General features: G+C 38.1%; 15 protein-coding genes and 2 long non-coding RNA genes across 30 annotated transcripts in view; 8 read left to right on the top strand and 9 right to left on the bottom strand.

Annotated features, from left to right (window-relative positions):
* The window catches only part of LOC135636209 (uncharacterized), a 10,137-nt gene extending 8,991 nt beyond the window's left edge, over positions 1-1,146 (bottom strand). The window contains exon 1 of the long non-coding RNA XR_010495839.1: positions 346-1,146. This is a non-coding gene — a long non-coding RNA (uncharacterized LOC135636209). The remainder of the gene's footprint in view (positions 1-345) is intronic.
* Positions 1,147-2,264: 1,118 nt separating this feature from the next.
* Positions 2,265-8,800, top strand: LOC135637151 (sugar transporter ERD6-like 4). Its single transcript, XM_065149626.1, has 17 exons — positions 2,265-2,743; positions 2,866-2,955; positions 3,052-3,111; positions 3,214-3,279; positions 3,369-3,434; positions 3,551-3,626; positions 3,816-3,880; positions 3,967-4,059; positions 4,227-4,307; positions 4,394-4,478; positions 4,870-4,916; positions 5,018-5,080; positions 5,169-5,228; positions 5,434-5,499; positions 5,582-5,641; positions 8,130-8,244; positions 8,343-8,800. The coding sequence occupies exons 1-17, from the start codon at positions 2,462-2,464 to the stop codon at positions 8,453-8,455; spliced, it is 1,488 nt and encodes a 495-aa protein (XP_065005698.1). The 5' UTR covers positions 2,265-2,461; the 3' UTR covers positions 8,456-8,800.
* Positions 8,801-10,041: 1,241 nt separating this feature from the next.
* Positions 10,042-15,110, bottom strand: LOC135635633 (peptide deformylase 1B, chloroplastic-like). Its single transcript, XM_065146850.1, has 7 exons — positions 14,857-15,110; positions 14,628-14,766; positions 13,235-13,427; positions 12,224-12,334; positions 11,206-11,268; positions 10,388-10,509; positions 10,042-10,305 (listed from the first exon to the last, which is right to left on the bottom strand). The coding sequence occupies exons 1-6, from the start codon at positions 15,077-15,079 to the stop codon at positions 10,399-10,401; spliced, it is 840 nt and encodes a 279-aa protein (XP_065002922.1). The 5' UTR covers positions 15,080-15,110; the 3' UTR covers positions 10,042-10,305; positions 10,388-10,398.
* A 1,049-nt stretch (positions 15,111-16,159) lies between these two features.
* Positions 16,160-18,138, bottom strand: LOC135635673 (transcription factor bHLH168-like). 2 transcript variants are annotated; one of them, XM_065146918.1, is made up of 3 exons: positions 17,937-18,138; positions 17,199-17,504; positions 16,160-16,340 (listed from the first exon to the last, which is right to left on the bottom strand). In XM_065146918.1, the coding sequence occupies exons 1-3, from the start codon at positions 18,048-18,050 to the stop codon at positions 16,263-16,265; spliced, it is 498 nt and encodes a 165-aa protein (XP_065002990.1). In that variant the 5' UTR covers positions 18,051-18,138; the 3' UTR covers positions 16,160-16,262. The 2 variants fall into 2 exon arrangements, with proteins under 2 accessions (XP_065002990.1, XP_065002989.1); XM_065146917.1 differs by having other exon boundaries at positions 16,161-16,340; positions 17,199-17,507.
* Positions 18,139-25,649: 7,511 nt separating this feature from the next.
* Positions 25,650-27,645, bottom strand: LOC135635609 (transcription factor bHLH168-like). 2 transcript variants are annotated; one of them, XM_065146808.1, is made up of 3 exons: positions 27,457-27,645; positions 26,719-27,024; positions 25,650-25,860 (listed from the first exon to the last, which is right to left on the bottom strand). In XM_065146808.1, the coding sequence occupies exons 1-3, from the start codon at positions 27,568-27,570 to the stop codon at positions 25,783-25,785; spliced, it is 498 nt and encodes a 165-aa protein (XP_065002880.1). In that variant the 5' UTR covers positions 27,571-27,645; the 3' UTR covers positions 25,650-25,782. The 2 variants fall into 2 exon arrangements, with proteins under 2 accessions (XP_065002880.1, XP_065002879.1); XM_065146807.1 differs by having other exon boundaries at positions 25,651-25,860; positions 26,719-27,027.
* A 12,128-nt stretch (positions 27,646-39,773) lies between these two features.
* LOC135634927 (3-ketoacyl-CoA synthase 11-like) lies at positions 39,774-42,625 on the bottom strand. Its single transcript, XM_065145679.1, has 2 exons — positions 41,794-42,625; positions 39,774-40,753 (listed from the first exon to the last, which is right to left on the bottom strand). Exons 1-2 carry the CDS (start codon positions 42,535-42,537, stop codon positions 39,974-39,976), a joined length of 1,524 nt encoding a protein of 507 aa, XP_065001751.1. The 5' UTR covers positions 42,538-42,625; the 3' UTR covers positions 39,774-39,973.
* A 3,930-nt stretch (positions 42,626-46,555) lies between these two features.
* Positions 46,556-48,648, top strand: LOC135581878 (histone H2A variant 1). 4 transcript variants are annotated; one of them, XM_065145706.1, is made up of 3 exons: positions 46,556-46,661; positions 47,679-47,795; positions 48,186-48,626. In XM_065145706.1, the coding sequence occupies exons 1-3, from the start codon at positions 46,635-46,637 to the stop codon at positions 48,480-48,482; spliced, it is 441 nt and encodes a 146-aa protein (XP_065001778.1). In that variant the 5' UTR covers positions 46,556-46,634; the 3' UTR covers positions 48,483-48,626. The 4 variants fall into 4 exon arrangements, with proteins under 4 accessions (XP_065001778.1, XP_065001779.1, XP_065001780.1 ...); XM_065145707.1 differs by lacking the exon at positions 46,556-46,661 and adding an exon at positions 47,414-47,501 and having other exon boundaries at positions 47,600-47,795; positions 48,186-48,648; XM_065145708.1 differs by lacking the exon at positions 46,556-46,661 and adding an exon at positions 47,418-47,501 and having other exon boundaries at positions 48,186-48,648.
* A 670-nt stretch (positions 48,649-49,318) lies between these two features.
* Positions 49,319-53,297, top strand: LOC103975288 (uncharacterized). Of its 2 annotated transcripts, none has more exons than XM_065145114.1 (3): positions 49,319-49,388; positions 49,617-49,848; positions 52,688-53,297. In XM_065145114.1, exons 2-3 carry the CDS (start codon positions 49,657-49,659, stop codon positions 53,045-53,047), a joined length of 552 nt encoding a protein of 183 aa, XP_065001186.1. In that variant the 5' UTR covers positions 49,319-49,388; positions 49,617-49,656; the 3' UTR covers positions 53,048-53,297. The 2 variants fall into 2 exon arrangements, with proteins under 2 accessions (XP_065001186.1, XP_009388488.1); XM_009390213.3 differs by having other exon boundaries at positions 49,322-49,487.
* Positions 53,298-54,920: 1,623 nt separating this feature from the next.
* LOC135637306 (calmodulin-like protein 8) lies at positions 54,921-58,031 on the top strand. The gene is made up of 4 exons (XM_065149964.1): positions 54,921-55,106; positions 56,932-57,089; positions 57,182-57,262; positions 57,633-58,031. Exons 1-4 carry the CDS (start codon positions 55,034-55,036, stop codon positions 57,765-57,767), a joined length of 447 nt encoding a protein of 148 aa, XP_065006036.1. The 5' UTR covers positions 54,921-55,033; the 3' UTR covers positions 57,768-58,031.
* A 445-nt stretch (positions 58,032-58,476) lies between these two features.
* On the bottom strand, positions 58,477-60,828 carry LOC135637307 (uncharacterized). Its single transcript, XR_010496212.1, has 2 exons — positions 60,376-60,828; positions 58,477-59,218 (listed from the first exon to the last, which is right to left on the bottom strand). It is a non-coding gene; the product is annotated as an uncharacterized LOC135637307 (long non-coding RNA).
* Positions 60,829-68,408: 7,580 nt separating this feature from the next.
* On the top strand, positions 68,409-72,578 carry LOC135635212 (protein SICKLE-like). The gene is made up of 2 exons (XM_065146138.1): positions 68,409-68,811; positions 71,450-72,578. The coding sequence occupies exons 1-2, from the start codon at positions 68,478-68,480 to the stop codon at positions 72,106-72,108; spliced, it is 993 nt and encodes a 330-aa protein (XP_065002210.1). The 5' UTR covers positions 68,409-68,477; the 3' UTR covers positions 72,109-72,578.
* A 1,257-nt stretch (positions 72,579-73,835) lies between these two features.
* LOC135585637 (protein ROOT HAIR DEFECTIVE 3 homolog 2-like) lies at positions 73,836-91,546 on the top strand. Of its 3 annotated transcripts, none has more exons than XM_065146658.1 (22): positions 73,836-74,146; positions 75,204-75,270; positions 75,336-75,438; positions 77,280-77,350; positions 77,498-77,561; positions 78,269-78,334; positions 78,436-78,483; positions 78,584-78,646; positions 78,716-78,772; positions 78,904-79,062; positions 79,151-79,219; positions 79,301-79,392; positions 79,991-80,069; positions 81,717-81,882; positions 88,176-88,300; positions 88,413-88,675; positions 88,749-88,845; positions 88,973-89,131; positions 89,217-89,321; positions 90,463-90,557; positions 90,676-90,772; positions 91,178-91,546. In XM_065146658.1, the coding sequence occupies exons 1-22, from the start codon at positions 73,999-74,001 to the stop codon at positions 91,337-91,339; spliced, it is 2,355 nt and encodes a 784-aa protein (XP_065002730.1). In that variant the 5' UTR covers positions 73,836-73,998; the 3' UTR covers positions 91,340-91,546. The 3 variants fall into 3 exon arrangements, with proteins under 3 accessions (XP_065002730.1, XP_065002731.1, XP_065002732.1); XM_065146659.1 differs by having other exon boundaries at positions 74,006-74,146; positions 74,618-75,270; XM_065146660.1 differs by having other exon boundaries at positions 74,006-74,146; positions 74,618-75,270; positions 77,280-77,354.
* Positions 91,547-92,079: 533 nt separating this feature from the next.
* LOC135637111 (protein NETWORKED 1A-like) lies at positions 92,080-100,081 on the bottom strand. 3 transcript variants are annotated; one of them, XM_065149530.1, is made up of 8 exons: positions 99,923-100,081; positions 99,699-99,824; positions 98,835-98,897; positions 98,505-98,746; positions 96,402-98,290; positions 94,196-96,172; positions 92,734-93,852; positions 92,080-92,354 (listed from the first exon to the last, which is right to left on the bottom strand). In XM_065149530.1, the coding sequence occupies exons 4-7, from the start codon at positions 98,602-98,604 to the stop codon at positions 92,740-92,742; spliced, it is 5,079 nt and encodes a 1,692-aa protein (XP_065005602.1). In that variant the 5' UTR covers positions 98,605-98,746; positions 98,835-98,897; positions 99,699-99,824; positions 99,923-100,081; the 3' UTR covers positions 92,080-92,354; positions 92,734-92,739. The 3 variants fall into 3 exon arrangements, with proteins under 3 accessions (XP_065005602.1, XP_065005601.1, XP_065005603.1); XM_065149529.1 differs by having other exon boundaries at positions 99,699-99,829; positions 99,923-100,079; XM_065149531.1 differs by lacking the exons at positions 99,699-99,824; positions 99,923-100,081 and adding an exon at positions 99,518-99,674.
* Positions 100,082-104,318: 4,237 nt separating this feature from the next.
* LOC103975367 (protein RDM1) lies at positions 104,319-108,395 on the bottom strand. 2 transcript variants are annotated; one of them, XM_009390322.3, is made up of 3 exons: positions 108,186-108,380; positions 107,296-107,453; positions 104,319-105,049 (listed from the first exon to the last, which is right to left on the bottom strand). In XM_009390322.3, the coding sequence occupies exons 2-3, from the start codon at positions 107,438-107,440 to the stop codon at positions 104,646-104,648; spliced, it is 549 nt and encodes a 182-aa protein (XP_009388597.2). In that variant the 5' UTR covers positions 107,441-107,453; positions 108,186-108,380; the 3' UTR covers positions 104,319-104,645. The 2 variants fall into 2 exon arrangements, with proteins under 2 accessions (XP_009388597.2, XP_009388605.2); XM_009390330.3 differs by lacking the exon at positions 104,319-105,049 and adding an exon at positions 105,116-105,617 and having other exon boundaries at positions 108,186-108,395.
* Positions 108,396-117,184: 8,789 nt separating this feature from the next.
* Positions 117,185-121,402, top strand: LOC135581864 (ABC transporter G family member 22-like). 2 transcript variants are annotated; one of them, XM_065149940.1, is made up of 11 exons: positions 117,185-117,350; positions 117,930-118,328; positions 118,414-118,484; positions 118,567-118,802; positions 118,902-119,057; positions 119,121-119,304; positions 119,608-119,916; positions 119,998-120,285; positions 120,436-120,720; positions 120,821-120,928; positions 121,016-121,402. In XM_065149940.1, exons 1-11 carry the CDS (start codon positions 117,251-117,253, stop codon positions 121,229-121,231), a joined length of 2,352 nt encoding a protein of 783 aa, XP_065006012.1. In that variant the 5' UTR covers positions 117,185-117,250; the 3' UTR covers positions 121,232-121,402. The 2 variants fall into 2 exon arrangements, with proteins under 2 accessions (XP_065006012.1, XP_065006011.1); XM_065149939.1 differs by lacking the exon at positions 117,185-117,350 and adding an exon at positions 117,439-117,849.
* A 353-nt stretch (positions 121,403-121,755) lies between these two features.
* On the top strand, positions 121,756-124,889 carry LOC103977601 (uncharacterized). The gene has a single exon (XM_065149938.1). It carries the CDS (start codon positions 122,159-122,161, stop codon positions 124,787-124,789), a length of 2,631 nt encoding a protein of 876 aa, XP_065006010.1. The 5' UTR covers positions 121,756-122,158; the 3' UTR covers positions 124,790-124,889.
* A 2,395-nt stretch (positions 124,890-127,284) lies between these two features.
* Positions 127,285-135,908, bottom strand: LOC103977611 (subtilisin-like protease SBT3.18). Of its 2 annotated transcripts, XM_018824410.2 has the most exons (11): positions 135,441-135,908; positions 135,257-135,356; positions 130,490-130,581; positions 130,288-130,385; positions 130,051-130,206; positions 129,310-129,980; positions 128,985-129,052; positions 128,653-128,892; positions 128,462-128,576; positions 128,125-128,338; positions 127,285-128,055 (listed from the first exon to the last, which is right to left on the bottom strand). In XM_018824410.2, the coding sequence occupies exons 4-11, from the start codon at positions 130,361-130,363 to the stop codon at positions 127,436-127,438; spliced, it is 2,160 nt and encodes a 719-aa protein (XP_018679955.2). In that variant the 5' UTR covers positions 130,364-130,385; positions 130,490-130,581; positions 135,257-135,356; positions 135,441-135,908; the 3' UTR covers positions 127,285-127,435. The 2 variants fall into 2 exon arrangements, with proteins under 2 accessions (XP_018679955.2, XP_009391454.2); XM_009393179.3 differs by lacking the exons at positions 135,257-135,356; positions 135,441-135,908 and adding an exon at positions 130,674-131,411.
* Between the last annotated feature and the right edge of the window lie 3,013 nt (positions 135,909-138,921).

The following is a 138,921-nucleotide window of genomic DNA, read 5'->3' as shown; positions in this document are numbered from 1 at the left end:
AATCCAAGCTAAAGATGATCAAGTTTGCTATAGCTTGGGACTCGTAGGATGATAGACAATAACCCAATAGCGTCACTGGATAAATTTTCTTCCACCAAGTGCCAACGAGTTTGAACATGAAAGTATGAAGTTCGATGGCAAAAGATCGAACAGCTTATAGGCTAATCTAGTACTTGCAAAAAATTCTCTAGATAATAAGCAGATACATTTGGACATGAGATGAAACACAAATTCGATAGAAGGAAGAACAAAGCGCAGACAGCAGCTCAACTCATTCCATAGAAGAAAGAAGATTAAACAGCGATTTCAAATAAGCCAGCTTCAGAAAGAAGAGGAACGAAGTACCATTAGGCATGCTGCAGTTCATCCAAGTCCGGGAAGATGTGGCTACTGCAATGTGCCTATTCTCGAAGCAGGCACATTGGGTGGTCTTGCTGCTTGGGTGCCGGACGAAGCCGTGGTTGCTGTGCCCTTGTACTCGACCAGGCGCCACATAGACCAGCACCCAACGGATCGATAGGATCTCCAACGATCACCGGTCTGCTGCATCTGTGACGGCTACGGGACCACGACGTAAGACATCTGCGTTCCCTCGCAGATGCAAAGGTCGCCGACGAGCAGCACCTCCGATGACATTGATGATGATTTTGATGTCATCATTTTGGAAAATGAGACCAATAATAATAATAATAATAATAATAATAATAAAGTGCGTGAATTCTCTTTCCCTTATTACTATTTAGAATCTTATTTTAAAAAATTATAATATTTCTAAAATATTCTTTTAGGAATAGACGTAAATGTCCTCACATTACTTCCTTTTTTCTCTACTCTTAATCGCGAGCGGCGAGGGATTACTCTTCTTCTTCCTCTCGTTTCAACTTATAGATCGATCTACCAGTCAACTGTGAGCTCACTGCAAGTAACGTCTTTCCATAGACGCCGACCTCTTCCTCTTCTCTCTCTTCGCTTTCAACAAAAAATAGTCTGTGCTTACACCGAAATATGGCATTGTCTTGTTGAACACAGTGAAGACTGGAATCCAACAAAACCGAGTCTTGTGTTCTTACTCCTAAAAATGGGATCTTTATTACTTCCAAAGCATAACTCGTCCACCAGCCTTCTCCTCTTTCTCTTGCTATTTCATTTCCTTTCCCTCTTCATCTCCTCGGACGCCCAACAGTTGGTCCCCTCCCAATCCAAGACGCTCCTCCCCCTCCTCGAGTATCCGTCGGCCCTAGTCCTGCACCACCGCTTTGTTCTCCCCGCCCCATTCCCTCTCCCTCTCTATCGCTTGCTCCGGTGATCGCATTGTCGAGCGCGTCATCATCGGAGACCGCCCCGCCTCCCCTGGTGCTCGTACGGCTTGTCCCCGGCCTTCTCCTCGGACTCCCTTTTTACCACCATGTCGCGACTTCCGAGCCTGACCATCTCCCTCCTCCCCCTCGGCCTCCAGGGCCCGCACCCCGTGAAGCTGGATCACTGCCCCTCGCTCAGAAATCCCATCTTGAGCACGGACTACTTCACCGGGACGATCCCTATAAAATATATGAGATAATTATAATTAGTGATATGCGTTTAATAAAATTATAAATAAAAATATAGTTTTTTAATGAATCTTTCTTAGTATTATAAATGTAAAAAAATAATACATAATTGCCTACGCAAATTCAATCCTAATATCTAAAATTATAGGATAGAATGGGTTTTATTTTTCCTGTCTGACTTTATTTTCTCTCCAAAATTATAGGATACACCTCTCTATAGTAAATTATATAGTAAATATAATTATAGTAAATTAGATACTATATAGTAAATTATAGTAAATATAATTTACTATATATTTATTATAGTTAAACTTTTATTACTGTTTAACACATTTATGGACGAAAATGAAACTTTACATGCTTGTGCATTTAATTCCTTCAAAAAAATAAATAAATAAATAAAAAAATATATATTTATAAAAAATTAATTATAATTTTTTAAAGAATAAAATATAAAATTATATTTAAGAGTATAAACATGTGCAGATGGTAGATACTATGATTAAAGGATGTGACCAATGAATATTATTATTAAAGATAATATTATAATTATAATTAGTGATATGGGTTTAATAAAATTATAAATAAAGAGATAATTTTTTTATGAATCTTTCTTAATATTATAAATATAAATAATTAATAAATAATTACCGACCTAAATCCAATCCCAATATCTAAATTATAAGATACCGCAGGTTCGGTTTTTCTTGTCTGATTTCTCTTCTCTATCAAATCTGACACATCTCTTCTCCCACTTGTCCTTCGGCCCTTTTCTCGCTATCTCCAACTCTTCTGTCTCTCGTCCTCGCTCGCTCGCTCGCTTTCCGTTTGTCGACCTCTTCTTCTCCCTCTTAGGCAGTCATAGGAAACCAGAGGGAGGTAGAGAGAGAGGACGAGAAGAAGAGGCTCGCAAGATGAGCTTTAGAGGGGAGGAGAGCGGGAGCGAGGATGGGCGAGGGGACCTCAGGAAGCCGTTCCTGCACACGGGGAGCTGGTACCGGATGGGCATGGGCATGGGGTCGCGGCAATCCAGCCTCTTGGCCTCCTCCGCCTCCGTCATCCGCGACTCCTCTATCTCCGCCGTCCTCTGCACGCTCATCGTCGCCCTCGGCCCAATCCAATTCGGCTTCACCGGTGGATTCTCCTCCCCCACCCAAGACGACATCATAGCCGACCTCGGCCTCTCCCTGTCCGAGGTTCGATAAGCCCACGCCTCCTTGATCTAACCCCCATTCCTCCTACTTGTTCTTCGAGTTCTTCTTTGGTGCGACGATTGTTGGAACACTTGACGTGATGACGATTTGAGTTGGTGGCGCAGTTCTCGATCTTTGGCTCTCTGTCCAACGTCGGAGCCATGGTGGGCGCCATCGCCAGCGGCCAACTTGCGGAGTACATCGGGCGCAAAGGCGTGAGTCAGATCTGACCTTTTTGTTGTTCCCTTGTTGCTGATCGCATCGAGACTCGATCTTGATGTGTGTTTGACCCTGATGCTTGGTCTTCACAGTCGCTGATGATCGCTTCCATTCCTAACATCATTGGCTGGCTGGCGATTTCCTTTGCCAAAGTGAGTTCTTTTGGGTTTCATCTCCAAGCTTTTCCTCCTATCCCGAGAATTTTCTTGTTGTTTTCCTCCCTAATTTTCTGCCTTTGGATTGTGTTCTTGAAGGACTCTTCATTCTTGTATATGGGTCGGTTGTTGGAAGGATTCGGCGTCGGAGTGATCTCCTATACAGTTTGTTACCATCCTTATGCAAGACTTTGATGCAATTCATTACAAGTTTATGTGCTTGGGCTCTTTCTATTAATTAGTGTCTTCATCAGGTGCCTGTCTATATAGCAGAGATAGCTCCACAGAACTTGAGGGGGGCACTTGGCTCTGTGAATCAGGTTAATTCGTGTTTCTAAGCTTCTCATCCTTCCTGGTTGCAGATCACACCCCTTGAATTAAGCTTCTTTTTGCGTCGTATTAACATCATCTGATTCTGGCTTCCTTCTTGGTGTAGCTTTCTGTGACTATCGGCATTTTGCTAGCTTATCTGTTGGGCATGTTTGTTCCGTGGAGACTTCTTGCAGTAATTGGTAACAGTCTTGAGTTTCTTGACCTGAAAATCTTGTTTTTCACGCTGTATTTTTTCTTTAATTTGTTGTTATTTGCTTCACATTTACCTTCTTTTCTGTAATGCAATGTCATCAAATGGCATATTCTATGAGTTCTACAGATCCTGGATTTTAGTGAAAAATCACTTTAATGTGCCATATTTTTTCCAGGAATCTTGCCATGCACAATCCTCATACCTGGTCTGTTCTTTATCCCGGAATCTCCGAGGTGGCTGGTAAGGTTCATAAGATACTTGGCCAATCAAACAATAAGCCAAACTTGTATATTGAGATTTGTTTTCCTTTTTTCCCTTTTATGCAGGCAAAAATGGGCATGATGGAAGATTTTGAAGCTTCCCTACAAGTTCTGAGAGGATTTGATGCTGACATCACTGTAGAAGTGAATGAAATCAAGGTATGGGCTTCTACAGCTCCCATCTTTTGCAGTGCAAAAAATTTGGTAAATGCAAATATGTTGATCTGTTTGATCTTTTTCTCAGAGTAAAAGTTTGAGATCATCTGAAATTGAAGAGGGTCTCTGTTTCATGTTGCCACACATGAAGTCTTCTTTGTTTTTTGCAGAGATCAGTGGCATCATCCACCAGAAGGACAGCAATCCGATTCTCACAACTGAGACAAAGAAGATACAAACTTCCTCTTATGGTGAAGTAGTATAAAGAAAGTTGGTCTTTCTTCTGTCAGAAAAGCAGCCACGCTATTCTCATCTGAATTATATGTAATACCCACAGATAGGCATTGGTCTACTTGTACTACAGCAGCTAAGTGGAATCAATGGCATCCTTTTTTATGCCAGCAACATTTTCAAAGCGGCTGGTAAATTTTTGAACAATTGAAAATTTGAAATGGTATCATTCCTTATAACCATGTTGTGATTTTGTGTTCTCCTTTTATCACGCTATGCTTGTTGATTTGCCTTCCACCACACTTTAGTTGTGATATATTGTTGAACAATTGTACTTTTCTATAACAGTAGATTTTCTACTTTTAACTTCCAAAATTCCAATTAGACCTACTGGTCTATTCAACTTTGGACCATAATTTGTCACATCTGTTTTGCAAGAGTTCTTAATGTGCATATATGGTTATTTATGAATGTGGATCGATACATGTTTATGTCATATGCACCTAACTGTACGCCTTAGCCACTGTCGAATATGATAAAGATGCTCAAATTTGATTTTTTTGTTTTTCCAATCTTAAACAGGGCTTACCAATGGTAACCTGGCCACTTGTGGTCTTGGAGCAATTCAGGTAGTCATCTTGATTCTTGTTTCAAAATGTTATTTTTGTCTTTCTAAAATTTCATTTGGTCAATCCTCTCCTTACACTAAATTTCATCAAATGTCATTCAGGTTGTTGCTACTGGAGTTACCACTTGGTTACTGGATAGAGCTGGTCGAAGAATTCTTCTTATAGTGAGCTTTAGCAATATTGTTTTCCTTCTTCACTCTGGTATTTTATAATAATTAGCAAATAAATTTAAAAAATGATCCTTGATTGCAGATCTCCGCTGCAGGAATGACTTCAAGTCTTCTGCTAGTTTCAGTTGCATTTTTTCTGGAGGTCAGTCTGGCAGTAGTCTGTTTCCTAGGCTTTTACAACATGATTACTATCCTATGACACACCTTATTACAGTTTGTACTGATGAAAAAAATTATCATCATCCTTTTTAATATGATCAGCAGTTCTTTATTGTCACTTATGAAGGCCTTTTCACTGCTCAAAATTGTTTAATGATTTGTACTATTTTGCAATTTACTGGAGACAGGGTGTCTTTCCTGAAGAATCTCATTCTTATTATATAATGAGCATACTCTCATTGGTTGGACTTGTGGTATGTAATGTCAATCATGAACTTGCAGTTCTGTAGGAGTATCCATTCTCTTCAAAGCATTAAGCTATTTATGTTCCTTTAGGCTTTTGTCATTGCCTTCTCTTTTGGGTTGGGAGCAATTCCATGGATCATTATGTCCGAGGTACGTAAAAGTTTATTGTACTTATTTTAATTCAGCAAAAGATTGGTGCAAGTTTCAAATGTCCCTGATGAGTAGATAAGGGACAATTCTTCTTAGTGCTCTTATATGGAAGTGCATTTAGAAAAAGCCTATTAACATCATTTGTGATCATTCATCAATCATTGAAGAAAAGTGAAAAGATGCAAATGGCAATCTAACATATTTGTAACTTTGGATATATAAGGATACTTTAGTGATGACCATTAGTTTACATCTTCATCCTATGATATCTTTTAGTAAGCAAAGCTAAGTTGTAAAAACAACGCTGGTAGTTCTCGGGTTTTGAACACTGTTTTTCCAATGTAGTTGGCAAATCCTTCCTATATATGTGTATATTATTCATTGTTCTTATGTTCATGTTGGAGATCCATTTGGTTGAACAGTTATTAGTTTTGTGCAACTTGATTATTTTAGCAAAAAAGGTTCCTGCTTCTGTAAAAGTAGATATCTTGTGAATTCAGAGTTAGAATTTTGTTTGTGCAAGAGTCCCATGATTTTTTTCCTCTCAAAATTAGCCAATCATAAACAAAAGAATTTTAGTCCAGTAAGTCTAGCGCCAAATTAATGAAAAATTATTGCTTGTCTAAGCTCGGACTTCCCTTCTCATGAGATTTACAAATATCTTACTCTTGTAGAAGGCTAAGCTCGGATCAATGGATAAAAACAAGCAAAGTTTAGTCCAATTTAGTTACTTTTCTGCTACTGTATAGGATAACAGATAAGTGATTCTGAACAAACTGATGGCTAAGGAAATTTAGAGATTCCTCTTCCTTGAAACATGGAGAACAATAATGTGAAGTATTTGGTAGCAAGAAGACACAATTTTGACTTGTGGATTTGATTAAAAAAAGAAAATTACAAATAATAAACTAAATTCAGCAATGATTTTATTTAATAATAACTGCACTATTCAGAATACTACATAAATGTAAGAATTGAAATATCAAACAAACATCTTGATTTGATTAAATAGCTATTCATCCCATTCACCAGCTGAATAAATAATTGAGAGGTGATAGAACCTAGAAGCAAACTTTTAGCTGGCATAATAAAAAATTAGGAACATGGAACCAATATGGATTACAATCACAAGAGGCATGTGATTGTTGTAATGAAGAGTAAAGATAAAAATAAAAGGAGTGAGGAAGATTATAAGTAGAGGATAATGCGGAAATAATTTAGCAGCCAATTCTTGCTCAAAGTCTTAGAAGTCCCTTATTCTCACAAAGTAATTTGTTGATATTGTTTCCCAAAACACTCGTTGCTTTTCCCTTTTTGTTGCTTTTTCTGGTTCAAGTTGGAAATGAATCTATAGAGAAACTCCAACGATAAGAATTATAATTTTGTTTGTGCAAGAGGCCCATGATTTTTTTCCTCTCGAAATTAGGCAATCATAAACAAAAGAATTTTAGTCCAATAAGTATGGGACTAGCCTTATATTAAGCATGGATTAAGTTTTTTGATAGTGTCTTTACCAAAACACAGAATATGTTCTGATTTTCAGGGGTTTTGCCCTGTAGTGTTCAAGCTTAGGCCATGACAAATATGATATCAAAGTAATAACTGACATTGTGTATAGGCCAATTGGAGCTACTATGCATTATGACTAACCTTCGATCTAGCAAAGATAGGCCTCATCAATGGTAGCAGCAATTTGGTGGGCGATGGCATCTCTAGGACCTCACATTACTAAGTGCTCAGAATTTTGTTGATCCAGTGACACTAGTGGGCCCGCTGAAGATTTCACGTATTTGATGAAAATTTTGATACCCAAGAATAGTCCCATATTGAGCACAGGATAAGTTTCTTGATAGTATATAAATCATTACCAAGATCCAGAGCCTTTTTGAAAGGCTTGACCCATGTGGTTTTTGCGCTCAGGTCATAAAAATGGAAAATCAGTAAAAGTTAAAATAACAAGCTATAATAGAATTATTGTTCAGAGGCCTCTTGTGAAAATTGACATATTCTGTTGGTAATCCAATTGCCAGCCTTTGATATGAACTGAGTAATATTTTACATTTTCAAGGAAGCTCAAATCAAACTACAGCCCTACTGAGTTTTGGCTGATTATAGTAAAAAAAATAACAAATGGAATTGGTAATCTAATTGCCAGCCTTTCTTGAGAAAGATTTTATATTATATGTCTAATCAAGACCCTACTAGGTTGTCGGCAGAGTGATGAGTAAACCTGATACTGTTTTTGCCATTAACAAATCAACTTCTGATATCAATTCCATTTATGTGCAGTTTACTCTTTAATATCTATGAAAATATTATGTTCACTTTTTGGCTCTCACAACCCTCTTCCACTGTTACATCTATTGAAAAATTTCATATCCTTACTCCAAACTGTGCTATCTATATGGAATTGTTGGATTGGTGAGCCTAGTTGACAATTTAAAGTATTCATCTTCTTAAAGCTCATATATTTGATGATGTAATACAGATACTTCCCGTCAATATTAAGAGCCTTGCTGGTAGTGTAGCAACACTTGCCAACTGGTTGACGTCATTTGCAATAACAATGACCGCAAACTTACTTTTGAACTGGAGCACTGGAGGTTGAAATGTCTCTCAATATACTAATGTAGTCGTCTATTATATTTTATGTATGTACCTATCCTTTGTTGCCTCTAATATAATTCTTTATCTTCACCAGGTACCTTTGCCATCTACACAGTAGTCAGTGTTTTAACACTTTTGTTTGTCATAACATGGGTGCCCGAGACCAAGGGAAGAACTCTTGAGGAAATACAGTGGTCTTTCCGATAAGGTCTCTAATATTTATCTTATGTGGCATACTATGGTAGAGAAAACAACATACTGTCCATTCATCAGCATTGCTGGGAAAAATTTTTAGCATGTTCAGCTGAGGGCAAGATCTGCTTGGAGAGATTCAAGCCCCCAGAAATTGGTTATTGAGGCATTTAGCAGTACAATTTTTCTCTGTAATGTTATACATATTATAAGCTGTTTGTTGTTCAGCAAGTTCACAAGTCAATTCAACAGTAATAGGACTTTTGTTTGCAATGTGACTGCATTGCACCAGAATTTAAATTATTCTTTTCCATATGGAAAGACATTATATTTGAATAATGAAAAGTCTGAACTTGATCATTTCCGGGTAGTAAAATCCAGTTTCAGTCATCAGAACGATGAAAATATTATTTTGCTTGAGTGCAGATAGTAATTCGTCTGACAAAAAAATAGTGGAATGAAGAGATCACCAAGAAAAGGATTAATGGTTGAAATTTTTGCTTGTTTTTTATTATGTTGGTAGCTGATTCAAGTTGTGGTTGCCCTAAAATATGCCAAAAGGTTTATTGTTGCTGTATGACATCTGTGTTCTGAGAATATTTCTGCTTTTTCTTCAAATGCATTTTGTCACCCATTAAATGACTCATGTCTATGAGCAGGACCTGCACACCTTGACTTATTCTGAGTTGCAGTATGTGACAGTTACTGCTGCCTAGTTGACATATTGCTGAAGATTTTGTACTCAAGTGAAGTAATTATGGCCTAATTTTTATTAGCAAATGATGTAGGATTGACATTAGGCAGTGTTTGTTGCCATGCACAGCCTCCAATGTTTCTATTAGGAGAGGTGATGGTGTCGAAACTGTTGGCAATTCCAGGTCACTTATATGATCATACACATTTTGAGTTGAATCAGATGGTAACATCACAACATTGGGTGGCCTCAACAAGTTGCTCTTTTGCTTAAAAGATTTCATGTCATTTTTTCCTATTTAAGGGAATTTTGTACAGATATTGTTGTTCCCTGCAGTGGTGTTGTGCTCCACATTCCTGTATTGATGTGTGGATTACAGGCTGTGCGAAGGTAGGTTCCCTGTTAATGGATTATATACAGACCACTAGATCAAATTATGCACTGATTTAAATATTTCAAAGCATTCTTATGCTGGTAATCCACTTTGGCAGAAAAGCTGCATCAGTGAATATATTACATAGCTTGCATGAATTCATTATTAGACAATTTTCCTAATTTGATATAAAAGTTAAGATTATTGCTAATATTGAACAGTAGCAGTTTGACAAAAACTATCATGTCAATTTCAGGACATTAATCCACACAACAAAGTTGGAAACCATCAAGCTCAATATCTCATTTGGTCTCTTTCACATCCAATATCTCATTTCTCTTGTTTTAATTGTATCCTTCACTCCTCATGAAGAGAAAGTTTTACCCAAGTATGAAAGCACCATGCTTGTCAATTCATATGCTAAAGCTAAATCTCAATAAATTGTTCATCATAAGCAGCATGCCAAGCTCAACCATTAAGTTTTGAAGCAACTTTTAGCTATTTGCTATCTTTAAGCATCCAGGGATGATAACATTGAAGTAATAACCAATTTACTTGCAAAATCTTTCAAATACAGGAAGAGGAGACAGAGACCATAAGTATCTCAAAAGAAAACAAATCTTGTGTAATCACAGCTATAATCAACAGACCTGATTATGTTAAAGCATCTGCCAAATGAAGTATATATTTCATATATGTGGCATCATACTGAAATCTCTTTGCACTGTTGAGTAGGCTACATACTAGAAGATATAAATACTCTTCGCCATGGCTATAGGCTCCAATCAGAAATAATTCCTGCACATAAATAAGTTGAGCTGTACTGGTATCACCAAGGTTAATAGGAGCAATTATGACAGGTACAAGCAGTAAAACGAACCATTTGGTTGGTCATCTTCCAGCGAAACCAGCAATCTCATTTCTTCTCTGTGTTCTCTCATACTTATCAATGCTTTCAGGACTTGGAAGCCCAGTTCTGCTTTCATACTTTTGTTCTAAAGCCTATTATGAATGCAATGAAGCTTGTAAACAACATTACAGAGATAAATCTCCCAAAACAAGAAAATGATTACCAAAACATGTCCATCATTTGCATCTAAAACTACATTTCATGTTCTGATCACATGCATCGATGCAAATGTGTACAGTGTATCTAGGAGTGATGATTTATAGTTAAAACAGTTACTTTTACTATAATTGCTAGTTTAAATATGGCCCTGCATATATATGAATATAAAATGAAGTGCATCAGAAACTAAATCATATACATAATATAGCTATCAGGTTTAATCCTTTTTATGTGATAATAGCCACCAAAGTTAAAGATTATTTTAAGTGCAACTCCAGTCTTTATGATGTTAATAAATTCCAAAAAGCCACTCTCTTGTCCTAAGACTAATCGCTATAAATCCAAAAAAAATCTAGAACAACGAAAATATATAATAATAATAATCTCCTGCAAGTCAAAATCAAACACCAAAATGCTACCAAATCAAAAATTTTGCAAAATTCCTTATGAAGAAAAAACTATCTAAGAATCTATGAGGCTTTTGCAATGAGTCATGCCATTATAAAAATGTATGCTGTGATCAGAATAGGTGAAACATGACCAGTACCAGTTAATGAACCCAACTAGAGACCCATAATTATAACATTAACCGGTGCACATCATTTTCAAGATAAATATTCACCACTAACCTTCAACTCGGAACGGATACTTTCAAGAACATCTTCAGTCATCCGATCAAAGAAAAGAATTCCCTAAAAATATGAAAACCAGTATACATTATATAATCTAACAAAGAAGTAACAAACAAGCCAATGCAACAATTTGGATAAATGATCAAAATTACTGAAATTATTGTAGGTCGGAGACATTTGACCTTCTGATCATATTGATAGAGAGGAAAAAAAAAACAAACAAATAACTAAATAAAATTTCTTCTGGTTGGTGAAAAAAAATCAGGCAGATGCTATGAAGCAGATATTGTATGCCAAAGGTAGGAAAACAAAAAATTCCCATGTCCGCCAAAGATCATGCTAGACATTTCTGATGGTGCAATTCACAAAGGATTCAGGTATTCATTTCGAAATTTTACGTAGCTAAAAGGCAACCATTGGAGGAAATCAGGAGATGCTCCATAGTGCTAAACCTAGTTGAAAATCAGAGGCGATAAGAAAAAAGGTAACGTCAAGATATGGACTAGTTGTTGACAGAATATAGTCGTTAGGAGGAAAGGTTAAAGAAATAGAACACTTGTAAGGATAAAATCGATTATTGATACAATATCATTCATTATTTATTATTATTTTATTCAATGACACCAAACGATACAGGTCAATATACCGCATGGTACATTGGTACCATACCAGTTTATTCGTTACCAAAACTGGTACTGGACTGAGATTTAAATCCTTGAACTCTAGTGAAATTTTACAAATAAAACCTTGAGTAGTAGTGTATGGGGATTTTATTATTAGCAATATGTTTTGCTCTAAACTCTTGAAAATCGGGTTGTAGCTAACTATCCTTGACTCCATGGTAATATAACATTCTACATCCTTTAGTTAGTTTATGATAGATGAAAGTTTGTCTGAAGAAGCATCAATTCTAAATATTGATGCTAATTGTTTTCTTTCACTACATCATTCATCAGGAAACAGAATACAATAGCAGAGGTTTAATATGAGTAGAAATTTTGATCGAGTGAAAAACCTGCAAATGATCAAACTCATGCTGGAAAATTCGAGCAGGAAGTCCAGAAAGGGTAACTCTAAACCTTGCACCTGTTATATTTCGAGCATCAATCTTGATAGATGCTGGTCTCTGTAAGGACAAAAGAGTCAAAAGTTACCTTAAGCGGTAATACCCAGCTAATTAAAGGTACACCAAAATATAAGGCAACAAGTAATTTCATGAATATGCATATTAAGATGTACTGTTTAAATTGATAATGTCAGACAGGTTTCCAACACTGTTATTTGAGTTGCCACATTAGCGAGTAATGTGTCATAGGTGAACCACAAATACGTACAGAATTAGTATTTAAACGCAATATAGGAAAGGAAAAACCTATTATGGTTATTTCTAAGTCCATCTCAGTATATCTCCAGCCACTTTTGAAAATAACCAAATTGTTACTCATTTATCTTGAAGTGCACAGTGACAATTTTGAGAACATATGACATGGTAAAATGTTGAATCATATCTCCCACTTCTTTCATTGTACCCTCATTTTTTCTAATTTTTCTTTGTGACCATTTAAGTCCTTTACAAATAAAAACCTTTTCAACTTCTAGTAGTCCTTGAAACAATTTCTAGTAGTTCCAAATGCAAGATTTTAGACACCTAAACACTTTGTAACTTTAAATTCATCAGCATTCTTGAACAAAACTATGATATTCTGCTCTTTGATGATATCCAGATAAGTGCCTACATAAAAATATTAACTAGTTCATTTGATAGTAGTCAGAATTCCAAAAAGATTTGCAGAAGTATAAAAAAAGTAACTACAATCTAATTATAATTTCTTTTAGTATTGTGATCTCAATGAAAGGAAAAGATCAATATAGCCAATCCCAAATAATTGGATAATTATGGCTGTTGTTGTTAATATAGTTGTTCTTGTTGTAACTATATTTCTTTTGGCATTGTCATTCTACTGTTCTGGGCTCAACAAGCTAATTAAATGGTTTGTCAACCAACACTGGAGCTAAAATAAATTACCTCTACATCTGCATATATTCCTGGAAAGGATAAGCAGCCCTCATTGAAAAATAAAGTGCGTGTTGAGGCTTTATATATTTTTGGGTTCACAAGAACAATTTCCTCTCCTTCACCTCGTTCACCAGCAGGATTAAATACCATAAGTTGTACATTTACTCCAACTTGGGGTGCTGAGAGGCCAATGCCATCAGTTCTGCTCAGAAGTAGTAGAAATATTTCTCAAACTAAATCTCCAAAAGGCAATTGTGAACAGAGAATAAGCATATATTACAATGAGATCACCAGAAATTTCATACACGTTTATAGAATCCAGGATAGGATTATAAGGCACAACCTTATCCGAAGAATGTAAATAAGACACCAAGAGCAGACCGTGCTTGATCAAACTATCCAGCATCATGCACAAACTCTAAAGTACATTCTATAAAAAAAAAATTTCTTATGTGTTAAAATGGTCTACCTATAGCAAGTAAGTGTACAGGCAAATTTAGAAAAAGAGGAACCTATATTCTGTCTTCCACTAGAAACACCAGTGACAGGATGATCAACTGTAAAGAATACCTAACAATCTGCTTGTGAGAGAAGCAAACAGATGTATAGCTTTACCAGTTTCTAATTTCTTAAAAAATATTAACGAGATCCGGCACAAGACAGGATATACTTTGAAGTGAATTTAGTGTACCTCCACAAAAACAGGATATCATTGTTACCTAAATAAGTGAATGGTCAATGGGCGCTCCATCCACAAGAGTAATCTATTCTACTTGGAAAATAAAAGGCAGCAGTGTTAAAATAAAATAGTCTAACTTGAGTAGCCAAAAACAGTGTTTCCAATACATATCCACATAAATTGAACTTGAATTTACAAAGAATTGGTTTGGAAAGCATTCTCCAAAGCTAAGACTTCAAGTTCCATCACCAAAATGTGTTTGTCTTAGATTGAAACTTTGAAACATGGATTACATGTTAATTTGCAAGAAAGTGTGGAATTGCCATGTTATGGCCAACTACCTTTAGGCATCCACTATTTAAGAGCGTTCCACATATATAGCTAAAGAGTCAAAGCACACTGGTGATATTGTTGATCAATCTACTAAGAAGAATATAATCTACACCACTAAGTATATGATGAATACGACACTCCTATGACCTATCAGAATTTTCTTCAATTCAAAGAGGAAAAAGCCCTCCGAGAGAGACTAAGAGAGAAGAAAAAGAAAGAAAAAGCGACTAAATTCTCACTAAATTAGTTATATAAAAAATAATGCCCCCAACCATGTTCAGAAAGCAATCCAAGCATCTATGTTTATAGCGCGGGAGACAAGCTAAACTCATCATCCCAAAAAAATTGATCTTTCAAGCATTAAGCCAAACCATGAAAAGCCTGACGTACTTGTACATGACATCGAACATCTCCTTCGCCAATTTCTTTAAATTCTCATCGAACGTGCTGATGCGCTTATTCCTAGCCCTCAAAATCGGGTCAGGATACTCCACAATTTTCAACGGTGCCTCAAAGCACAAGTCATCGGCTACGACACGAATCCCACTTCTCATCAAGCTCGTTAAGGGAACAGAAAAATGAAATCTTTGACATCAAGAAAGGAGCAATAAAAACTTACGGGAGGCGAAGTCGTCAACTTGAGAGGCGAACCCGCGCCGGGCGCGCGCGGAGACGTCCATGGCAGTGGCATCGCGAGTTACGGTTAGGGTTTTGGATGAGAAGCTGAGAAGGGATCGCCCAGAGAAGGGGAACGGGTACCGGATGGTGGCGGCGCGGCGTGAGAGCAGAGGGATGAGGGCAGCGTAGTAGATGAGCGGCGAGGCCGTGAGCCGCGCTGCCATTTGGCTTCCCTAACGCTCCTTTGTTTCTATGGCTTTTATTATTATTACATTATATATATATATATATATATATATATATATATATATAACTCTAACTAATATTAATATCATATAAATTGAATAATTCGAATTATTTTTATCGACAACCCTAATGAGTAGTGATTGACTTTTGCATGACGTCATTAAGATAGCAAGGGCAAATGTGAAAATTTGAAACTCCGAAAGAACAAACATGTAAAAATGCCTTCTCAATATCTCGTGTTGCCGGTCGAGTGCGGTTTGGTCCGAGTCGAACCGGGATTGGCCCTTCCGGTTCATCCTGGTGGTCTTTATTTATTTCTCCTTTTCTTTTGGTTTTTCATTTTATTCGACATAATTTCTTGTCCTTATAATTCCTTGATAGTCTCCCTTAGTATCTATTTACATTATAAGAAGATTGAATTATAGTAAGACGGAGTCAAAGTCCATAGTATTGTCATAGATCGGACTCCATTATTCTTTTGAATATTGTGATACATTTATAATTTATATCTCAATCTTCATCTTATATATTAGAATTGACCCTTTTTTTTATCTATTAGCATCATCTTACATAATGTTTTTTAGATATATTTGTTTTTTATTTGTTTTGATGTTCAAAATAATAAGCTGATGATATATATATATATATATATATATATATATATATATATATATATAAAGATTATGATGCTACCTTCATCATCACTGTAAATATTAGTGATATGATAATAATTGTTGTACAAAAAGGAAAAATAATTTTGAAGTTTCCCTTGTATTATTTCTATGAAACCTTTAGAAATATCAATTTTATATCTCTAGATTTAAGAGTTCTCAGAGTGTACTTTTTTTTCTCTTACCATATATATGAAATATTAAAAACAAACACACAATTAAAAGCTTTCTTTTGAAACAAATATAAATTATGTGTTCATCAAGCAAACTCAGCAACCATTTTTTTCTGAACAATTATTAGCAATAGGAAATGTTCAGAAAATACAAGTAAATTCCAACAACATCATATAATATTGAATATAAAGGTGCATTACAAAGGACAGAAATCAAACATCACACTCTTAATATTTTTCTTTTTTCTTTTGTTTTTTTGGTTTCATGTGGAACTGAATTAAGTTACATTTGACTAAGACTCAAATTTCCTATGGAACTAAGCTTCCCTCCTCACTAATTCTTTCAATCTGTGCTCCACCCTTGATGGATCTAAACCAATTCTTGGATAAATGGCCTGCAGATATAAAGTAAAAATATATCAGATGTTGTATAGAACTTTATCTAAGAAATTTATTGCTGTTAGTAAGAATAAAAGGACAATTCCATGAGTTTCTCCATTAAAATATTGTCGAATTAATGTTTAGTGAAGGGGGTAAATATCTCCACATTATTTGGTCACACTTGATGAAAAGAACCCACATGATCCAATTCATTGAGCCTTAACATATAATTACTTGTATCATATTAAATGTATCAGAGAACAGCTGTTTGATGATTATATACAATAAGCTAAGGGTGCAATGTAATAGATATTAATTATGTAAAATTTGATGGAGATTTGGTATGAGAGTCAGTCGAATAAAATTTGATTTGAAACGAGTCAAAATTAAAAGAAAAATATTATGTCGAAAAAGTTAATGACCTAAGTTAAGTCAAATCAAATGAATAAACCATCCCATAGTATTCTAAAGATGTAAACAAGTTTGACAAGAACAAGAGAAAATATTTTGATGAAAAGAGCCCGACATATAATATATTTGACTTAAACTACTATAATGAAATTATAATATAAAATATTCAACACAGCTGAAAAAGAAAGTGATATAAGTGAGGGAGCACACCATATAATGAATCACAGAGACAAAGAAGTAGAAAGAGGTCAATCAAAAAGGTAAATTAGATGGTGATGATGAACTCGAGTAGTAGGAAACTCGAATGGATTCAGCTGGCCCCTTTAATTGATGGTATATGCTTGCTAGAAATCACAGAGAAACATATGTATTGTGTGTGTGTCTCTGTGTGATGGTATGCTCGTATCAAAAGACTTGAAGAGTTAGTGAAGAAAGTTGAGGAGCAAGAGATCGATGATTACTTGACAATGAACCGTGTGGAAGATCTTGTCGCCAACAATGTTGGAACTGGCACTGGTGACATCCGCACCTTCTTCCAGGAGGACGATGATGACCGGATGAAGCATGGACCTTGTTCTCAGCCCACACACCAAGTTCACCACCAGGTTAGACCCCAGGTGTGTCACAGTAACCAGGGGCTCCCCGAACCCTATCAGGACACCACTCGTCTTCTCTTTCTTCTGCTTCAATCGTTCCACTCTCTCCTTCAGCTCGTTCACGTAGTGGGTTGCTTGCTCCAGCAGATCTTGCTGAGTCATGGTGGCTCGCTGCTACATCAGAGATGGGAAGGGAGGAGTAAGTGGTAGGTCTTCATGAGTGTATCATGAACAAGGACAATGCTGCCACGGGGATGACAGCCGAAGCAAATTGCTGTACCAGTTGTGTTGATTACTCCTGGTGCAGTACCAACAGAGGGAGAGCCGAAAGCTTCCTCGTTGGCGGCGGCAATGGAGCATAGCCAAATCTTTAAGTGCAGGTTGTGAGTTTCATGTACCAAACCTAATCCAGTGTAAGCTTTTGGGATTGGAGATAACACTATCAAATCGTTTGTGGTGGTATGTGGATCTCCGAGTTTGCACAGACCAAAGACAAGAATTAAAGCGTGAAACTGGTCCGGCCGAGTTCTTCCATCTTCCCCGGGCAGTTTTGGACAGGGCAGAGGAAGGTTTGAGTAGATTAGCAGCCGTTTGTATACGTACCTTGGACTTGGGGATGAGGGAAGTGAGCTGGACGCAGAGGTTCTTCATGTGGATTCTCCTGTTCTTCTCCACCGTCTTCCTCTCAAGCTTGTCAGCTCCACCACCACCCTTCATCTCTCTCTTTCTCTATGAAGCTGTTCAAAAGGAAGAAGAGGAGAGAGAGGCACAACCAGCCAGCAGTGAAGGGTTTCTAAGGATGGTGTGGTCCGTGGGAAGATGAACGTCCCCTCTATAAACGAGGAAGAGGAGGAGGCGGTGGACCCCTGTTGCCTCCAAGCTGACGCGTTTCGTCTATGGTATTCCATCGTCCTAAGGGAACGAGGTAGCAGAATTAGCAATACGTCCATGGACCACACCATGCACCGACCACGTCCTGCTCGGTCTCCATCACAAAACACCAAACAGAATACCCTCATAGCGCTAAAGCGGAGCTCAGCGTGCCGAGTCACGCGTGGGTGGTCTTGAGCAGCGAAAAATCCTGAATCCCGATTCGGTTTAACACGGGATCCGAGGGCTCCGACTTGTTGCCATCATCAAAGAATCATATGGGTCGTTAGCACTACTCAATAATAGTGCTACTTGATGATGAGCCGTGGGCGAGACCTAACCCTACACGCCTCAATATCCATATCCCTATCTATCCTCAGTGCCATGCACCACACAAGCTTACGATCGAATACCATCGACCACTGCGTGCACTCGATCTCCTCTTCTCCTTCCAAACTCATTTACGACATGGTATAATTTGAAACTATCATTCAATGACTTAATCGAGTCGGTAACAAAGAGTCATCGAAGAATAAGAAATAATTCTCAACGATCACTTTCTAACGAAATACAATAAGAAAAATAATAAAAATAAAACAAAATGTTTTGCACACAATAGGAGGACGATGCAATCAACAAGTCGAAGAATAAGTATTTATCGTATCGATCGTAATAATTCTCAACGATCACTTTCTAACAAAATATAATAAAATAAAAATAAAAATAAAATAAAATGTTTTGCACACAATAGGAGGACGTAATCAACAAGTCGTCAGCAAACACACATGAAGCGGGTGTTTTGACCGATTAGGTCACAACGAAATATCTAACATGTTGTGGATTGAACTTGATGTTACGTGATCAGCTTAAGATCTAAATTGTGATAGAGTTTTTTTTGCCATGGCACTCATCTTTGATTTCTTTGTACGAGCGAGAGTCAGAAAGAAGGAAAAACTCCAATCCACCTACGATCCTTTCAATCTTGAAATGGTAAACGTAAAAGGAAAACTGATAAGAGGAGTCACATCCAAAGTCCAAAGTCCAAAGTCAAAGTAGGAAGTGATTGATGTAAATACATTAACCAAATCATAGTACGTTAATTATTTATTTGAATAAGGTTTTTAGGATTGCATAAATCTATAAATATTTTAAATATTTAAATGTAAGACATGATTGGTTTATCGATATTGACATTTTATTGATAAAATATCACTACTATTGATTTTTTGTCGGACGTGAGAGCTTTTTTTTTTTCTTTCACATTCATGAAAATGACCTTAGAGTTTTTATTAAATGACTTTGGGATCCAATCGAAATGAATAAACCAATTCTTTTGGGATAATTAATTATTAAAAAAATCAATTTTGTTAATTAATTATCATAATTTTAAAAAAAAATAAAAAATAACACTAATCATCTTAGAATTAAGACATACATATATGAAAGTTTGGTTTGGGATGGTTTAATGAAAGTTGTCCGAGTCACACTCGATTACAGTATAGTTTATAAAAACACAAATTTTGATAATTAATTACCATAAATCTTAAAAAATAAAAATATTAATATTAATCATCTTAAAATCATGTCATAATTATTATACGAAAGTTTGAGTTTGTTTACTGAAAGCAAATTTAGTTACACTCGAAATTAAACTAAGTTACATTTGAGCGTAATACCTATCCGAAAAAATTTAAAATTTAATAATTAAATTTCATAAAATTCTAAAAAATGAAAAATTAGTATTAATCATATTATCGTCGTTACCAAGTAATCTTGGATTGATTTTGTTGAAGTTGGCCTAGTTATACTACATTAGTTCCTATAAAAAAAAAATGTAAATTTAGATGATAATTAAATTTCATAAAATCCTTAAAAATATAGAAAATATAGTACTAATCATCTTGATGTTATGGTTAGTTAGGTAGTTTCATAAAAAATCGAGCTAAATTATACTCAAAATTGAACTAAGTTACACTCAATCATTCAACCTATCAAAAAAAAAAAAAAAAAAAAATCAAAGCTATGCTGAGAAATCAAAGATAAATCAGTTTCTATGAAAGCTAAGGAGGGTTTGTCAATCTTCACTGCGAAAGCAACATTAAGGAGACATCAACGAGAAAGAACCTTCGTCGAGGAGACATCAACGAGAAAGAGCCTAATGATTCCGCAAGTAAAACATTGCCACAAAGGAGATGACGTCTGCATCAAGGAAAGTTGACATGATATCATCTCCCAACCTTCGTCACACTTATATTAGATTTATACTAAGTCGTAGTGTATCCTAAATTATTTAATAAGATAATTTTAATTAAATTAGTTTAAAATCGATTCAATTTCAAATGATTCAAATATCATTGGTTTATAAGTTCTTTATTATTTATAAAAAAATCGATAATCTCATCGAACACGAAAAGCGGAGCATGACAAAGAAGCATTATCCTCCTATGAGTAGAACAAATATTCTAATAATTAGTCAAAAAAAAAAAAAAAAAACAGGCATCGACGTGACCTCATCCATCACAACAGGAAGTGATATGCGGGGGTGTGTAAACTATGAATAAGATTGTATTTTTCGAAGACAAGAATTGAAAGTTGTGTTCCTCGGTATGACATATAAGGAGCATGACAAAGAAGCATCGTGAACTATATGATATCTCGATTGCTTGGTCAAATAATTCATATGTGGATGGGGAGTGATATCCGATGCGTGGAGGAAACAAAGCCATTCACTTAAAGTCATGATCATTCCGATGAATTCGATTGATGCTGACAAAAGATACCATCGTCCTCCAACCTAAAGACTCGACGACCTGTCCGTGATTTGGAAGGTTTTGTGACCAAACCAAGTGAGAAAGGCATGTCAAACACCAATTTCTGTGAGCCAAAACAAAAACACTTCATCATGGATTACTTTGGATTCAAGTTATTGTTATTGGTATGGGATATGAGAATGTTAAAATATATTTCATCAAACTTTATGATACGGATAATTAGTTCTGTGTTTAGAGTTGAGAGGTCGAAAGATTCGAGTATTATATTATATGAGGTTTTTGTTGGGATATTAAAACTAACTAAAAATAGTTTAATAATTTTATATATATATATATATATATATATATATATATATATATATATATAGTTATGAATTTGAATATTTCTTTTCTTTTCTATTGTTCTCTATTGAATTATTGAAGCTCTGACATTATTGTTGATCGTAGGAAGTTAGAAATATCTTAAGGAGATTGATAAGGAGTAGATAAGCTTATTATAATTGGCCATGAATTTTGAACCATTAGTTTGGACTCCATTGGTATCTATCAATTGAGGTTAATTAATATATTTGGGCTAAAAAGATTAAAAATAATAATAATTAAACATGCATCTTAGTATTTTTCTTCCTCCGTGAATCGAAAGAGCCGCAAAGCAGAACTCTGACTGAGCTGCTGACTGCTCTCGCCATGCACGCAGTCATCAGCCACCGACGGACCAAGCGGGAGTCGCCGGCGGACTTGCTGTTCCGCGCGATTGGAGACATTGCGGCCTCGGTCTCGTCAAACTTTCTTTGGTCGCGTCTGCGAGATGATGAAGCGGCTGCTACCGCCTGCTTGGAATGGAGAAGTTTGAGTCCAACACTGCTCCGACGTAAGGCGGACGCCGCGGTCGGCACCTACGAGCCCTGCGTTCGAGTCAAACCAGCGTTCTACGGTCCTCGCCTCATGGCTCAATCCACGTGTTGGTCGCTTCCGTGGGCTATTTGAGACCCATGCGAACGTAGGTCGAGTATGCTATCTCTGCTATCTGTCGCAAACAGATGATCATATATATTCGAATCATATGTATATTTAACTAGACATTTAAAAAAAATAAAACAATTCTAACTCCTAGTATTCTTCAATATTATTTCAAATATTATTTCAGTACTCACAACAACATACATTATTTTGATATTAACTATAGTAGTGTAGGGTTACTCGTTATAATTTTTAAATATAACATATAATCTTATCCCGTCAAGCCTAAGTTAATAGACATTAGAATCTATTTACATGACATGCTGACTCATAATAAACTATTAATATAGTGACACATAAAATTTAAATTTAAAAAAAAATCTATTTTAACCTATATGGTTTTAGTCATGTCTTGTTTGCGTCTGGTTTTGTTTGCAACTAAAATAACTCATATATTTTTAAAAACATTGTATACAATTCTATTTTGTCAAGTCTGAGTTGACAAACGTTAGAATCAGCTTACAATGACATGATGATTCATAATAAATTATTAATATAATGATATATATAATTTAAGTTAAAAAATATCTATGTTATCGAGAAAGAGGAAATGATGGAGGCCATAACGGTAGATGAAGACAAAGAGTCGGAAGTAAGAGAGATCGGAGGCAAAGATAGGAGAGAGCCGAACTACCACGTTGTAAGCGCAATGGATGGATGTGCAGGAGAGGATAAAGTGAGAGGCGGTGGGAACAAGATGCCCAAGAGAAGGAAGAGATACCAGGAGACTATTGTATGCATGGTGTTGGACGACACATATCCACTTGAAACAGGATTGGAAGCTCTTGAACTTGTCGTCGACGTGGGAGAGACACTGTGTGTACAATGCCCTGCTAGGTAATAGTGACTCGATATTACCGTTGGTGGTCGCTTCCACAATAATATCTCCTCCCGCTATTAATGGTGATCGAATTTTTTTAATTTAAACTACACCCAATATTATGCTAATGGTTTATTGTGAGTCATTATACCACGCAAGCAAACTCTAACATTTGTTAACCCAAACTTGATAATAGAGGGTTATATGCTATGTTTTTTAAAAATATAAAAGTTATTTTAGACACGAGCAAAACTACAAGAACTTAAGTGATTTATGACCAAAACCACAATGACTAAAATGAATATTTTTAAAAAAACTTAAATTACATATATAATTATATTAATAGTTTATTATGAGTTAGCATGCCACATAAGTATAATCTAACATCTCAGACATGATGTGAGGAGCTTATATATTATGTTTTTGAAAATACATATGTTATTTTAGATACGAGTAAACCATAAAAATAGTGATCTATATAAAATTGACTTTAACCGCATACAAATTCTTGAGTTTTAAAGTAACAAATAAATAAATATTATGTATTTATTTTCAATAATAAAAATAAAAAAATCTCTATATAAAATTGTTAAAAATTCTATAAAACCTAGAGTAAGTGATAAAAGCATATGATGTTTAGGATGATAAATGCTTTATAGGTGATATGAATATTTATAGCATACATCTTCGTTGAATATCTAATATTTGCTTTTTTTAAAAAAAATTAGGTATGTGCAAAAAAATAGAACTCTTCCTATTTAACTATTTGAAATATTTATCATTTTATATCATCGTCTTTTCTCTCACAAAACAATCAACTTATTAAACTCAGACATCAAAGTTGAACATATTTGAATCCTACAATTATCTTTCGGCCTCAATAAAGATGTCGACTCCTAAATGAATATCGTAAAAAATCTAAATTAACATGTAGGGTCATGACAAATGATATTAAAGTAATTTTAAGCATGTAAATAAAGACACCAAGAGCAGACCTTATAAGATTACAAGGCACCAACCTTATCTGAAATGAAATTTCATACACATTTATAGAATCCAGGATAAGATTACAAGGCACAACCTTAGCTGAAGAATGTAAATAAGACACCAAGAGCAGACCGTGCTTGATCAAACTATCCAGCATCATGCACAAACTCTAAAGTACATTCTATTAAAATGGTCTACCTATAGCAAGTAAGTGTACAGACAAACTTAGAAAAAGAGGAACCTATATTCTGTCTTCCACTAGAAACACCAGTGACAGGATGATCAACTGTAAAGAATACCTAACAATCTGCTTGTGAGAGAAGCAAACAGATGTATAGCTTTACCAGTTTCTAATTTCTTAAAAAATATTAACGAAATCCGGCACAAGACAGGATATACTTTGAAGTGAATTTAGTGTACCTCCACAAAAACAGGATATCATTGTTACCTAAATAAGTGAATGGTCAATGGGTGCTCCATCCACAAGAGTAATCTATTCTCCTTGGAAAATAAAAGGTAGCAGTGTTCAAATAAAATAGTCTAACTTGAGTAGCCAAAAACAGTGTTTCCAATACATATCCACATAAATTGAACTTGAATTTACAAAGAATTGGTTTGGAAAGCATTCTCCATAGCTAAGACTTCAAGTTCCATCACCAAAATGTGTCAGTCTTAGATTGAAACTTTGAAACATGGATTACATGTTAATTTGCAAGAAAGTGTGGAATTGCCATGTTATGGCCAACTACCTTTAGGCATCCAGTATTTAAGAGCGTTCCACATAATAGATAGCTAAAGAATCAAAGCACATCGGTGATACTGTTGATCAATCTACTAAGAAGAATATAATCTACACCACTAAGTATATGATGAATACGACACTCCTATGACCTATCAGAATTTTCTTCAATTCAAAGAGGAAAATGCCCTCCGAGAGAGACTAAGATAGAAGAAAAAGAAAGAAAACGCTACTAAATTAGTTATATAAAAAATAATGCTCCCAACCATGTTCAGAAAGCAATCCAAGCATCTATGTTTATAGCGCGGGAGACAAACTAAACTCATCATCCCAAATGTCTTAGGAAGATGTTCCTAGGCCATAAAACACCCAAAAATACTAAACAAGAAAAAATCTAAACTATAAGCCCAAACTATTTAACTGAGTGTGGACTTAAATCCAAAACAAACACTTAGGTTTTTCTTGTATTGCTACTTGTGATGATAACAAGTCTGGTTTTCCCGATGTGGGACTATGTGATGATAACTGACTTCAAAGCCCAGACCCTTATTTATAGTTCCAATAGGAGATAACAAGTCTGGTTTTCCCGATGTGGGACTATGGAACCCCTAACGCTCCTTTGTTTTTATGGCTTTTATTATTTTGAATAATTCGAATTATTTTTATCGACAACCCTAATGAGTAGTGATTGACTTTTACATGTCATTATCATTTTAGTGAAAATTTGAAACTCCAAAAGAACAAACATGTAAAAATACTTTCTGAATATGGTTTATCATTTTAGTGATATGATAATAATTGTAGTACAAAAAGGATAAATAATTTTGAAGTTTCCCTTGTATTATTTCTCTGAAAACTTAAGAAATATCAATTTTATATCTCTTGATTTAAGAGTTCTCAAAGTGTACTTTTTTTCTCTTACCATATATATGAAATCTTAAAAAAAACAATTAAAAGATTTCTTTTGAAACGAATATATATTATATGTTCATCAAGCAAACTCAAAAACCTTTTTTTTTCTGAACAATTATTAGTAAGGAAATGTTCAGAAAATACAAATAAAATCCAACAACATCATATTATATTGAGTATAAAGGTGCATTACAAAGGACAGAAATCAAACATCCTACTCTTAACATTTTTCTTTCTTCTTTTGTTTTTTTGGTTTCATGTGGAGCTGAATTAAGTTACATTTGACTAAGATTCCAGTGTTTCATTTCATGGAACTAATTTCCCATGGAATTAAGCTTCCCTCCTCACTAATTCTTTCAATCTGTGCTCCACTCTTGATGGATCTAAACCAATTCTTGGATAAATGGCCTGCAGATATAAAGTAAAAATATATCAGATGTTGTATATAACTTTATCTAAGAAATTTATTGTTGTTAGTAAGAATAAAAGGACAATTCCATGAGTTTCTCCATTAAAATATTGTCGAATTAATGTTTAGTGAAGGGGGTAAATATCTCCACATTATTTGGTCACACTTGATGAAAAGAACCCACATGATCCAATTCATTGAGCCTTAACATATAATTACTTGTATCATATTAAATGTATCAGAGAACAGCTGTTTGATGATTATATACAATAAGCTAAGGGTGCAATGTAATAGATATTAATTATGTAAAATTTGATGGAGATTTGGTATGAGAGTCAGTCGAATAAAATTTGATTTGAAACGAGTCAAAATTAAAAGAAAAATATTATGTCGAAAAAGTTAATGACCTAAGTTAAGTCAAATCAAATGAATAAACCATCCCATAGTATTCTAAAGATGTAAACAAGTTTGACAAGAACAAGAGAAAATATTTTGATGAAAAGAGCCCGACATATAATATATTTGACTTAAACTACTATAATGAAATTATAATATAAAATATTCAACACAGCTGAAAAAGAAAGTGATATAAGTGAGGGAGCACACCATATAATGAATCACAGAGACAAAGAAGTAGAAAGAGGTCAATCAAAAAGGTAAATTAGATGGTGATGATGAACTCGAGTAGTAGGAAACTCGAATGGATTCAGCTGGCCCCTTTAATTGATGGTATATGCTTGCTAGAAATCACAGAGAAACATATGTATTGTGTGTGTGTCTCTGTGTGATGGTATGCTCGTATCAAAAGACTTGAAGAGTTAGTGAAGAAAGTTGAGGAGCAAGAGATCGATGATTACTTGACAATGAACCGTGTGGAAGATCTTGTCGCCAACAATGTTGGAACTGGCACTGGTGACATCCGCACCTTCTTCCAGGAGGACGATGATGACCGGATGAAGCATGGACCTTGTTCTCAGCCCACACACCAAGTTCACCACCAGGTTAGACCCCAGGTGTGTCACAGTAACCAGGGGCTCCCCGAACCCTATCAGGACACCACTCGTCTTCTCTTTCTTCTGCTTCAATCGTTCCACTCTCTCCTTCAGCTCGTTCACGTAGTGGGTTGCTTGCTCCAGCAGATCTTGCTGAGTCATGGTGGCTCGCTGCTACATCAGAGATGGGAAGGGAGGAGTAAGTGGTAGGTCTTCATGAGTGTATCATGAACAAGGACAATGCTGCCACGGGGATGACAGCCGAAGCAAATTGCTGTACCAGTTGTGTTGATTACTCCTGGTGCAGTACCAACAGAGGGAGAGCCGAAAGCTTCCTCGTTGGCGGCGGCAATGGAGCATAGCCAAATCTTTAAGTGCAGGTTGTGAGTTTCATGTACCAAACCTAATCCAGTGTAAGCTTTTGGGATTGGAGATAACACTATCAAATCGTTTGTGGTGGTATGTGGATCTCCGAGTTTGCACAGACCAAAGACAAGAATTAAAGCGTGAAACTGGTCCGGCCGAGTTCTTCCATCTTCCCCGGGCAGTTTTGGACAGGGCAGAGGAAGGTTTGAGTAGATTAGCAGCCGTTTGTATACGTACCTTGGACTTGGGGATGAGGGAAGTGAGCTGGACGCAGAGGTTCTTCATGTGGATTCTCCTGTTCTTCTCCACCGTCTTCCTCTCAAGCTTGTCAGCTCCACCACCACCCTTCATCTCTCTCTTTCTCTATGAAGCTGTTCAAAAGGAAGAAGAGGAGAGAGAGGCACAACCAGCCAGCAGTGAAGGGTTTCTAAGGATGGTGTGGTCCGTGGGAAGATGAACGTCCCCTCTATAAACGAGGAAGAGGAGGAGGCGGTGGACCCCTGTTGTCTCCAAGCTGACGCGTATCGTCTATAGTATTCCACCGTCCTAAGTGAACGACGTAGCAGCATTAGCAATACGTCCATGGACCATGCACCAATCACGTCCTGCTCGGTCTCCATCACAAAACACCAAACAGAATACCCTCACAGCGCGCAAGTGGAGCCCAGCGTGCCGAGTCACGCGTGGGTGGTCTTGAGCAGCGAAAAATCCTGAATCCCGCATCGGTTTAACACGGGATCCGAGGGCACCGACTTGTTGCCATCATCGAAGAATCATATGGGTCGTTAGCACTACTCAATAATAGTGCTACTTGATGATGAGCCGTGGGCGAGACCTAACCCTACACGCCTCAATATCCATATCCCTATCTATCCTCAGTGCCATGCACCACACAAGCTTACGATCGAATACCATCGACCACTGCGTGCACTCGATCTCCTCTTCTCCTTCCAAACTCATTTACGACATGGTATAATTTGAAACTATCATTCGATTCAATGACTTAATCGAGTCGGTAACAAAGAGTCATCGAAGAATAAGCATTTGTCGTATCGATCATAATAAGTCTCAATGATCATTTTCTAACAAAATAAAACTAGAAAAATAAAAATAAAATGTTTTGCACATAAGAGGATGCAATAAGTCTGTCATGAAACACGCATGAAGTGGGCGTTTTGACGATTTAGGTCACAACTGAATATTTAAGATACGTGATCGACGGACACATAATTTAAGATTGAAATTGTGATAGAGTTTTTGTCATGGCACTCATCTTTGATTTCTTTGCGTCGAACGAGAGGAGTCACATCCAATCCACCTACGTCCTTTCAATCTTGAAATGATAACGTAAAGGAAAAACTGATAAGAGGAGTCACATCCATATTGCAAAGTTCAAAGACTAAGTAGGAAGTGATTGATGTCGATACATTAACCTAACCATAGTACGTTAATTATTTATTTGAATAAGATTTTAGGATTGTATAAATCCATAAATACTTTAAAGATTTAAATGTAAGACATGATTGGTTTATCGATATGGACATTCTATCGATAAAATATTTTTACTATTGACTTTTTATCCGATGCGGAAGTTTTTTTTTTCTTTTTCTCATCGATGAAAATGGTCTTAGATTTTTTATTAAATGACTTTGGGATCCAATCGAAATGCATAAACCAATTCTTTTGGGATAAATTGATTCAATCTAGTTTAACAAAATTTTACCTAATTAAGTTACTCCTCTCAAAATTAAAGTAGGTTATACTGGGTCACATAATATATTAAAAAAACATTAATTTTGATATTTAATTATCATAATTAAATATATATATATATATATATATATATATATATATTTATATATATATATTTTTATATAATAATAATAATAATAATAATAATAATAATAATAATAATAATAATACTAATCATCGTAGAATTAAGACATACATATGTCAAAGTTTGGGTTGATTTGATGAAAGTTGATCAAGTCACACTCGATTATAGTATGGTTTATAAAAGCATAAATTTTGATAATTAATTATAATAAATCTTTAAAAATAAAAATAAAAATATTAATCATCTTAAAACCGTGTTATAATTGTCATATGAAAGTTTGAGTTAGTTTAGTAAAAGCAAAGTCTGTTACACTCGAAATTAAACTAAGTTATATTCGAGCGTAATACCTATCCGAAAAAATATATATTTTAATAATTAAATTTCATAAAATTCTAAAAAATAAAAAATTAGTATTAATCATATTATCGTCATTACCAAGTAATTTCATAAAATCCTTCAAAAATTAAAAAAAAAAATATAGTACTAATCATCTTAATGTTATGGTTAGTTAGGTAGTTTCATAAAAATTTGAGCTAAATTATACTCAAAATTAAACTAAAGTTACACTCAATCATTGAACTGAACCTATCAAAAAGAAAATTCAAAGATAAATCAGTTTCTATGTAAGCTAAGGAGGGTTTGTCAATCTTCACTGCGAAAGCAACATCAAGGAGACATCAACGAGAAAGAACCTTCATCGAGGAGACATCAACGAGAAAGAGCCTAATGATTCCGCAAGTAAAACATTGCCACAAAGGAGATGACGTCTGCATCAAGGAAAGTTGACATGATATCATCTCCCAACCTTCGTCACACTTATATTAGATTTATGCTAAGTCGTAGTGTAACCCAAATTATTTAATGAGATAATTTTAATTAAATTATTTTAAAATCGATTCAATTTCAAATTATTCAAATATCATTGGTTCATAAGTTCTTTATTATTTATAAAAAAATCGATAATCTCATAGAACACGAAAAGCGGAGCATCATCATCCGATAAAAACTCAATAGTGAATGATTTTTTTTCCGATAAAATGACCTTTGCTAATGCAAGAGTGGGTTGATCGTTTCTTCATCCAATCATTATCCTCCTATGAGTAGAACAAATATTCTAATAATTAGTAAAAAAAAAAGGCATCGACATGACCGTATCCATCGTAACAAGAAGTGACATGCCGAGCGTGTAAACTATGAATACGATTGTGTTTCTTGGTATGACAAATAAGGAGCATGACAAAGAAGCATCGTGAACTATATGATATCTCGATTGCTTGGTCAAATAATTCATATGGGGATGGGGAGTGATATCCGTGGGAGGAAACAAAGCCATTCACTTAAAGTCATGATCATTCCAAAGAATTCGATTGATGCTGACAAAAGACACCTTCGTCCTCCAACCTAAAGACTTGACGACCTGTCCGTGATTTGGAAGGTTTTGTGACCAAACCAAGTGAGAAAGGCATTTCAAACACCAATTTCTGTGAGCCAAAACAAAAACACTTCATCATGGATTACTTTGGATTCAAGTTTTTGTTATTGGTATGGGATATAAGAATGCTAAAATATTAAATTAAACTTTATGATATGGATAATTAGTTCTCAGTTTAGAGTTGAGAGGTCGTTAAAACTAACTAAAAATAGATTAATACATTTAAAAAAATATAGTTATGAATTTGTATATATATATATTTTCTTTTTATATTGTTCTCTATGAATTATTGAAGCTAGGACATTATTGTTCATCATTGGAAGTTAGAGATTGATAAGGAGTAGATAAGCTTATTATAATTGGCCATGAATTTTGGACCATTAGTTTGGACTCCATTGGTATATATCAATTGAGGTTAATTAATATATTTGGGCTCAAAAGATAAAAATAATAATTAAAAATGCATCTTAGTATTTTTCTTCCTCCGTGAATCGAAAGAGCGGCAAAGCAGAACTCTGACTGAGCTGCTGACTGCTCTCGCCATGCACGCAGTCATCAGCCACAGACGGGGACCCCGCGGGGGTCCGTACGGCGGACTTGCTGTTCCGCGCGATTGAATGCAGTGCGGCCTCGCTCTCGTCAAACTTTCTTTGGTCGCGTCTTCGAGATGATAAAGCGGCTGCGACCGCCTGCTTGGAATGGAGAAGTTTAGTCCAACACTGCTCCGACGTAAGGCGGAAGCCGCGATCGGCACCTACGAGCCCTGCGTTAGAGTCAAACCAGCGTTCTACGGTCCTCGCCTCATGGTTCAATCCACGTGTTGATCGCTTCCGTGGGATCTTTGCGACCCGCGCGAACGTAGGTCGAGTATGCTGTCTATATATATATATATATATATATTACTTATCTTGTTTAGATTATGTGTCATGAATCATAATTAACACATAGAGTTGTGATTGTGGGGTCAACTGGGCCCAAAATTGAATTAGTTTGGGCCGGATTCAGGGCCCAACTAGAGTGTTGAAAACCTTGATCGGCGATGGTACCACCCCTGTTCGGTGATGGTATCACAAAGTATCGGATCTTGCGGTAGTAGTATCACCCAGGAACGGTGGAAGTACCGCTAGTACCCAAGAAACCTAGGATGAGACCTTTTAAGGTTCCAAGTTTGAATCAACTTTAAGCCCTTAAAACCCATTGAAGGAAGATCGATAGTGAATACCGGTGACCTCGACGGAAGAGGAATCGACGAAGTGGGTGTAGGTCACGACGACCGAACCACTCTAAAATCTGGTTTGTATTTCTTTAAGCAATTTACTTAAATTGCAAACCTCATTACTTTCTTTACATCCACTACTCTTTTAAAGTATTACATTTATGAAATAATTTTACGTCGAAACCGATTTTATTGAAACGAATCGTTTTTGAAGACATGATTTTACCGCTACACTAATTCACCCCCCCTCCCCCCCCCCCTCTCTTAGTACCGACCCAGTTCCTAATAGTTGATATAAGAGCCTCGTATTCTCATTTGATTTAACACCCAAAGAGAAATGACTCTTTTCGACTTTCAAGAGGGTCACTCTCTCGTTCGTCTTCCCTTTTTTAATGGGATGGACTACACATATTAGAAAACTTAAATAAGAGTTTTCTTGCTTTCTTTCGATTTGAACTTATGGAACATTATCAAATCCGGTTTTAAAAAGTATGCTCTTCCAATGAAAGATTTGAATGATTTGGAGAAGAATACTTTCATTATATTGCACACTTTCGAAATCACATATGAAGGCACGAATAGTGTAAAAGATTCTAAGGTCAATCTTTTAATGCACGATTTTTAACTTTTTCATATGAAATCAAACAAAACCGTTGTTGACATATACACCTGTTTTACGGATGTCGTCAATGGTTTAAAATCACTTGATAAATGTTTTTCGGACTTTGAACTTGTAAATAAGATTTTACGATCGCTTTCTAAAACTTGAGACTCTAAAGTAACGGCCAAGAGGCCAAGGATTTGAACCATTTTCCAATTAAAGAACTAATTGGGTCTTTAATAACCTATGAAATGACTAATGTGACACTTGACGAATATGAAAATCACATTCCAAAGAATACGAAGGATTTTGAACTTAGAACAATCAAAGACCACTTGTGCATAAGTTGTGAACTTGAACTCATCACCATGAAATTTAAAAAATAAAAAGAACGAAAGTACTTGCTATGAAAACAAGAAGAGGAAAGTAATTTTGGACGAATCAAGCTCCTCCGAAGACAAGGAGAAAATCAATAAGGGTGAGTGGCAAATTACGCCTTAACGGCTTTCGACGATGAGGTAATCAAAATACCTTTAGTTTATTTCGAAATTACATGATGCTTTTTTTAGAAAATTATATATATATTTTAAAAAAAATTATATGTTTAATAATATTTAATGAAAATATAAAAATAAAATTGGATCATGCTTGCCTTTCTAGTTATTTAAAAAATAATCATGAAAATTATATGTTTTATGATAAACAAACAAAATGATTCTGATTGAAGATGCTTTATGATTAATGAAATCATGTTTGATTTGAAGTAGTGCATAATTATCATGCTTAATAAGTTTATATTTCGAAATTATGCATGAAGATTTTTGTGATTTATGAATTATCGATCTTTGTCATAATGAAAGTTCTTTTTCAATTTTAAATGTTAATGCATGTATTTACTTGGATAAAATAAAATAAATCACATAAATTGAAACAACTAAAAAGAGGATAGGTTTCTCCTTGAAAGATTTCTTTATATCAGTTTTCCAAAAAGGAGATTAACGAATCTATTTGTATTACTTTTGTGAATCTATTGAAAATGATATTGATTTGATGATTTAAATTTAAGTAAACTTTATTTTGATTTTTTGAAATTTATAACTTAGCACGAATCAATATCTTCTATGTTTTTTTTTATCTACTTATAAAAAGAGATTTATTAAAATAAATCATGTTTTATGACATTCATGAAAAATTGAGACATTAGGCATGAATCGATTTCTCATGAGAATCTATTTATGTTGTCTTCATTAAATTTTCTTGAAAAGATGTTGATGATTTAAATTTAAATGAGTTTTATCAAAATCATGATCTTGATTTCTTGAAATTACATGAGATTATTTTAAAATCAAGATCTCTTCTCGGTACTTCTACAATTTTTTTTGACATTTTATTCAAGGGGAGATTTAATATATGAATCATGTCTTTTAGTATTTACGTAGTCTTATTTTTTATGACATGATTTCTTTGCATTTATGGCTTGTATGCCTTAAAATGAATGAAAAATTTTCAACCAAATCATGAATTTTCTTTTTGATCTCTCTACTTGAGCTATTTTTTATTTATGAGAATCAAAATATTCTCTATCTTCGATGATCTTAAAAATGGTTTGAAATTATACATGTTATATGTTAAATATTTGAAACCATGTTTTGGTATCATGCATATCTAAGAAATATTGATTTGATAAATTGAATGAGTTGAAAATGAATAATGATTTTTCTCTTGAATATAACTTGTGAAATTTTATATGAATCATTAATTTGATTTCTCGACATTTGATATATGAGATTTTTCTATAAATCAAGATTATTAATTATGATTCTTTCTATTCGCTATTTGAGAAATCATAATGTCTCTTGATATTTACAATTTGTCTTCATTATTTGTATATCTCATCACCAAAATTTCTCTTGTTATTCTTTATGTGATGATTTAAAAATTGATGAAAAGGGAAACAAATTGCACCATTATATTTTTATTCCCCTCTCTTTGCGTATGACAAAGGGGGAGAAATTAATGATGAATATTTTGAAAATAAATATTTGTCTCATGTTAGATGATTTTACATTTTATGCAAGATGAGTTATAGTGATGATTGAAATAATTTGAATGATGATTTGGAATCATGCATATAATGATGATTTTATATATTTTAAAAATATATATGATGATTTGATATGATGCATACAATACTTATGCTTTTTATTATGGTGATATGATGCGTATCATGAATGCTTTAAATGATGAATGTTTGGTATCATGATCAAAATATTAATAAATACTTAAAATTTTTAATATTTTAGTATCATGTATGAAATGCTCATAATGATAATTGATTTATTTTTCGGTATCATGCATAAAAAAATAAAATGTATAGCTTTAAAATTATGCATGTTTTAATTTGAAAATATAATGATGCACAAATAAGATTGATACTTACTTTTGTCATGATTTAGAAATTGATGTAAAGGGATAAAAAGATACAAAATTGTATTCTTCCCTTCTTTTTTATATTGACAAAGAGGGAGCAAAACTTGCTAGAAAGTAAATTTACTAGCTTGCACAATTTAAGAAGAGTACAAAAACATGCTAGCTTGTTCATTTCAAAAGATAAGCAAAGAAGTATTATCTTGCCTATCTTAAGAAGCAAAAAAATTAACTTGCACATCTAGCAAAATTTATATTTCAAGAAGCAAGAGTTGCTTTCTTGAACATCTCAAAATTGCTAGCTTAGCATGTTTTAAAATGTTGTAAAATTTTTGCTAGCTTGTATGTTGTAAACTTGCTATCTTATTACTTTGCATATCTAAAACTTGATAGCTTGAATAATGCAACACTTGCTAAATCTTCTAGCTTCAAATTACATGATGATAAAACTTGATATTATGTTTTTCATGTAATGATTTGAACTTATATCTAAAACACTTGAAAGTAGGAACTTCTCCTTCTTGTTGATGACAAAGGGAGAGAAGTATGATCATGTAATACATGATGACGAGTTACAAATATTTATGATGAAATTTGCAACGACTTGAATTTAGCTTGAATTCAAGGTTCTATCACTATGCCATATTGATAGGGGGAGTTTGTTTAAACTCTGGGAGTTAAGGTTAACTTCGTCATCAATTAGTTGTCATAATAAAAAAGAGGGAGATTGTTGAATCTCGGATTTTGATGATGAAACCAATTGATAAGTGTTTATTATTTAATCTGGTTTTGAGTGACGTAGGATACTTAATCAAGATGAGACAATTAAAGCTGGAAGAATCATGTTGTGCTGGAGGAAAACATGTCAGAAGATTAGACGTCAAGCCGGAGGTTCGGTCGACATATCGACATAAGGCTTCGGGCCAAGAAGAGCTGATATTGCGACAAGGATATCGTAGTTGCAGAGTCAACTGGCCGATTGAGCAATAGGCCACAAGAGAGAATGAAGCGTCGAAGAATCGAACGAAGCGTCGAGAGACTAATGACATGTCGGACAACATTATTAATGCTTAGTATTAATTGTCTAGATCGAAGTGTGTTTACATTTGCAGGATTAATTACGATAGCAAGGTATGAAGCAAAATGATGTCCCAAAGTCAAGGACGCTATTTCGTTGGGAGTTCGAGAGTTCATCGGAAGTTCTATTGGAGCCAACCGAGAAGTCTCGGAGGTTGCTAGAGAAGCTCGTTAGAACACTCCAAGAAGATCATCGTGAAGTCTAGAAGCTTGCCAAGAGACCGTCGGAATATTGTCGAGAGATCGTCGGAAGCTCGTTAGAAGAAACCAAACTTATCTTGCTTAGATTATATCTTTAGAATCGTAGTTAGCATATAATTAGAGTTATGATTGTGGGGTAATCTTATCAACTATATTAGGGGCTAATTGGGCCTAAAGTTAGGCTAGTTTGAGCCAGATTCAAGGCCCAACTAGGGTGCTGAAACCTTGGCCGGCGGTGGCATCGCTAGGGCCGACGGTGGCACTGCCTGGGGAATAGTACCCCAGGATTCTTGGGCGGTGATACCACCTACAGCAGTGATGCCAACGGTGGTATCGCATAGTACCAGATCTTACGACGGTAGTACCACCTAGGAACGACGGTGGTACCACCAGTACCTAGGAAACCTAGGATGAGATATTTCTAGGCTCGAAGTTTGAATCAACTTGAAGCCTATAAATACTCCTCTCATCCCTGGTTAATATACACAAGTATTGAGAGTAAAAAAGGATAGAAACGCTACTGCAATCTTGCGTGAGCTCCTCTTAAAGTTCTAATTGTTAGAATAGTTTGAGAGAGGAGTGAGTGGGGGTGTAAGGGTTGTCTCCTAAACTCGATAAAAGGAGAATCGAGTTGTAAAAGGTTGTTGGTCTTCGCTTATTGAAGGAAGACCGTTAGTGGATGCCGGTGGCCTCGACGGAAGAGGAATCGATGAAGTGGATGTAGGTCACGACGATCGAACCACTCTGAAATTTGGTTTGCATTTCTTTGAGCAATTTACTTTAACTTTAAACCTCCTTACTTGCTCTTTACATCCACTACTCTCTTACGTATGCTTTCAAAGTATTATATTTATGAAACAGTTTTACGTCGAAATCGGTTTTATCAAAATAAATTATTTTTTAATACGTGATTTTACCACTATACTAATTCACTCCCCCTTAGTGCCGACCCCATTCCTAACACCTTCCATGACGATGTCTCCTACTGTTATTGATAGTGGTCTTAATTTTTTTATTTAAATTATATGTGTTATTATGCTAATGGTTTATTGTGAGTCATCATACCACGTAAGTAAACTCTAACGTTTGTTAACTCAAACTTGATATACGAGACTTATATGTTATATTTTTAAAAATATATGAGTTATTTTAGATATGAGCAAAACTATATAAGGGCTTAAGTGGTTCAAAACCAAAACCATAATCACGAAAATAAATTATTTTTTTAAATTAAATTATATGTATTATTATATTAATAATTTATTATGAGTCATCGTACCACGTAAGTATATTCTTGTTAGGATCGGAGCGGCACTAAGTGGGGGGGGTGAATTAGTACGGTAGATTAAAATTCATAAGTTTAAAATCGATTTCGTAAATGTGTAGAGATTTCGATTCGACGAAGAATGACTTAGCTAAAATAGCTCAAGTAAAGGAAGTCAAGAATAGAGAGATGAAAGCCGAACAGTTTGGTGCTAACTAGATAAATATTTCAGAGAATTAAACACTCATACATTCAAGGAACACCACAATTTAAAGTGGTTCAGTCAAATGACCTACATCCACTTGTGAAGCATTTTTGATGAGGCTCCCAGCTTCCACTAATAAATCACTTTGAAGGGGAAGGACCAAATACTCCTCTTACAACCATTTTACAAGTGGTTCACACTTTTATAGATTTTTCAAAGAGCAAGAGGGAGGTGAACACTTAAACCATTTTACAAGGGTTAGGATTAATGGTTATACGATTAACCATTAATCCTAACCCTAATTATATGCAAACTATAAAATTAAGACATAGTCCTAAGCAAGTTTTTAACCGGCAACGTCGAGTTTCCTTCCGGCGAGCTTTCCGACGGACTTTCAATACACCCTCGGATTTCTTCCGGCGGACTCCCAACAGGCTCCCGGCCATGTGGTGAGTTTAACGAGTCTTTGGCAAGTATCCGAACCTTCTCGGTGATCTCTGTGAACCACCGACGATCTTTCTGACGAACTTCCGAAAACTTCGGCACGTCTCCGATTCCTTCTCGGTTTGTTCCGACAGTACTTTCGACGATTCTTTGAACTTTCGACGGACTCTCGAACACCCATCGAAGTTGACTCCGGTAAACTTGCTTTATATCTTCAAGCTATCTAGTTAATCCTGCACATGTAAAAATACACTTTGATCTAGATAATTAATACTAAGCAATAATCAAGTTGTCCGGCATGTCCTTGGTCCCTCAACGTTTTGTCCGATTCTTCGGCGCATCGTACCTATTGCCCAATTGGTTAGTTGTCTCCGTAACTCCGATATCCTTGGCGTAATGTCCGCTCTTCTTGGCCCGATGCCCGAATCCACAGCCCGAAGCCTTTTGTCGATACGTCGACCGATCCACCGGTCCGACGTCTAATTTTCTGATATGTTCCTCCGAACCAACATGATTTTCCTACTTTAATTGTCTCATCCTGATTGAAACATCTAGCGTCACTCAAAACGCAAGTTAAATCATAAACATATATCAAATGGTTTCAATATCAAAATACAACTCTAACCTCTATTTAACTAGAACTTGACTTGAGAGCCTTATATGTTATGTTTTTGAAAATATAAAGATTATTTTAAACAGTAAAACATAAAACAAGCATAATAAATAAATATTATGTATTTATTTTTAAAAATAAAATAAAAAGATTTGTATATAAAATTGTTAAAAATTCTATAAAACGTAGCGCAAGTGATAAAAGCTTCTGATGTGTAGGCTGATGGAGGCTTTATAGGAGATATGAATATTTATAGCATACATCTTCTTCGTAGAATATCTAATATTTGCTTTTAAAAAAAATAAATATTTGGGTATGTGCAAAAAACGTCATTCTTCCTACTAACTATTTGAAATATTTATCATTTATTTCATCATATTTTCTCTCACAAAACAATCAACTTATTAACTATTTGAACCCTACAATTATCTCTGGACCTCAATAAAGATGTCGACTCCTAAATGAATATCGCAAAAAATCTAAGTTAATATGTTGGGTCATGACAAATGATATTAAAGTAATTTTAATGCTAAGTATCACTAGAGGCCCAAAATGAAAACAAAATACACTAATCAATGTGGCAAGAAAGTACTTTAAGACTAAACCGATGGTTAGTGTAGATCTCATATATATCATATTATAATTTGATTCTAAGTTGTGCTTAGCTCTCGATGAGCACGTAAGTCTTAAATAAAGAATCTTATAATATATGAGGAGGTTTGAGTTGACTTATGAAACTATATTTACTATTAAATTGAGATTAAACATTAATATCCTAAGTTTGACTACACTCCAACAAGCGAGCAAACCGTCCATCACATGCTTTACTGTTCGTTGATTTGACTCGAGACTTGATCGAACTACCTCGAAGTCAAATTGGTCAAAATAACGGAGTTAAAGATCAACATCATAAGGTTACAAGTGTTTAGTCAAGTCAAATAGATCGAGTCTAATATATGCTACATTGAAGTGATGTCAAGTCTAATAAATAGTGATGATTTATAATTGAGTCTTGTCTAGTAACATATGTTGGGAATTCCATAGATATAGTTCACATGTCCAATAGTGATTTCAATTTTCAACAACATAATTGTCATGGTGGTGCCACAAATGATGGTAAAAACACGCTATTTCATGATAATAAGGGCAATTATGACGTTATTTTAATATAAATTAAGATTAATCGGAGGGTAAATGATCGGTGTATAAGCAGGATTCAGAATAATAATTACTCAGATTAATCATAATAATAATAATAATTGATTTTGATGATTAATGCTAATGCAACTTTCACCCATCTACTAAGCATAATTAAGTAAATGTGTGTAGCAGTTGTTGCATGCAGATGTAGATTAAGCTGTTGCGTCCGCAACAACATGGCAAACATGCTTCTTCTTCTTCTTCTTCCCTGTCTCTTCGTCTGAGCAGCTGACCATCTTAGGATAGGATAGGCGTGACCTTGGGCACGTGTACCGGGAACTTGTGGATCTCGTCCGTCCATGGGTTCTTGTGGACGGCAAGGACGGTGTTGAGAGCTCGCCAGACGGCGCTGTTGCACTTGAACCCCGACCCGAAGGCGATCTGCCACACCCGGTCGCCTCGCCGGATGCGGCCTTTGGCCTCGATGTAGGAGAGCTCGTACCAGAGGGAGCTGCTGGAGGTGTTGCCGAAGCGGTGGAGCGTCATGCGGGACGGCTCCATGTGCCAGGACGTGAGCTCGAGGTGCTTCTCGAGCTCGTCCAGAACGGCGCGGCCGCCGGCGTGGATGCAGAAGTGCTCGAAGGCCAGCTTGAAGTCGGGGATGTAGCTCCGGATCTTGAGCTTGAGCACCTTGCGCAGGAGCATGGCGGCGAGGAAGAGGAGCTGCTCCGACATGGGGAGGACCAGCGGGCCCAGCGTGGAGATGTTGGCCTTGAGCGCGTTACCCGCCACCACCATCAGCTCCTTCGACAGCGCCACCCCCACCTTCCCCTCCGCGTCCTCCTCCTGCATCACGCACGAGTGGCTGCAGTCCTCGGCGCCTCGGTGGGTGCGCATGGTGTGAACCAGCTGGTACTTGGAACGCCGCCTGTCGGACCGCCGGTTCGATAGCAGGACGGCTGCGCCACCGAGGCGGAACAGGCTGTTGCTCACCAGCATCGACCGGTTGTTTCCCAAGTAGGCGTTCAGCGTCATGTTCTCGGTGCTCACCACCATCGCGTAGCTGTTCGGGTGCACCTGCCCATTTACTTCCCATGTAATTACCAATATTTACATCCGATTAAATTAATAATCTATCATCGTCGACCACATTTTACGCAAGCCGACAAAAGCTGCCACTCGAGCCGGGAAACACGTGGGCGTTCCCGGCGAGTCAGGCGCCGCAGCTCCAGCGACTCCAATCGTACGAGGTGGAACCCTTACCCGCTCCGTACCCGTGGTCCCCGCCCCACTCCCGGATGATCACAATCGTCAAACCTGCCGTTCCCGTATCCATCTCATGATTCATGCTGGTAGTGTGTGTTATCGAGGGAACTCCGGGGTCCGGCATCAGACCGGAGACTGGCATCTCTGTAAACCCATTAACCACTGCCCATCATTCACTACCGCCCACCCACCTCCATTTACTGCCTCGTCGCCTGTTTACCCGCTGCTCTTGTGCTGGTCCATGTACGTATATAGATGCATTCGGATACACCAACTGATACGAGGATGGATGGAGAAAGTACAATAAATTTTGGTGGAAGTAATACGAGTGCGACGAGTATTGGGACCATATGACTCGATATATACTTCACGTTTATACGCATCCATTATGGCATGGTTAGAAGCATCATCAATGGATAGTCTAGGTTATACAGTAGAGTACGAGATCCGACAAAGGCGAAGCAAAAGGAGTTAGTGGAGGAGTTATGGTGCGTGCAGTTCCAGGACGAGCAGAAATCACATGCATGGCACTGATGATGATGATGATGAACAGTAGTAGTCAGTGAAGTGCTGATGATGGCAGGGCCATCTGCCATGGTGGACGTGAGAAATGGGGTGGGGTTATGTGTGCATTAACTTCTTGCTCTCGGCCATGGCCTAGGTTATCATGTGCAGATGCTACGGAGCTGAGGTGCTGCCCAGATAGCCATGGCCACCTAGTTTAACCATGTCCAAGGCTTCTCTCACGGTCAGGTTTTGCCGCTGAAAGCAACTGAGGTGGTCTGAACACTTGGATCGGAAGTGATGGTAACGATAAGCAGAAAAGAGGGGAAGGAGAGGAAGTGGGATACCTGAAGGAGATTCTTGACTAGGTCTATGGAAATGAGGCCGGCGCTGCAGCCCATACCGCCGAGGTTGTAGCTCATGACATCCTTCCTTAGCTTGTACCGGTTCACGATCATGGAGGTGTAAGAGGGGGTGGGGTTGTAGAGGCTGCAGTTCACCACCAGGATGCTGATGTCGGCTGCCGCCACCCCTGTCTTCTGGAACAGCTCGTCGGTTGCCCCGAACATGACGGTCTCCGCCTCCTCACTGGCGGTTCGGTGGCTCATGTTGATGGGGTTGCACAGCAGCGACCTGGGGAAGTAGGACGAGTCCCCGATGCCGCACCGCTCCAGCATCTTGTGCTGGAAGGCCACGGTCTCGTCGGTGAACGTCCCGGCTTTCTTGAACTGCTTCATGATCTCACCGCGGGTGGCCATGTGAGCCTGGGTCGGCTTGTAGCAGGAGAAGTCCACCAAATAGACCGGGCGGGGGCGGCTCATGGCATACAAGGTGGCCACCGCCATGAGGAGGGTCGATGTGATGACCACCGCCGACAGGTTAACCCATGGCTGGTTCGGAAGCTCACGCAGGTCGGCGAGGGTCAGCGTTGATAGGCGAGGGAAGAGTAGCACCAGCAGCGGGCCGAGGCAGAGATAAAGAGCGTTCGAGATGACATGGTGATAGAGGAGCTTCATGTAGTTAGGCTTCAGTAGCTTCAGAAGGTAACTCGGAAGCCTGTTGTCAACCGAAGGTGCAACCTTCTCAGCCATGGCTGCCAAGAGATGAATGAACACTTCGAACTAGATAACTCAAAGCGACTAAATAGATTATATATATATATATATTTAGAGAGAGAGAGAGAGAGAGAGAGAGAGAGATATCGGACTATGCACATGTTTGTAGGCCATGTATTTATAGGGGAGGAAGAGGGAGGAATCTGAACGCAGAAACACAGTGGTGCGAAACCACTCAAGATTAATCTGCATGCATTTGATGCACAAGACAAGTCGCTAACCGACCATCGTCGCCGAGTTCACTTTCAAGCTTTATCCCATATTCTTAGCATTCAAATGTGGCTCGCAAGTCCATCCTCGGAGGACTGAGAGTACAGCGACATCCTGTTATTAGGTTTGGTGTTATGTCTGCGTAGTCGATTAGGAAAACCCATTTAATGTGATCGACTCGTTTGCTAACGTAGAGATCTCTCGCTCCCGGCATCCACGATCCTCGACCTTGCCATCGAGTATGTTATACAGATCCTGTGCTTGTTCCTAAATAGCAAAACGGACGACTTGTGCAGCTACTAAATCAAAGAGAAAAGACTGCAGAATCAATCTGTATACATGGTTTCATATCGCTCCAGTGAGTGGATGAAAGTAGATACTGCAGTAAACGAAATGTCTCGGATTTGGTATCTCGATGAGGAGGAGATGAGGGGCCTCGGAGGAGTTAATAGAACGCGGCAAACATGTATCATGGAGCCTTGGCAAACACATCTAATGTCGTGAGTTATGCTCTCATTTACTCCATTGCGTGTTAGGTTCATGAAGTGTCACTAGCGGCCACTGAGAAGGGAGTTAATGGAGCAAGCCATCACTGTGGATCATTCCCAACATGCGCGTAGGGCAGCCGGGCCACCGAGGATGACAACGCTTGGCTTCGTCCGCCATCAGCATCGGTTGGTTGAGACGATGAGGATGCTGGACCATTGAAGTAGAGGCGGTGCATCACAAGCCCTAGCAGTTCACACATGGAGAAGGACGATTTGCCCAAAGGAAAACCATGAAAGGCAAGAAGATTAAGGCCAAAGAATTCAGGATGCTTAGTAAAGACTTGCAATCAATTGGATTCAAGAGATCCTCAACAAACAGTTCTATTTCGATGTCAACCATTAATGATGGGTTGATCAAGTGGATCACGAGGACGACAATTAGTGCAAATCGCCACGCAAAGCTTTAATATACATGCTGTGATAACAGTGTACTATTCTCAGCATATATATGCATCCAATTAATTAACATGTATGGTGATGAAAGGGATGTCTCAGTTTGGTTTCATGCTTTGATTACCCAAGAATGGAACTCGCCGTCATCAAATGTGAGAGTACAAGTTAGGCCAGCTAATTAAAGTAATTCCTATTTAAGATAAAGTGTATATATATATATATATGTGTGTGTGTGTGTGTGTGTGTGTGTGAGATGAACTGAGTTGATGAGTGAGCTTGGATTAGGTTGGAACAAATCTTGAGAAGATGGCAATCCTGATTACATGAATAATTATGATAAGATAAATAATGGAGAAGAGGAATGACATAAATGCTTCATATTTAGCTGGAATTGACCTGGCCTAATCTTGATTGCAGCTGTGGAGAAGAGAGATGGTATGTGTCCTCGAGAGGTGGGGGCGACATGTCCTTGCAAACCACAGTTAGAATCCAATGTTGGATGAATAATTCTATGGGCCCTTAAGGTTTTTTAACCCTATCTTGGGATGTTTATGTACAACACTATCTTTGTGAAGTACCAATATATAGATGCTACATTCTCATGTTTTTCGAGAATGTCAAAAGATTTGGGCCACATTTCGATACAAGTATGTAGAGAAACAGCGGTGACATGATAGTAAGGTTTTCTTTGGCATATATAATTATGTTCAGGTTCATATACAGTAAGTACCCTATGTAAGGATGGATAAATATTTTTATGAGTTTTAATTGTGTTTAGATTATAATTAGAGGAATCCTAATTAAATTAAAGCTCCTTAGTGAATTAAGATTTATACCTACGAATATATTATGAGTTTCAAGATTTCGGCGGGTGAGAGAGGCATAGAGGAAGATACTTTGAGTGCTCGTAAAGGTTTCTTTCTAGAGTTTTTAGAGAGAGTTAACAAAAGAGTCATTCAAGGGTTAGGTAAGGATAACTCAAGTGCGTTATAATTGATATCTGTGAATGTAGGGGAGTTATGGATTATGTTTTATTAAATGGTATCAAAAATTTATTCTCGATTTAATATTAGTCGGTGCAAAATATATTTGAGAATTAAAATATCATTGAAAATATATAGAATTTGATATTTATGTTTTTATTATGAATTATTTTTGTAATTTATTTGTTCATAAGCTAAGTTAACTTTATTTGAAGGAAAATAATGACATAGAAAGCAATCTTCGTTACTTATCTTAAAAAAAAAAAGAAAAAAGAAAAACTAAGAGTGTGAACTTATCTTTTCATAAGCTATTGTAATTATAGGTAATTATAGTTATTTCTCTATTTTATGCTCATTGTTTTTGGATTTTTTGAATTAATTTTTTTGGTATGAAGGTCTCTTTCCACCCCATAAAGAGAACAAATAACAATCTAGTACTAGTTTTGATGTGATCATTTCTTTGAGCCAATGGTGCAGTGTTAGGTTTGGCAGTGCAGCTCACCTCTAAGCGCGTAAGTCAATATTCGATGGCATGGTGTGAATGGCGTCTGTGATCATTTAGGTTTTCAGCTACACCAATTGGTTGTGAGCTGAGTTTAGTTGAGCAGGCTTTAATGGTGGTGCTGCCGAGGGCACCTTTCTCTCCTTTTTACAGGTAGGACAAAGGCTCCAACTCCACCATCTTCAATTGCCTGTCTCCGGGTCAAAATAGGGTAGGCATTCTCATCTCATGCTGGCCCTATGAAAGCAGGGATACCAGGTTAGAATGGACATTAAATGCCAAGCTGATGGGGTGGGTGGGAGGTGGTGATTGATGATGGATCTGCTTCTTCATTCTGATGCAAGCAATGTTGACTGCAGTGATGCTACTGCTCGAAGAGGGTCCGGTTCTTCTGATTGTGGCATCATGGCTTTGCAGATGGAGCCCATGCTGGGCTGCTTTAATGATCGTGGTTAGCATCCTCCACTCAGACGTGTATCTGTGTGGAGGATCAAACCAGATTTTTTGTTCCTCAAGCCAAAGCTTGTTGTGATCGATCATACTCGGCATCAGCAGGAAAAGAAAGAAGACATGTATCATATTTTTCTCTTTCTTTTCTTTTTATTTTGAAGCTCAAACAAGATTTCTTCCTCGAGAGAAAAAAGGAACAAGAGATGTATCCCCAGACAAAACTTTCTTGGTTATAATCCGCATGCATCAGCACGAGAAGAAGAAGTCTCTTCTTCTTCCTTAAACAAAAAACCTTGTTGCCGACGAGGAACAAAGATTTCTTCCTAAGAAGAGAGGAAGGCACATGTGTTCCTCAAACAAAATCTTCCTCTCTGGAGCTGAAAATAAATATGTTAGCTCACATGTCAGTCGACAAATTGGTATCCTCACCTTCTGAATCATTAATGAGATACTGAATGAATACTCCTCTCACAAAGATATGGGTGTCATTCTGGGGATACAACATCACATGATACACGGAGCTCACGCCCTGAGGGTTCACATGCACAAGTAAATGTCCCTTGATGGGCATTCAAGGACACCCATGAATACCCATACTCTCACCAACCTTAAGTGAGTGTAGGTGTGGAGGTGCACCCCATTCCATGCGTTGCATGCTTGAATGACAAGTTCACAAGGATACAAGGTCTGCGAAAGAGAGAGAGAGAGAGCATGATAGTGTGCTTGGAGACTTGCAGGTCTTGTTGTCTCCATCTTCCTCTTTGCTGGTGGCAGGATGCAGAGGGGGGACATGCAAGACAAATGCATGAGGAAGCTCACAGTGGATCGATTCATCACCATGGCAGCATAAGCTTCTTTGCTTCTCTTTCTGAAGCAAGCAATGTGCAGTTCCATCAATCATAGGACAGTAGCAGCTGAAGCATTCATCTCATCCGGGTGTATTGCCTCCTTGTTGAGAGGAACATATCAATCATTCTGGCTTCGACCATGCATGTTGCTAATAAATTTTATGAGGTACATAACGTATTTGTCTCCCAGTAAATATAAGTTATTGTGTTTGGTGGAAACTATCGGCATGAATTTATGGCAGATCGAAATCATAGTAAACTCTTCCCCTTCCCAGATGATATATATTTTTTACTTATTTTTTAAAATTAAAAAATAAATTTACGTGAATTCGCCTATTGCTTATACATAAATACATAAATCGACTCGGATATCTCAATGGAGATTATTATTTTTAATATGTAACGAGTCAAATCATCCATTATACAGTGAAAATTAATCACACAATATTTTTTATTTTAAATAAATAAATAACCGAGATGAAAAATACGAATCGGACGATAATATATGACAACCCGACGAAATATTCAAACCATGTATGGTTGAGTATATGAATCTTTTTTGGTAATTGAGCTTTATACGAGACAATATTTTGATCCTAAATTAAGGAAAAAAAGTATATTTATGCATGAATTTTCATTTGCATTTTTTGAATGGCCTAATGGAATCAAATAGACTTATGTCAATCGGCTTGAATGGGCTGGGCTTGTGGGAAGACTGACTAAGGACCAATGGGCCTTTCAATCCTGGGGGCTAAAATAGATAATTGTCAACCTATTGGGGTTAGATATGTAACTTCAACGTTTTACACGTGAAGTCATTGAACAGATGATTGAGGGTAGTTTTGGAACAAAGCTAAACGTTTGAAATTTCCATTTCCGCCCGCCTTTGGAGCCAAACTGAACGCCCCCAAAATTTGCCGCCTATCCATTTATAGACATTTCGTCTCCGCTCCGCTCCCGCTCTCCTCGCCCTCCATCCGCCGAAACATCTCTTGAAGCCGAAGAGGTACCCCGTTTCTCCCTCTTCTATCTCGTCGTCTTCTGATTCTTCATTTCAAGTCACCTACTCGGCTTTGGTCTCATGTTCTTCCATGCTCGATTTAGGGTTTTCGCGGGGAAAAAAAGGCTTCTTTTTTTCGTCTAGGGATTTTCGGTTCCTCATCGAAGGCTTATTGTTTAGTAGGATCGAAGAATGGCAGGGAAAGGTGGCAAGGGGCTTCTGGCTGCGAAGACGACGGCGGCGAACAAAGACAAGGACAAGAAGAAGCCCGTTTCCCGGTCTTCCAGAGCTGGACTTCAGGTCGGCCCTGTTCTTCTTGGCTCCTTTTGACTTTGGAGAACCGAGGAAGTAATGGCTTTCTTGGGATCTCCATATTGGGTTTGATCAGGAATTCCTGTTCTATCAGGTTTACGTGCATCGATCATTCTTTATCTTTTGTCTGACCTAAATCCTTTTCCAAGTTTTGGTTTTTTGTGTTCTGTAGTAGTAGTGTTCAGGTCAACGGTGGCATGCTTCGAGTGTGTGATCTAGCTTGGACTGTTGACTTCTATTTCAATTTACATGGTGTAGAATCCAATGTTACATGTAACATTGTTCTTCACTTCTTCCAACACAAGGAAAACAAACATATCTCTCTTTAAGTTTCTCATATTTTGTTGGTCGTGTGGTGTACATCATCTGTGCATGCAGTTTCCCGTTGGTCGGATCCACCGCCAGCTGAAAACAAGGATTTCTGCAAACGGGCGAGTTGGAGCCACCGCCGCAGTGTACTCCGCAGCCATACTGGAGTACCTGACAGCAGAGGTGCTGGAACTTGCCGGAAACGCAAGCAAGGATCTCAAGGTGAAGCGTATCACCCCCCGCCACCTTCAGCTGGCCATCCGAGGGGATGAGGAGCTCGACACCCTCATCAAGGGCACCATTGCTGGTGGTGGTGTCATCCCCCACATCCACAAGTCCCTTATTAACAAATCCACCAAAGAATGAACTTGCTGTGCTTTAGCTTGACATAGGGCTTGATGTTGTAGTTAGTGATGATGTTGTAGTTCTCAGCTTGTATGTGATTCTCTCTCTCTCTCTCTTTTCTTGCATTTGGTGTTTGTAATGTTTGCTGCAGCATTTCTTGTTTTGTTGATGTAAGACTGGCACTAAGTTTGTGGCATCTTTTAATCTAATCTAACTTTGCTAATGATTGTGGTTATATAGCTTAACATTAGTTGTAATTCTTCTCATAGCTCTTTATAATTCATTTATCCTTGCTTGAGATGAAACAGGAGTTTCTCATGATTTTTTTGTTTTTGTCAGTAATTATCATATTATTGGATGTTAATTCTTAATAGCCAAGTCTTGATATGAAATCCAATCTTCATCATTTATTTTTTTTTGTTAAAAAATATTCAGATATCATAGTTGATTTTTTTTTTTGATTTATAATTTTAGAGAACTATTTGAATTAGGGTTTTTTTTAATCAAAATTTACTTCATATTTGATCAGACATGGATATGGATAGTATATATATATATATATATATATATATATATTGAATAAGGTAGATTATATATAGCATACTAAACAGTCCCAACTAAATCGTACCCAAAAAAAAACCCCAAATCCGTCGCGCTTAAGCCAAATTGCCGTCTTGCCACGCTGGCTCAGACAACGTTTGCTTGCCTTTTGATAGGAGGAAGGACTGAGGCCCATAACACCGGCTTGTGGGTCCCAACCTTCTCCAATCACACGGCGGGTACTCGGGTAGAATGGTTGCTGGTTATGATGTTGGAGTGTGCATATATGAATGGATCATGATAACTCGTATCCGTTTTTGGGCACACTTCCAAGAATTGGAGATTCCTCTGGTCTTCCCACCCTCTCGCCTCACGATTTCTAATCGAGTAGGATCGTTAAGATGCGTTCCTCTCTTCTCACGATTCGGAGCTCCTCGTTCTGTTTCTTCGATTAATCGATTCCGTTTTTCGGCGTTTGATTTATTGGTTTGTTCTTCGATCTCGATCTCACAATCTAGGGTTTCCAAGATCTCTCTTTTTTTTTTTTTCCTTCTTGATGAATGCTTATTCGGTTTTGGGGTCGTAGTTTGATGCTGGATTTGTTTTGTTCGATAGATTGGAGAGGTGGGGAGATACTTGGACCGCGGAAGAGGAGATGGGGGCGCTGTTGTCGAGGTTCTGGTTCATGTTGTTCCCTGCGAGTGAGTACAAGATCGTGGTCGTCGGGTTGGACAATGCCGGCAAGACGACGACGCTGTACAAGTTGCATCTGGGGGAGGTCGTGAACACGAGTCCTACCATCGGGAGCAACGTGGAGGAGGTCGTCTATAAGAACATACGGTTTGAGGTCAGCGACAATTATGTCCTTTTTGATCCCTCATTTCCAATTGCTTGTTGATTATATTCTATCAAGCATTCCATTGCCATTCGACGATCATCATCTTATTTAATTTCTAATTTCTCAAGAACTTTAATTGTAACTAGCGGTTGGTTTTGGCTGTCTGGAGAACGGTCGGAGATAATGTTAAAAGACGATAAATTTCATGTGGAAACACTCCTTTAACCTTTGAGCTGGATAACCTTTCATTCACATACAACTGGTCTTGTTATTTTTTCTATTATATGACATACGGTTGGTGATGTAAATTTGTCTGAGGTCAAAATTTATATATGTTCGATAACCTTTATTTTCTGTAGTTCTAAAGCGAAAATTTGATGGTTGATTCTTGTACCATCGGCTTTATAATTGGAGAAACCTACAACATGCGGAGTCGAAGTTAATGTGGATAATGTGGACAATGTTATGAACCAGTGAGCTCCACAACGGGTGCTAATAAATTAGGGTTTGTGGATGTGTTGATGATCATGTGATTTTAAGATTGGTCTGTTTATTAGTAATGATAACAGAACAAGAGTAATATGGGTGTGGGATGAATAGGAGAGGAAACGATTACTTTTTATAACAAAGAGAGGCTGATAGCCGAACACATGCGGTGGTAAAAAATTGGAGTTAACCTAGATGGAAGTAATCTCCTTTGGTTGATGCTTTTATAGTCAGATTGAGATACATAGTAGAAAAGTTAGTTGATTATAATGCAGTGTAGGAATATAAATCTTCTTGCAACTTGTTGGCTTCCTATGGAAAATGAAACTATAGTTCATGAATTTATGATCTTCAACTTACCAAAAAAAAAATTTATGATCTTCAAGAATTTGGTTTATAGTTGAAAAAAGTGCTCTCTTTGGATTTAGAGTAAGTCATGTAGGTAAGATTCTGATGTAAATGAAGGTGATTTGTCAAACAGTTTTAGTGATCTCAGTAAATGTACAAGTGTAGTTCAAATTGAAATATGGATCTATGTTTCCGATTCTACTCATCCCATATCTGGTGCTTGATCTCCTTTTTGCTTCACACTTTCTTCCATTGTTTAAGATTTTGATGTTTGTTTCCCCTATAGACTTTGTAGTAAGTAAGAGTTCTTGTGATGATCTATTGCCATTGGCTCCAAAAAGGAGCACTTGAAATCACTTGAAGTAATTACTGATATACAATCCATGTTTTACTTTAGAAATATCACACTTTGTCCATTTCAGTCCCCAGCAGTCCATGGAATGCTGGTCCATGTTTTTTTTACAATTAGTCCCTAGATATGTGGCTTGTTGCCTCCAAGAAGTAAAGTTGTTTTGGGATGTCGGTGATAGCATACTTTCAACTTTATAACTTGTATCGTATGTATAACTAATTTGAGATATAATACTTTTTCTTAATTGCATTTATCATGCTGTATTTGCTGAACATTGTTTGAAAAGTGAAGCTTTAAATTTGAAGTTTTTATTTTCTTTGCAAAGTTAGGTTAAATGTACCATCATTGGATTTTTTTTTTGTGTGAATTGAAAATTGATATGAGGTAAGTTATAGAGAGCCAGTGTGATGTACCTGTAATAGCCAGAAAAATACTTACCAATTGGTGATCCTGTATCAAGGTTTGTAAGTTCGTTCTGTAAAAGGTGAATGAAGTTAATTCTGTGAGGTACCTGTGGATACAATTCGTATGCAGGATTGTTCTATCTCATATTAAGAAACATAAAAATCAAAGCATTAACTTGCAAAGTTTTTTCTTAACTAGTGGAATTAATGCGCTTAAAGCAATAGCTTTAATTATTCAAAATGTTAACAAGTCCCATATGAATGAAGAGCTTTTGTCTTTCTTTTCTTCTTCTGAAGGGTTTTCTTACTTCTTCTATTTTAAAAGGCTTGCTAGATACATGAGATGAATCTACGTATTCATCTGGTAAGAAGTGTGGAGAAATCTTTTTTCTTGGCTGGTGGAATGATAGGACATGAACTTATACCGCAGGTAGTTCATTTATATTTATTTCTAGCAACCTTATAAATGTCCATAAAGAAATGTTTAGCATTTCAGTGGCTATTTAGTCACATTATATGATTAATCATGTGAACTTATACATGCACTATTAGGATTACAGCTTCTTGTTTAAGACTAAACTTGAAGGTGATAACTGTGTACAATCAGATGTTCTGTAACTGATTATGGTAACTACTTGGCATCGAGACGGTGCTTTGTTTATTGTACTTGAAATGTATTGGCAATTATATGATATTACACTTTGCATCTGTTTGCAGACAACTTGGTGACTTAAAAAGAGATGCATTTATGCTTTGAGAAACAAATAGTAGGCTCCTGAAATGTAACTTAAAAGTATATATGCTGGATTCATCAAAAGTGACATTTTAGTTGACTTTTCCTAGATTCTGTGTTCACAAAACCTTGTCCAGTAGGTCTCTGTTTTCTGGTTATAACTTGTCATCTTTTCAGCAAATGGAAAAACTAAATAACTATTAAAAGTCCTTCTACTTGAGTTCATATATCTGAATAGGATGGAGAGAACATATATGCCCATATTCTTTTTATATTCTTTTTGTTCCACAAAATTGAACAGTATTTTATCCATGTCTCAATAAATTTCACTATTTTTATTAGAATATTGATGTTTACTAAGCTTATTGGCCTAAGTTATGCATTTTTCCTATGTTCGTTTAGTGAGCTATGTCTATGACTGGATTTCCTTCATTTTGTGGTGCAAGAACTGGTCATAGATCCTTGGCTTATTGGGCTAGCTTAAAACTGCATTCCATGTCTAATACTGTCATTCCTAGTAAGCAGGTGTGGGATCTAGGGGGACAAGAAAGGCTGAGAACCTCATGGGCAACATATTATCGAGGGAGTCATGCTCTTATTGCTGTAATCGACAGTACTGACCGAGCTCGGATCAACATTATGAAGGATGAGCTTTTTCGACTTCTTCAGCATGGGGACCTCGAGCATACCGTGGTACTCGTATTTGCCAATAAGCAGGATCTCAAGGATGCCATGTCCCCGGCCGAGATAACTGATGCTCTCTCCCTCCACAGCATCAAGAATCATGACTGGCACATCCAGGCTTGCTGTGCCATTACCGGTGAAGGATTGTATGACGGCTTGGGGTGGATAGCCGAGCGAGTCGCAGGCAAGCCAACGACCTGAAACAGACTGGTTGTGCGTCGTCTTTGTGTTCCCATCACACGGCCGACTTGTCATTTAAGGTTTTGGAAATATGTTTATTTGTGGGTACTTCATGGATGCATCATTTATATTCCAAGCAATATGGATTCTTTTTTTTTCCCGCAGCACTATTTATTCTGCAGATTGATGTTGCAACTGTTTAGAATTTAATGCCAATGTAAACAATCCTCGTTACATCTCAAAATTAGGCATGCATCCATGAATTTTTCTATTTCAGCATTTTATGTGGATGGCAGGTGACATGAACTTCCATTGTTGTACGTAGTATTCAAAACATCTGTGGGCACAGGGAGACTCCTTAACATCAATTTAAATGGAGAGAGATGAAGGGATTACTAATTAGGACACACACAGAAATTAGCTGATAAAAAATGCAGTTAGTAGGAAAGTTATTTGTGATATTCTGATTCTAGGTTGGAATTTTTGGATCTAATTAATAGTAGTATCATTAGAATATCCGGATAGATAGTTGACTACCATAAGTAAATTTTTTTGATATTTTTAGCTCAAATTAATTAATGATTAGACTCTTTATTAGTGGCTAAATTATGTTTTTCCTTTTTGGTGGTCAAGAGAGAGATATGTGGAGGATAAAGGGATATTTATGCCATAAATATAACAATAATAAAGAAAATACAAAGACCAAAAAAATTATTATTATTATTTTGCATGAAAAGTGGGGAAAATTGATAGAAAGATAATAAAAAAAAAAAAAGTATTTTCCTACGCGCACTTTGGTATCAAACAACGAAGCGAGAAAGGCACGCCTCGCGACTCGGGCGGTCGTGCCGAGTCACAATACGCGTTTCCCGTGCCGGTCAAACAACCGCGTGAGGTGGAAAAAGAAACGCCGAACCGCGTCGCACGTGCCACGGCGTCGGCAGTCGCCGTTTCTCTAATGCCATCGTGACATCGGATCATTTGGTCCCGCATGTCGCCGTCCAATCCCAGCACAGGTAATCTTCGAGAGGTGATTAGATGAGAGGAAACCGACCCGTACGTGGCGGTCAACGTCTTCGCGTGCAGGCTAAGCAAAAGCCGTGGAGGCTGCGGTGGACTTCCGTCCAAACAAAACGAAATGCAAATAATATTAATAATTTAAAGTAAAATATATATATTTATTTGTTCTATGATCGCATAATGTGTGGGATCAGTGGATTACTGCACGCGCGCACGCACACACATGAGAGCAGCAGAGTTGTCCATGAGCTTCTCTCATTCTAGTCTGAGGGCCGCCGCCACCATCAACACCACCACCACCACCCCAACCCCATGGGGCTGCACCACCTGATCCCACCTCTCCAGCTGTCCATAGCTGGAAGAGAACAATAAGAAATGGGAGATTGAGTACTCGATGATCCTGCCCGACTCTGCTGACTTTGATGCACTCATTTTGATTACAAAGATCTCATCTTTCCGCAATTACAATCCATAGGTGGACATCCTGCAACTGTGGATTTGCTATGAAGCACTAGAGTGGCATTCAAGGAGAGGAAGAGGATGAAGAAGATAATCTTTGGGTAATTAGAATGGCCAATCGAGCATACTTAATCAGTAGCCAAAATTTGTACATACATCCCTCCAAAACCATGGCTTTTGTATTTCTTTCAGCAAATTTCCAGAACTAATAATAATGAGATTGGAACACTGAGAAATAATGCTTAAGATTAAGGGTGAATATGCCATTTTAACTGCTTTTTTGGGCTTTGGATTGCGACAATATAGTACTGTCAAATGTGCATTTGACCAGCCTTTTTGGCCGGTCAAAGCTATTATTATTATTATTATGCAGGCAAAGGCTTCATGCCTACAAGAGGCTTTGGGCATGCCTTCCAGCTTCAGAATACCACACAGGATCTTCCTTCCTTCCTTCCTTGCTTCCCCACTCCTTGTCCCTCTTTCCTTGCTCCTTCCCTCCTGTTTGCTTCTTAAGGCTGTGAAGCTATCATGAACCGGTTGTCAGCTGATCAGATATCTGAGTTCCAAGAGGCCTTCTGCCTCTTCGACAAGGATGGAGATGGTTTGTTCTTCTTCTGCCAGCCTCTCTTTGCCCGCCCTTCTTTTTTTCCTGCTTATGCTTCTGTGTCGTTGGTTTTATGAGCTTCATCTGTATGGTTTGTGAGTCCATGTGAGTTGGTTCTGATATGGGATTGGGATTTTTTTCTCGAGTGGGCATATGGTTGCCTTTGCTTCACCTTTTTTTTCTTCCTCTCTGTTGGTTTATCAGATTTTTATCTAGTTTTTAGCCTCATAGTCTGTGATGTTTGGCCAAAGAAATTGGTCTTTCTTTGTCCTCAGAACCAGTGAAAGTTCTAATTGGCTTGATCTTTTTTGCTAATGAATTAATAGGAATAGTTTCTCTCTTAGGAAAGTTGGTCTTTTGCGATTCTGGTCTTTCATCTTTTCTTCAGGGAAAGGTAAATATTGTCTCATATTCATATCCATATCTCTGTAAATGTTTGGATATTGAAGGCTTAATGTTATCATTTCACAAACATCTGTTGACTGGATTCAAACTACTGTTTCTACTGCAATTTGCTTCCTTGTAACTTCCATATCAGATTTGTGATTTCCCTCCCCCAAACCCCACCCCCCCCCCCCCCCCCTCTTTTCTAGAGTTCTTTGTAAGGGATTTGTGATGATTTTGACTTTTCCTCCTCTGAAATACTCACATTTACCTATTTCAAATGTTTGATGTTCTATGAGTAGGATACATGAGTTGGTCATGGGCAATTCAAGGCAACTTACAGTAGAATAAATTGTTCTGGTCCTCTATATGAGTTTTGTTCTGCTTGCAGACCATGTTAAGCAGTACATCAAAATTTTGGAAGCTTGACAGATCATTTTAATGCCAAAGCAATCCTCTTTCGAATGGCTTGCTTATTGAGGTCAAATTTTTATTTCACAACGTCAAATGCTTGGTTATTAATCAAGTTCATATCCTGTTCTTTGCCAGAAACTCATTTAGTAATTGAACAAGTTGCTTAAGCTCAGTTGGATTCCTACAACCCAAATCGAATTTATAACCACTTATACCTAATATATATTGTGATAGATCATAAGAGGGGCGAAAATTTACATCTTTATAAAGTATTTAGATAATGGAACTTTTGTTGTGTGGATCATACAGAACGACATCTCAGAAGCTCAAGAGAAAAGGGGAAGGAGCACATGCACCTTTAATGGATGGCAAATATTTACCGCAATTGCGTGAACTAATTTTGCATCCCTCTGTGTACACACATATATACACATGTTATGTAAAGATGTGTTACACATTCTTGATAAACATATTTCATTCCAATTGAAAATATTCGAACAAATGTAACCCAGGTTTCAGGACTTGGTAACACTCTGCATACCTATTTTTGTTCCACATACAAGAATGAACCACACTTCAGGTAACATAGCACATGAGCCTTTAGTTTTGACCATATTTTCTCTCGACCATTGTTACTATCATTTTTTCGTAGGTAAACACATGTATTATGAAAGATTATATGCTTTACGAAAATTCTGTGTTCGTACACAATTTCATTTAGGATTAATTGTAGATAAAGCTAAACACAATAATCTAAGCATGGATCACCAAATTTAGATATTTATCTGAGTCTTGTAAGTATAAGAGTTTCATCAAGTCATTGAGTTGACTGCCTCTGTAGAATTTTTAAGTCAAGTTATTGAGTTTTCAGCAATGCAATCTATTAGTTTTTCTAAAGTCAGCTTATTGTTGTTTTAGTCTCCACCTATGGGATGATTCTCTGCAGTTCTCTATTGCCTTTCGGAATTGCTTAACAATTTAACTCGCCTCTCAGATTCCTCTTGCTAACATGCTGTTATGATAGGCTGCATTACACTGGAGGAACTGGCCACTGTCATCCGATCGTTGGGTCAGTACCCGACTGAAGAAGAGCTGAAAGATATGATCAGGGAGGTCGATATCAATGGCAATGGCACCATAGAGTTTACAGAGTTTTTGAATCTAATGGCTAGAAAGATGAAGGTAGACAAGTATCCAATTCAGCAAAATAAGCTCCAAAACACTTGTCATAAAAAATATTCACCAACAACATTTGATTTTTCCTGATGTCATAGGAGAGTGATGCTGAGGAGGAACTAAGAGAAGCCTTCAAAGTTTTTGACAAAGACCAAAATGGGTACATCTCAGCCACTGAGGTAACTGCTGGATTGTGCTAATTCCCTTTTAGTCAGAGAAATATTTTCTTTGAATTGGTAGTTTACTTATCTAAGTAAGTCATCGAAAATTTATTACTTGGATGTCAACAACCTGCCAACGCGGCCCAATATTGCTTCGATTTAGATTAGATCATCGATCCAGATCCACGAAATTTTGGTTCTTATTTCTATCGTAACCCGCTACATTGAACTCGACAAACTTTTAGATTCTACTACTATCCCTGGATCAAATTTCAGAGGTTGTGACAATCTCCGGATTCTCTTGCACTTAGTTTATCAAGCATTCTCATTCTAGAATTCCGAAAAAACAACTTCACTGGATCATTAACTATAACTTTCTTGCATGTAGCTGAGGAATGTGATGATCAATCTTGGGGAGAAAATGACAGATGAAGAGGTTCTTCAAATGATCAAGGAAGCCGACACTGATGGTGATGGACAAGTGAACTTTGAGGAGTTCTCCCGGATGATGATGGCTGTCTGAACCTAAGATGCATAGAAACATCAAAGCTTTGTGCCACGGGACTCTGCAAATTGTCAATACATCTATGTACAATAATTATTTGTTCATTACTTTTAACACTGTTGCCAATTTTTTGTTGGTTAAACATCAAAATATTTTCTTTGAATGCTACATCAGTATATATCAAGCATGTAAGTTAATTCCTCTTCTGTCTCCATGTCAGAGATGACATGCAACCTAGAAAGAATAAGCTCAATGTTAAGCTGAGTTTTTGCTTGGTCTTTATTATTTTTTTGATGATGAGTCTTTGGATCAATGATATGCTTCCATGCTTATGCTTTTAGTCAACATCTAGTTAGAAAAATATGTCCTTGCAAATTTGGTGATAATATACTATATATATATAAATATAATTTTTTCATTAAAATAATGCCTTTTCTCCTTCAATTTTTTTTAAGCCAGAATTTGACTGATAGATTGATTTTTTTTTTCCTCTTCTAAAATTCATCATCTTTTGTGAAAATAATGTCTCACATCTATTGCTCTTGTTCAATTGAGATGGTGAAATAAAAATCTTCAATGGAAACTTCATCTTTCTAAGAGCATGAGATCTCTTGCTTTCCTAAAAAGAGAACAAACTCTTATTGATCATAATTATAAGTTAACATGACTAGGAAGAGGAAGATGATGATGGTGATGAAAGAGAACAACAATATCAACAAAATCAACAGGAAAAAAAAGAAGATGCAATTGAACTAAGAACAAAGACAAGAATCAAGAAACAAAAAAAAAAAGAAGAAACTTAAATGCATCAAGAAGACCTCCAGAATTCAAGATCCTTAAATGAGAAAAAGGGGACATTCATCAGCAATCACTTGGCAGTATTGTTTTGATGAGATTTTGCATGCCATATTAACATGTCCTAACCATAATCAATTTCAATTCAGGTCTTCTCTAGAACTTTCATCAGCAGTCCTTCCCCATGTTTCATACATCCAGATAAATTCTCTGGGTATATATCTACACTCCAAATTATTTCTCCAATTGACCAAGCTGACACTGAACCATATTGCAGAAGATGCAAATCTGTTTTGGTCAGAGTGTCAAATATAAATTGATAAAAAGATATTAACTCCTAAGATCCTGCATAAATTTGTTGATAGAGAAAAGAACCCTAAAGTTGAAGCTGCATGGAAAGACCAAAATGAAGTAGTGAGGACAAGATGAGAAAATATGTAGTACAAGTTGGGAGCTAAAAGAAACCGAGATTACAAACTCAAATCAATTAAGGGGTTGTATTTGTCACCTAATGCTCACATTGAGAAGCACCTTCAACAGGAGCAGCTGCAACAAGACCAAGACACAATGTGTGACATGTGTATCAAGATACATATGCTGGAGAAAACAACATACACCCAGCTTTGAGAAAGATGTTCTTGTTAAATATATCCAGTTTGGACAACCATCATCACCTATGTGCATAATATTATTAGATGGTGTGCAAAAACCATAGAAGAATCATGTAAGCAATCAATGGCTTGGAAATAAATATCTACTGGTCATGGCACAAAAAGCCAAATTCTAATCTGAATTGCATCTGTTACAAGAAGATGCAACCTCATCTTCCATATGAATAAAAGAACATGGAAGACATCATCATACATACATCTACTAATTCTTCTGTTTCTAATGATGCTAGAATATATGTGTCATCACAAAGACAACTTGCATCAACAGTCTCCACCATCATTAGGACATGTCTCACTTATTTTACATCAATTGGTATTCCTTCTCTTCCTTGGAAAGTTTATCATCAGGCCTATCAACTCTTCTTTGCAAACTACACACTACCTTTGAGAGAAGACTTGCAGTTCTACTGTCAAGATCATGCAGCAGTGTGACAGTCTTGGGAACAAACCTAAACTGCAATATAAAACAAAGTGCTGAGAGAGACATAGTAGTTTGACTAAAGGGTCGTGGTTGAGTACCAAACAAATCTCTGAAGATACTGAGATTCCAAGAAGATATGTGTGATGAGATAGAGACTTTATTGGTCTGTGGTTTGCAGATGATGAAAGCTCTCAGATGAGGTTCCCCAGCAATGAGGCTTTGTGTTTGTATGTGTGTGTGTGTGTCTGAGAGAGAGAGAGAGAGAGAGAGAGAGAGAGGTGGGTGAATTACATATATACATTCATGTGAAACGGGAAAACTAGGTCAAGTGATGCTACAGAACAGAACAAAACAAAGTGGACATGCAGGATAGGGTTGGGCCAGAGTCTGAAGAACCCACGGAAGATAACCCCAGACGATTTCTCAAAGCCGATGTAGAAAGCAGAGACAGTCACTTTTCCATCGTGTTGCAAAACAAGGTAGATAGTCATCGTTTCTACTTCCCAAACATGGATGATCAGAAAACTAAGGTAAAAGGCACACATAAAGCGTTCTCATAAGAACAGCTTTGTCATGCAATGTGGTCTCTTCGTCCGTGGTGTAAGCATCCATGCGAAACAGAACCAGAAGAGAAAGAAAGGAAGATCAAATATCATGTGAAGTCTCGATCTATAACTTCAGGCATACAAATGCAAGAAAGATGTCGAATCCAAGAAGATGGATTGAAACAGCAACTCACAGCGAGGGATATATATGTTGTCAAGATTGATCACCTCCATGTCCAGATTTTGCCATCCACTCCGATACCTAATAAACTCTCTCGCTCTCTCTCCCATCTCCTCTCCTCTCCTCTCCTCTCTCATATCACAAGCAGCAACATCAGCAGTAACAACAGAAGAGTCAAAGGGACTAGGAAAACCAAACCTGATCGATATATAGCTAAGCTCCTGCGTTTCACGTGCTCCCATCAGCAGATGAAACTGCCAGATGATCTGATTGGCTTCTTATGAGGGGAAAGATCAGATCATGCTGGCAGCTTTATCTCCTTACGGTGCACCATCTGATCTATCCACACAGAGTGAGCGGATGAAGGGATAGAAGGAGGGTATGAGAGAGGCTTGGGATGGTGAGAGGACTGATAGATAGCAAGAAGGGGAGGAGGAAAGAAGAAGGCTGGCGTGCATTTCCTGGCCTTTGGTATTTTTGGGGTTGCCATAGGTTCCAAGGAAGTCTACAATATAAAGGGAGGGGGGTGGTGGTCCCTAAGAAAGGGATATTGAAGAAGGTCATGCAGAGGCCACCACCCACCACCACAAAGAATAAAGGCTCCTATATTTTTAGTGTGAGCTTATAATAGCTTTTGGACTGACCTTTCTCATGCATCTCCACGTTTCGTTAGGAGAGAGAGGGAGTTGAGGGACCAATCTGCATGCAGAGTTCCCTTTGTCTCTCCTCAGCATCACCATGAGAGGAGAAGTGTGTGTGTGTGTGTGTGTGTGTGTGTGTGAAGCATTCCAATGTAACAAGGCCATGTTACTAAATGACCGTTAGCTTAGATCTCTCTAATAAACAACAATAATAATAATTTCATATCATCAAGACAATGACAACAATATGGGCATTATATGATTTTTTTTTTCTTTGTATTTTTCTGATCAAAGATTTTTGTTGAACTGTCAGCTTGTCTTACTGTTATCTTTGAAGGACTGGTTCACATGATCTTGACTCCATTAATTATGAAATGATAGCTTCCATCTTCTGTCACTGCAATCACTTTACTTTCTCATTCTTCAGTGTTTGACATAGAAAGATATCAATTGCCTTTTTCTTTGGCAAATTAGCTGTTAACTACTTACTTATATCATATCAAATTAAACTGATTAATAGTTGGCTTTGTTGCTGCTTATTTGGAAGCTTGTCTTCATGGCACTGGCCAAGCTTTCACCACACCCAATTCAGAAACTACAAAGCAGAAGGCTGTTTACCAGTGACAAACCTAAAGCAAATAAACTCTAAGAAAACTTTGGTTGAGCTATCTAATGTTCACATCAGTCCTTGCTTAATCAGTAGACTAACAGTGATTTTTCTGTGGATCCAAGTGGTAGTTGTACTGGCCAAGCAGTGGTTGCATAAATATTTCAATGCCATATGAGGGGTGTGTGTGTTTATGCCTTCCATGAAAACATGTGGACTTGATTATTGATGGTCTAAAAGTATTTGTCCTACAGTTTGTAGGCTGATAGGTTGTAGTTCATGTGAGTCTTCCTTGAGGACCACTGTTTGGATACTCTTGCAAGTCCACTGCTCTGCACTATTAGTTCAGTGACAGCAATTGATTTGGCACTCAAAAGTTGCAAAAGGAGACACAAGAAAGTATACATATCCAGTTTTCTTTTTTTTTGGTGCATGTTAAATCATTGCATTCAATGGACTTGGCCTGATTCAGAAGGGTCTGCAACAGGTGACAGTGTAACCACATCAATTAAACATGCCAACATTTTCTGCATGGTGTCTGCTGCTCTCTTCATGAGACCAAATGCAGGTTGAAGGAAAGTTTAGCAAGGAGCAGCTCCAATCAGTTGGATGTGACTTCTTTTAATTAATTTGTTGGTAATTGCACCTATATATTAACCTCTAATTATCTTGTACTTTTAGTACAAGAGGTTTAAGAACATACAAAAATAAATACTGTTAAAACATATGATTCAACAGGAAAATCACAAGAGGCTGTCTCCTTTTAAGTTTTGACATTGATGTCAGACTTGATAAGTTGGGTGTCTCATAGATTTGTTCTTCATAATAAGTTGAGGGTTGCAATCGAAACTATTCTTCACAATCTAGGGAATAATTTCTTTTATTTGAAGGAATACAAGGAACACTGTAAGATGCTATGGTGACAAAGCAAGATAGGATATAAATGTATAATGCCTTTGGATTAAATATCACAATCCTTATGAACACATGGCAGGATAAGTTTACTTGTTGTGTCAAGGATGACACTGATCATAGAATTGACTCAATCTGATCCAACCATCACTCACATCCTCTCTAACATCACCCCAAAGGAAAGAAGATGAGTTTAATGCATTTTTATCTATGCTAGCACCAGTAAGTGTCCATAATGATACAGGAAATGCTCTTAAAAAAGACTCAACCAGGAATAACATGATGGTGGAAACATTTCACAGTATAAAAAAGATCTTGATCCAGAGAGAAGAAATAAGATCTTGGTGAACCATTAGCAACTTTGGAAGTTTCTGGAGTTGCTTGGACTTTCTTCTCTGTTTGCTTTGGAAAGCCACAAGTAGTTCCCAAGAGCCAAAACAATCATCCTAAAATGTAGCCACACTAACTGCTAATTAGTTCCTATCAGCATTTGTTGTTGTCTTACAACTAAAGTAGGGATTTTTCCATCTCTCTTGGTGTAACTAACACCTATTTAGGTCTTGAGGTTTGCTTGACAAAGCAACCTTGAGGAACCTCAATATCTCGACAGAGGAATCACAAAGACTTCAAGGAAAAGTGCCTAAGCTTGACATTCCTGGAAGCCAATAAAAAATTCCAACACAGGAAGATTAGACATATGAGGCCATTTGTACAGTTTGAGGGAGTGTAGGGTTTTGCATCTACAAGGTTAATTAATCAACTCTATGTGAATACACTTTCATGTATCTTTCTGTTCTAATGACCTTTTTCCTTCAAAATTATCACACAAATTTTGCTAGTTATCACAGATAAGTGGACTCCAATGGAAGTATAATTGTGATAGTGAAAACTTTTCACATGACTAAAATCTTTTTTACTTAATTGTGGATTATTTTCATTGACATATACAATCAACAGAAGAAGTCTAATTTCAAGGGACAAGGATAAATCTGGAGCAAACATCAATTTCTTGTAACAGTGATGGAATGTTCCAGGTGAAGCTTTACTGATGTGCTAGCACCTCTTGAAGGTCAGGAAATTTGTCATAGTTGAGACCCTAAATTGAGTCAGATAAGCCTACAGAAAGCCATATGTTGATAGGTTAATGAGTTCAAAGCATACATGACTGACATGGAAGCCAATAAAAATGGCTTCCAACATCTTAGTTGTCAAAGCCATATACAAAAGCAATCATATTGCAGTGTGAGTGCAAAAATGATTCATGTCTTGTCACATTGGATCCTTGTTTGGCATCAAACACTCACTTTAAACATACTATAAGAGAAAAAAAAAATCATTCACTTTAGGCATCTACTCTGGTGATATGCACCAAGACTATTCTGAATGTCATATCATGATGATGTCCAAAAGGCTCATAGAGTATTCATATTGTTCAACTAAGACCAATATATATGGATGAAACTGTTTTGTTGTAGAGGCAGACAGGATTATGAGCTGGTTATACATATCTGCAGGTACAAACTATTTCATGGATTGAGACAACCATTAAGGGATTCTGAGAGTGACAAGCAGCAACACATTTGGAATGTTGCATCATTCAGTTAATTGAAGCCTCATTATGACCACACACATTGTTTGTTCTTAATTGACACCACAGTCTTTTTTTTTTTTCTTCTTATTTTCCCACTTGTATCTTAAATATCAAACTAGGTTTAGTGACAAAATCATGAATGTTGTGCAATAGATCACTACATTTTTCACTTTCAATTGTGCAAATGAGTATATAGGTGATAAATGCTTATAGATGTGAGTTTATTTCATCAAGATTCTGAATGCCTCTTGTGGACTTCAAGGCTGGATTCAAGTCATGCAAATCTAAAGACTGATCCTCTATGTTCCCGCTCTTGCAAAACAACATGAATAGAATGTACATATTGTTTTACATGGATGCTCTTTAACATCAATCAATCCACAGCAAAGGCAAGTGCTTGAGCCAGATTAGGCCAAAGTCCTGAAGTAGCTGAGACTGCAACCTTTTTATCATGCTGATGATGACCTGATCATAGCAGACCAATTGCAAGCACTTGAGATGTGTCACCTCAATGCACAATGGAAGCAGACATACTGGACCTGGAGGATGTTGATTTGAAGTGCACGTGATACATGATTCACCTCCATCTTCTGTAAGCTACTGTAAATTCAACATGGAGGAGGTGAAGCTTCACTGATATCAGATCATGTAACTTGTTTAACTTGCACACACAAGTGTACAAGGAAAGATAGGAATAAAGAATCCATGGAGATATAGCTGGATTACTGTCCTACTGTCATGGATTTGATGTAAACAGCACAAACATTTGAGCCCACACTCACATACCGGGGTACTTTGTTCCCCAATAGCACCCTTCAGCAGACAAAGATAAAACTAGAATCAAAGGCAAGTAAAGTGGATCCTGCTGGCCATGGGGTAGTACTGTACCAACTGATAAGAGAATTCATGGATGCAATGGACAAGAAGCATGACCATGTCAATCAGCATAAGAAAAGGCATACTTACACTGCTATTCTCCTTTCTCGCGTCTTCCCTGTCATGGTGGTGGTGGTGCATCTATTGCGCCCAGCAAGGGAAGAAATGAAGCTGCCAGAGCATGACCTAGCCAGGAATAATGTCCTTTAATCATGTTTTCATTCTTTGGCATCTCCAGGATTCATGTTTATGGCCAAGTTCCTTCAAAGCTACAAGAGGGTTTATGATCAAAATCTAGCTTTTATCCTTGAGCTAGATCATGCTGGCAGCTTCACTCATTCCCTTGGGCACTTCTTCCGGCAACTTCCATCGGAGGATATAGAGAGAGGAAGATCTGAGAGGTGAACCGGTCTGAAAGAGATTAGTACGTGAAGTCAATAGTTTGAATCAGTTTAGATTCAATTTGCAAGAGAAAGGAAAAGAGAAAAATCCAAGCTCTATAGGAGAACCCATAAAGTTCTCGACGTAAAATCCATGCATATGTGATGCATAATAGAAGAAGCAGATAAAAAAGAATCTTACACATGAAGAGAAAAAGGGGGAAGAGATCAGAAGAAGAAGGACGACACAGATGATGAGTGAACACTAAGAGAAAAGGTTTGTGGGAGTATGACACAGATCCCTGATTTGTAGAGAAAGAAGATGGGAAGAGAACAAGCATCCGTAAGATGGATTCTGACTGTAAAGACTGAGGATTGGATTTCAGACAGATAGGAGTATAGGAGGAGAAGGCGAAGGAAGGATTTGACTGTCTCACCTTTCCATATGTGAGCGGATGCACACCAGTAGGGTTTCGAGGCTTTATACTACCGAGGCAAAAGAAACAAATCGTTGAGGAATCTAAGTAACATGCAGTGAACCCTTTGTAACTTAGTTTACACACTCCTTCCAATGTAAACAAAGTCTGCAACAGTTGACGAAAGATTCATGCAATTAAGCTTCACCTCCCTATAATCATACTTGTGTTCAGTGCATTTGGTATCCTCAACTTGGCTGTTGAATGACAGCGTTTAAGATGGGGTTAGAATCCAAAGGAAAGAGCTCTTCCCTTGTCTTCCTTTGCAGAGAACCACATGCTGAATCCGACCACACTGATTCCCTTTGTTTGCATGCATGTTAGCCCTACTCTTAGACTGCAGTACAAGTAAACCTAGCATCTTGTACTAATCAGCATCCCACCTTGAGATGACCGGTGAAACACTTGCCAGCCCATGCCACCACCGTGATCATATAGGGTTTCGAGTTAGCTGGAAGAAGCACAGACCTTCTGGGTATCGACAAGGCCATCATACTGTTTTGCAGGTCGCGTTGCGTCCATGGGTTGCTGCTGACAAGAAAATGTAAAGAAACCCTAGATTCAGACAACTGAGGTGCGTGGTCCTCACCTCCCTCGCCTCAATGAGGAGTGTGGTTGCAGTACTCCATTGAATATAATCCAATGAAGGGAAGAGGGAGATGATCGATCCTATAGTTTACAGTACTCGATTGCATTGGAGAGCTCATATCGCCTTTGATCGCGCTCTGGAGGAGCTCATTGTCGCGCATGCAAGCGTCATTCCGGAAACACACGGAATATTTTCGCTTGCATGTGTTGCACTTGCTCGGCACGGTCACAGGGAGGCACATGGTGTGTGCCATTTCTTTGCATCTCAGCAAGCAAAGTTGGCTCTGCTCACTGGTTTTAGGTTTCTTCTTAGATCTGAATCCAAACATGTCTGCATCAGTAATTGTATGCATCCATTTAACTTCACTACAGTGAATTTGCCTCCCAAGTCTGGTTTGTTTACATGCTTTTGTTCTTTTCTGCATCATTTACGTTTTCCCTTGGCAGTTCAATACTGAATCATTCCTTAGTCCTGTTCTTGATGGTTAAGGGTTTTCTAAGAGACGCTATGCTACCTACAACTCAAAGAACTTACAAGGGATGATCAACCATTGGTGCTGTTCTTGGAGGCAGATATGTTCTCTCATTTGAAGCTGCAGCTCGTGAACAGATAGACAAATGCAAACTCAAATCATGTACTTTGTGATAGCTTTCTGACACCCTAAGAAACAGAGAGTCTGATTCCAGACAAGTTTCACCTACAGAAGAAAAAAGACACTGCTCATGGTGTTCATTACAGGTGATACACACATGTCTAATTCCAACTTTGATGTGTAGTAACAGATCAAGAAACCAGGAAAATGTATGCCTAATTAACCTTCATATGGTATATGTTAAAACCAACAGATTATTTTCAAGGGGAAAAAGATGATAACCTCATTGTTGTGAGTCCTAATAAAATAAAGATTTTTGAGAAAACAAAGGAACTCCACTTGGAATTCTAACCTGTTGTGAGTTGCTTAAAGTCATTGTCAAGTCAACTCTCTTAAATGATCTTAGCCAAGAAAATTAGAAGCTTCATACATGTAAAAGATGATTTACTAACTGAGGCTTTATTGTTCAAAGATACATATCACTGGAAACTCTTATGGTAGCATATGGGAACTTAATTACAGAGGCTTGAGTGCATTCAAGTCTGACAGTCTCTGGTAAAGTAATTGAAAGCATTTATATGACCAAATATCCACATCCAATTGCCTTTCCTATTTATATATACTTGGTTAAGTAAGGATTCTAATAGTAAAAGTACTTTACATGTCTGATTTAATGTTAAAACATCATAATTAAATAATTCTTTGGTGCATAGGATCCGTATAATTTTTTTTTACTCTGAAAGATATTCCCCAATATCTAGTTCAATTAGGGATTTTTAAGAATATAAGATATTATAAAATGATAAATTTTTAAAAAAACCCTTAGTTTTGAAAATTTTATACAGAGCACTCTTGTTTCTATCATGGTCTTTTATATATATATATATAAGATAATTTAACCCTTATCCCTAATGGACTCATTGTTGTCTCTGTTCATAGCCTTGCTTATACTTTTACCTTTGACCATCTCCTTGGTAAGACGAAGGTAACCAAGGGCGAAAAGCGTTGGTAAGGTCAAAGACAAAATCGATAATGGATCTAATGTGGAGGTAGAGGTAATATAATTACATATATTACCCCTAAAAGATAATTACATATATTACCCTAAAAGATCAAGAAAAAGAAACAAGGCCACAACCCTAAAAGATCAAGAAATATAATGGGTCTAATGGTGAGGTAGAGATAATATAATTGCATATATTACATATATTACCCTAAAAGATCAAGAAAGAGGAACAAGACCACAACCCCAGAATGAGGCGGGATTCGTTGCAATAATTGCATATGATCCGACTATACTCGGATGATAACGCTAATATCAAAATCCATTCAACGGTTGTGATGGTGTCCTTGAATCCGGAATCAAATAGGTCTCTTGGCTCTCTTCTGTTTACACGCGCTGTCGGGCTTTAGGGATTCCTCGCCCGTTTCGGATCCGCGTCGTGGTTTCCATGGAGGATTCGGCGAAGAGGAGGGAGAGGCTTCAAGCCATGCGCACGGAGGCCTCACGGGCCGCCGCTTCCCCCTATTCCTCTCCAGCCTCGGCGCCGGTGCCCCTGCCGCTGCCGCTTCTCTCAGAACCTCCGGTTCCGCTGCCAGGGGGCCTCGAAAGCCCCCCGCCGCCCGCCCCCAGGTTCGAGTTCTATTCCGATCCGATGTCGACCTTCTCGGCCGCTAAGAGGATGAGAGGCGTGGGCACCGGCGCCGCCGGATTTAGTCCCTCTTCCCCCTACCGCCCTCATCCTCCTACTCCTCCGCCGCCGCCGCAATCAACCTTCCCTAGTGGTAATTCCGAATTTCTTTTATTTCTTGTCTTTTCCTTCCTATTGATTTGATTTAGGTGAATATTTTTTTTATTCTGATTGTAAATAGCTGAAAGAATTGATGCATGCTTTTGGTTTTTAATGCGAGGGAAATTTCCTTGCAAGCAACTAAGGTTAATCATCCATGCAAGTTGCCGTCTGATGGGCATAATACTCCCTCCTTAGAGCTAGGTTTTAGCCTCATCTTTGTCATGCTTGATTCCGCAACTTAAGAGTAATGATACCATTTAGATTTATTGGAGTTCTATAATTCTAGCAATTCTTTGTTTCTCGGTTGGAAGAAGGCAAGCCATGGTGTGGTAGTAAAGTTGCTCCTCGGTCTAGGTGTCCAGGGTTTAAGTTACAAAAATAACATCTTTGCTTGCAAGGGGAAGTTTGTGTACATTGACCCTCCTAAAATCGCATATTGGCAGGAGTCTTGTGCACAGCTTCCCTTTTAGTCCTTGCTCGCTTAGAGGAATTGGATATCAATTCCCTTATAGTCATATGGAGATCTAGTCAACATAACTATTCAAATGCACTTCAAAGCACCCCTAATATCTCTTCTTTTTGCAAACCAAATCTTGAAATCCATTTCAACTGGTTTCCTCTATGATCTTCACTTGAATAACTTTTTTGTCCAATTTGTTTATAAGGTAGAAAAAGATGACTACCTCCATCCAAGTGTTGGGTTTAAATTATCGTCTTTCTGCTTTTTGTTATTATTTTAACTTGTTTGTTCTTTGGTTAAGGACTGGAGTTTGGATTGTCTTTCAGGGTCTTGATGATTTTCAACCTGATGTGAGTCTATGTTTTGTTAGAAAAGGAAATTTTTAGCGATTAGCTTTTCTAGAACACCATAGTGTGGTGTACTTTTAGTTTGGCACATTATGGAATCACTTGTATAGTGATTTCCAAGGTTTTGCAATCTGCATATCACTGGACTGAATATGTTAGACTTGTATAAGATCATTGAATTTTTTTTCCCTTTTTTTTATTTCTTGAACTAAGACTTGGAGGTGTTTCTCTTTTCCTTCCTCCAACTGATTGAGAACCTTATTATTTATAAAAGCTTTTCTATTTCATTGATGGGTTAAACATCCATGCTTAAAACAGTAAATCAAGAACTGGAGTTAGAATCAACTCCCCTCCGGTGGTAGGACATTGTGAAAGTCAATTATTTCATCAGAACTTCTACTGCCTCTTAACTTATGTTTTATCTCAATCACATTAAATAGTGGGATCAGGCAATGAGCCATATGATAAGATTTAGTAATGCAATTAACTTCGTCAGATCTTTCTCTTGTTACCCTCTCCAACTTGTTTAACACTGGCACCTATTCAGTTCTCATCAAAAAATCTTTAAATGAAAGGGTTTTAAACACTTCAACTCCCTTTTATAAACTTTTGTTTTCTGCTGTGAAACAAATTATATGAAGTCAGATGACACGTCATGTGATTGGATTCTTATTGATCTTACAAAGTGCCAGGAACTCTCCCAATCTCTCATTTAATAACCCACCCAACTTTTCTGAATATTTTGTCTGTTCAGTGTTCATGAAATAGCTTTCAAACTGTAAAATGCATATGCTTGGAATTTCTTGGTATTTATCATTAAAATATATGATGATTCTATGTCTTGGTGCATGTTAGATTCTACTTTGTGTTATATATTTTTTAACAGTTTGTAAAAAAGAGCAAATAGTTTTTGGTACTTTGCTGATTTTTCGTTGATGGTTCTTGGAAGAACTTTGTTTCTCTTGAGTGATGCATTGAACACCTGATTATGGTTATGAAAATTAAAGTAATAATTTATTAATCATAAGTTCTTCATATGCATTTTTATTCTACAAAAGCATGGTTTCTTTCATGATGAATAGATTAAGGCTTTAATGCCATATTCTAGCAATGTATATATATCTCAGTCTTTGACATATTTAAATATTAGGATTTTGCATATATATTCTTGAGAACTTTAGTATAACTCATATATCCCTACAATTATTAAGATCCTCCACATTTCCAGTGTTGTTAAAATATATATAACCCCAAATTAAGAACTCTAGCCGTTGTTAACACTAGTCGAAATATCCCTAATGTTTTTAGCTTCATTATGTTTTAAAGGTGTTAATGCAAGTTAGAGTTTAAGCTAACAGTTAATTTATAGTGTCTAATGGAGATGAATTACTAAAATGTGTCAGTTTAGCTTTATTATGTTTTTAAAGGTGTTAATGTGTAAGTTTATAGTGTTTTTATGCATGGATCTAAAATTACAATGGTCTTAGTGTTAAAATAAATGACAATGGGTTTTAGATCCTTGCTTCCAATTGTAAATTTTTAGTTTTATTTTCTTTTCGAGAATATTGGATGGGATGGGAACCTTCTACAAAATTGTATGGGTCAAATACATAAGCATCACTTCTGCAAGGATTGAAACACAGACTTGTTCAAGACAGAGGAGAACTGGCTACTAGGCCAGGCCTCAATTGGTTTAGTGATATCTTTGTTATTTTGTTTTTCTTTCCTTTTGGTATGCAAAATGAATCGCTACTAATATTTTCCTGAAAGCAAAGTATATGAAGTTGAGCATTATCTTTTGGTATGTTTTCTTGTTCTAGCAGGAATAAGGAACACATACATGGATAGCAGTTATGCTTCGGTTCAGCAGCTTCATATGTCCCAGCCGCCAGATTCTAGCTCATATGGAACACCATCACATGTACCTTACAGTAGTCCATGGAGAAGCCCTGTTCGGTCACCAACTCCCTTCTCAGGGTACCGAGGATCCCCTGCTTGTGGCCCAGGTTCCTGGAACAGATCCAGTGGAAGTGGTTCCACTGGACGTGGCTTTTCCACATACTCTTCCAACAGTGTTCCTAGGAGCCCTCATTTTGGACCAGTAGAAAGTCCTAGGAGCATTGCCTTTAGTAATAGTCCACAATCTATTACTGGAAGAGGCAGGGGTCGACAATTTTGTGGTGGCCCAAGTCCTAGGCCAAGTGGTGGTAGAGGCCGAAGTTTTAGTGGTAAAGCCTCAGCTCGAGAAGATATTGAGCGTTACTACTTGAAGTCTATGATTGAGAACCCTTGGCATGACTTAGAACCAGTAGTTGGAAATATACTGGAGCCAATGGCTGGCCATGGATATTGGCTTCCAGAATCAATATCCGGGAAGAAAAGCGGAGTATCTGAAACCGAGAGGAGAAACCAGTTCAGTTCCAAGTCAAGCCTCGCTGAATTCCTTGCAGCGTCCTTGGAAGAGGCCGTCAATGATGATTAGATTCCACCTCTAATTCCATTAGAAAGGTTCGCAAGTGATTTATTCAAATATAACACTTTGGAATGCAAAGATCTTGTCGTCAGCATCATGGACCTCTCCATTGGTAAGACTAAATCAGCAGCTAGATGATCTGAAAAAAGTTCCCTGGAGCAGTGTGCCATAAAGAAAAGGCAATTGGATGCAAGAACATATGCGGCAACGGCAGAATGTTCTTTGACAGTTGTAACAATGTTACACTTAAGAAATGTAAGCCAGAAAAGTTGAGGCAACGGTAGAATGTTCATCGACATTTGTAACTAAGAAAAGGTGCTGTGCAGCCTTGGTTTTTAATTTCCAGCCTGAAAGAAACTGACGTTCCATTTTGAATTCTGATGCAAATGCAATATTGCAGTAGTGTAACTCTTTTAACAGTCAGACTTGGTTTGCGGCTGACCAATCTACTAGCTATGGGGAAATCATTTTTGTGGTGATGCTGTTCCAGTTTAGCTGCATATTTGTTGACTTGATTAAATTGCTTTCAATAACAGCAATTTTGCTTAGGAAAAGCCCATATCGAATGATGTTCTCAGATTTAAAATAGAATTTCAAACTGCTCCTTCATCAAGTCACAGTTGATGCCTCGGTGCAGCTGGAGTTTTCTCTAGTGTGGTAATGAACTTCGAATTATTGGTTTTAAACTTTTCATTTTTTATTTTTTGTTCTTATTTTCTAATGAGCTCTGTTTGAGATAGTCAATGCACATTGAGTCAAAATCGACCCGATTTTTCTAAAAAGGGACTCATTTTTGTCATAATAGGATGTTATTAGGCGGATCCGATCCAAATCCAACTTAATATTATTACCAACATATATTTTTCCATAAAGCATTATAATATCGTTTGATAAATTTCCGATTGAGAAACCAATGCAACATTTCTTGGCATTACAGACAGAAATTTTAGAACACAGGAATTACTTGCAACTTAAGAATTCCTTGTCGGTTAAGATCCATTTCTATTTCAATCAGAGAGTAAGTTATCTCTGATTGATTCATCCCCAATATTTGCTTATCTTCGATGTCAACATTCCACATAATACATTACATTTGGCAAAATGAGCATATATATATATATATATATATATATATATATATATATATATATATATATATATATAATGTTCTTAAAAAGCTAATTGTTTGCTTACTATGAAAATTAAAGAAGTAAATAAAAAAATAATTTAAAAGTATCAACTAGTTTAGCTGGTTAATTTTTTTACAATTTATCATAAATTCCTGAGCTCAAATTTTATTAAAAATAATTTTTAAAAATTATTTCATATCTCTTAATTATAACGTTTATTCATATCATTCTAAATATATATTTTTATTTTTTAATAACTTCGTATATCTACTTCAATATCTTCATCATAATAATATAATTTTTTATACAAAATCAACATATATATATATATAATTTTCTTTTCTAATAACAAAAGGTGAGGAGCTCAAATGCAAAAACATCCGCTATAGCCTTTTATTTTATTTTTGATTTTTTATTTTTTTAGCTATAGCCTTTTATAATAACAGGTTGTGTCAGTTAGTGCAGAAGACTTCAGCGTCAAATTATTATTATTATTATTATTATTACTATTATTATATTCCTACAATACGTTCTGTCTCACGACTTGCGCTACAACCTCATGCTACTGCGAGACGAGCCGTTCCTTGCTCTTCCCGTCACCTCCGCAGCCCTCCGGCCCCTGCCCGCGCCCCCCCCCCCCTAACACGCGATCCTCCTCCCCTCACCCTTTTATCCCTGTCTCTCTCTCCCCTCCATGTTCTCGCAGCCCAAACCCAAGCGCCGGGTTGTTCGATTGAGGCGGAGGTGGTGGCGGCGGTAGGTCGTCGAGATGGGGGAAGACTGCGCCGCCACGCAGCTCATCGACGCGAACCGCGCCTTCAATGTCGACGGTCTCGACCGGTTCCTCAAGGCCGTGAAACTCGCCAACTATGGCCTCTCCTACGCCGTCGTCTCCATCATAGGCCCTCAGAGCAGCGGTGAGTCCGGCCGCCTCCCCCGTTCCCTTTTCGTTTCGAGATGCACCGAGTTCTTGTGATTCTTTTTCTGATGGTGGATTCTTGAGGGTGTGGTCAAGCAAGGGTTTTAAAACTCGTTTCTTGGTTTTGACCTTTGCCGGTCAAATTCATCTCTCTACACTTTTTGGGATTTTTAATGGTGGATTCCTGAGGGCATAGCCTTTTTTGCGTTGTTTTCGGGTTTGGGAGTCCGTCATAACCACGCCAACTTCGGTTTCTTTTTTTCTAATGGTGGAACCTTTTGGGTGTCGTCAAGAAAGAGTTTCTTGGTTTCACCATTGCCGCACTGTAGCAAAGATTCCCCCCTCTGTGTTGAGCCTTGTTGGCGTGTCATCTCTTGGGTTTCTTGAAGAAGAAAGGGTTTCATGGTTTTGTTTGTAACCGCTCTCTCGCTAATAATCGTCAACCGCTACTAATTATCCTTTTTCGTAGAGTGCTTTGAGATGCATTACGGATTTGGATACGGAAGCGGGAGCGGTGCATCATAATGGTGGATTCTTGGCGTGTTGTCAAGAAAGGGTTTCTTGGATTTGAATTTGCTTTGTCAATTTCACCAACGATAATTTTTTGTTATTATGTCCATAGCCTAGCAAAGCTGCCTTGAGACACTAACCATCAAGACTAAGTCATCACATTCTTTCCCCGTTCGAAATCTACAAGTGCTAAATCTGACATTGCTTTGTTAATGAAGTAATATCGACTTGGTTTCATTCTAGCGCAAAACGTTGTGTATTGTATGAGATTCTGTTGGCACGAATCTTGAATGCTTAGTGGTTCTAGTATGAAGGGGGTACAAACCAAGTGGTACGTCATGGCATAGAGTCTCCCTCTGTTGCATTTTCCAACCGATACACGCCTATTAGAGATGAGATGGGAAGATTGCAATTACTTGATTATTTTAACATCACAAGTTGTGGATAAGTGATGAGTTGTTGCTTTCCTGTATTATTCAATCTCTGAGTTTTTTTCTTATGGAGATTTTGGAGCTAGTTAAATGCTTCTATTTTACATGGTTCAGGGAAAAGCACCCTTTTGAATCATCTCTTTGGCACCAACTTCAGGGAGATGGATGCCTTTAAAGGAAGGTATAACTACTACTTTGTTCTGCCTTGTTTAGAGTATGTTGATAGATTGTTTTCTTTTTCTGCAGGAGTCAAACTACTAAAGGCATTTGGATAGCGAAAGGTGTTGGCATTGAGCCTTGCACGATTATCTTGGACTTGGAGGGAACAGATGCGAGAGAAAGAGGAGAGGTGACTATAATAACTCCAGAAAATTTCTTCCTTCTGTCACTTACCATCATATATAAAGTTTGCAAACAACTCCTGGGATATAAGGTGGCAGGAAGTTCAACCAGAAAAAAAGATTACTTTCTTGGGAGGAAATTTTGTAACTAGATTGGCTGCTGAGCATTTTCTATAGTTGAAATTTTGGAAACTCCTAGTCTAGAGTTCCAGTAGCATGCCAGATTTGCAACGTTTATTCCTTGCACCTGAATGTGCCTGAACTAGGCCCTGAAGTCACTTCTACTCTCTTCCCTCTACAAGTCTAGAGGAATTCATTCACTCTCTCCTACTTTCACTTTTTGTTTACAGAAGTTCAATCCAGGAAAAGCGTAGCCTAACCTAAGGAAGCCTATTCTCTAACACCCCGTTCAGTCCCACATCGGAAGTGCACAAGATTAAGATTGATTTATAAGGGTTTGACGAATGTATTACTATCAACCTTAACTTAAGCATTTTGGTTAATGGTTTGGACCAAATGAAATTGATAGGTCAATTAACTTATTAGGCCTGAGTCGTTACATTTGGGATTAAAACCAACTTATTGGTCCAGTACCAGTATAGTGGGGCATATGGTGTGTTGGAATGTGCCCATACCTATTGGTACAAATCATGATGTGGCAGTAGTGACCAAACTGGGAGGAGTTATCTTCTCCTTAGCTTTTTCTTCGTCGCGTTCTTTGCCGAAGGCCGGAGGCATCTACGGCCTTCGACGCCCTCATCGAACGCCGCATATGAGGAGAAGATCGATCTTCTCCTCGTCGCGTCATCGAGGCAAAATACACCTCTTTTCTCTTTATATATATATATATATATTTATATGTATGCCTGTACCGAACCGTACCGAGCAAAGCTCGAAACACTGGTACGATACGAAATTACGAACCTTGATTCTATCCTCATTGTTGTAGTTGTTTGCAAAGTTTTAAATTTCGAATGATATCACCCGTACTGGGTGGTATGTACTGGTTCGCTAGTAGACAGGTATGCGAACCGCCCGCTATCGGGCGAAACAGTTGATATAGCCTCGTATCGAACGATACAGGGCTGTATCGGGCGGTATCAGCCTGGTGCGATGAGGGAAGAAGAAGCGTCTAGAGAGAAGGAAGAAGAAAGAGAGAGTGTTCGAAGAAGAGGGAGAATTGGGAGAACCTCGACGTGCCCCAATCTGGCGTTGCCCTCCCTCGACGATCCTGATCTAGGAGGTAACGACCGGGCGGCGGCTAGAGCAGCGGAAGAGGCGGTCTCCTTCGTCACCTCGTCTGCAATTTTGCAGCATCTTCTTCGCCGCGTTCTTCGCCAAAGGTCGGAGACGTTTGCGGCCTTCACCATCTTCACCGCCTTCTTTGCCGAACGCCGCATATAAGGAGATGAAGGAGACTGCGTTCTTTTCTTTGTCTGAGGCGACGAGGAGAAGAGGAGGCGACGTCGCCGAGGCAGCATATGCCTCCTTTTTAGATTTTTCTATTATATATATATATATATATATATATATACCATTCGGTATGCCCTGGCGTACCGCTCGGTACTCCCATATCGTATTATCGTAACGTACCGAGCAAAACTCGATATACCGGTACAGTACGAAATTTCAATCTTTGGTTATTTGTGCTACAGTTGGATGCATATATAATTGAACTTTATTTTGTTTGCATATATTTCAAATATTCCATTTGGTCACTAATGACCATTAATACCAGCATTGTTATTTGTATAAAATTTGACTTTATTTGTCATGCATAATGTTTATGGCATTATTAATACTTTTGCTTCTGTACTGTCTCATGCCTATAATACCTTATCAATTTCAGGATGATACTGCCTTTGAGAAACAAAGTGCCCTATTTGCTTTGGCTATTTCTGATATTGTACTCATCAATATGTGAGTAGGTGTCAACCTTTTTCGTATGTGATGTATATTTTCTTTCTTCCATACTCTTTTCAAGGTCTACTGCATTGAGCTGAGAGTTGTTTATTTAGCTAGTGTTTCCCATTACTCATTGATGATATGTGCATTTAAATCATACAGGTGGTGCCATGATATTGGTCGGGAGCATGCTGCTAATAGGCCTCTTTTAAAGATGGTGTTTCAGGTGGTTACATACCTTCCCGTGAAAATCACATTTCTCTCTTCTTATTTTTGATGACATGATATATATATATATATATATATTTTTTTTTTTTTCAAGTAGTCTTCATCAAGGATTTTAATTTCGAATGATACCGCCTGTACCGGGCGGTACGTACTGGTCCACCAGTAGACTGGTACACGGATCGCCCGCTACCAGGCGGTATCGTCAATTGGGGCTATTTCTGCGCCGTTACCGCCCAAAATCGATCGGTAACGATCGATTTTGACTGTCGTCGCCCGCTACCGGGTGGTATTAGCCGAGGGAGAAGGAAGAAGAGGGAGAAGAAAAGGGAGAACTTGGAGATTCGATGTCGCTCTTTCTCGATGATCCTGATCCATCGCCGCCCTCCCTCACCGGTCGCCGTAGATGAGATGTCGCCTCCTCATCTAAGGCGACGAGGCCTTGGCGTCGTCGTCGAGTTCTCCTCATCCGCGTGGGGAGAAGAAAACGAGGCGATGTCGCCCTTTTTTATTTTTTAACTTTATTATATATATATATATATATATATATATATATATATATACACTGAGCGGTATGCTCGTACCGTACCGAGCTGAACTCGATACGCCGGTATGGTACGAAATTGCGAACCTTAGTCTTCATTGCTTTCGGTGAAAATGACATCTCTCCCTTCTTATTAATTATGATAAAATTGTGTACCTTTTCAGGCTATGATGCGATTATTCAGTCCTCGCAAGACAACCTTGTTGTTTGTTATCCGTGACAAAACGAAGGTTGGCATTCTTGGACAGTCACTTGCGTGTTTTCATTGCTTTCAACTTGCTACCGTCACATATGATTCAGAAAATAATTTCTTGCATTTTCTTTTTCGTAGACTCCATTGGAACATTTAGAACAAGTACTAAGGGAAGACATCCAGAAGGTATGATTCTGTGCTTAAGACTCAATTGGTTGTATAATTTTGTTATATGCATTTATTTATTTTTAATTGACAATGTTTTGGTGGTTATTATTCTTTTTAGATTTGGGATACTGTTTATAGGCCTCAGGCACACAAGGAAACACTACTGAGTGAATTTTTCAATGTGAGTGCATTGATATGCCATGTAAAACTTTGACCTATTTATTTTGATACATAACTGTCTGTGATGAAGGTGGAGGTTACAGCATTGGCCAGTTATGAAGAGAAGGAAGAACTATTTAAAGAACAGGTATACAGCGAGTACTACATCAAAAATATTTATTATCTGTATGACATTAGTTAGTGTTTGCAATTTATTTTGCTGTGTCAAATTTATCTATTGCTGGTCTGATAGCTTTTCTCTATTGTTGTCTCATGCAGGTTGCACAACTAAGGCAGCGCTTTTTCCATTCTATTGCCCCAGGGGGTCTTGCAGGTGATAGACGAGGTGTTGTTCCTGCTTCAGGATTTTCCATTAGCGTACAGCAGATTTGGAAAGTTATACGAGAAAATAAGGACCTTGACCTTCCTGCTCATAAGGTGTCTACCATTGTTGTGACATGCTAAGTAGTCAGAAAAGTTCTTTTTTCTACTTCTGCCCACTTATTCTCTTTGATGTACCTGTTAGATAATGGTTGCAACAGTTAGGTGCGAAGAGATTGCAAATGAAAAACTCAGATGTTTGACTTCGGATAAGGTTGTTACTTGTTGTGAGTGGTTCTTTATTGTTTTGAAAAAGCTGCTCAATATTTAGATGACATTTTAAATGTAATGTTAGGGTTGGTTGGCGTTGGAGGCATCCGTTCAAGCTGGCTCAGTATCAGGCTTTGGGAGGAAGCTTGATTCCATCCTTGATGCATACCTATCTGAGTTAGTCTCTTGCAAAGTCGACTATATCTATGTTCCTTTATAATTAGTTTATTTTTAGAGACTAGCAAATTTGTGCCTTTTCCTCTTAACAAGAAATAGACTACTATTTCAGGAAGCATCCAAGTAAGTGAAAATGCATTGCTCATCATTAGATAGGATAAATCTGTTCTATGGCTAAAATTTGGCAAGCTATTTGTGTCATTTCTAATATAAAGGATACTATTCCAATCTGATTGACTTATGATTTTGCTGATCATACAACTTCCGTTTGTGTGACTGAGGTGATTTTTTGTTCATTTATTTGGGTTTATAGTTTCTCTGTCGATGACTTATTCCAAAAACTCCCATGTTTTCATTATTCTTTTTGGTATAATGGTCCTCTGTCAATGACTTTGTCTTGGATACTTCATTAATTTGAGACTCAACTTTTGCAGTTTGGTTATTTTGATTGGTAGAGTATTGTAGCTTTACTCTTTTCATTATGTCATAGTATTAAAATGTTACTATCTTCCCAGTTCACATCAACCACATCAATTCTGTAGTTTTGTTTATTTGGTTCTAATCTTTACTCATAACTTATCTACTTGTATTTTTGTAGATATGACATGGAAACTTTCTACTTTGATGATGGTGTTAGAACCGCAAAACGACAACAATTAGAGTCCAAAGCACTGCACGTAAGATGATGTCTGATACAAATTCTTCTAAAACTTCCTTTCTAAATTGTTGTTTGAGTGGATCTTTTTTGGCACAAACAGAGACTAGGCTGTTTCTATTTTGTTATTTTGGTTGCTAGGATAGTGGTGTTAATTATTTATACATACTGTTAGCAAAATGAGATATGGCCTTGTCAATTTGTGATGATAAGTTGCTGGTGTTGTCAAGTTTCATGTTGTTAGGAAATTGCTCATTTCCTTGCAAATCTTGGAAGCAGAAACTTTGACATAATTGGCTGTTTGGTTTTGAACATTTTGGCTAGATAAATTTGTACAATGAAGAAAAACGGTCTGTTGAGATAGAGCAATTTTATTGCTCAGGCACTTGTATCCCATACTGGGTCCAATTAGAGTGTTATGTATCATGGACATATACTGGCACATGTGGCATAGATATGATGGATCTGCCAGTTTGCAGGATGCTAAAGCCAGTCTTGGGCTGACTTTGTTTCTATAACATGTCATGTGAGTTGACAGGTGAGACATAATCTAGTATGTTCCGGTGCAGATACAGGGAGGGTTGGTGTTGTATATGTTGCAGACATGGGCTGATGCTAATTACCGCAATGCAAAGATGCTGGGAAAAGAAAACAGATACATCGGAGAGGATAAGAAGAGATGAATATTACTTGTTCTGATTCCAGTGGAATATTACTTGATATTATTCTTCAGTCATGGTTTAGTCCAAGGGAGATGCCTGCCATGAGGGATGAACCACTTTTTCAAACCAAAGAGAAAAGAAAAAAAGAAACACTATAATGTGGGTTTTTTAGACAGTCTTACAGTTAAATTTTTTCGTATTGATATTGGTTCAATTTTCCAATCTAAATTTGCTAAAGCATGCAGTAATACAAGAGGAAAAAACTGAATTTTACGTGTTCTGCCAGTGCATCTGGATACTGAAAGTTTCAGTATTGCTCCATGATTGGAATGAAACATGCAGCACAATACTTGTTGGTATACTGACACTGAAAGCCTCTATTTAAGGTAGATACTCATCATGATTGTGTCATGCTGGGCTGGAGCTCTAGTAAAAGATTATGCAAGGTTTGTTCTGGATTTAGAAGATGATTCTAGGAATATGATATAAGCTGATGTCATCATAAACCTTACCAATTTGCCAACTCTTGTTTATTATCAGATTGTTTGGTATGCAATATATTTATGCTGGGAGAAACAACGGTTGTGGTAAATTTATGATTACATAGTTTCTGTGATGTGTTTTAGAAAGCTTGAATTCTTGGTAGCCTTCTGATTAGTATAGTTTCTACTGTAGTTTTGAGTGTTTCTTTTTTCTTTTTGATTCTGCAATCATTGTGTGGCTCTAATTCATATTACAAGTGATGTAACCTAAGCTTCATATTTTACATTCATAATTTCTATTTTAAATTTAAAATTTTTAAAATTCTGAATTTGCTAAGGTCTCAGATTTGACATTATGAGTGATGCATAGCATTATTATTCTAGATCTTGCACAAATAAAGTTAAGATGGTCTATGCTGGATTGAACAATGGGTAATTGGGATCTGCTTTAACTGATACCTATGAGAACATTTCTTAGTTGTTTAGAAACAATATTTTCATATGTTCTTTTTCTCCCTTTTGTAGCTTGTGCATCCTTCTTTTCAAGCAATGTTAGGACATCTGCGTTCTAAAGCACTTGATAAATTCAAAAATGATCTTGAACAATCGTTGGAGAGCAGGAAAGGATTTGCAATGTCAGTTCGTACTTGTGCCGAAGCCTCCTTGCTTGAGTTTGATACTGAATTTACAGGTGATGCCTTTCGTAAAGTAAATATTTACGAAGAATGTTAATTTAGCACACACAAAACAATAGAAAAGAATGACAAATGGTGGCAAAATTACTATTCATTCTGTAAGCAAATTCATCTTAAACCACTGCACTAGTGTGATGTATTGATGTCCTTGGAGCAGCATAATATCTCTGCACTTTTTCATCTTTGCATGTTTATGGTATGGCAGAATTCCAGTTAAGGTAGTGATCCAAGTCATGCCCCTAGTGACCCATTACTTGTAGCTTTTGTTGATGTTCTTCATCCTTTCCTTTCAAAATCATATGCATGTTCAACATTTTTCTTAATCATATCCATTACTTGTGTAGTTTGCCTGGTTGCACAATCTGGATTGCCATTTGCAAATCTTGATCCTCTTTTGATTGATTTCTGGGCCTTATTGCTAGAACACCATTATAACTGTTAAGAATCAACTGAGAATGGATGGAATCAGCTGATCCTGATTGATGGGCAGCAGAAGTTAGTAAGGAAGCTAAAAGAATTATTTTTTTGTCACTATAATTGCTACTGTCAGATACTGCTGCTTTCTTGATGCCAATGAACACCATGATTAGCAAGGTTGGTATTGAGATCGCCTAGAGATGGGATGATATGTCTGGGATTGACAGAATTGATTATATCAGTTTAGTGGAATAGAAATAGAATAATAGATAGAAAAAAATCAATTATAATAATACAAATATTAAATCTATATGTATTGATATTGAGAAAAAAATGTAACAGAATTTTTTATCTCCACATTTCATAAATTATTTAATATTCTAGAAAGAGAAATTCAAAATGTGAGATAAAAATTGTATAAGATGTAATATGAAAATAATGTATAGTTATTAATTTTATATTTTTATATTCAATAAAAATAAATGTTAATCATATTGTACAAAGTTATTAACATAATAAATAACTTATATGTATTTGTCATGGAAAAGATTCAATTTGTTCACTTGTAGTCTTCATGGTGATAGGCCTTAGTTGTAGCTTTGAAGCTTCTCTAATTATCACATCAGTGAAGTACAAGATAATGAAAAACTAATAAGTGCATATCAAGTTTGAGATAACCTAGATGGTTAAGGACAATTTCCTGTCACATCCTTTTCTCTCCTAATATCCTTTTCACCCTGTTTTAGTCACAGTGGGTGATGAACATTGCAACAGTGGTGGCAAATTACTACTACGACAAGAGTTGCAACCGATATCAAACACAATTACACAACGCAATTGTATCTTGGTTATACCAAACTGGTCATATTGGTCTTACCTCATGGTATCACACCAAGGACTGGTATTGGTACCAAACCGTGATTTGAAATGTTGATGTGGACTACATGGATCATACGGAACTATATTAATACAAATACATTAAATATATTTTTTATTTTTTTCTCAGCATTATATCACATTATATACTATTCTTTCTGGTGTACTATACATTAAACCATTTTATGGTATGAATAATTATTTGAATCTTTATCTTGAATCAACTATATCAACTATGATTTGTAAATAAACTATCATTATGATTGTAAAACTTCATAATAAAATCATTGTTGTCTCTCTATTGAATCTATGTAAGTTATTATCGTCTTGTCACGGACAAAGCTGTAAACAGAGTGTTCGATGTAATGCTCGTGTATGTTCGTGTCTTTTGGTTTTGTTCATACATTGCACAACATGTAGAGGGCTTGCAGTAGGCTTGACAACCTCATTTTAGTTGGCTTATGTAGTTGTTTCTGGCTTGTAAACGTAGGTTATATGCAGTTGTCAACAAAATTGCCCAGAAATAAGCCATCCAAGCAGTCATTTTGGAGGTTTTCTAGCTCCATAGAGTGGTGCGGAGTGTCAGCTAGCACAACACCTAGGAGCTACCCAGGTGGCACAAGGTTGGATGGGCCTTTAGGCTAGTGTCAACGTTTGGTTTGCTGTTTTGTTCCGTAGCAATGTCATGTGAGCACTTGTGGGGATTTTTGGTTGCTTTGGACCACCTTGGACCCTTTGTCACGTGATCATTCGGAGCTTACGAAGTGTATGCTTATAATTTACATTACATATCAAGTGTTTGCCGAAATGACTGCATGTGGATCTCGAGTTAAACGCTTTCTCTAATCTGTCTCTTCTTTTGTAGGTCTTTAAGAGACCATAAGAGGTTTCGATGAGGCTAACCCTTTGTGGACGGATATGTAAGGGTGTCGTACGACTTAGGCAAAACTAGTTAAGTCCATGACATATGGTATCAGAGCGGGACAAGCATACTAAAAAACACTTGGCATGTAAACGTGGGGGACCTAGCTGCCTGCGTTGAGGGCAATCAGCACGTGTGTCCATTTGGGGGAAACATATGTTGAGATATAGGGAAAAGAGTCGCTCAGAGGAGCGGGCATCCGAGGTTGACATTTAGAGGAATGTCAATCCTTCATACGAGAAGCACCACGAAGACAAGCGAGGTGAGAAGAACATGTAGTGCACAAAGGTTGGGATGGCTGAGTTCGAGTTACGGCTCGACATTGGCAACCAAACTTGACAGTGCTCAAGGCAAGCAAGACGCTTGGCAAAGGATGAGACCGTGCAAGGAGGGATGGGTTGCATGACGATCGAAAGAGTTATGCAAAGCTTGTCGAGGTGAGGGGAATTATTAACTCAAAGAATTCATTACTCATACAAGGGCTTGTATGCTGACGATAGATTGTCCGTGGCCATCCTAAGGCGATCGAAGCTCGACACCATGGAGTATTGAAACTTTCTCTTCAGCATGAGAAGGATATATTCGTAGGAGGCTGAAGTGTGCAACAAGTTTAGTGTGTTGCTAGGTCTTGAGGGGCGTAGCGGGGGTTGTATTGGTGAACAGTCATAATCTAGCAAGTGCATTCGCGAGGGCGAAACAGTGCATAGTTTGTTCAGTAAGGCGGATTAGTCTAAGAGGATGGTGGTATCCGAAACTTCCAGAGGGAAGGATGCGAAGAGAAAAGTTACTCCAACGAAGCAAATATCCAAGAGGAATAAGTCCCGATTCTCTAAAGGGAGAATCATGTGCAACGGATCACACATATCGAGGAGGGGTGTCTCAAGACAACAACTCTATAAAGCTCAATGGGCCGAGCAAGCGACGAGGAGTTGTCGCATGATCTCGCATGAGGTAATGAGTTGGATACATTACGAGATCAAGTGGGGGAGCAATTTAAGACAACACCAAACGAAGGCACACTTAGAGTCGATGTGGAGTTCGGACTCAACGGAGGGTTGACTTGTCAAATGGTGGCGTGAGGGCCACTATTAACTCAATGCAAATCGAGGAGCAGAACAACTTGGGTGGAACTTGGTGAAGAGCCCAAGCCGCATAAAGGGAGTCGACATAAAAGACGGAACATGGAGGAGAGACATGAAGCTTTCCTTGGACGGAGTTCAAGAACATGAACTCTTGTAGAGGCAAGAGCGGAATTATGTCGTTCCATAGGCCCCTCATTTTGATGGAGCAGACTCAACTTGCATGGTGCCAAAGTCGAAGGGAGCTTCAAGGCAGCGAAAAAGAAGATAATCGACATGAGCCCTATAACATGATGTCAGAGGCCATGCATGATCTCGCATGAGGTAATGAGTTAGATACATTACGAGATCAAGTGGGGGATCGAATTAAGGCAAACACCAAACGAAGGCACATTTAGAGTCGATGTGGAGTTCGAACTCAACGGAGGGTTGACCCATCAAATGGTGACGTGAGGGCCACTATTAACTCAATGCAAATCGAGGAGTGGAGTAACTTGGGTGGAACTTGGTGAAGTGCCCAAGCCGCATGAAGGGAGTCGACATAAAAGACGGAACATGGAGCAGAGGCACGAAGCTTTCCTTGGATGGAGGTCAAGGACATGAACTCTTGTAGAGGCAAGAGCGGGATTATGTCGTTCCATGGACCCCTCATTTTGATGGAGCAGACTCAACTTGCATGGTGCCAAAGTCGAAGAGAGCTTCGAGGCAGCGAAGAAGAAGATAATCGACATGAGCCCTATAACATGATGTTAGAGGCCATGTATGAGAGTTGCAGTTTGTCTTTCCATTGACCAAGGTGAACTGCTTGGAGATCACAAAGGTGTTAAAGCAGGTGGTCGAAAGGGGCGAGGAAGCGACAACGAGTCCAAAGAGACTTAGCTACCTAAAACCAAAAGTTGGTTAGAATGGAGGTAGACTCGGAGGAGTGCCACGGTGCCTCAGAGGCGGATCTATTGATCGTGAAGAAAGGGATGCCGATGCGAGGCGATGGATAGTAGGGTCATGAGCATGGCAACGCCATAGTACCACAGAAGCGGGACTTTTATGGATTCATCGATCCCTTTCTCTTATAGATAGAGAGCGTTTGGTCATGAAAGGGGCCGAGGAGGTGGAGAATGCAGAGACAAACTCATCAAAATAGCCAAAAGTAGCGGACTTCGAGTCGATGCAGGAGTGCTTGACTAAGGAACGAAGTAGGCAGTATGTGGTGCTATACTTTTTCTACTCAGAGGAGTAGGCGATAGAAATGGTGGAGAAGACGGTACAATCTTAGAGGTGACCAAAACTATTGGAGACTTGCTCCAAGTTGGGGTGAACTTTTGCTCTTTTTGGGCAAAACTTCTTGTATTCCAGAAGTGTGATGGTAATGAGAAGGCGAATCATAGTAGCTAACTCAACGCAATGAGTGTAAATACTTCGGGTGCTTTAGAAGTGTGAGTAACGAGTAGGTAAAGGCTAGTAACTAGCTCGATGCATGGAGTACAACTCTCGAGGAAGCAGGGAAGTCAAGTAACCTTGCCTTCTCAACCCTCAAAAGAATGGGCGAAATTGAGTATTCTAGTTCTCTTATTTATCCAGCAGAGGAGCTCTACACATGTTCAAAGACCCACTAAAGAAAGTAGAAGACAACAATTGTCAAATTCTCATCAATGATGATCGATTCTATCGAGAGTATATTGCCCGCTTCATTTCCCAACAGAATGCTAATCGAAAGCGGAAGTGATGCAAACCTACTTGGAGGTGACAACTAAGTTGAAGAGGAATCGATGGACTAATTTTGGGGAGAAAAGACTTGAAAAACTTCAAAGTCTATAAGGCGATGCTTGTTAAAGCTCCAACAGGTATCCATCCAGTTTAGGCAGCAAGAGACGTTTGAGGGACTAGTGCATAACAAGGAAGGTCTTTTCCTTCATACGAAGGATTTGTAGAAACCAACAAGGATTATCACAACTCGATCGACCCCACATTAGACTCAGAGTCATTGGCGAGTTGAAGTAGCATGGCGGATCAAAGGTCGACTACTCAACAATAGCGACGGATTGCAGTTGGGAGCTCGCAAAGGCTTCGATGAGGATGTCGAAGGAATAAGTGGGGGAGAATGTTACGGACAAAGCTGTAAATAGGTTGTTCGATGTAATGCTCGTGTATGTCCATGTCTTTTGGTTTTGTTCATGCTTTGCACAACATATATGGGGCTTGTAGTAAGCTTGACAACCCCATTTTGGTTGGCTTTTGTAGCCGTTTCAAAATGGTAAATGCAGGTTGTGCAATTATCGTATAAAGGCAAAATTGCTTAGAAACAAGCCATCCATGCAGTCATTTTGGGGGTTTTCTAGCTCCTTAGAGTGGTGCGAAGTATCAACCGGCACAACACCCAGGAACTACCCAGGTGGCATAAGGCTGCATGGGCCTTTAGGGTAGTGTTTAGGGCTGGTTCGTTGCTTTGTTCCGCAGCAGTATCGTGTGAGTACTTGTCGAAACTTTTGTTTACAGCGGACCACCTTGGACCCTTTGTCGCGTTACCGTTCAGAGCTTTGCAAAGTCTATGTTTAAAATTTGCGTTGCCTATCAAGTGTTTGCTGAAATGATTGCTTGTGGATCTCATGTTAAACACTTTCTCTGACCCGTCTTCTCTTTTGTTGGTTCTTAAGGGACCATAAGAGGTTTCGAGAAGGCTGACTCTTTGCGGATGGACGCACAAGAGTGTCGCACGACTTAGGCAAAATCAGCTAAGTCCGTGACAGTCTCCAACTCACTTTAAATGTATTCATAATTTATTAAAAGTACTTCAATAGTAAAAGTTGTCCAACATAATTACCCTAGTTTAGTGTATAACTCCTAAATTTTGAATCTTGCCCAATCAACATATGATGATTGTATGTAGTGATGAAAAGTATTAGTTTGTCATTGACCTCCCATCTCTGTATATCTTTCCTGGCTATATGGACACCTTGATGTTGTCTGTCATCTAATGTTGATCTTTCCTCTCTTCCAGATGTGGCAATCCAGCATGCTGATTGGAATGCTTCCAAAATAAGGGAGAAGCTCTGTCATGACATTGAAGCTCATGCAGCTTCTGTTCGTGGTGTTAAATTATCTGAACTTAAAGCTTCTTACGAGGTTTAATGAGTTATTTGAGTTATCTTGTTCATTCAATATATTTTCTATATTCATTTTTCTTCTTTGGGAAAATTTTTAAGATATAGGCTAATTGAGTATGTCATCCTTACAGAAGATAATCACTGAAGCCCTTGTTCAACCTGTGGAATCACTGTTTGATTCTGCTGCTCAAGACATTTGGGCATCTATACGAGAACTTTACAGGCATGAGACTGAGAATGCTATATCAGGGTATTCATCTTCGCTTGCTGGTTTTGAACTGGACCAGTCTACCTTTGATAAGATGATGGCAGATCTAAAGAATTATGCAAGAGGTGTAGTGGTAAGAAAAATAAGAGAGGAAGCAGGCAAGGTTCTGATTCATATGAAGGATAGGTATCCTTCCGTTCTGCAGTTTCTTCTTCAGTGCCCAATATTTCTCCTAAATTTATGGTTCCAATGCTTCCAGGTTTTCAACAGTATTTAGCCATGACAAGGATTCCATGCCTAGGGTCTGGACTGGGAAGGAGGATGTTAGGAAGATCACAGAGGAGGCACGTGCTGTGGTACTGATAATTTTATTTGTTTTCTATATAATATTTGCCAAATTTTTGTGCTTGTGTTTGTTTGGTAATCCTTATGGTTATCCATTTTCTTACAAGCATAAATTCTTTAGAAATATCCTATGTGCAGGCTCTGAAACTTTTAGCTGCAATGGCAGCCATCCGGCTGGATGACCAGCCAGATAAGATCGAGAATATTCTTAGTTCTTCTCTTATGGATGGTCCTGTTATAAAAAATAGAACCATAGAGGCTTCTAGAGATCCTCTTGCCTCAAGCACATGGGAGGGGGTATGTTATGTGATCAATTAATGATTTTCAACGCAACTTAAAATTGTAAAAGTAATAAAGCACTGACAAATGCAAAATTAACCAGGTGCCTCCAGAAAATACGGTGATTACACCAGTGCAGTGTAAATCAATTTGGAAGCAATTCAAAGTTGAAACAGAGTATACCGTCAGCCAAGCAATTTCTTCACAGGTAATTGTTGTTTTCATTAGCATCATCTATCTCAATGAAAAACAAAATTAACTGCCTTCATAATTTTCTTTCCTTTATTCAGTCTTTGTTTGATTATATTGGTAGTTTTATGTTCTGTTGAGTTTATTAGCTGCATAATGGGTCATCTAGGGAAAATATTGGATCATCTATGACGTTGGTACTAGATCTTTGACATGTTTATTGTTTTACTTAATAGAACCAAGTATGTTTTCTTCAAAAAGTATGCCATTGAAGAACTTGAGCTGAATGCAATGGATGCTGACATTTTAATTTATGGTATAAACATAGATTGGAAGTTTAATGAAACCATTCATGTTTCTTACGAGGTATATGATGTGGGAAAATGCTTTTTGCAAAATGCTTATGTTTTAAAAGAAGTCTTTGCTTGTTACTTTCTTTAAGAAGTCAATTCAAATGTAGTAACTTATATGCCCAAAACTGTTTCCTAGCTGATCTTGTGTATAAAATTGTAGTAGTAAAGTAAAGAATCTAATAATTAGTTAACTATAACTGAGGTGAAATGGCTTGTTTGATGTTCTTTTTTTTTTTTAAATGAAGACTTGGCATATCTGTTCCGTTGCAAAAAGTCTTTATCCATTCCCTATTCAACTTCTATTATATGTCTGAATGCAAAGCTTACGTATTTGTTCCCTATTCAAACGTGTCTGAGTATTACTCGAAATATTTTCAACTATCAAATATAGTCACTTTAAAGGAAGCAAAATAATTTCATATAAGGGATGAAAAACAAATTCAATGATTCTAGAGGATGTCACATTCCTTTTCAACCCGCTCCTAGTTGAGTTAGGAAAGGAAAGGGCTAACCAAGCTATCTCACTAAGTCATAATAAAGAACCATATCTCCATAGTTCTAAATGTCTCTTTCAGTGGGTTTTTGGGAGTAACAAGATCAACCAAAAAGGAAAGTTTCTCTCAGGTTCATGGTTTCAACCTAACAGCATGTCTAAAGCATAGATCACTAATGCAATGCATTTTTGTAATTGTTGTGACCATCTTATTCAAGTAGTAATGTACATATTTTTTTATTTATGAACATTTTATGAAGTCAGCTGGTGAAATAGTTAAAATCTCATATGTTATTTTTTTCTCTCCATCTCAGGAAGCTTTCAAACACAATAAAAGTTGGTTGCCTCCTTCATGGGCAATTGTTACAATTGCGATCCTAGGTTTCAATGAATTTATGATGCTTCTTCGGTAATTATTACTATTATAACTTTGTTGCATAATTTGAGTTAACTAAATCTCGATTGCTTCTTTGTTTGTCTAAATTTTGTCCCTCGAGTGACACAAATTTTCCCTTGCTGATGAACAGGAATCCTTTGTATCTTGCCATACTATTTATACTTTTCATTCTGTCGCGAGTAGTATGGTATGAACTCAATATTGCTGGAGAATTTCAAAATGGCACGGTAAGAGGATTCAGATCTTGTTGTGAGTTCTTTCCTGTATCTTGTTGACTGTGACAACAATTTGTCATTCATGCTATTGACAGTATTCTATATTCCTTTTTAAAATAATTATTTTCTTGTTAGCACGTTGTTCTTTAGATCATGGTCCGGAAAAATGTTAGTGAAACTAGTTGGATTTAGACAAGTTTTGGACCAACTTATTCAGCAAGAGTGAAAGATCATTTGTTCATGAAGAGCTCACAATGCCATCAAAGTATTTTGTAGCATTTCTAGGTTTATGTGGCTCATTTGTTCATAGAACGAATCGTTCAAAACAAATAATTTTCTTGCTTCTCTTATGAGGTTGCCTGAATCTATACTCCACCTACAATTAAATGCCATCTCACACACACTTTATATTTTCAGCTTTCTGGACTTCTTGCAATATCAACAAGATTTTTACCATCAGTTATGAACATTCTAAAAAGAGTTGCTGGTGAAGGTAACAGACATCATCAAGCTGCACAATCTTTGCAATCCCTGCCCTCCACTGCACAGACTCCTAGGAATCAGGAACCGGAAATGTGATCATGCATCTGATAATATCGTTGCAAAGAAATTGTAAAGTAATCAAATGTATATGTACAGATGTGTATTTATATATAAATTAAAGGTTGTTTAATTAAGAATAAGAACTGGGATAGAATTTGTACCAACAGTTTGTGAATGCACAACTGTAAATGTGTGTATGCCTTCTTTCAAATCTGAGTTCTTCCCAGAAACTGGTAGTCTCGATCAGGAGTCTTATGTTTTGATTTGTGTGAGAAAGGATGCAAGTTGTCAAGACTTTGCTATACAATGTTGCTTCGGCTAAATAAATCGTTGTCACTATACAATATCCAGCTTGCTTGATGCCTCTTCTGCATTATTTTTGGTGCACCTCCCCGGCTGCTGTGACAGGCCGATACCTTAACCAAGCAAAGATATCCATGTGGGGTTCGGGTTCGATGATATGTCGATCCGATATCACCTCTTAGAGGCGGCAAAGATATATTTGTCAAAATAAATATGCTTAAACTATCTTCAACGGTATATTTGTAGTTTTGGCCTTTTGTTTTGGTGTTTAAAATCTTGTCTGTAGCTGCTGAAACTTTTGTTTTTTTGGAGGATTTTGGATAAATCAAGAACAGATATTTATATTGTTCTTGTGGCAATAAAAAAAAAAAAAATCAAGGCTTCATCCTGATCACACACTGACATTCAGGCTTCTACTTGCTAAGAACATGATTTAAGGTGAGTGCAACAATTCTCTCAACCACATTCACACATAAAAACTGTGTAGCCTCTGCAGTATTAATTAAATAAAATACAACCTTTTACATGTTTATCAAAGCTCTCGAGTCTCTGATCTTGCCATTCATTTTGCCTATGTATACATTTGAAGTTTGCAACTCCATTTGAGAGGTTCAAGCAAAAGTTATCAGACCTTGCTGACAATTTTATTGAAGGAAAATGGCCTCATCAGCCTTATCAAAAAGAAAATTGCTGATCAAGCTTTTCGGGAAATGCTGGGAGGTCGAAGTAGTTCCGAGGAGTCTGATATCTACAAAGTCGAAATAATACATCAAAGTGAGAAATGATATAACACTCTAGAGACTGCTTCTACACAATTGTAACCACCGAGTATGGCAGTGTCATTGATGCAGACATTATTTTGTTATATATGAAAAAGAATGAAAACAACCGGCAAGAACGGAAAAGTTAAAAGCAGGAGAAGACTTGTCTATATTCTAAATGTACAGATTTTCTTAATCAACACGACAACATGATCAACAAAATTGTTATTGTCCTTGAAACTGTGTTGTCCATGTTGTGGCTGTTGTATGGCAGTGCAGAATAGTATTATTTTCCATAGAACAGTAGATGAGAAAAGAATAGCATATCCTAAAGTTATATAAACTCATTTTGATTAAGATGATTACCAGATATCAGTGGTCACCCTTGGTTTTAGGTTTCATACAGCCACAAAAGGGATTTCTCTTTATCTGTCCGTGATTGTCTCTCCACCCATAAAGGTAGTCCCTTAAAGCTACTCTATTTCTTCTCGTACTCCTATCCTGCCTATTCTGAAGCTCTTCTTCAAGTTTCATCAAGACATACTGAATCTTCTGCAATTTGAGCTCCAACGTCGCAACCTTCTCTGATCCCTGCTTTGCCTGTTGTGAGATTTGCCTTCTCTCCGTGCTGCCTCCATCTTCGGGCTTAATAGTTCTACCGTCGAAGGAAGTGCAATCTTCGGCCAACCTTTTCAATCTACTATTGTTACCTATCAGCTCCAACATGGCTTCTTCCGTCTCCTTTAATTGTTCTTTGATAGAATCATACCCATAACTCGCAGGAAGCTTTTCCCTTTGAGAGCTTATGCTCTTTTTCAGCTCTCCTATGCTTGTTCTAAGGTCAGAGAGTCTCTGAGCATCAGAATCAAGACTTCTGAGGATCCTCTTGTTCCATTCTTGTGATTCCATAGGTCTTTTGTGTAAATCTGACTTGTCAATGCTCAACTCAGTGGCAAGCATTTTCGGCGGATGGTGATATATTGTTTCTTCCTCCAGAGACTCCATGTTGTTTTCTGTGGAAATTGGTGATGTTTTGCGTGTCTGATTGCTTCTGTTTTTTTCAGCCCTCACCCATGATTGCTCATCTAATTCTGCATTTTCAATACTCAGTCTGTACAAGTCAAATTCCCTCGAAGGCAAAGAGCTTGAGGCCTGATCGAGTTGAATGTCTTTAATCATTTCTCCATACTTCCCTTTGGAATACTCAGCATCATCTTTACTATCATAGACATCAAGTTGTTTAGTGTCACCACCAACTGATTTGGACTTTAACATTTCAACTTCTTGCATTGCTGCCTCCAATGTGGCACTGGAATCAAGTCTTTCCTGCTCCAAGTGTATGACGGCATCCATGATCACCGTTTGAAGAGCTTTGACTTTATCGATCGACTTCTCCAGCAGCAAAATTCCTGCTGCTTTTGTTCCTATATGACTTTCACCAGGTTGGTTGCTATTGTGATGCTGGTGAGACATCAAGGATATATCCTGAAAAATGATATGTATATTATGTTAAAACTTGCAAAATTACAGGTCAAGTTAGCTTGTATGGAACTAAGATCAAAATATTCATCTCGCCAAAGACAGATAAAAAATTTATGCAAAATTGACTGGTGTAGGTTATGGATTAAGATTCTCTTTCATGCAACCTAAAGTTCCAGCATGTATATTACATGGTCCGTCACTCCTGCAGTTGATATTGAGACGTTAACTATAACAATTTTGTCCTTAAAATTGCTTCTTTTATTAAAAATACAATTTGATAATGTTAAGATAAGTTAACTAACATTTTCATTTGCAGATGCATCAGATTTGACCAAGAAATGTTTACCTCTTCCGCATGATTGTTCAACGGTTTAAGCATTGAAATTGACATGATTTGCTCTTCCATAGAGACAACACCATCCCACAAAGATTTTAGCATGAGCAGGTAAACGTCTAAGTCAGCCTTCAGTCCTCTATTTTCTCCCTCCAGGAAATGAAGCTTATTCTTGAGTTCTTCCACATGTTCCTTGCATAAATATAGTTCAGCAACTAGCACCTCCTTTTGCACTAAAGTACTAATCTCGCCTTCTACTATCAGCTCTTGAAACTTCTCATCCTGAAATGCTGCATTGACTAATAAAATCTGGAAGTCGGTCAACATTGCTGCTATTTCCTCTTCACACTGCATAATCTCACTTGTTTCTTTCTGAAGTTCTAAGATCAGAAGTTCCTCCCTGCATACAAGATCTTCAACTCTTTTATGCATTTCATCAATGTCCCTCTTCATCATTGTATTTTCTTCATGAAGACCTCTAATCTCCTCATTCCTATCAGTAACAATTTCTGACAAAGTCAAAACTTTCTTCTCCATCTCTTCTTTCACGAACTTAGTCTCAACATTATCAAGCCGAAGAGTCTCAAGGACTTCATTTAATAACATGTTATTCTCTTGGGTGGATTTGACATTTTGATTTGCTTCTGATAGCTGTGTTTCCCTCTCCATCAATTTGAACTTTACAGCTTCTGCTTGAAGATCTAGTTCGTCAAACAAGCTAGTCACAATGTTCAAATCAAACTCTAAAATCAATAGACGATTTCTCAGTTCTTCTTCCAGATATGTAACAGTGTCAGAAAAGTGCATCTTTTCCCCTTCAAGCACACTGACTTTCTCAATTAGCCTGCCAATCTCACTGGCAAGATTATTTTTAATCACATCAAGAGATTGCAGATCATAACAGAGAGATTTCAAATCCGTGAGTCTCTCATCATTAAGACTCTTGAAGAACAAATGAAGATGATCAAGTCTCATTGCTTCTACAAGAATTTCAACATGCTCCTCTTCCAAAATATTGTACTGCTCCCTTAAGTTGCAGATTTCTTGTGATAGACTCTTCTTCTCTTCAATTTGATTGGTAATCTCACACTGTACTGTCTGGAGAGCTCCTTGCAGATCACTTGAGTGTGTGTGGAGGACCTTAATTTCCATTTTCAGGACTTTTTCCCTTTGGTTGCTTGCTTCCAGTTCTTCCATCAACCGTTCATTGCTTCCTAGAAGTTCATTGTTCTCGTGTCCCAAGGCAAATAGTTCCTCATTTTTAATTTCAAGCTCCCTTTCAAGAGAATTATTCTGCAATCTCAGGTTGACCACATCAATTCCTAAATGCCTCAAAAGAGTGATAAAAACTAATATCTCAAGATGCAATTGTTGATTGTCATCCTTTGCTTCCGAGATAGAATTCAGTAGTTTTTTAATTTCACCGAGGATTATATCTAAGAGAATTTCATCCTGGATTTTCTCCAGAGACATAAACTCATTGTCTTCATTAAGTGCTCTCCATAGAAGACGAATCCCATCGCTTAATTTCTCATTATGCCTTGTTAAGGACATTATGTTTCTCATTTGGATAAGTTTTTCCTGCTCAAGTTTTGAAACTAGTGTTTCTGCACTTCTACATGCCTCTAAACTCTTCCGACCATCAAGGAAAAGAACTGAATTCATTTCTTTCAAATCAGAGAGACTCCTTTGCAGGATGAAATTTTCTACCAAAGATGTAATGAGATTATGCTGTTCAGTTTGAAGCTCCTTATCTTTATGTTGGTTTTCCTCTTGCAGGAGAGAAATTTGGTTCTCTGAAGTGCCTTTCAGATTCTTGTATGTTTGGGCAAGAGTTTCGTGCTGCTGCGTTTCTAATTTCAGGATATCTTCAAGGTCCTTGACCTGATTGATCATCAGATCCCTTTCTCTTGATAAGTTCAAGTGATTGTCCATAACTTCTGCATACCTGCTCTCAAAATTTTCCAGATTTATGGTAATGGCTTCCACCTGATAAGAACACATCAAAATCAGGATTGTTCGGTAGAAGAAAAGATTGATCAATAGTTAGTAAATAAAGGTAGGGAAGTAATTATACTTCCAACAAAGATTAGAATAAACAAATTGCAGACTAGACAAATTACTAATCAGAGCAATGCAAATTGTTGCTTGTTCATCTGTGTTTGTTGTGTATGACAAAAACACATGCAGTTCAAACATGCCATGTGAGATATTTTACCTGAGATTCAAGAGCATGCTTTTCAGCAAGAAGACCTGAGTTCTGATCATTGAGATAGTGGCAGGATTCTTCAAAGTCCTTTAATTTTGATGTCAAACTCTCAACTTCCATGGTTGCATCAGATAAATAGTTCTCCAACACAGTATTTTTAGCTGAGAGCTTCTCCACATCTTCCGAAAGAATCTTTACTTCTGAGGCAAGTGAATCCCTCTCACCCATACAATTGGAAATTTCACTTTTTAGAGATTCATGTGTAGTTTCTAGTGCTGAAAACTTTTCTCTTAAAACTTCTATCTCAAAGTTTGCATCTGAGAGAATCCTTTCTAAGATGATATTCTTCTCTGAGAATTTGTCCATATCTTTCAGCTTCTCCACAAGAAGCTCATTTTCAGCCTCATGCTTCTTACAGATTTCTTTCAGTTCATTATTTCCATTTTGCAACTCCTTATTGGCTGCCTGAAGGGACTCCACACAATTGCTGACAGCCTGCATTTCCTCCTTGAGATCTTGATACCTTTGTTTTAGATCAGTGTTCTCTTCTTTCACCCGGCAAAGCTCTTGATGAAGAACTTCCTTTTCTCCTAGGAGGAACCCAATTTCATCTTCAAGTTTACTCTTCTTCTCTTTCAAAAGTATTATTTCGTCTTGGAGACCTTTTGCCATCAGTGTAGACTGAAGATTCTGTTCATTTAAGCCATTATTTTCCCCCTTAAGTCTGCATATTTCTTCCTCTAGACCCATATTACAGAGTTCCACATTCCTCGACTTCTCCATCCCTTCTTGAATCTCTAGAGCTAAAACTTTTGCCTCTTCCTGAGATTGGATATACTTCTTTTCACTTTCGACAATGGCCATTTCAGCTTCCAAGCATCTCTGGTACTTGTCTTGTAACATAATTTGGAGCTTCTCCAACTCTTCTTGCTTCTGGTTTATTTCAAGTTCTTGTGTCATTGCTTTCTTTTCTAGTGTGTCTAAATCCAGTTGTAGTGATTGATTAAGCTCTTCAATATTTTTCAGCTTCCTAACTTCCTTTAGCATGTCATCACTGAGATTTTTCAAGTCAGTTTGTGCATCTGAAAGTAAAAGTTCCAGACTTGATATTCTTTCCACAGATATCTGGTGTTGAAGAAAAGATGTATCTCTCTCAGAGTCCAATTTAGCGAGGGATCCCTTTAAACTTTGAACTTCATTTTCAGCATTATTAGCACGCTTAGATTCTTCCATTATCTGATCTTTCAGAACATGGATCTCAGATGACAACTGGGAAATATCTTGTTGTAGTATTTTTATCACATTGGTTGCATCCCGTTTCACTGTACCCTCTTGGTCATGATTATCTGCTTCATTCTCAAAGTTTTTATACTCATGCTCCATATTGTTTGAACCTTTTCTTACCTTTCCTTCATGTGACTTTCCACGTGCTGCCCCCTCACTAGTTCCAAGAATCTCATTGTATTTCCTGGGACTTGTTTTCCTAGACAATGCATCACTTTCTTCAGCATGCAGCCAATTTCTTTTTTTGACATGAAAATCTGATACTGATCTGGGGGCATCCTTCTTCAAGTCATCAGAGTCAAATAGTCTACGAACTGGCAAAGGCATTTCAGGAGTTTGTGGCTCTACCTCATTGCCAGATAAACCATAGTGTGACTCATCTGACAATGATGGAATTTGATTTGGAAATGCCTCTATCATTGTTTGATGAGCATGGCGGAGCACTCTTGTTGACTGTTCATATCTTTCTGCTAAAGCTCGATATCCTCGATAGAACTCCTCCACCAGTTTCTTAAGCTCGGGGCGCTTCTTATAGTACATCTCTGCTCTCCTTGCAAAGGAATCAGCATCTTCTTCTAAGAGCTTGATCATTGCCTTGACCTTCATGTCCATGTCTGTTAAGTGCAACCTTCTCAGTTAAAATTTTAGAACAATCAACAAGATCAATACAAGTCAAAGTTTAAATGTTCCTTGCAAACACATTTCACACATAAATACCAACGGGAAAAAGCAGTCATAATTAAAGAAAATGTTCATGAGAGAGTGCACCCTTTTTGTTCGATTTTCATAACAGTAACAAGAGCTACGTTGTAGAGGAAAGTTACAGACCTTTAAGATTATCCTGAATCCATTTTGAATTTTTTGGGCTGATATGATTGCCCCACCATGAGTACAGGTGTCCTGGTTCGGTGTGCACAAAGGTAGCCATCGAAAATAGCAGGCAAAACAGAACTTATTCTGGTCTTGAAAAGGAAAAGAATCTTGATCCAAGCTAGAAGAAGAGAGCTAAACAAAACCAAGGAGCCTCAATTCAAACGGACACCTGGTTTGTATTCTGTATAGCAGTCTACCTAGCAAGTCGTATTGACATGAGCATTAGAATGTTGTTCCAGAAAATAATATATTTGATCTCAATTTGAGAAAGAGTATAAACAGTACCTTATGTACAAATTGGACTATGGAACCAGATTCTAATGTCTGCTTGGACAGGAGAACTATTACCTGTTGTACATCAGATACAACCAAAATCATCATACCGAAGCAGGTGAAAACCCCACTGGAGAACATAAGAGCAGGTAACAACAAAATAATTAACACTACTTCAAGAAGAAACCCATCAATAACCTCAGTGTCCTACCCACAAAATTCATTTAATTTTCCTTGATGAAGTATTACATCAACAAGAGTATCACGCTAGCCCTAAATACAGCATCTTTGAACACACATAAAGATGGGTTTTGAGAGCATCAAGATATTAGGAGGAAATGGATATCACAGAGACAAGAAAAGACGAACACCCTTAAGAAAAGAATAGAACAGGTGCGGATTTACATAGATATGTCAAGAATTCCACAAGGTGGAACAAACAAATCCAAAAAGGTGTTCCTTTTGCGAAATAGGGATTGCAAATCAGATGACACCACAAAGGGGAAAAGTTTTGACGGTCAATCTGAGAAAACCTTACCTATTGAAAGAAGAAGAAAAGTAGAAGATCTAATTATCCACCTAAAACTCCGCCGAACACACACCACCACCAAGAAAGGCAAAAGAACCGACTCTCATAATCAAATCAAAACAAACCCTACAGAGTGAAACTTAACGAAGCAAACGTTGGTAAAGACCTTAGCGCGCAAGAACACAAGACTCCACAAGCAAAGAACCCATCACCACAGAAACGACCGGAAGATCACGAGAACGTGACGAAGATCCAAATTTTATTGGTTCCACCTTTTTCCTTCACAAAAAGGGATACAAACCCACTTTTTAGGCCCAAAAAACAGAGTTTAAGAAAGGGAAAAATACCGAATCAGCGAGGGAAAACGGATTTGACTCCCCAGAAGCAGCTGTGATGAACAATCCCAGCTGCTCTTCTCGCCCACCCTCAACCCATCTTCGCCTCCCACTCCATGCACCATATACCAGCGTTTTCTGCGCTGCCCACAGAGGAAAGGCTGAATCAGAGGGCAAGAAGAGGGGAAAAAGAAACAGGAACCGTGTTGGAAGAAAGAAATAGGTGGTCTTCCCACCTCACTGATTCAGTGGTTTCCTATACGATTTAGGTTTACCATGGGAGAGCAGAAAGGATTGGGAAAGGTGGGGTTTTTATTCCCCAGGTTACAGAGGGTTGCATTGGGTGCAGGCAATAGGAGGAGGTCATTCACACTTTCCATGCTTGATTCTTGTTCCTCTTTTGAGTGTTTGGCTTTGCTTCTTTGTCTTGGGACAAAGGTCAAATGTCTGCCCTTTTGAATTCCTTTTTTTCCCTCTTTTTAGGGTTTTGACATATCTATTCTTTCAGAAATTGGTAACAAAAATATTTATTGCATTACTTTTATATTTATATCCCTCCAAATATTAAAATATCCTCCTCAATATATATTCCTTCCATTATTCATCCAAAAAATTCAGATTAACATTAATTAGTTTGTATTTTAAAATATATTATAATATGTTATCAAAGTATGATAATGCTATTTAAAATTCCATTAAGTTTATATACATATATATATATAAATAATATTATCAAAGAATGATATTATTTCAAAGTCTTAACTAATATAATTTCTCCTAGGAGGTCACAATCAAAGGCTTCTTGTTTACTATGCACCTTCCAAATATTTCCTTTTGTTTTGATATAGTCTAAGATGAATATTTTAATAGGCTTTGTATCTAATTTTTCATATTTATGTCCCTAATGAAAAAAGAAACTCAAGATTTTTTTTCCCAAAATTTTGTTATATTTTATTAATTATGTAAAAATGGAGTCAGAGATGTGAACTTCTTTTATAATATTTTTTGTTTGAAGACTATATTTTGTGAATATAGAAAATTTTCTCTTGCAAAGAGAAATTGAAAAAAGAATGTTTGATATCACAAGTTTAAGATAATCTATGATATGGGTTGATCTTAGATAAAATTTTCTTCTACTATATCCTATGGATCTAATACATGAATTGTTGTACAAAAATATTTTAATGCCTGAAAACAATTAAATGAAAATTGAAATGAGGTTTGATAGTCAGTTTTTAATGGTGATGTGATATATCACAAATTAAAAGTCAATTTCAAGGAAAAACACTAATCCACAGCAATGGCTTGTCTATTCTCTTTGAGACTCACTGGACTTTTAATGGGATGTCTTCATCAACACTTACTTTTGAGTAGATTGGACCACTTGAGTAATTAATGACAAATCAATGTATCCATCTGTGGACTTTTACCTAATTGATAATTCATTCATAGGAAGAACAAGAAGTAATCTAATAGAAAACAATGGTAGATATCTATCTAATTTGCTCAACTGAATGGTAGATATCTATCTAAGAAGACAACAAGTGGGATGGAGGTGGAAGAGACTGTACCTAATATGTGATTCACTTTTCAGGAAGAACCACAAAGAAAACTAGTATATAGGATGGAGGTGCAGGAAATTGTTCTTATGTGTAACAAGATCTTGATCACACTTTTCAGGAAGAACCATAAGAAATCTTCTAGACTGACTGTCAGATGCATGCTATAATTCTTAGAGCTGGATTAAGAAAATACAGCAGTAGGATGGAATTGCAAGAAACTGTACTTGTTATTGGATTCAAAGACCTTGATCACTGGACTTCACTTTTCAGGAAGAATTCTAAGAAATCTAACAAATATCAGTAGCAGAAATGGATCTACTCTTCAAAGCTGAATGTTACATGCATCTCAGATCTAGAACAAGAACATACAGCAGGTAGGATGGAGTTGCAGGAAGTTGTACTTGTTTTGTGATGCTATCTTGATCATTGGCTTTCACTTCTCAATTTTCAAGGTGAGATTCATTCTCCCATACTCTTTGAGGGAGGGAAACAAAAAGAATGTTATTCAACCTTTTAATCTCTTCAACATGGAACTTTTTGTCCTTTAGGCTTTGGAGGTGGGACACCAAGACATGGCTGCCAGCCGCCCAAACACACAGCACTACTCATCATGTTTCAGAGCATCTGTCAAAGAAAAGACATTGGCATAAAGAAAAGAAGGATGTTGATGTTCACCACTGCAAAGTTTGGCCTTATTTGGCTGAAGATTGCCATGAAATGTCAAGATAAGAGAAAAGAGTAACTCTGACATATTGTTGCCTTGTGACACCTAAGGAGATAAATCTGTCAAACATCAGCATTCACAAGTTCAACAAAAAATAGATGAAGTTGTTGATGATGATATTGTTGGTTCATAGAATTGCAGTAAGAAGATAATGTGGCCATTTCCAAAAGTTTGACAAAGATGGTTAAGGCACCAATGCAATTAATATTTATACAAATGAAAAGAGAAGCATCAAAACCTTGGTATATGTTCTGCTATGATCCAAACTTTTAGCTGTTATCTTTTGGAGCATTTCTTGGAGGGAGGGCTGACACTTTCATTATAAGTATCCTTAGAGTTAGGTAGAGGGTTCCTTCTACCAAACAGGTGTGGAGTGCTGATCTACCATAGTCTGCAGTCCACTTGAATTTTGTAGCTTTGTGCTGATTGAGCCTTTCTTAGTCCACAAACACTTGAATTTTAAACACAAAAATAGATTTATTTGATGAATGAAAAGTTTCAGATCCAATTCTGTGGTTGCTTATGTTGGATGGGGTTACTTCAACTTGAAACCTATTCTGGATCAAGGCATATGTATTATTCCACTAGCACACATATCACAAGGTTTCTTCACTTGTAGGGAGTGTGAGAATATGGGGATAGAAAATAATGCACATGAGGTCTTAGTGAGCCCACAACCTAATCATTCTCTCATTTTTATAAGAGGCAGGAAGCACTGCCTGTGTCAGCAAATGCTGGATGAGCATTCCCAAGAAGGTTGTTGGATCTACAGAAAGAACAGCTAAGCCACCACAGGAAAAGCCATCCTTTTTGCTCAAGGGACACAAGTTGTGGCAATGGCCTCACATGTGCAGCTACACCACAGTTCCACATGGATTTTGATTTCACCATACCATCAAGAGTCAATTTTACCATATCAATTTTGATTTCAGCACAGACCATTTTTAACTCAGTAAATCAAGTTGCTCATGTAGCTGAACAAGGAAATATTTTCTCCCTAGTCTTACAGAAGAAATCATAATACTAAATATATATAAAGTAGGGAAAAAAGAAAGCTCCAGAAAATGAAGAGCTAATTATTTGCTCATTCCAAGGAAGATCTTATTAGGTGAAAAAAAACACAAATAAACATAATAAAAAAAAAATTTAGAGCCAATTTTGAAACCAAGTCCCAACAGTGGCTTATTTCCACAGTCCACCACTGCACATTAAACTATACCTTTACCTTTCAAAAGAAAGCTCTAAGCTGACACAAGTAGATGCATGCATCTTTAACAATGACTGACTTCCTTCAGGTCATCAAGAGCATGAAGAGCTCTGGTGTTTGATATGGCTCAAAGATTAGTCTTCACAAGAACAGATCAGGAAGGACAAAAAGATGACATAGTTCCTATCAATCCTACTCAGTATTACACAACTGACAAAGATGGTGGGGCTGGTGGAGGCATTCTTGACAACAACTTACATCACATGCAGCAACTGATGTTGAAAGATGTGAAAACCCAATGATGTTATGGCAATAAGATGATATCAAACATAAGAACAGAAAAGCTAAGAGCTAAGAGAAGTTTTGAGCTCACCAACTATGTCAAGAAATAGCCCCTTATCATGATGAAGCAGGTGTCTAAGCAAGTAGCCATTTGAATAAAAGATCTATGTGATACAGGAAGAATTGAACTTAAAATATTCCATTTATCTAAACTTTTTGAGTTCATGTGACTAAATTTTTTGGCCATTCATGGCTGAGAGCAGACAAGGATATGATGAGCATACAGATGTGTTTCTAATTGTTATTCACATAGAAGTAATAAATAAAACAGTAGCATCCTCTCAACCAGCTGGAACATGAAGGAATCTTGCATATAGCAGAACACTGTAGCATTGGATTTTGAGACATTTTTAGGGGAAATAGGGAACATGAAGCCAACCAGTCACATCTCACAAGCAAATAGGCAATTCCATTATTTCAGAGTTGTAGGGTACAAATGACCCAATTGTTGCATCACAGAAATGCAACAAGTAACAAATTATCAACAAGGAAGGCAATAGAATTCATAACTTAATTTGTCTATTAGATGGCTTGTGACCAGATCTTGACTGTTCAATCAAAATCTAACAGCCAGCCAGAGATCTTACATCCATTACATCTGGTCTCATGTTTCTAGATTCTTTTGGCGAGACCTTACAATGTTGAACATGATTAAATAAAGCCATGCATGACCTTCAAATCAGAGCCCCAATTCCAGACCACAGATGGTTAAGTAGACACTAAGACATTATACTTGAATGTCTCACTGTGATTTTGACATAGCAAGTCCACATCAGAAATAAGCTGAAGACTAAATCTTAGGCTATAACTCAATCTCATTCAAAATTGTTGGTCAGGCTGTTCCACACAATTCATTCATCAAAGGATGAGCACTGAGTTGTGCATTCAACCTTCCAGATGAATCATTCTGATTCTGGTATATGAATGAGATTTCCATTACATGATTCATGCACAAGGTAACAGGTAAATCTTATGTGCTTAACCAAGAGAAATCCAGATATGTCTAGGCAAAAGCACAACTGGTCAACTAACGTAGGGGAACAGATGCATAATTACAAGAAACATGTCCCAGAGCTTGTCTTGTGAGAATGCTGGGATTTTGCAGAAAGGAAGATGTCTCGTAATCATGAATCAAAACCCGAATAGATGCCACTCTCACGCAATAGCCTCTTCTCCTCTTCAACATAGTTCTTCCCCCTGCTGGCCTGACCAAGATCCCTCTTGTGCTTCTCTTTCTGTGAGAAGGATAAGTTTTTTTCCTTCCTGCTTGCCTCTAGGTTGTTCCTCACACTCGAGAGCTTCTCACCTTGAGCCACAGCATCTCTAGTGCGCTCACGCTCTTCAAATGACTCCTCTGTGATGTTTTTAGATGCATTAGCCCCTTTGCCAGTTGACCAGGACCAGTCTTGCTCTTTGTCCTCGACCCTTGGAGGAGGCACCTTCAGAACAGAGGGTCCACCATGGTACCCATGCTTGCTTAGAGCGTCGAAGTTCATCCCACCATGCTTCTTCTTTTTGGAGTCAAGTGCTGTTCATGGAGTCAACCCATGTCAAGCAGCAATACCTTTTCGTTTATCAAATAGAATATACATACTAAAAGAACAAAGTCCTTTCAAGCATATTTTGTCAACGAAACAAAAAGTATGCAGAGTAAAGAAACAACAATGAAGATCAGATTAAACCTTCTACATTAAAGATGGAACTACTAAGATCCTCGAAAGATGGATGTGATAATTATGGTGAGATAGGATCAATGTAAATATGATACATGGGATCAGATGCCCAAAGCTTAGCTAAATACTTATGTGAAGTGGTAAGCCTGTGGACTTCTTCTGTGACCCAGATAAGGGCCTCAGCTTTGGAAGGATGAATGATGGTATCCAAGGGCCGGTACTCATCATCATGCCCAACCCTGGACTGGTCCCATTGTTTCAGAAGTATGTTTGTAAGGTAGTGTAGTGGTTGTTCATATAATAGTTTCACTGATTTGGCCAACCCCTGCCATGATGTGAATGGAATAATAGAACCCCGATGAGCAGGAATGGGTATTTGTCCCATATATTCCTGATACATCTCCGCCCTTCTGATAAGTGCACCTGCAGTATCAAGGATGTGTTAAGGAGGGACATCCATATTTTGGCCAGATTATGCCGGATATATTATGAGAAAAGACAAATCAATGAGCAAGATAATTATCACCCTAAGCGTTGGTGCTAGCTAAATAGGTGTCTCATGAATTGCAAAGCCAAACGATGACCACCAAGAATAGGTGCAAAATCTGATAGAGGCGTCTAAAATTCAGTATGGCTTCGACATATTGATTAAACACCAAGGGTCTAGCCAGCTTTTGCCTGTAGGAGTTTTGTCGGCTACCTACATTTCTTTAGGCAGCTTGTTGTGCCCCTTTGCAGATGGGTCTGACACTACTTTCGCAATCCCTTTCAAAGGTATATCAGAAGGATAAAGTGGAAGTTTAGACCATGTGAAGTCGCCCGACTGCATGGTGCAGGACAAGGTTTTAAGAGTGTTCTCAATTGTCAAGTCATTGAACAGTGGTGCCTTGAGAGCATACATGATCGTGACAATAAAAAGGGTTAAAGTTGTTTGTATTAGGAAATGGGTCAGCCTAGCCACTTTATAAGACATAAAATTGGTCAATTGGCTATATGTAATGGTCTTTTGGATATTTGGGTTTAAGGTAAATGCAGTGACTGGGGTACCAACATTTTCAAGCATATATGTTTACTTTATTATTAGACAACTAGATGTATCACTTGCTTTCTGTAGTGTGTAGTATAATAAAAGAGCTATTAAGGGAAAGGATCTTGAGTGTTTGTTTTCCATTCATCAAAATTGACCTAAGGGGCACTTTGTGCTTACAAAGATTGTATATGGAACAAGGTTGAGTCACCACCTACACGAGGAAAAAGAGAAGAGATCATCAAGAAGAGGAGGTCTAAAATAAGGACATGGCAGTGACGTTTATCTTTGATTAAGTTCTATGCTCTTCTCTTGTGAGACAATTCCACTAGTAATATTTTACATCATAAGTGGTCTCACTTTGTATCATAATGCTGCATAGATTATTTGGTTTTCATTTTATTTTGATGTGTGAATTTTAACAATCTTCAACACTTAATGTGTTATTCAGTAAAAGTTGCTGCAGAACTAGGAAAGTGAAGATAAAAGAAAATGAAAAAGGCCCATTTTTTTAGTTCTCGGAGAGCTGCAGTAGTCGACTTCTAGAAAAGTAGAAAGCAGGAAAACCAAGCAGGTGGTCTACATTCAAATTTTGATATTTAAATGACAATCTTGGAACAAACTAAGCGATAAATGCCCTTAAATCAGGTATAGATGGAAGATATAAATTGGAATAGGTTTTAAAAAATTGTAATGATGTGCACCTGCAGGTCCAGAAGTCCTAACTGTTGAAAATAGCAATGACAGTAAGATGATAGAAAGACTAATATCTGGGACCTAAAAATACGAAATATAATAAAATGGTTGAACACAGAACTTTGCACTGTTGGATGCAATCCTTGTGAGGAACTGAACATATCAATACAACAAGGTAAGAGAATCCAGAACAGATTTCAGTAACTTGAAGTTATATGATGCACATAGTTCCATTTGGGCAAACACTGATATCAGGATATTCAATAATTAGACAAGCTTAATTCAGGCAAAGTTAAAAAATCATCCAACCGCAAACCCCTTTAAACATAAAAGACTATTAATCATCTTTAGTAAAAAAGAAAGAGCCATGGAGCAAACCTTCCGATGTGTGATCTTTGGATGATTGAGGACCTACATTTTTTCTAGACATTTTTGTAGCCAGTCCATCATCTTCAGAATCCGAGTCTGACGAATCATCAGAAGATATAACCAAGGATTTTTCCCATGGGGCGGCTCTCTTCATTTTCACAATGGTCCTAAGGAGCACAGGGAGAACATTGGAAGTTATAACACTCAGCAACAAATCAAAATCCATTGCAAAAATAATTGTAAAAGAACTTCATAGTAAAAAACAAACAATCCTGCTGAGATTCCCATAACCCGGTATCCATGTAAAGACTAACAACATAAATGAGATCAATAAGCTAGCATGAAGGTACTTGCAACAAATTTACAGACAGAATAAACAGAATAGATATAAAAGTCAGTATCAACAACTTCGAATGAGCTGAAAAGATCTGCAGGCCTAAAAATTTGGCATGACTAAAATAATAACAACATTAATCTCTAATAACTAGACTAAAGCAACTTAAAATAATAGTCCAAAGTCCCTCCATTATCATGTTATCCCAGCCTGTAAATGGAAATATGCAAAATTGAAGTCGGGAATCAAATCCAAAAGTTCACGTTTCCCTGGCTGATACAACAGAAAACATGCATGAATCCAAAAATGGCATCAGGGAACAAGATGATGTTACTTGAGATCCTTAATAAATGAATTCTTATCACTACAACAAAAAGTATACCTCCCAGTAGACCTGCGTCAAAGATAGCATTACACGTTTTAGGGCATCTCAAAACAGATATCAGATGCCCTTCCTAGCCTATCTGTTCTGCAGAATTAAATATGTACAGGAAGATTCATAGAGAAACAGTAAGCTCATAGTCCAACTCTTAGGAGAGGCCGGGGAAGGGAGCAAAGAGGAGACCTTCGTTCGAGTTGTCGGCGACAAGAGCGAGGTGGAGGATGACGGTGTATACGGCGACTGGCGGAGGCAGAAGCGGCTCCTGCTTCTCCGACTCGAGGGCGGTGGTAGGCCGGCGGCCGGCTCCACGCAATCGACGGCGGCGGACAGCGTCGAGTGGAGGCACGATTAGGGCGCACAACGACTCGCTTTTAGGGATTTGTTTTCGCTTTGCTTAACGTCAACAGAACACAACGAACCCATGTCAAGGGACATCGGAGAGTCCATAGGGTCCCACAAAAGTTGGCCTTTTGTTTCCAATCGGGAGACGGGTACATTTCGATGGCACATTAAGACCACAAATATATGGTTTGCATAAGTTTGGTTTCCAAGTAATCGGATTCATTTCAGGTTATCGGATCTTCAAATCATATGGGGAAAATATATACCCAATGACGAGTTGAGGTCTTCGAATCGATCCGAGTTGGGTTGGGTGAAGTGGGCCTCTTGCGATGTCTCTTGTTGATAAGACCCTAAAGTCTTATCGCAGGCTCTGATACCAAATGATAAGACCCTAAGGTCTTATCGTGAAAGAAATGGGAGAAAAAGGAATGATAATGATCGCTTCAAGGGGATCGGCCCTCCTTGATCTCTTCGAGGGGATCAATGATGGGGTACGGAGTCCAAGAGTGTGAGAGTGGGTCGAGGGATTCTTCACACCGGCACTCGAGAGGGTTCGTGTCACAGCGGAGCTTGAAACAGTCCGAAATGATATCATCGGATGGATGTTTCATGAAGTCTTTCCCCACAGGTCCATTGTGTTCCTTAGGTGTGAGACTTGTCATCAATCACCTTGACCTCCACACTATAAGAGTCAATGACACTCATGGAGGAGGAGGAGGAGGAGGAGGAGACCCACCTTCTTCACCTTTCACCTCTGGGTGACCCTTTTTACCAGCCTTTTCTGCTGCAAGTTCATCACAGGCTTATGAAACCTAAGGCAAAGTCAAACCCTTACTAGGTACCACGAACATGCCCTAAGGAAGAAGTCAGAGAACCTATGTTCTACTCTTGTGGTTTCCTTCTCTCTTTTCCTTCTTCTTATGATGAAACTCATCTGGAAGTTGACAGTTTCCCTCGAGGAAAGAAGTGATCACTGTCTTAGGATGTAAAAGATACAAGCTGTCTAAGGACAAATTTTTCTGAGATCAGAAATAGATTTAGCAAGTTGGTTGTTTGTCTATGATCTATAGCAAGATATTGGCTTCCTATAATTATGCTTCTATAGAATTGGTCACAGTTCTTGCAATTAGTTTTGCATTATGACCCTTAAGAACTATCAAGATGACCATGAACTTGTGATTCAGTCAGGTGGTTTGAACATTCAGAATCCAAAATGAACATTTAGTTGAAGATGATATTTCCTTGTATTCACAAGACTCTTCCTCGACTCCTTTCAGAGACTTCACCTTGATTGCCAGAAAACTACCAACTCTTCCTTTTACTGTCTACTTTTACCACTGTTTCTGTGTCAAATTTGTGTTGTTTCAGATGAATCCATCATGAAAAGCTATGAAACAAATATGGCCCATATTCGGTATATTACATTGCTTTTTGTTCATGAACTTAAAATTGGTCCAACAAGAAGGTTGCTCCTCTTCACATTCATAGCGTGTCTGTGCAAGTCTCCAACTCTTGTCACAAGATTCTACCTCAGCGCTCAATCTGATTCAAACTTTGTTTGCTTCAAGGGCAGGAGCTGCTATAGAAAGGGTGAGGCAGGATTTTTGTTTGATCTTTGTAAGATCTTTATTTCTTGAATCCATTCACAGTTAGAAAGATGAGTGTGCTGTCTTGACATTTCCTGGGTATAATTTCTTTGGTTACGAAAGGTTGACCTGCTTTTCTTTCTTACTTTTGTCTTCCATGTAGTTAGTTCTTTGTTCATTGAGTCAGGTTCTTTGATCCCTCTCATTCCTATACTTCCTTGAAAAGAACAGTGTAGCATATGGTTCTCTGCAGAAAGAAGAAGGAGCATTTAATTGTTCTATCTCTTAATTTAGTTCAGGTCGATGAGTGCTCAAGACACTTGGATTACAAGTCAAGGCAACTTCTATTGAACTGCTAAAGATGCGGCATTTTTGATGCAATTAGAGCTAGTTGTAAGCTAAGAACAAACAGTTCATCTTCTTTGCTTCCATAAGATCAAGCCTTTGATATCTTCATTTGGATTTTAATGTCATTAGCATCATGATATGTACATCAGTGGATTGGAAAACTACAATGGTAGGATGATCAATCAATACCACCTCTCAGACACAAAGATCATATATAGCAGGACAAAAAATAAGCAATCATCTTTACTGCATTAAATTTCTTTAAACTGTTATACTCCCAAAATTCTTGGAGAATGTCAATATACTTGTAGACTAAGCAACAAGAATCCTGTTTCTCAAGCATAAAGAAATCTTGTGGAAATAATTTTTTTTCTTCTTTCAATTTCTGGAATAAAGAAAAGCAAATTTCAACTCTAGCAAAACCTGAATCTGGTGAAATTGACCTGTAAGGTTGTGTGTCAAAGGACAAACTAGCATGAACTGAGTTGAGTAATGTTATGTGCAGATCTCGATTAGCTTTGCTTTCCGTTCGACTGAAGTAGTAAATTCTTGGAACTCATTCACAGAAGAAAATTCTTGAAATTTACGACAAAGTTGGTAGAATAAACTGCAACAGCAGACTTATTGCAGTAACAGCAGCAAAGTCGAAGATCTGATAAATTTTATGCGACTCTGCTTGATGATTAGCCGTCTTATAACACTGATCAAGTTGGCAAGAACTTGGAGATGGAAGATAGCAGAGCTAGTGTCATGGCAGCAAAGGCTGTGAGAAGATCTGATTAGTAATACAATTATCTGAGTACCAGCTTAATATAGTTCAGGGTTTTACATAGCTATCTTTTCATAGAATATTTGCCTCACCAAATTTTAATATTTCATATGCATTTTTTTCAGAAAATTATAATTACATATATCCCTCCAAATATTTAAATCTTCTATATATGTCATTCCTAGTAACAGCCATCCAGTAAATTCAGGTTAACTATTAAAAATCATGATTATTAATAAATATATGAAAACTTATCAAAATTTTACATACCAAAAATGATCTTTATTACTTTTACTTCCATCATGTCTAAGATCAATTTAACATAATGTTATATATACATGTTTTTTATCTTAGTGGTCATCCCTTTTTGACCTTTCTACTTTTATTTTTGCCCTGCAGAATCCTCATTCCCCTCATCCATCATCAGAAAACCAGAACTTGAACAGATCAAAGTTATAGGACAAGATCAAACACATCCCTTGTTCACTGATTCACATTCACACAACAGGTACACACTTAAATTGTTCTTTCTTCAATCAAGCATATGCTTTTAAGAATTAACTAGCATAGATTCGAAGGATGAAGTGGCTGAGCTTAGTTCTGAGCAAATTCTGATTGACATTTCAAACTTACAACTTTAGTGAAAGGAAAAGAACATCATGCATAGCATTGAAGAAGAGAAATGAACTGCATTATGGTATATCTGCAACTCAACTAGTAGGAAAGCAACATAGCTTGGGCTATGTCTATGAATTTACAGATGCTTAAGCATTCTTATGCAAGTACATGTTGCACATTCTACTAGATCATAAGATCGATATTTCGTTATTAGATAGCATTATTCTTATGCTCTTAACTTTGCCCTGCTAGTAAATGACTAGGTGACTACATCATAAGGTCTTGTGTTGCTTTGTAGGGTGATGCTCTTCTACATGGTTGATTTCCCTCTTCTTGTAGTATGTGCATAGAAAGAACTATTACCAACTATCTGCATCAAGATAGTTATGCAACAAACGGAATTAAAAGTGAAGAGCTTCAAATCTTTCCAAGCCTAATATACAGACAGACCTTGAAGTTTTGCTTGAGTCCTGCTTATAGTATATCTGCATGGATAATGTAGTCTTCAGTGCTTGGATTCCTTCTGCTATATAATAATGTGATATATGACACACAAGCTGCAAGTTATCTAAGATGTTGTCTTGGATAACCGAAAATTTCTCATCATAAGCACTGCTCGATTGTCTATTGTGGCAATGACAGTCATGGGAGATCATAAGCAGGATTTTTAGATATGATGATGGACTGCACACGAGTTCACAATTATAATGTATCAGATAATTAGAGCAGATGATTAGACAAAAAGAGAGGGGAAGTAGGCCTCTTTCCCTTGTAATCAACCTTGCCTGCTATATTGGTATGGACTTCATGCTGAATCCAAGAGAGGGTAGATAGATTACTCTGAGTTGTAGTTGTGGAGCTCAATGATCTTGAGAGAAAGAACTAGGTCAGTGCAACTCGGAAAGGGAAGGAAGGAAATCATGATGCAGTCATGGTGCATGTCAGAGGACATTGTAGCTTTACAAGGCTTGCAGTTGAAGCAGTCTATACACCATGCTGAACTCCATGGAATGATAAATTATGGACTTTCCCTACTATATAATGCACAGACTTCAACTGACATATCTGTGAGAGGCAATGGTAAGCATAAAAATCTATAATATATTATATTAAAATATAAAAATAATCTTTATATCAGGATTGAAATCAAATATTTAGATCTAGTTTAACGATACGTACCTTTTGATATCATCTATTTAGATATTTCTTTTTTATTTGTAAGACATCGTCTTTAATCTAAGATCGTTGTCAATATGTAAGAGGAACTAGATCATTTCTACTTTTTTTTCTTATTTTTTCACAAGACCAATGGTTTGAGGATTGAGGAGAGAAAACTGTAATATTAGACGGAGACGTGTGTATGTCAGATATTAGGAGATTTTCTCTATTATCTCCTAAGGAATAATATCGTAAACGGACTTATATTCTATTAGCTAAAATATTTCACGGAACCTAATTAGTAATATTATATATCTTATTCAGTTCATAAAAATCTACAGCAATGGCTACTTTTTTTCACCTCCTCAGGGGCCTCTTCCTCTGTCATCGGCTTTATTGCAGTCACTGCTTGCCCACAGGCCATGCAACCTTATCTCCCAATAGAGCCCCAGTCTTCTCTGTTCCCCACCAAATAATGCCAACATATAATGTGGTCTTTTTGTTCGTGTGTTGCAGGTGAACATAGTCTACCTGGGCCACAGCCATGGCCATGATCCTCGCCTCACCACCAAGGTCCATGTCAAGTGTCTTCTCCAGGTAGTCAATCAAGTCCTACCTCTTCTATCTTACCTTTTCTTGCCTCCACTGAGCGTTCAACATAATTACAGCTGCTGTCTTTGTTCTTCTGGCAATTTGATCTCAGGCAAGAAGAAGCAGAGGAAGCCATGGTGTACAGCTACAGGCATGGCTTCTCTGGTTTTGCAACGATGCTCAACTCAACACAAGCCTCCACCTTGGCGAGTGAGCACATCACCATTCCCATCCATTCTCTGAATCATCATCCTCCATTGCTCAATGCACTAATGGGAGGGGTGATATCTGTGTTCAGGAACATAGTTTCAAAGTAATTTAATAGGCAAAAATATCATGTTAGGAATTAAAAACTTCTCTCTAACCTTTCTAAAAATCTGATAAATCACAACACTCAAAGTGCCTTAGCTCTTCCTCTTACTAAAATCAATGTATATTTATAAGAATAACTCTTAATTCACTAATAAATTTTAATCTAATTAAGATTTCATCAACTAATTTGAATATGATTATGACTCTTAAAAACACTCACCAATTCAACATGGTGACTTCTACCACTATCTACTTCCTCTTCCTTTTGTTTGGTTCATGGTTTCCTCACCTTCATGCCATCAAATCCCCAAGAAGTGTCTCCTCATTGCAAAGAAGACCAAGCATGGATCAAAAGGTTTGATGGTAAGTTGGTGTTGTTGTATGTGACCAGCAACATCCACCATTAAGCTTGAGATCTTTTCCTAATCTTTCAGTTTAAGAACTCAAAGTAGGAACCTGCAAAGCTGATTCAGCTCCAGATTTAAGGTATGCAGAAAGAAGCTGATGCCAATCCAAAAATAAATGATTAACCAGTTCAGCTAATTTCTCATGACCATAATTATTTATTTTTCTTTTTAAAGATGGATCGAAATTGAATACTAATCATAGTGTAATGACAATGTCATGTGTGTATGATACTATTTTTAGTATTAATTTGTACAATATGAGATCTAACAAATTATCAATTATTTTCGATGAATTATCGATTAATTTTACACCCAATCACATTAAGAATAATTAAATTATAAAAATCTACTCGATCCAATTATATTAAAATATTATAAACGTATATGATGTTTACATATATGATGTTTACATGTCGATTTGAATATGAGACATATTAATCATATAATAATACATTAATCGATTCGAATATCTCAGAGAGAATGAAAAATTATCGTTTAACTTAATTCAAAAGAGAAGCAAAGATTGCTAAATTGCATATTTCAAGAAGCAAAAGTTACCTTCTTGAATATCTCAAAATTGCTAGCTTGTATATTTTAAAATGTTGTAAAATTATTGTTAGCTTGTATAATAATAAAATTAGAAATTATGTTTATTATGCAATGATCTAAATTTGAATATCACAAATACTTGATAGTTGGAACTTCGCCTTTTTGTTGATGACAAAGGAGAGAAGTATGATCATATAATTGATCAAATAATTAGATAAAAATATGTATTTAATCCAATCAAATTGGGTTGGGTTTCTGTCATATCCAACCCCTTGACGTGTCCCCTCTATGGTGCCCTAATTTGTGGGTGAGAGTTTGACCTTAGCGAGGCTTTGTTGATGTGTTGTTCTCGTGCCTCTGCAAAATGGACATGTCATTTGCATCGAAGACTAATAATGCTTTGAATGATTGAGGGGGTTGACAATAAGACGAAGAAGTTGTGAGATATTGGTTCCACCTCCCATCATCACATAAAAAGATAGATATATGAGTGCTATATATACAACATAAAAATTATACCAATCAGGCATATATAAAGCTCAATTAAAAGGGAAGATGATAAAAGGGATTTAATGTCCGGGCTTTTGTGGGCATGCCAAATGGTTGATGTGATGCTCATGATTGCTACCTTAATGATCCATGCACTTGACAACACACATTGTTACAAATGTACATTAGCTAGTGCTTCGATGTCAATGTCTTCGGCCTGATTGCCTTCTCGACTACTCTAAAGGTTACATAAGAGGATGTGACCATTGCCATATACAAACAAGTGTATGGAAGAAAGATTAATTTTGTACTGACATAATTATTATAAGTAGATTCATGAATTCATGAGTCATCCACACGTGGAAATTGATAGTGATGACAACATCTTGGATTTAAGTGAGATAAAAATTGATAATATTTACATGATCGATTTAAATTTGATTAGTGTACTAATTAATCGAGGTATATATATGGGTTCAAAAGTGATAATACTTTTATCAAGTATAAAAGGAGTATCGATTCACATATATATACTTTTTTTTTCATTAATATTTCTTTATATTGTTGTTGTTATTACTCTCATGACTAAAATATGTCAGTGTTCTTATTCTCTAATTTTAGAAAACATTTGATGTGTTCCACCAAAAGTCCTTTTTTTTTTTTTTACTTGTAAAGTAACTATCTAAATCATTTCTCTAACTCAAAGAAAATACAGAGACAACCATGGAAGGACTACAAGGATTGAACACAAGACTTCTTCTTTTGGAGACATTTGAGCTGCATCCTCTAAAGAACTTTCACATGCACAAAAGGTGGATTTCTGACTGAGTTTGGAGATAAAATGACATTAAGATCGAGTAGTACGTTTGTGGATGAGGTTAGAGGCACATCACAACTAAAACAGATGTTGGATTTATGAGTTGGGTATGAACCTTAAGGAAGATTAATGGCAGCTGAGATACATCCTCTGGAGGCAGGCAGATCATGTGTCACATCCGAAGATTGAATCATGGGAGGAAGGAAAAGACTCAGAGGTTGACCTGCTTCTGAGTGCCCCACCCATGGAAGCTCGATGTGGGGTTCCCGTTTTCCACACATCTGGGCGACGCACATCTCAAGGGAGACTTTAGACTCCACAGCCACTGTGTGAACCTGAACATGTCTTGTACCAAAGTAACCTTGAGTTCCAACTTCTAAATGCAAAAGCTCTCTCTCTCTCTCTCTCTTGTTTCTGTTTTGGAATAGAAGCTGAAATGAGGAACAACTGTAGTTGTCTTGGATACTGCCAAATTTCATTTAAAGAAACCCAACCAAACTTATAATGGTTTTAGTGTGTCTTGAGGATGTTGGTTTGCTCCCTTGAGATGGTTTCTCTGAGTTCTCTTCTGCTCTAATTTGTGTTCTTGTTCTCTTCTTCCTTTTTCTTGGAACTGCTTCTTGTTTGTTTCCAATTTACTTGTCCAAATGGGTTGGAAACTCTGCCACACTTTTCATTCAAGAAAAAGGGAAAAAATGTGAAGATTTGGGTTAGACAATTCATACAATTTTGGAGGTGAATGAAATCATGAGCGAGACAGATTGGCAGCAAGTAGTGGTGGTGTTTATGCCACATTTTGTAGATGGAATTTTAGAGCTCCTCAGTAGCATTTGTCCATGTCAAACACACAGCAATCATGGTTTATTTTCTGCATATGTCTCTTCCCTTTTTTTCCTTCATGCAACAGCTGGAGGAAGAAGCCACTCCACCTAATTACTACACCACAAAACATGTCCATCATGAGCAGTATTTCTGCATTATTTGTTCTTTCTTCTCTGCAATCACTGTTGCAGCTCCAATCATTTTCCACTCAGTGAGAAACACTTCTTTGTACTTTTCTTGCATACTTTTCCTTTGAGCAAAGATCTTCTTTTTCCTATATATATATATCTGTGTGTGTGTATATATATACACACACACATATGAGGTCCCCAGTGCATTGCTTGGTGGACAGGTTCATGAAGTAGTACTGCAACAAGATTAGGGGCATTTCTGTGAGCTACTGTTCAATTCCCTCCATCATACGACATTGTGAGGTTTGGATGAGAGGTGGCAGCTGCATAAAAGGAGGAGGAGGAGAAGTAAACCTGGTGGCATCAAGCTGGCCTTCCATTGCTCTTCCTCACCCACACTCCTTTTCAGGTACCTAATATCTCTGCTACAACTCCTCTTTCCCATCTCCTTCTTCACCTTCTTCTCCCTCCCCCCCTCCCCCCCATCTCTCTCTTTTTTTCCCTGAATGATATATTTCAGCACTTGATTTCATGTGTTCTGTGTTGCTCTCATTTCTTGTTTGCGTGTAAGCGGTTGCAATGTTAGAAATGATTTATAGATCCTATTTCTTGTTGATGTTTGGGGTGATGATTCGAGTCCAATGGAGTTATTATCTTGTAAATAGTTGAAAAGGATGTGATTTAGGATATATCATTCATTAACAATGTTCAGTAATAGAGGTAAGGAATCAGAAGAGGAAATATTCCACTGAGGAAACACAAGGAATCTTCTTCAGTCTCCTGTCAAAACTTGGTTGGCATGCATTTCAAACCCCAATTCAATGGACGAGATAGATTGAGGACTTTGTCTCTTGACAGATCAATTCTGATAATGAAAGGAGCATTAATCATCACTGTTGCATTAAAACGTAAAATTTATGTTCTTCTGGCAATTTTGTTTCGGTGAAGCTTAAATGTTGCAATCCCTCTCATCATATCCTATGAACAGAAGAATTGAGGTGTGTCGAGATGGATTCAGCAGCAGGTGGGATCGCCAGGACCAAGTCAGACCAACTGGAGATGGCACCACCACGGCCACCAACTCTGAGCCCCACTTCATCAGCTGAATCCATGCCGGTCGCAGACGCTAATGGCGGTCCGAGCTTGTCGAGGAAGTCGAGCCTGGGGAAGAAGCTGGTGGGATCTTCGCCGGCCACGAAAGCAGGACACCACCTGAGAAGCACGCGAAGTGGACACATGAAGGTGGACTGCGAAGACGGTGGCAGTGGTGGAAGCTTGAGCCGAGCCTCCAGTGCGAGTCTGGGCTTCTCCTTCTCCTTCACTGGCTTCACTGCTCTCCCTGAAGACATTGTTTCTGACATCACTGCTCTCACTGGCGGTGACAAAGGTAACAACAACACCTGCTCCTCGCAAAAAAGTTAGTAGATGCCATGTAAGGCAGATGTCGATGCTCGTGATATGCTTGCCCGCAGGAATTGATCTCGAGCCTGGAAGATCTCGAAAAAGGCTGATGTCAGAGACAGCTTATCCCATATATGTGAAGGTAGCACTTGGATTTCCTGCTGTCCTGAAGAGAAACAGTTCTTCTTCATCTAATCCCGCAGTTCATGCTGTGAATTCTGCAGTTTACAGAGGTCAGATACAAGGTAATCCTCAGAGGAATTACGAGTACCAGCGAGAAAGATATCCTCCAAGGCATCACAGGTTCAGCCAAACCTGGAGAACTCTTGGCCTTGATGGGTCCTTCCGGCAGTGGGAAGACCACGCTCCTCAGCCTCCTCTCCGGAAGAACAGCCGACAACGTCGTTCAAGGATCCATCACTTACAACGATGAGCCGTACGCCAAGTCGCTAAAGAGCAGGTACAGAATGAACCGAGCTCACCATTGCATGCTCTCCTATCAGTTACATCAGTGGCTAAATGAAGATGATAAGATTATAGGAGTGAAGTCAATTTTCAGGATTGGGTTCGTGACTCAGGATGATGTTCTATTCGCTCATCTCACCGTAAGAGAAACGTTGACGTATGCGGCTCTCCTTCGACTTCCGAGGACAATGAGCAGAAGGCAGAAGGAAGAGAGAGCCATGAATGTGATCTACGAGCTCGGGCTGGAGAGGTAAAACATAGATTCTTGGCTGACATCGACTGATGTCTCCTCTGATTCGGTAACAATGTGCAGGTGCCAAGATACCATCATTGGAGGATCCTTCGTAAGAGGAGTTTCAGGTGGAGAGAGGAAGAGGGTGTGCATCGGAAATGAGATCATAATGAATCCATCTTTGCTGTTTCTTGATGAACCTACATCTGGTCTGGATTCAACAACAGCCCTAAGAACAATCCAAGTGTTGAATGACATAGCTGAGGTGATCATTCTGCTTATGATCTTTGTTATGCTCACAAGGAGTAGAGAGATCTCCAAACCTATGTCGTGAGGAGTTAATGAACCAGACAAGTTGAGAATGTAGCCGATCGAATCTGTTCCCCTTTTTGGTTTCATGCAGAAAACAAATTCCATTTCTAACAACAGGATATTTATTAATAATTCAGAGAGGAGAAGATAAACATAAATGATTCACTGTGAGTTTTAGCTTTTAGCCTTGTGGAATGCAAGAACACATGGTGTGTGCCGCAAAAGGCCTAACAAGTCTTGCTTGCATCTGTTGCAGTCTGGCAAAACAGTGGTGACTACAATTCATCAACCATCAAGCAGACTCTTCCATAGATTTGACAAGCTGATTCTACTTGGAAGGGGAAGTTTGCTGTTCTTCGGAAGAGCATCCAAAGCCATGGCTTACTTTGCATCTATCGGATGTGTTCCCCTCATTGCAATGAACCCAGCAGAGTTCCTGCTAGATCTTGCAAATGGCAACATAAATGATGTCACTCTGCCATCAGAATTGGAGGAGAAAGTGCAGTCAAGAAATTTGGGAGGCAGCACAAGAAATGCCAAGCCATCGTCAGAAGATGTGCATGAGGTAAAAGCTCGTCTACTTCTAGTTTTTCTTGGCAGAACAGAAGGTATAAGCTTATAGCTCCTGCAACAATCAATGAAACAGTACCTGGTGGAGGCTTACGAGACTCGAGTCGCATACAAGCAGAAGAAGAAGCTTCTTGCGCCGCTTCCTATAAGCGAAGATATGAAGATTACATTGTCATCAACAAAAAGAGATTGGGGAGCAAGCTGGTGGCAGCAGTACTCCATTCTTTTCTGGAGAGGACTGAAAGAAAGAAGGCATGATTACTTGAGCTGGATGAGGATCACTCAAGTTCTTGCAATTGCAGTGATCCTTGGTTTGCTCTGGTGGCACTCAAACATTGCGACTCAAATAGGTCAAGAAGATCAGGTAAGAACACTTTCTACATTACATGCAATTCTTGAGAACACTATCATCAACACAATTCATGAGAACAACAACAGTAAAACGATCATCGAGTAGTTCATCTGAAGAGTATGAGCTATCTAAGAATCTACAATTGGAGATGAAACACTGCAGGCTGGTTTGCTGTTCTTCATTTCTGTCTTCTGGGGATTCTTCCCGGTCTTCACAGCGATCTTCACATTCCCTCAAGAAAGAGCAATGCTGAACAAGGAAAGAGCAGTCGACATGTACAGGCTCAGCGCATACTTCATCGCCAGGACGACAAGCGATCTGCCATTAGACCTCCTCCTACCCATCATATTTCTGCTAATTGTCTATTTCATGGCAGGCCTGAGGCTCAGTATCGAACACTTCTTTCTCAGTATGCTTGTTGTCTTCCTCAGCATTGTTGCTGCTCAGGTATGTTGTATGTTACAGGATCACAATCTGCATACTTCCTGACACAGCATTTCTACATCAATTCTTGGCCTTTTGACCGGATGTTTGGCAAATCTGGCAGGGGCTGGGGTTAGCTATCGGTGCCTCATTCATGAACATCAAGCAGGCAACCACTCTAGCTTCAGTGACAGTGATGACCTTCATGCTGGCTGGAGGATTCTTTGTGAAGGTAAGCACCCAATGATGCAGAAATCTTGCCACTACTACTCTGTAACCTCATGGCTTACATGCAGCTGCTTACTGACAAAATCTGCAGAGAGTTCCTGCATTCATTTCATGGCTTCGCTTCATCTCCTTCAACTACCACTCTTACAGACTCCTCCTGAAGGTGCAGTATGACCATGTCCCCCCGCATCTGAATGTCAACCATCTCGACAATGGAGTCATGGAAGTCGCTGCCATGATCGCCATGGTGTTTGCTTACCGATTCTTAGCATATGTTTCCTTGAGGCGAATGAAGCTGTCGAGTTGAACTCAAGCTAATCTCGACTGTACTAATCCAACCCTTAGAAGATTACTAGAAACCACTCAGTCCCATGAGAAAGATATATATATATATATATATTGACTGAGTTTAGGGTTAATGTTAGACATGAAGTGGGCATTAATTCCTTAATGGAGTCAAACTAGTTTGAGCAGCTCATTTGTGTGTGTTTTTCTTCCAAAAGAAGAACTATATGAAGAGAACATTTCAATTAAATTAGAAAATATTTCACTTTTGGCAACAAAATTTCTACCATATTTGCGTCTATCTTCCAACCTTGTTCTTCTGGAAAAGATAATTACAGCTTGAGACCACCTGAAATAAAAAAGAATGGAGATAGTTGCATTGATCTTATGGCAAAGATATAAAATTAGCTTCAAATTGGATGTAAAAGGAGACTTGAAGGGCTCTTCATATTTATTTATATTCTTAATCCTCTTTGTTATACTATGATACATATGAAGGATGTCAATATGGTGCCAAATTGGATTGGATTGGGCTTAGCTCAGACTTGACCAGATCGATTTCGGATTCGGGTTGGACCCGAACCCGCATTCATCAGCTCCGATATCTGCCGCCGCCTTCTTCCTCCTTCGGAATGGGCGGTCATATCCCGCTTGACAGCAGGCTTAGGGATCAGGCTGTGAACAGGGCCGGCGGCCAATGCGGCCGCTCTCCTCCCCATGTTTGCCTTCGCTGCTTCCATCCCTCCTTTTTTATCTACAAAATAGGAAGGTTTCCCCAAACACCTCCAAAATCTTCACTATATCTCTTTTTGGATTACCTTCCTTCCTTGTTCACGTCCCTGCAAATTAATCCCCCAAATCCCTAATTTGCTTCTCTCTCTCTCTCTGTACATATACTAGATTACATTTATATGCAACTTTTGCTGCCATAAACCGCTTAGCATCTCTCATGGCGTCTTCTTGCCCCTCTTCCGCCTTCGATTCGGCCACCCACTCATCGCCCTCGCCACCCAAACCCGCCGTCGCCATCGCCTCCGACAGCACCTCCTCCAATCGTAGCCCGCTAAACTCGTACTCTCCTTTTCCGAGGGTGAAGAGTTGCGATGTCTATCTTGGTTTCTGCGGCCGCCGGGCCCCCCTACTCCGCTTCGTGAAGTGGCTGCGAGCTGAGCTCGAGATGCAGGGCTTGCGCTGCTTCGCCGTCGACCGGCGCAGGTGCCGCGATGCCCACGCGCACAGCGTGGCCAAAGTGGCGATGGACGCTGCGGCCGTCGGCGTGGTCCTCGTCACGAGGAAGTCGTTCTCCAACCCTTATGTCGTGGAGGAGATGCGGTGGTTCCTCGAGCGGAAGAACCTGGTTCCCGTCTTCTTCGGGCTGTCGCAGGGGGAATGCACCGCGAGGGACGTAATTGAGAGGAAAGGAGAATTGTGGGAGAGATTCGGAGGTCGGCTCTGGAATGCGTACGGTGGCATCGAGGAAGATTGGAAGCAGGTGGTGGATGGAGTCTCGCGCTCCGCCGTGATGCTGGAAGTGAATCCTGGCAACTTCAGGGACAGAATCTTCGATGCGGTATTACTCTTGGGGACGCAATTAGGCCGGAGGAGCATGGTGGAGAAGGTGCAGAGGTGGAGGGAGATGGCAGTGGAGGAACTCCCATTTCCACGAAACATTAATTTTGTTGGAAGGAAGAGCGAGCTTGCCAAGCTCGAAATGATGCTATTTGGAGACTTCGAAGGAAATCCAGAGGAATATATCGAGATCAGAACTCGTGATACACATAGAAGAGACACTGTTATGGCCAAAAATAGCACGAGCAGCAGCGGAACACAGAAAGGAAGAATAGCAAAGAAGAATGTGGAGATAAAGGCTAAGGGTAAGGAACCTGTTGTTTGGAAAGAATCAGAGGAAGAGATAGAGATGCAGGGCACTTGGAGCAGTGAATTGCCTGTGAGGCACAGAAGGACAAGAAATGCAATGAGTATGTCGTATCGAAGAGGTGTTGCCTGCATCTGTGGTGACTCGGGCATTGGCAAAACAGAGCTGTTGCTCGAGTTTGCATACAAGTTCTCTCAGAGCTACAAAAGGGTATTATGGGTTGGTGGAGAGTCAAGATATCTCCGCCAAAACTACTTAAAGTTGTTGCCTTTGCTGGGCGTTGATGTTGCCATTGGGACCGAGATGTTCTCACGAAGAAATGGGCCAAGAAGCTTCAAGGAGCTGGAGGCAGATGCTATTGGAAAGGTGCGAAGGGAGCTCATGCGAGACATCCCTTTCCTTCTAGTGATTGATAACTTGGAAAGTGAGAAGGATTGGTGGGATGGGAGTAGCATAATGGAACTTTTGCCTCGTTTTGGTGGAGAGACACACATTATTATCTCATCTCGTCTTCCTCGAGTTCTGAATATCATGCCCTTGAGGCTTTCGTACTTGTCTGCTGCAGAGGCAATGATCCTGATGAAGGGGAGGGTAACGGAACTCCCAACAGAAGATGCCAATGCTCTGAGGATCATCGAAGAGAAACTAGGTAGGTTACCTCTGGGTCTAGCACTTGTAAGAGCAATTGTATCTGAGCTGCCGATAGGTCCACTCAAACTATTGGACATGATAAATCAAGTGCCATATAGAGAACTGAAATTTAGTAGGAAAGAAGATCTCGTTATGAAACAGAACCCTGCTCTTGTTCAGCTTCTAGATGTGTGCTTTTCTATATTGGATAATGCACAGAAGCCTAGCAAGTTGGCCACAAAGATGGTGGGCGTTAGCAATTGGTTTGCACCATCAGCGATCCCAATCTCCATGCTGGCAATTGCTGCATCTGCAAAGCATTGTCGCACAAGGTTTTTCAAAAGGTGCTTTCTTTTTCTTTCCTGCACAGCCAGAGAATTGAATGTTAATATTTCGGAAGCTGAAGCCTCATCCACGCTAGTAAGGTTTTCGGTAGCAAGAGAAAGCACTAGAATGGGACATATTTCTTTTCACAGTATCATTAAGATCTATGCCCGTGAAAGAGATGATAACAATAGTGCAATTTCAATTATAAAGGCAATTGAGAAGGAAGGGAATTTACAGGAACATGCTGATCATATATGGTCAGCTTGCTTCTTGCTGTTTAAATTTGGCATAGATCCTGGGGTTATCGATCTTCCAGAACGAGATCTGTTGTCCTTCATCAGAAGATTTGCCCTGCCCCTAGCTTCACTCACTTTTACAAATTTTTCCCTCTGCAATGCTGCCCTAGAGCTTCTACGTGTATCAACTGAAGCATTGGAAGCCTTGGAGGAATCTTTTCTGTCCAAAGCCACCACTGCTCAACATAAAACTAAGTGCCCGAAGAATCCCAGGTCTCGATCATCTATAGAGTCTGATCCACTTATTTATCTTGATCTTGCAAGTCTGAGAGCAATTCTTTTAGAAACAAGAGCAAAGTTGATGCTACAAGGGGGACAATATGACATCGGGGAGCAGCTTTGTAGGACTGCTGTTGGCATCAAGGAGGTTATATATGGCTGTGAACATCCTCAAACACAGGCTACTCGTGAAACCATGGAGAGACTTGTATGGTTTCAGTCGAAATTTTAAATTGTCGGGCTAGTCTTTTTTTGTTTTTTTGACAGTATGCAATTGTACAGCTCATATACATTCAACATAATCAATACTCATGGCTTTTCAGTTGCTGACAGATCTTGCTTATTATTCTCTTCCTTTCATGGTTATCTTCCTTTTCAGTATGATCTAGTAATGATTATGGGTGATGATATTATGCTGGCGAATTGTGGTAAATCATCGATGACTTGTGGATCTTAAATGATTTCTAACATTTCAATGGATATATATTCACAATAATAGAATTTCTTTGTGAAATAGAAAGCTTGCCTATAGTCAGCTTATTGCTTAAGTGTTAATCAACTCAATCCCTTTAGATGTTATGGCATTTGGATACTTGGCATATGTTCCCTAGCTGCTAGTCTATCATGTGTTCTTGAAAGAGTGAACCAGCAATTCTGGACTTCCAAGAGGATTATTCATGTGGAAAATGGCCTTTGATTAGAGCATGCTGTTAGCAACATTAGATTCGTCTCGTCCTCCTCTGTAGCTACGAGTTTAGTAGATAATTATGCTTGAATTGGCATAACTGTGTAGGCCTAAATAAAAATAATATCCAAAGAATGAGAAGAATATGATATACACAGATAAATCCTTTTAACTATGATCTTCTGTTTCCCTTGGCATTTTTCAAATGTGAGTGCAAAAATTATGCTGATATCTATTTCGCTTGATGCACTTTGCCAAGAGTGTTTTAGGTGCATACTTCTATTGTTTCCTTCATAATGTACTTTTACATTAATATTTTCTTCAGGGGTTACAAGAGCTTTTTCAGGCGAGCTGCTCTTGAAACATTGGATTACCCTAAGGAAGATTGCTTAAATATTAAATGTACTGTCATTGTGGTGGTGTCTATAATGGACTCAACCAGACTCCAATCTATACAAGTTCCATATTCAGACACTGGAATACACTTCAATGCACTTTTGGATAATCAGGAAGGCTATGATGTGATCTTTCATGTCTCTGGCAAACACTTTCATGCTTATAGATTGGATCCTCAGTATTTCAAGCTCAGTTTTAAGATAAGAATATCCGGAATTGTGTTTGGCTGTGCCTGATGCCTGGTAACTGATCCCAGTATACTCTTGTAATTTGTTTCACCACCCCTAACTTGCATCTTATCTTCAGAGACTTTCATTGAGGATGACATGTTGACCACAGTGAGATCCCCTGGATCTTGCATCTGACAAGTCGGCTGGAAAGTTGCTGAATTTTCATGTTAATTTTTCATTTCCTTTTTTACAGGTAACAAATTTAAATTTTTGAGGTGGAAACTCAGTTTCTACAGTGGTGTTACAAGGAAGTCCTGATGGTATACTGGATGATCTTAAGAGAGCTGTTGACGATGGTGTGAATACATATAAGGTGAGTCTTCTTACAAATGATGAAAATAAACTCTCCGATGTGTCGCCCAATGGTTGGTTCCTTGACAATTTTAGGATGGTTAATATAGAATTCACCATGATTAACCACACCATCTATAACATGCTTTTTCTCATTATTGATCAAGCTATGTGCAGAGATAGTCACATTCTTCCTGGTGCAGCTTCTACTGAAGTAGAGTTGGCAAGAAAATTGAAGGTGTTTGCATTAAAGCAAATTGGGTATCTTTTCATGTTGAATGTGCTGAGAGACATTATAATGAAATGCTTGAATCTGATGAAGTATGGATAATGGCAGTGTATTGTTCAATCATACAAGTTTTTACTAGTTTGCTGCCAGTAAGAGTTCCTGTAGTTCCTCCTCACCACTAAATTGTTTTACTTGTGTTGTGATTATGTATGAATCAAATAGTATCTATAACCTTATGAGCATGATTACCGATATGAGACATTGGATTGTTGTTGCTTGTTCATCCTTATCTACAAACATAAACAGGCTTTAAAGTTTATACTTTGGAGCACTTTGGCCATTTTGATCTTGCAATTAGACTTAAGATAGTTGTATGGGTTGAGACTCTTTTAGTCATATCATTGTTATCTTGACCTCTAGTAGGTAAGTCGTTTTGGCAGTTACACTAGATTTGGTTAGATATGATTCCTAATATCTCGTAATGATAACCTAACACATTCCATACATGGATGGCATTAGTTAGATAGTTAGTTCCATATGGATATTTGACGTTGACCTAATTTAGACTAAAAATCAATATCGGATGAGATTCCTAATATAGTAGGTCATCAGACCTCGATAATTATGCTCCAGGTTGCTTTTTATAGTCGGTCCCCTTTGGTTTCTAATATAGCCAAAGAGAATATTCTACGTAATAGGAAAATATTCTCCGAATGAGATGCTAATAATACTTACTATAGAAGATAAATATTTCTCATATCAGTATTATTTCTTTACTTTCGAAAAATCCTACACTATATTTTCCCCTCTTTTTACTCTCATTACTCCTTCATTAGTGAATGGAATCTAAATAAGCTGGATTTGAAAAAGAAAGCTAGCAAATTTATTGGGATAAGAAAAGCTCCTCTGAGCTCCTTCATCACAACTAAGAACTACTCCAACAAGTTAGCAGTCGAAGTTCCTGGAAATCCTACCACAATCTCAAGATGATAGCAAGAAGAAGATAAAAAGCAATAGCGCAGTGCAGACTTCATACTTCATCTCCAGTCATGCAACTTGGAGACCTCCCAATGAGGAGGAGCTGCTGCTGCTGCTGCTCCCTCCATCCTTCGTAGTATTGACATGCACAATCAATGGAGTCCTCACGCGATGATGGCCGTCACACCACACGATCTCCCCGAAGTCATATCGCCCCTGCGACCTCTTCAAAGGGATCATCGTCACGTAGTACGTAATCCTCTCCTTCCTCCTCGAGAACAGCAGTAGCCTCGGCCACACCACGGCATGCACTCCCTGAGGACTCCTGACGCTCGCGAAGTAGACCGCGTTCTTAATCCTACCCACGTTGCGAAGCGTTCGACGTATCGTCGTGGAGCAGCTGAGATCCGACACCGTGATGGCCGGGTAGTTCAGGTCGAGATCCGACTCGTCGCCGCCGCAGCTGGTGTCGACGCCGGGCGATGGGAGGAGCATGGATTTTATCTGCGCCTGCGTGTACCCTAAGCTGCAGAGGAAGACGACGTAGTCTCGAGCTCCCATGTCGTACACCAGCCCTGGATCCAATGCCCTCAGGGGATCTACGTGCCCCGCGCCCATGTCGAAGGCATCCGTCGGCTTCAGAGTTCCTCCTGCTAATATACTATCTGAGCTCGTATCCCTCGCATAAGCTGCATGGCAGATCAAAAGCATGATTAGGTTCCTTCTTCTTGCGTCCGGAGATCAATCGATGCATCCACCTGTGGTCATCAAAGCGGACTTGATCATTGCAGGGGACCAGGTGGGGTGAACCGACTTGATGAGGGCTGCAATGCCTGAGACGTGGGGGCACGACATGGAAGTCCCGGAGTTGAAGTTCCACTTCACAGATCTCTCATCGAATGGCAGCAGAGTGGGTGAAGATTTCGGAGACCACGCCGCTAGTACATTCACCCCAGGAGCAGTGATGTCAGGCTGCAGCATCAAGTCACAGAGAGAAGAAGCTTAGCATGCATGGCACTCATCAAGGAGTGACATCCAATGCCTGTGGTTTAGGGTTCTACACGCATGTTGAACTGAGGGTAATCGAAATCTTACCTTGAGGATGTTTGGAGTGGCAGAATTTGGTCCTCTCGATGAGAAGTATGCAACAGAAGGAGCCGGTGAGCAGCCGATACTTGTTCTGCTGGGAAGAACACGTACTGTGGGATCCCTGCAGTGTAGATTCACACAATATGTTAAGTCGCAAAGGAGTAATCTATCTAATATGTGCATGTAGATGAACTTACTTGGATGACTGTATGTAGTAGAGGATTTGAGTAGCTTGACTGAGATCAACTTGAACAGATGGAAGGTAGTCATCTGTAGCTGCTTGCTCCGTTGTGGTCTGGGCAAAGATGATGCCAGATCCATTGGCTGTCAAGACCGATAGGGCTGCGGTTGTGCTGGACACCTGCCCTATTGAGGAGAAGCAAAGAACAATCTTCCCTGTGGCAAGCTTGTGGTTCCATTTGTCAAAGGAACATGATCTTACAGCATAAAGAAGAGCGATATATGTTAGCTTAATCAGCTTGGTTGTGTGTGTGTGTGTGATAGAGAGAGAGAGAGAGAGAGAGATCACCCATCATCAAAGAATTTGATACTGTCGACTAACTTCATCTTCATTTCCTTTCTGACAAAGCCTTCACCCTGTACAAAGAAACAGGATATTAGCAAGAACAGAACTAAATTTCAGAAACATATTACGACTAATTACAGATAGCATGAAGTATATTATAATCCGAGATCATCAGAAAAATATCATGTAATCATATTCAACATTGTTTAGGAAACATATGGCAGATGAAATTTATGCATTGTAACGCAACCTCATCCTGCAGCAACAAGGCAGGTTGATTGATGTTACTGGAACACACATGCATCAAACATGAAGCTAATTAAGTTACCATGAAGGAGAGGTTGTTCCCCAGAAGGATCTGTGTTGGAAACGTTCGATCCATGGTCCCAGCGGCGACGCAGATGCTCCATGGCGACACATTCTGCACGAGTGATGGCTCCGGGCCATCGTTCCCGGCGGAGAAGACCACCGTGACTCCCACCTGCGCTGCGTGGAACGACCCGATGTCTGTGCTCGTCCGAAAGAATCGCATCAATGGCGGCGAAGAACCCAGCGAGGCTGATATCACACTAACTCCGTCGCACAGAGCGTCGTCGAAGGCTGCCAACACGTCCGCCTCGGTGCACTTGCCATCAAAGTCCTTGAACCAGCACACCTTGTACACTGCAAGCCGTGCCCGGGGTGCGCCGCCCCGTGCAGCGCCGAGGCCCAGGCCGAAGTAGCTGGCGTTCGCGGCAGTGGAGCCGGCGGCGGTGGACGCCGTGTGCGTCCCGTGCCCGATACGGTCTCGCGGCGACCGGTACTCGCCGTCCCCACTTGTGTCCAGCGGCCCGAACTCACGCTCGAAGCCATTGAGGTAGTATCTGGCACCGACAAGCTTACGATTGCATGCCTTCTTTGGTTCAAATTTGTCGCCCTTTACGCAGGTGCCGCGCCATGACTGCGGCACCGGCGGCATTCCGGGCTCCTCCTTGAAGGATTCGGATTCAGGCCATATGCCTCAACATGAAGAAGAAAGGTTAGGACACTACAGATCAGAGAGTGTGGATAAGATGTAAGCACGAGATACCAGTATCGAAGATGCCAACTACGATGCCATCGCCGTAATCCAACTGCCATGGAATCCTTTGCTGAATGTTCAAGCTGAGACCCATGAAATCCCAGCTCCTCGTCGTGTGCAGCTGCAGCAACTTGCTCCTGAACACAGATATCACCCCTTGGAAACCTGCAAGTTCTGTTCCCGTTAGTGCATTGAGCAATGGAGGATGATGATTCAGAGTTTGGATGGGATTGTTGATGTGCTCACTCGCCAAGGTGGAGGCTTGTGTTGAGTTGAGCATCGCTGCAAAACCAGAGAAGCCATGCCTGTAGCTGTACACCATGGCTTCCTCTGCTTCTTCTTGCCTGAAATCAAATTACCAGAAGAACAAAGACAGCAGCTGTAATTATGTTGAACACAGTGGAGGCAAGAATAGGTAAGATAGAAGAGGTGGGATTTGATTGATTACCTGGAGAAGACACTGGAGAGAAGTTTGACATGGAGCTTGGTGGTGAGGAGAGGATCTTGGCCATGGCTGTGGCCCAGGTAGACTATGTGCACCTGCAACACAGGAACAAAAAGACCACCTTATATGTTAGCATTATTTGGTGGGGAACGGAGAAGACTGGGGCTCTATTGGGAGATAAGGTTACATGGCCTGTGGGCAAGCAGTGACTGCAATAAAGCCAATGACAGAGGAAGAGGCCCCATAGGAGGTGAAAAGAAGTAGTCATTGCCTCTCACAGATCTGCCAGTTGCAAGTCTGTGCATTATATAGTAGGGAAAGGCCATAGTTTATCATTCCATGGAGTTCAGCATGGTGTAGACTGCTTCAACTGCAAGCCTTGTAAAGCTACAATGTCCTCTGACATGCACCATGTCTGCATCATGACTTCCTTCCTTCCCTTTCCAAGTTGCACTGACCTAGTTCTTTCTCTCAAGATCATTGAGCTCCACAACTACAACTCAGAGTAATCTATCTACCCTCTCTTGGATTCAGCATGAAGTCTATACCAATATAGCAGGCAAGGTTGATTACAAGGGAAAGAGGCCTACTTCCCCTCTCTTTTTGTCTAATCATCTGCTCTAATTATCTGATACACTATAATTATGAACTCGTGTGCAGTTCATCATCATATCTAAAAATCCTGCTTATGATCTCCCATGACTGCCATTGCCACAATAGAGCAATTGAGTAGTGCTTATGATGAGAAATTTTCGGTTATCCAAGATAACATCTTAGATAACTTGCAGCATGTGTGTCATATATTCCCCTATCACATTCTTATGTAGCAGAAAGAATCCAAGCACCGAAGACTACATTATCCATGCAGATATACTCTAAGCAGGACTCAAGCAAAACTTCAAGGTTTGTATATTAGGCTTCGAAAGATTTGAAGCTCTACACTTTTAATTCAGTTTGTTGGATAACTATATCTGGTAATAGTTCTTTGCATGCACATACTACATGAAGAGGGAAATCAACCATGGAGAAGAGCATCACCCTACAAAGCAACACAAGACCTTATGATGCAGTCACCTAGTCATTTCCTAACAGGGCAAAGTTAAGAGCACAGGAATAATGCTATCTAATAACGAAATATCGATCCTATCATCTAGTAGCATGTGCAGCATGTACTTGCATAAGAATGTTTAAGAATCTGTAAATTCATAGACATGGCCCAAGCTATGTTGCTTTCCTGCTAATGGAGTTGCAGAGGTCATTTGTTAGCAGATATACCATAATGCAGTTCATTTCTCTTCTCCAATACCATGCATGATTTTCTTTTCCTTTCACTAGGGTTGTAACTATGAGATGTCAATCAGAATTGGCTCAAAACTAAGCTCATCCACTTCATCCTTCAAATCCATGCTAGTTAGTTCTTAAAAGTATATGCAACATTGAAGATAGAACAATTAAGTCTGTAATTGTTGTGTGAATGTGAATCAGTGAGCAAGGAATGTGTGACTTTCCAAACACTCTTCCCTTACTGCCATGAATTCACATCATCATGCTTCTTTTACCACAGGATAGCTATTAGCAGCACGCTTACCGACATTCATCCAAACTTCCTTAAAGCTATCTATTATTAGATGCATACATACATCATAATGTGTTATGTCTTGTGGCATGTCAAGTAGCTTTGATCTTGCTCACTGGAATGACTTTCCTCCTCCTTTTCATTATACATTCAACCAACCAAATCATAGCAGCCATTTCTTAGTTTGAAATCCATCCATGCTGCTAGATCCATATTTTGCACAAGAATAAATTTGCATGTTTGTGTCTACAAGAATTTGTCTGTATGAGATAATGTGAGATCCTCAATTCTGTATTATGATGATTATGAAAGTATATCAAAATAAAAATTGCCTTTGTTATGCCAAGATCTTACAGTGATGTAGTAGTTTCAATCTACTAGAATAGTAGAGGATAATAACCATCTCACAAAAGGTTTTCCCGATCAAAAGAAATCTATTTCAGTTTCAAAATGAATGTTCAGAACAACTGCAGCACATTGTACCAAAGCAAAGATTTTCATACTGTGAATATGTGAATTTTACCTTGGAAAAAGTAATCAGGAAAAGTCGCAGTAAAGGTATTCATGATCATATAATATACTGCTGACAAGATGAATCTCACATGTACCATTGCAGAAATAAGCAGGGGTGTTCAACCTCTGTTGCTACGGCTAACAAAAGAATGGTCTTAAGTGGCCACACCACCCAATTAGCCAAATGAAATAGAAAGAAATATTGAACATTCACACACATCATTCTTTGATTTGGAATTATTTATGCCGATACCAGATATCAAACTATCAACTAAAGGCCATCAGGATTACAGCCACAAGAACATAGTGAGCACATCTTCTGCCAGAAAGAATAAACAAGGACAGTCTGTCATAGATGAATGTTTTTTCTACCATTAATCCATATCTTGCGTTACTACCCAAAATTTCCATGAATTGAGTTGCCTATTGATCTAGTAAAGCTTAAAATGTAGCAGCGAGCTGATAAGTCTATTCATTCTCAATTTTCCCCCATTTTGTAACTTTTGGAGAAACACAAGCTTTCTTAGCTAATTTTCCTAATGCATCATCATGTCGACGCAAAATCCATATCATGAAAGTTCAATTCACTTCTGGGCTATGATGTTAAATCAATATAAAATTTATTGTCTTGGTGTTACATAGGGCATAAAGCTGCCCAAAATGCTTAGGCTCAGTATTGTGCTTTGTCACTAAGGATGAAGCTTGTTGGCAGACCTTCATTTTGATGTTAAAGATGGCTTTTAGTCTCTAAGAAAAAAAATGTATTTCTTCACTTAGGCAGCAATGTAAAAAACATAATTGAATCCATTTAATATTACTATCACCTTTGAAGAAGCCATTCATAATTGAAGAATATCATCTTCGATATAATTCCAAAGTTCCTCAAGAGGACATTTGATACAGTGCTTTATCATTAAGGATGGCAGACACTATCATATGAATCCCAAGCTGAAATGATTCCTCTGTAAGTTGCTGAGATCACATGTTACCTTTGGACAAAGTTCCTCATAATTAAATCTAGAATTAAGTCACTTCCTTGAATTACCAAATGATGAATAAACATATTGTAATCATCTCTCCATTTAAGCAACTTCAACAATACAATGACTAAACAATCTTAGTTATTTCTAACACTAAATTGTATCAAATGGTCACTTAATTGATTAGCAGCATTCATTGGATTCATATTAATCTAAATGAAGCTCAATTTCCTATACCTAATCATCATAATAGGACAACTTGAGACTCTAATCCTTCAAGCGGACCTTAAATTGACCCATTTTCCTTTTTTTCTCATATTTTGTTTAGAATAGTGACCAATTATGACCAAGAATTTTGCAAGATAACCTAATCTATCTAATCTATTAGAATTGGTTAATGGTTTTATTTCTTGATTAGATTTTTTTTCCTAATTTTCTCATATTTGTTGTATTTTCATGTGAATTTTGGTAGATCCTTGATGAAAACTAGTTCTTGCAAAATATCTTGTCCCCAAATGTTTGAATTTGTAAATGCAACTCAACTTTCAAGTTTCATTATGATTTTAGCAATTTCTGATTCTAACCTCAACTTGACACCGGAAACTAGACCTTGTTCTATTCATGACCATGTTTGATCTTGTCTTAGAACTTTGTTCTGTTCAAGTTTTGGTTTTCTGATGATGGATGAGGAGAATTGAGGTTTCTGTAGGACAAAAATAAAAGTAGAAAGGTCAAAAAGGGATGATCACAAAGATAAAAAGACTTACATATATAACAATATATTAAATTGATATTAGTCTGTCCACTAGAAATGATGAAAGTAAAAGTAATAAAGATCGTTGTAGGTATGTAAAATTTTGATAAATTTTCATATATTTATTGACAATCATGATTTTTAATAGTTAACCTGAATTTACTGGATGGCTGTTAATAGGAATAACATATATGGAAGATATAAAGATTTGGAGGCATATATATGTAAATATAATTTTTTTGAAAAAATGCATATGAAATATTAAAATTTGGAGAGGCAAATATGCCATGGAAAGATAGCTATGTAAAACCCTGAACTATATTAAGCTGTTAATTGTATTACTAATCAGATCTTCTCACGGCCTTTGCTGCTGTGACACTAGCTCTGCTATCTTCCATCTCCAAGTTCTTGGCAGCTTGATCTGTGTTATCATACAGCTGATCAACAAGCAGAGTCACATGAAATTTACCATGTTCTACAGAAAGAAAGAAGAGATCTAATTCCTGGTTCAGGCTTTGGACATTCTACTTTGCTGTTGTTACTGCAATAAGTCTGCTGTTGCAGTTTATTCTACCAACTTTGTCATAAATTTCAAGAATTTTCTTCCGTGAATGAATTCCGAGAATTTACTACTTCAGTCAAACGGAAAGCAAATTGAGATCTGCACATAACATTACTGAACTCAGTTCATACTAGTTTGTCCTTTGACACACAACCTTACAGATCAATTTCACCAGATTCAGGTTTTGCTAGAGTTGAAATTTGCTTTTCTTTATTCCAGAAATTGAAAGAAGAAAATAATTTGTTTCCACGAGATTTCTTTATGCTTGAGAAACACCAAAGCAGTGGATCCTTGTTGCTAAGTCTACAAGTATATTGACATTCTCCAAGAATTTTGGGAGTATAACAGTTTAAAGAAATTTAATGCAGTAAAGATGATTGCTTACTTTTTGTCCTGCTAGATATGATCTTTGTGTCTGAGAGGTGGTATTGATTGATCATCCTACCATTGTAGTTTTCCAATCCACTGATGTACATATCATGATGCTGATGACATTAAAATCCAAATGAAGATATCAAAGGCTTGATCTTATGGAAGCAAAGAAGATGAACTGTTTGTTCTCAGCTTACAGCTAGCTCTTATTGCATCAAAAATGCCAGATCTTTAGCAGTTCAATAGAAGTTGCCTTGACTTGTAATCCCAGTGCCTGGAGCACTCATCTACCTGAACTAAACTAGGAGATATAACAATTAAATGCCAAAAACAAGCTAAACAGATCCTTCTTCTTTCTACAGAGAACCATATGCTACACTGTTCTTTCCAAGGAAGTATAGGAATGAGAGGGATCAAGGAACCTGACTCAATGAACAAAGAACTATTTGGAAAGCAAAAACAAAAAACAAAAGCAGGTAAACCTTTCGATCAAGTAATAGTTCAGCAAAATGTAACCAAAGATTAAAAAAAAAAAGAAGTATTCAAGTAGAAAGAAATTATACCCAGGAAAATATCAAGACAGCACACTCATCTTTCTAGCTGAGTGGATTCAAGAAAAAAAGATGTTACAAAGTCCAAACAAAAATTCAACCTCACCCTGTCTACAGCAGCTCCTGCCCTTGAAGCAAACAAGGTTTGAGTCAGATTGAATGAATATTGTGACAAGAGTAGGAAACTTGCACTGATAGGCTATGAATGTGAAGAGGAGAAACTTTCTTGGTGGACCAATTTTAAGTTGATGAACAAAAAGCAATTTTTTTGTGTAATATATGGAGTATGGGCCATATTTGTTTCATAGCTTTTCATGATGGATTCATCCGAAACAACACAAAATTTACTCAGAAGCAGTGGTAAAAGTAGACAGTAAAGGGAAGAGTTGGTTGTTTTCAGGCAATCAAGGTGAAGTCTCTGAAAGGAGTTGAGGAAGAGTCTAGTGAAACTAAGGAAATATGACTTAATCTTCAACTAATGTTCATTTTGGATTCTGAGTGTTCATACCACCTTACTGAATCACAAGTTCACAGTCATCTTGATAGTTCTTAAGGGTCATAATGCAAAGCTAATTGCAAGAACTTTGACCAAATCTGATAGAAGTATAATTATAGGAAGCCAATATCCTGCTATAGATCATAGACAAACAACCAACTTGCTAAATCTATTTCTGATCTCAGAAAAGATTGTCCTTAGACAGCTTGCATCTTTTACATCCTAAGACCAGATGAACTCTTTGATCACTTCTTTCCTTGAAGGAAACTGTTTAACTTCTAGATAAGTTTCACCATAAGAGGACCACATACGCAACAAGAAAGAGGAAAAGAGAGAAAGAAACCACAAGAGTAAAATATAGTTTCTCTTTGACTTCTTCCTCAAGGCATGTTAGTGGTAGCTAGCAAGGGTTTGACTTTGCCTTAGGCTTCACAAGCCTGTGATGAACTTGGAGCAGGAAAGGCTGGTAAAAAAGGGTCAGCCAGAGGTGAAAGGTGAAGAAGGTGGGTCTCCTCCTCCTACTCCTCCTCCTCCTCCTCCATGAGTGTCATTGACTCTTCTGGTGTGGGGCTCAAGATGATTGATGACAAGTCTCACACCAAAGGAACACAATGGTCATGTGGGGTAAGACTTCATGAAACATCCATCTGATGATATCATTTCGGACTGCATCAAGATCCACTGTGACACCAACCCTCTCGAGTGCAAGTGTGAAGAGTTCCTCAACCCACTCTTGCACTCTGGACTCCATGCCCCATCATTTCAAAAGGAGACATGGCAAGAGGACCACTTCACACAACCCAACTCCTCTCCAAGATGACAACCCACAACAACACTAAAAGAAACCAATTTCATTCTCCCAAAACCCATTCACTTGACAAATTCATCTTCTTATGCCAAACATTCAGAACTCAAATATGACATGTTAAGTTCTCAAGTCTCCAAATCTTCAATATTTTGGCATAGTGATAATAAATACTCTCCTGCAATTACCTTTAGACTTGTTTAATTTCCTTCAATCCTGCATGGCTTGGTGAGTGGCACAGATTGGTTTACTACATCAAAATAGCTGCCTTTGAGTGACTTAAAAGCTTCTCCCCTCATCTTGAATCTTCAGGAGTCTTAACATACTGATGCTTAGAAAACATTCTACATAGAAAAAGAGAAAAGATGTTACAAGATAAATGCAGATCCTGGACCAGATTTTGCAATCTTCTTTTGATATCTTTCTATTGAGGAAGGTACAAGTGTTGAGGCTGTAAACAAAATTTACATCTCAACTTGGCTAATTGAATGCTTGTTGCCATATAGAAGTACTGTTGACCCTTTCTTTGTACATCACAATGAATGTGTATACAAAGAAAAAGAAGCTCAGTCAACCTTGGCAATAAACAAACCTTAGAAACAGGTCATTGATTTTATTTCTTTTCTTGATATGGTCAATATTGACAGTCAATCTGATTTGATGAGATTGATCCAATTTGATTTTTTTTTAGAAGTACTATGTCCAAAAGAGACATGGATTAATTGCATATGATGAGAAAGCTATTACAATGCTTAAAGTGGCTTATGAATGTCAAGGAGGTGTTTTGTTTACTTGAAAGGTGATTTCTTGGACTTTTAAAACTTTAGTATGAGGCATTATTTGGAAAGTGAAATTAAAATAAGTAAATATTATTTTTAAATATAAAATAAATAAATAAATAAATAAATGGGTATAGAGGTAACAAATACATGTAAATTTATAATTTATAAAAGCAAAGTGGTATAATACTTCTGTTAATATGAGAAGAGAAGAGTTTTATTGTTACAAATATACTCATCATCAAAAAAAAAAAGAGGAAATGTTCTAAAGGTCAGATCTTCTATATCAAGGTATCTTTTGCTTGAGTATGAAATGTTACATGTAAATAGATCTAAGATAAGTTCTTTAGAGGGATATAACTTTTGTCTTCTTAAAAGACATAATTATTTTAAGGATATGATTAACATAATAATATAATTATCATGAAATACATAATCGATTTGAAAAACATAATTGACTTGAGGAGGAGATCTATACAAAAAGGTCAAATCCTCATTGAAGGAATAGAGATGGAAATGTTTTTCGATCTTGAAACGATATATATAATATCGATGAATTACCAACTAATATATTATGTGATGATTAATTAGAATGATAAGTACATGATATATTATCGATAAATTATCAACTAATATATTATGTGATGATTAACTAGAAATGATAAGTACATATCTTCCTATGCTTACCAATTAATATCAATGAATTCGATGACCTGATCATCCTAACATTTAACTCCATGGGCATATAGATTTTGGTGTGATTTGCAAGTGAACTTAAATAATATTTGTTCATATTATTTATAAATAAATAAATTATTTAAGTATGAAACTTAAATTATTTATAAATAAATGATGACATGCATAAATCCATAAATAATTATTTTTATTATAATATTTTATGATTAATGTATTGTTAATTAAGGATAACTTATTTTTGTGCAGTTAATATGCCTCATGTTTGAGACCTAAATAAAATGCACAATTAATATGAAGAGTATTAAGGTAAGTAGACCTCAACTATCTTTCATAATCGGTTTGAATTTGGTC

Source organism: Musa acuminata, chromosome BXJ3-4 (assembly GCF_036884655.1).
Source record: "Musa acuminata AAA Group cultivar baxijiao chromosome BXJ3-4, Cavendish_Baxijiao_AAA, whole genome shotgun sequence".
In the NCBI taxonomy this organism is placed as follows: Eukaryota; Viridiplantae; Streptophyta; class Magnoliopsida; order Zingiberales; family Musaceae; genus Musa; species Musa acuminata.
This window is presented reverse-complemented; position numbering and strand designations above follow the sequence as displayed.

Bases quoted from the DNA above. Each gene is read 5' to 3' on its own strand.
- LOC135585637 (XM_065146658.1), top strand. From the start codon at position 73,999: ATGGGGGAAGACTGCGCCGCCACGCAGCTCATCGACGCGAACCGCGCC. The intron at 78,335-78,435 runs GTTGGCATTCTT...TCTTTTTCGTAG, and splicing joins TTATCCGTGACAAAACGAAG to ACTCCATTGGAACATTTAGA. The intron at 79,393-79,990 runs GTTAGTCTCTTG...GTATTTTTGTAG, and splicing joins CTTGATGCATACCTATCTGA to ATATGACATGGAAACTTTCT.
- LOC135637306 (XM_065149964.1), top strand. From the start codon at position 55,034: ATGAACCGGTTGTCAGCTGATCAGATATCTGAGTTCCAAGAGGCCTTC. The intron at 57,090-57,181 runs GTAGACAAGTAT...CTGATGTCATAG, and splicing joins TAATGGCTAGAAAGATGAAG to GAGAGTGATGCTGAGGAGGA. The intron at 57,263-57,632 runs GTAACTGCTGGA...TCTTGCATGTAG, and splicing joins GGTACATCTCAGCCACTGAG to CTGAGGAATGTGATGATCAA.
- LOC103975288 (XM_065145114.1), top strand. From the start codon at position 49,657: ATGGGGGCGCTGTTGTCGAGGTTCTGGTTCATGTTGTTCCCTGCGAGT. The intron at 49,849-52,687 runs GTCAGCGACAAT...CCTAGTAAGCAG, and splicing joins ATAAGAACATACGGTTTGAG to GTGTGGGATCTAGGGGGACA.
- LOC135635609 (XM_065146807.1), bottom strand. From the start codon at position 27,570: ATGAAGGGTGGTGGTGGAGCTGACAAGCTTGAGAGGAAGACGGTGGAG. The intron at 27,028-27,456 runs GTACGTATACAA...TCTCTGATGTAG, and splicing joins CCCTCATCCCCAAGTCCAAG to CAGCGAGCCACCATGACTCA. The intron at 25,861-26,718 runs GTAATCATCGAT...TTATATCTGCAG, and splicing joins TCCACACGGTTCATTGTCAA to GCCATTTATCCAAGAATTGG.
- LOC135635212 (XM_065146138.1), top strand. From the start codon at position 68,478: ATGGAGGATTCGGCGAAGAGGAGGGAGAGGCTTCAAGCCATGCGCACG. The intron at 68,812-71,449 runs GTAATTCCGAAT...TTGTTCTAGCAG, and splicing joins GCAATCAACCTTCCCTAGTG to GAATAAGGAACACATACATG.
- LOC135637151 (XM_065149626.1), top strand. From the start codon at position 2,462: ATGAGCTTTAGAGGGGAGGAGAGCGGGAGCGAGGATGGGCGAGGGGAC. The intron at 3,435-3,550 runs GTTAATTCGTGT...TTCTTGGTGTAG, and splicing joins CACTTGGCTCTGTGAATCAG to CTTTCTGTGACTATCGGCAT. The intron at 4,308-4,393 runs GTGAAGTAGTAT...TAATACCCACAG, and splicing joins GATACAAACTTCCTCTTATG to ATAGGCATTGGTCTACTTGT.
- LOC135635673 (XM_065146917.1), bottom strand. From the start codon at position 18,050: ATGAAGGGTGGTGGTGGAGCTGACAAGCTTGAGAGGAAGACGGTGGAG. The intron at 17,508-17,936 runs GTACGTATACAA...TCTCTGATGTAG, and splicing joins CCCTCATCCCCAAGTCCAAG to CAGCGAGCCACCATGACTCA. The intron at 16,341-17,198 runs GTAATCATCGAT...TTATATCTGCAG, and splicing joins TCCACACGGTTCATTGTCAA to GCCATTTATCCAAGAATTGG.
- LOC135581864 (XM_065149939.1), top strand. From the start codon at position 117,741: ATGCATTTCAAACCCCAATTCAATGGACGAGATAGATTGAGGACTTTG. The intron at 118,803-118,901 runs GTACAGAATGAA...GTCAATTTTCAG, and splicing joins GCCAAGTCGCTAAAGAGCAG to GATTGGGTTCGTGACTCAGG. The intron at 119,305-119,607 runs GTGATCATTCTG...CATCTGTTGCAG, and splicing joins TGTTGAATGACATAGCTGAG to TCTGGCAAAACAGTGGTGAC.
- LOC135581878 (XM_065145706.1), top strand. From the start codon at position 46,635: ATGCATGTTGCTAATAAATTTTATGAG. The intron at 46,662-47,678 runs GTACATAACGTA...ATTGTTTAGTAG, and splicing joins TTGCTAATAAATTTTATGAG to GATCGAAGAATGGCAGGGAA. The intron at 47,796-48,185 runs GTCGGCCCTGTT...CTGTGCATGCAG, and splicing joins CTTCCAGAGCTGGACTTCAG to TTTCCCGTTGGTCGGATCCA.
- LOC103977601 (XM_065149938.1), top strand. From the start codon at position 122,159: ATGGCGTCTTCTTGCCCCTCTTCCGCCTTCGATTCGGCCACCCACTCA.
- LOC135634927 (XM_065145679.1), bottom strand. From the start codon at position 42,537: ATGGCTGAGAAGGTTGCACCTTCGGTTGACAACAGGCTTCCGAGTTAC. The intron at 40,754-41,793 runs GTATCCCACTTC...GTAAATGGGCAG, and splicing joins TAGTCAAGAATCTCCTTCAG to GTGCACCCGAACAGCTACGC.
- LOC103975367 (XM_009390322.3), bottom strand. From the start codon at position 107,440: ATGAAGAGAGCCGCCCCATGGGAAAAATCCTTGGTTATATCTTCTGAT. The intron at 105,050-107,295 runs GTTTGCTCCATG...CTCCATGAACAG, and splicing joins CAAAGATCACACATCGGAAG to CACTTGACTCCAAAAAGAAG.
- LOC103977611 (XM_009393179.3), bottom strand. From the start codon at position 130,754: ATGACTACTTCTTTTCACCTCCTATGGGGCCTCTTCCTCTGTCATTGG. The intron at 130,582-130,673 runs GTAACCTTATCT...CCTGTGTTGCAG, and splicing joins ACTGCTTGCCCACAGGCCAT to GTGCACATAGTCTACCTGGG. The intron at 129,053-129,309 runs GTAACTTAATTA...TTCTTTGTACAG, and splicing joins GGAACAACCTCTCCTTCATG to GGTGAAGGCTTTGTCAGAAA.
- LOC135635633 (XM_065146850.1), bottom strand. From the start codon at position 15,079: ATGGCAGCGCGGCTCACGGCCTCGCCGCTCATCTACTACGCTGCCCTC. The intron at 12,335-13,234 runs GTAATTTATTTT...TTGTCCTTACAG, and splicing joins GAATATATGCAGATGTAGAG to AGACCAGCATCTATCAAGAT. The intron at 10,510-11,205 runs GTTAGTGGTGAA...CATTCATAATAG, and splicing joins GTATCCGTTCCGAGTTGAAG to GCTTTAGAACAAAAGTATGA.
- LOC135637111 (XM_065149530.1), bottom strand. From the start codon at position 98,604: ATGGCTACCTTTGTGCACACCGAACCAGGACACCTGTACTCATGGTGG. The intron at 98,291-98,504 runs GTCTGTAACTTT...TGCACTTAACAG, and splicing joins GATTCAGGATAATCTTAAAG to ACATGGACATGAAGGTCAAG. The intron at 96,173-96,401 runs GTAAAATATCTC...TGTTCTTATCAG, and splicing joins AGCATGCTCTTGAATCTCAG to GTGGAAGCCATTACCATAAA.